A 141845-nucleotide genomic window follows, 5' to 3' on the forward strand; every position below is an offset into this window, starting at 1 on the left:
ACCTAAAGGAAAATGTTTTAGACAGAGGTCAGTCGCTGCCTGGAAAACATCCCAGTCCAGTTCTGATGAAAGGTCATTTCAACCTGAAATGTTAACTCTGTTCCTCTCCACAGACGCTGCCTGAGCTGCTGAGTATTTCCAGCAATTTTTGTTTTTACTTCAGATTTTACTGTATTTTACTTATGTCCCAGTCCAGTTTTCAGGTTGAATATTTTTCAGGCCTCCTTGGGGCAAGAGCTTTGGGTGCCCAAAATTGGCACCCATAAGCTCCAGTTTCTGGGCCTGTAACCCAGGTGAAGTTTCTCCCCTACCAGGTTCACCCAAATGCCTTTTGCTGACCTTGCTCCTCGCTGTTGTTGAATCCTTCTCGTTGGTAAAAACCCCCCCGCAGGCATTCGACGCCTGATGTACGTGTGCCCAGGTGAGTATGAATGTTTCTAACGGGCGCAGTGCTCCATTAAGCCCCTACCCCACCCTGTCGTGAATAAACTAGCCAGCCCCAGGGACCTCCTGCTTTGAACATGTCCGTACATGTACTGAGGAAAAAAAGGGGAAGAGGGTTGTGGGGCTGGGGCTGGGGTGGGGGGAGGGGGGAGAGGGAGGGGGAGGTCCTCTGCATTGAAAGTGCTCCCTCTGCAATTAAACTTCCTGTATAGTGGCAAATGGAACAGTCTGAGAATCTGTGTGTGTGTGTGTGTTTGCTGCTGGGACATAATATCAGTGAGGACGAATTTGGGAATCCCACTGCAGGTTAGTCCGACTCATTTAACTTGTCTTTGGGGAGGTGAAGGGGTGGGTGGGCTGCAAGAGGAACCAGCACGTCCATTAGATCGAAGAGCGACGATAGTTCGGTGACTGGGCTGCACCGATCGTGGGTGGGGGGGGGGGCCCTGAGGAGTTGCGTCTGCCCTCGCTGAACTCCAGTCACCCATTGCGGTCTGGTGGGGAGGAAGGGGGCTGCGTTTTTTGCGCCGCGAACGTTCCCTCCTGCTTATCTATCTCGCTTAACCGCGACTCCATGTCACGGAGAGAAGCAAAACAGATGAGTCACCCCTCTTGAATGTTTTTGATTTTTTCTTTTTGGCTTCTGAAGGGGGTGAGATGGTGCATAACACGATTGGAATGTGCGGAATAAAGGACGGAAGTGGTAATTAACCAGGACAGGAAAGGTAGCATTGTGTGTCCCCTGCTCCCAGTTTGACTGAAAACTCTTCCACAAACAATAGGCTTGCCAGAAAAAGAATTCGGAATCGACCCATCGCGAGGTCCAAACACCCGCGGTGATATTATTGTGAACTTTCTTCCTGTGTTGGAATATTTTTGTTTTTGCTTTTCTCCACTCCGCTCTTGGAGAGGTTGCAATGCAACTTTCCATTACTCACCTCGCCCCCATCGATCGATCGATCGAAAAGTGCCAACCGAGACATTGAGAGTGTCGGCAGGGCATTTCCTTCATGGGATGTGGGTGTTGCTGGCAAGGCAAGGCCAGCATTTCTTGCCCATCCCTAATTGCCCCTTGAACCGATTGGTTTGCCATACTGTTTCAGAGGGGCAGTTAAGAGTCAACCACATGGCTGTGGGTCTGGAGTCACAAGTAGGCCAGACCGGGTAAGGACGGCAGATTTCCTTCCCCTAAAGGGGCAGCAGTGAACCAGGTGGGTTGTTACAACAATCGAGGGTAGTTGTCACAGTCACCATTACTGAGACTAGCTTTATATTCCAGATTTTATTAATTGGGTTTAAATTCCACCAACTGCAGTGATGGGATTTGAACTCACGTCCCCAGAGCAATTGCCTGGGCCTCTGGAATACTACACCAATGACCTTACCCCTATGCCATCATCTCCCCATTAATTTGGCTGTGAAGTGCATTGCAGTCTTATAGTGTCAGCTGTGGCTTGGTGGGTGGCACTTCTCACCTCTGAGTCAGACCTTTTGTGGGTTCAAGACCCACTCCAGAGGCTTGAGCACAAAAATCTAGGCTGGCGCTCCCAGTGCAGTACTGAGGGTGTGCTGCACTGTCGGAGGTGAGTCTTGCAGATGAGACGTTAAACTGAGACACTGTCGGTCCTCCCTGGATGGAAAAGATCCCATGGCACTATTTCGAAGAAGGGCAAGGGAGTTCTCCCCAGAGCCCTGGCCAATATTTATCCCTCAACCCAACATCACAAAAACAGATGATCTGGTCAGTATCATGTTGCTGTTCGTGGGAGCTTGCTGTGCGTGAATTGGCCGCCACATTTCAAAAGTACTTTGTTGGCTGTAAAGCGCTTTGGGACATCCTATGGTTGTGAAAGGTGCTATATAAATGCAATTCTTTCTTTTAGCCTCTGCACCCGCTCACTTTCCGATCCAGGTGAGGTGAGGTGGGGGGTGGGATGGTGGGGGCAGGGTGTGGATGTCATGGGGTCACTGGAGAGTGATCATTGTTGCTAGTTCTTTTCTCTCTTACTCAGGGTGTTGAGGCCCATTGTTTTGCCCTGGCTGATGTCAGCCAATCCAGGATCAAATGCACAATGTGTCTGTGTGATAATAACTCGCTAAAACACATGGCCGCTGAGGCGCTGGGGTAGACGGTGCGAGGTCATCAGAGAACAACAGCAACAAGAACTTGCATTTATATAGCACCTTTCGTGTGGTGAAACATCCCAAGTTGCCTCACAGCTGTGTAATCAGACAAAATTTGACACTGAGCCACATAAGCAGATATTAGGACAGGTGACCAAAAGCTTGGTCATAGAGTTAGGTTTTAGGATTGTCTTAAAAGGAGGCAAGAAAGAGACGGAGAGGTTTTGGGGGGGCGGGGGGCAATTCCAGAGCTTGGGGCCCAGCCAGCTGAAGGCACGGCCGCCAACGGTGAAGCGGTTAAAATTGAGAATGCTCGAAAGACCAGAACACACAGCGCACAGATATCTCGGAGTGTTGTGGGGCTGGAGGAGATTATGGAGATAGGGAGGGGTGAGGGCATGGATGGATTTGAAAATGCGGAGAATTTTAAAATCGAGGTGTTGCCGTACTGGGAGCCAGTGTAGGTCAGCAAGCAGAGGGGTAATGGGCCAACAGGATTTGGCACGAGTTACGGGCAGCAGAACTTTAAAATCTTAGCTTGGCGTGTCCCCTAAACTTGACTTCCCTGCTACTCTTCTCAACCTTGGCTGGTATCATGCACTCTGCAATCTTCACACTGGCTTCTCTCGCTATATGAAAGCACACTCAGCTGTTTGAAGCTCACTCCATGAAGGGAATGTGCGCGGGAGCTCGCCATTATGTCAGTCCTTGCGGCTCAAATCTCGGGGCACGCTGCATAACCTGAACTCCTCGGAGAGTTCAATCCCCTATGCGTCTGGAGCCAGAGGCTATGGGAATGGAGGGTCAGAACGAGGGGGACACAATCTTAAAATTTGAACCAGTCCATTCAGGGGTGATGTCAGGAAGTACTTCTTCACACAATGTGTAGGGGAAATTTAGAACCCTTTTTCCCCCCCCCCAAAAAAAAGTTTGGGGTCAACTGAAAATGTGAAAACTGAGATTGATGGATTTTTGTTGGATAAGAGTTACAGACCTTGACCAGTGGATTGAATTAAGATATAAATCAGTCATTATCTAATTGAATGGCAGAGCAGGCTTGAGGGGTTGAGTGGCCTCCTCCTGTGCCTAGGTAAGACCATTGAGAGATAGGAAGAAACAGGAGGAAAGGTTTGCATTTATATAGCGTCTCTCCCAACCAGCGGAGGTCTCAAAGCCTTTACAGCCTATGAAGTACTTTTGTGAAGTGTGGCCACTGGAGTAATGTAAGAATCAAATTGTTGAGGTACAAGAGCAGTCATGGTCTAAGTGAACAAGCTCGAGGGGTTGAATGGCCTCCTGCAGTTCCCTTGGCAAATTGGTTCCTCCCCCCCACCCCCCCTCCTTCTCTAACTCCAGCCCAGAGGGCTATTTTTCGGACAGTTTGGGGCACAGAAAGGAGGAGATTAAGATAAGCAGCCTTTTCAGGCTCCTTATGTGTGCCGGGGGGTCGCCCATCCTGGTGTATCCAGTCTGAGGTGCGTCCAAATCTGATTGCATATCGATTATATCAGATCCAGTCAATCAATCAATCAATCAGGTACATTGAACTGTCAATTTCCCCTCCAATATTTGATACAGTGTGTGGCTGAAATTGACCAGTGATTTGTGTCTGTGTTGGGGTGGGGAGGGGAGGGGGTGTTGTGTGTTTTCGGGTTATTTTTTTCTCTTGTTTTCCTAGGCATGTTTTTTTTGGATGATTGTGGAATTGTTGGCTGACCGCCACATGTGACATCAACGTCTGCTCAGATTAAGGCAGGAAGGTGCGTGAATGGGTTTAAATGGACTGGGGACCGAGAGAGAGAGGGAGAAACAGAGTTACAGTCTTCAAGAGGCATGGTGGAAAAGAAAAAACGATAACAGAAGGAAAAACGCGATAAAGGGAGAGTAATTTTTTTTTAAATTATTATTATTTTTTAAATCTTATTTGGCCTTAAAGAGAAGGAAAGTTGATGTGCCGGAAATAAATTGAACACACAGTAGAAGATACAGATAGCTCCTCGTCCTAGGGGAGTTTGAACCATGGAATCTCCACATCTGCGGAATTCAGTGAGTAAAACAACTTTTTTTTTCCTGGTAATTTTAAAATTGAATAGCTTTTTTTTGTTGTTGCTTCCCTTGTGCTTGTTCGCAACGCTTGAAGGCAAGTGTTCAGGGAAGAGGGGAAGGTGATGGGGTGACCTAGTTAGTAACTCTGCCTCCCAGACCTGTTCCCTTGGTGTCAGCTGTGGCTCAGTCCATAGCACCCTCGCCTTTGAATCAGAGGGTTGTGGGTTCATGTCCCACTCCCGGAAACCAAGAACTGCGATTGTACTCGAAAGAGTTGCAATCTGTGACTGTTGATAACTCGAAAGAGTTTCCCTTGTCCAACCAGTGCCCCAGTCTCTCCACTCTCCCCCCCCTCCACCAACCCTCCTCGCAGCACTGGGTCCAACTCTGTAACTGACAAGCAGAGACGGGCGAATGTCAGGAGCTGCCCTGCTTTAGCTGAATTTACCAACAAAAATGTGCATTCTATCTTCTCCAGTTCCAACCTCACCCTCTGCCCCTCGAGGCAGTGACTCCTCACTTGGCTGCAGATCCACCGGGCGCAAAGATCCCAGCCCAAACTGTATGCGAGTTTCGAGGAGATATTCGACTGTGGGGGGCATCACTGTAGGAGTTGCGAGCGGTTAGGAGCTAATTCTGATGCTTCCTGTAGCGCCTGTAAGGCTTGAGATTGGTTAACTCCGTACAGGCAGGATTAGATTTTTGGACTCTCGGCATCTTTCAGATTCACAGACCGTTTGAAGGGATGTGGAATTTTTAATTTCAGTCAAATGCCCCCAGTGAGGGAGTGCTGCTCTGTCAACATAAGAACATAAGAAATAGGAGCAGGAGTAGGCCATTCGGCCCCCTCAAGCCTACCCCGCTATTCAATAAGACCATGGCTGATCTGCCCCAGGCCTCAACTCCTCTTTCATGCCAGCCCCTCATAGCCCTCAACTCCCCGAAAAGCTGCCATCTTTCGAATGAGATGTTAAACTGAGGCCCCATCTGCCCTCTCGGGTGGATGTAACAGATCCCACGGCCACTATTTCGAAAAAGAGCGTGGGAGCTCTCCCCGGTGTCCTGGCCAATGTTGATCGCTCAGTCGAATATCACACAAAAAAAAAACATGATCTGATCAATTTTCTCATCACTGTTTCTGAGATCTTGCTGTGCGTAAATTGGCTGCCGGTTCCTACTTCAACTGTGCTTCAGAATGTTCTTCATGGATGTCCTGAGGTGAAAGGCGCTATCTGAATGCAAGTGTTTTGTTTTATAACCTAGGACCACATTGAAACTGCTCTAACAAGCACACTTGAGTTACAGGGCCTGTCTAACCAGTAACACTGGTTAAAAGGTTTTCGATGAAGTGGAAGTTTAAATTCGGGAGGCTGACCACTGGCTCAGTCAGTGAATGTCCCACCTAAAGGAGCACTAAGCCACAAAAAGGAGCAAACTGTGAAGTGCTACGCAACCCTGTGCTGATCTAGAGCTTAAGGTGCAATTACTGTCCCCAGCCCCATCCCCCTCAACATCCCCCAGGCCCAGGAGGATAAGATTCATTAGGTTCTTTTAGCCCTGCCTAGTTCCTTGATCAGCACCCCGTCCACCACCTTCAACACTCACTCTCTCCACCACCCAGTGGCTGCAGGTGTACCATCTACAAGATGCACTACCAAGCCTCCATCGACAGCACCTTCCAAACCCACAACCTCTACCACCTAGAAGGACAAGGGCAGCAGGGATGCACGGGAACATCATCACCTGCAAATTCCCCTCCAAGCCACACACCCTCCTGACTTAGAACTATATCGCCGCCGTTCCTTCACTATCGCTGGGTCAAAATCCTGGAACTCCCTCCCTAACAGCACTGTAGGTGTCCCTACTTTATCCGCAAAGGCTTTTGAGGCTCACCCTGAATCTCACATGAAGGTTGCCCACTTGGGGGCGGGGGGGGGGGGGGTTTCCAAGATTTGTGGAATTGTACCCCAGAAAGAGTCAGTGGTCTCGGGGGAGAAGAGGAGATGGATGGCTAATAAATGTCAATGTTGCTTTTCAATGTTACTTGTGGCTCTTCACTATTCCATTAACATTGGCACTGATTGTTCATAGGATGCCAGTGTTCACACAGTTCCTAAGTCAGTGCGTGATGTGTGCAAACACTGGAGATGCATTGGTGAGACTGCACCTGGACCACTGTGTACACTTTTGGTCTACTTAAGAAAGGCTACATTTGCATTGGAGGCAGTTCAGAGAAGGCTCACTAGGCTGATTCCTGAGACGAAGGAGCTTTTCTTCTGAGGAAAGGTTGAGTAGGTTGGGCTGATACTCGTATTGGAGTTTAGATGAATGAGAGGTGACCTTATTGGAGTGTATAAGATTCTGAGGGGGCTCGACAGGGTGGATGCTGAGAGGATGTTTCCCCTCGTGGGGGAATCTAGAACGAGGGGGCACAGTTTAAAGATTGGGGGGTCTCCCATTTAAGATGGAGATGAGGAATTTCTTCTCTCTGAGGGTCATTTAATCTTTGGAATTCTCTTCCCCAGTGAGCAGTGGTGGGGTCATTGAATATATTCAAGGCTGAGTTAGACAGATTTATGAGGGAGTCGAGGGTTATGGGGGACAGGCAGGAAAGTGGAGTTGAGGCCACGATCAAATCAGCCATGATCTTATTGAATGGCGAAGCAGGCTCGAGAGCCAAATGGCCTACTCCTCCTCCCATTTCTTACGCTCCTGTTGTCTGGTCCTACCCACAGTCGATTGGAAGGGGGGACGAAAGTGCTTCACATTCATGATCTGAACTCCCAAGAGAATTCCACCTTTAAAAAACAGAATGTGGAAATGTTATAACACATAAGATGCCTCATCTCTGTATCTAGAAATTGTACCCTTCCTTCTTTGTTCCCTTGCACTATTGGGAAGGATGTCAGGGCCTTGGAGAGGGTGCAGAGGAGATTTGCCAGAATGGTATCCCCATGGATGAGGGACTTCAGTTACGTAGAGGGACTGGAGAAGCTGCGATTGTTCTCTGTAGGGCAGAGAAGGTTACAGGGGGGGCACCTTTTCTGGCCTCTTGTGCATCCCTAATTTGAATTGTTCCGCAATTGTTGGCCGTGTTTTCAGCTGGCCTGGGCCCTGAGCTCTGAAATTCTCTCCCTAAACCTCAAATAATGAAGAGTTCTGATTGAGGAGATAGGGAGAAACGGTTTTCACTGGCAGAAGTGTTGGTAACCAGGGTCACGGACTTAAGATAATTGGCAAAAAAAACCCATGGGGAGGAAATGAACAGAAGTGTTTTTTTACACAGTGAGTTAAGATCTGGAATGCACTGCCTGAGAGGTGGAAGAAGATTTAATAGTAACTTTCAAAAGGGGAATTGGAGAAATAGTTGAAGAAAAGGAAACATTTGTAGGACTAAGAGGCAACGAGCAGGGCAAGAGAAATTAATTGGGTAGCTATTTCAAAGAGCTGGCATAGGCTCAATGGGCTGAATGGCCTCCTTAAGTGCTGTATGGAACACAATCCTGAGCCCTTGACTGTGTCTGGTCTGCAATCCACCCATTTCATTTGAAATCTTTGATTACTATTACCCATGTTTATCTGTGAGAGAGATTCAGCCCATTATCAGTTGTACTTGGTCTCTTTCAGTGATGTACCAAAGGGACAATTTAGCCATGCCTGTCAGATAGATTATAATCATCATCCAGTTTAGTCCTCTCCACATGCTAACTGCAAATCACATGCATGCACACTTTGCAGAGAGTCATACATAACATACATGACAGACACTATTTTCTCATGCCTGCCCAACAAATGATTTCTTTATAAAGCAGTCACTCGCACACGATGCACCTTCACCACCACCTTCTCAAGGGCAACTAGGGATGGGCAATAAATGCTAGCCAAGTCAGCGGTGGCTACATCCCATAAATGAATAAATGTTGCCCTTGCACAGTTTCATGAAGAGCAGCAGCCACCTCCTGAAGTGAACATGTTCAGTTGTCAGTACAGCTATTCCATGTTCTCTGAGGTAAGATTTGTTTGCTCAGATGTCCCGTGGCAAAGAAAGACTTGCATTTATATAACGCCTACCATGACCTCAAAAGTGCCCCTTACGGTCAGCGAAGAACTTTTTGGAGTGTAGTCACTGTTGTGATGCAGGAAATGTGACAGTCAATTTGTGCACAGCAAGATCCCACCAATAGCAATGTGATAACAACCAGGTAATCTGTGCTAATTTTCGTAATGTTGGCCGAGGGATAAATATTGGCCAGCACACCGAGGAGAACTCCCCTGCTCTTCTTTGAAATATTGGCCATTGGAGATTTTGTGTCCACCAGAGGGGGCAGCTGGGTTCTCAGTCTCACCTGAAAGAGGGCACCTTTGACAGTGCAGCTCTCCCTTAGTTTGGCTTAGGACCACAAACCAGGTCAAGGTCAACTCGCCGTTCAGGAGCCTAACAAGTACACAGTTAACACCTGTGTCCTCCACCACTAGTGTGCGCATGACAATCTGCATTTATATAGCGCCTTTAATGTAGTAAAACATCCCAAAGCGCTTTACAAAATTTGGCACCGAGCTACCTAAGGCGACATTAGGACAGGTGACTAAAGACTTAGTCAAAGAGGTTGGTGTTAAGGAGCGTCTTAAAGGAAGAGAGAGGGGTTTAGGGAGGGAATTCCAGGGTTAGGGGCCCAGGCAGCTGAAGGCATGCCCGCCAATGGCGGAGCGATGAAAAGCAGGGATGCTCAAGAGGCTGGAATTGGAGGAGTGCGGAGATCGAGACCAGTTGTAGGGCTGGAGGAGTTTAGAGGTAGGGAGGAGGGATAGCATGGATGGATTTGAAAACAAGGATGCGATCTATAAATTGAGGCGTACGCATGTGTAGTTCAGTGAGTACAGGGGGGTGAGACTTGGTGTCAGTTAAGATACAGGGCTTTGGATGAGCACAGATTTCCTGAGGATAGTGGATGCCAGCAGCTTATTTCTGCGAGAATGCTGCCCTATCCCTGTGATCGTACGTGCTTCGCGGTAGAGATATGATTTTTAAGAAAAACAAACGGATTTTTGCAGGAAATGGGAGAAGCTGACCTGGAATGATCTCGCTCACAAAATGAATGGAAGAGAAGCCAGCCAAATAACTGCACACAATCTGCTGTGCACTTTTTTTTTCAGATAGTGTAATTTTATTTTGCAACTTAAGGGACTGACCTTGAAGCTCTGTCTGCGGGAGAGGTGGAGGAGTGGGAGCGAGGAAGATGGGGAAGGTGGTGGAGGAGGGGGGGGGGGGAAGGAAGGAAGAGGGGGGATGGTGCGAGGGGAGGGGAGAAGGTGGGGGTGGTGGGAAAAGGGAAGGACAGAAAGGGGAAGATGGGGGAGGAGGAGAGGGGGCAGGAGGAGGAATAGGGTTTCGAGATTGGGTAAGGTGGGGGGAGGAGAGGAGATGGGAAAAGTCCCTTGCCCCAAGCAATAAGAAACTAATTCCCCAAAGAACCTAAGAACAGGAGAAGGCCATTCAGCCCCTCCAGCCTGTCCGCCATTCAATGGGATCATGGGTGATCTGCAACCCAACTACATATGGGCCACTGCCCCATATCCATTCATACCTTTGGTTAACAAAAATCTATCAATCTCAGATTTAAAATTAATCTGGCTCTAATTTTTAGACTCTGCCCCTTAGTTCCAGACTCCTCAACCGGCAGGAATAGTTGATCTCTATCTACCCTCTCTGTTCCCCTTAATTTCTTTGGAACTTCCTTCAAATCACCCCTTGACCTTCTAAATTCCAGGGAATACCACTCTAGATTGTGTCATCCTCTCCTCATCTGTAGGAAGTGGCAGCTTGGAGTGGAGTTACAGATACAGCCAGGAAGATGATATATGGCAGAGAGGTGATACCTTGGGGAAGGATGAGAATTCCTGAAGGAAGTGGCAGGGTTCTGCTAGGTCGTGTCAGTGGCGTTGTGTTATATGTTGATAAATGACCCCGAGGGCTGCTGACTGGTATGAAGGGATGGCCAGCACCTAACCAGGGAAGAATCAGAGACCCCAGCCAGCAACATAGAGGAAGCAACTGAGCTGCTTTTAAACGACATAGAACAAATAGCTCAAGAAACAGGCCATTCAGCCCAACTGCTCCCTGCTATCTTCACCTGAGCCACCTCCTCCAGCCCTACAACCCTCTGAAAACTCTGCATTCTTCCGATTCTGGTCTCTTGAGCACATCCAATTTTAATCATTTCATAAATACCTGGAAAAACTCAGCAGGTCTGGCAGCATCAGTGGAGAGGAGCAAAGTTGACGTTTAGAGTCCTCATGAGGACTCGAAACGTCAACTTTGCTCCTCTCCACCGATGCTGCCAGACCTGCTGAGTTTTTCCAGGTATTTCTGTTTTTGTTTTGGATTTCCAGCATCCGCAGTTTTTTGTTTTTATCTCTGTATTTAATCATTTCATCATTGGTCTTCAGCTGCCTAAGCCCTAAGCTCTGAAATTCCCTCCCTATACCTCTCCACCCCTCCTTCTCTCTCTCTCTCTCTCTCTCTCTCTCTCTCTCACTCATCCTTTATATCTTAATATCTCCTCCTGTGACTTGGTATCAAGTGTTGTTGGAAAACACTCCTCTGGACATTTTACTACAGTATTAATGCAAGTTGTGGTTGTGGTAGATTCCAGTAGATATAACTCTCACCTAAACTTGGCTCTGATAGGGGATAGCCCATAAGACAGATTTATTAGGACCTTTGACCACTGTAAGGTACATTTCAAAATTATGTTGGGAATCTGAACATGGGCTTTGAGCTTCCACAAATGGATCTCCTCAGCCTCTCTCCCTTGGGCAAACATCATCCTGCGGCCACTGGCACTGATCTCCTGAGGGAAGGCAGAAAAAGCTCCTGTCTGGACTTTGCTGGAAAACTCTTGAATCCCAACTCCCATTGCTACAATCTCTCGCCACAACCACACAGAAGTAAATGTGCAATGGTGTTAAGGAGAAAAGACACCATTCCACAAATAAAATATAGAACGAATAGACTGAGGCAGCCCAATCCCCTACTTTACAAAACTCATAAATATAATGCAAATGATTGAGAATTTAATGAAACTCAGCCTGGCCACATGTGCTCTATGGACTTTAATACAAAATGCAGAAAGCAGCAGGACCTTTTATTTGTATTCTGTAAATTAAGGAGACCTCCATTTTGCAATGTAATTATTTGTATATTGAAATGTTTGTACTTGTGCAACTCTTTTCTTCTTTTTCTTTTTTTAAATTTTAATTGTCTATAATTATGTTATGAATTACGATTACTTGTTTTATTTGTATCATCATCACAATCCAGTACCTGCTGCTGGGGTGATTTTTCAATAAACCAATTATCTATCGATTCCTCCATTGCTGGAGATGCATTGGGACATTCATCTGTGGAATTTTGGTGCCCGGTGACTTTAAAAGGCCAAACTCAAAGCAGTGAAAGAAAGATTTGTATAGCGCCTTTCATGACCACTGGACATCTCAAAGCGCTCTACAGCTGATGAAGTACTTGTTGAAGCCTAGTCACTGTTGTAATGTAGGGAATGCAGCAGCCACGCTCCCACAAACATCAATGTGATAGTGGCCTGCCAATCTTCCCGTGAATATTGTCGAGTAGGACTAACTTAGCCAAAAGACAGCATCGGTGGCAGTGCAGCACTTTTTCAGTATCTACCTGGGACCAGCCTGGATTTCGGGAGTGGGGCTTGAATCCGAGCTGCAGAGCTGACAAACAGACCATCGCTAACCTGTCTGAGCATCGGGCAGTCGAGCTGTAACTTTAGTACATGAGAAAGTGATGAAAGGTATATTTGAAGGACGTGCAGGCTTCTTGCCCAGATATCTCGACTGACCATGAATTCGGTCCAGGATTGCCGGAGCTGCCAGACAGTGCTAATGCTCAAGGCCAGCAGGATTCGTGAGGCAGGCCCCGGGCTGCCAACTGTGAGTAAATGTATTTCTGGAGGCTTCATCATGTGACTTGCCTCCAAGCCATTAGTCGGCCAACACAATCCATCCTTGTGACGTACAGCCTCCCTACGCCAATAGGAAAGCGAAAAGACTCATTACCCAATTGGATAATGCTTGACTGTCAGCCAAACAGCCTTTCTCCCCCCGCCTCCATTTTCAATATTTCATATCCAGTAAAGTGAAATGTTCAATGAAAATGTTTTAATGCCCCGGTGATTTTTTTCCAACGTTGTACACAGCAGTGTGTCCTGGACATTGATCTTCAATCCCTGGAGACTCCATGCCAATCCTGGAGGGTTGCCAACCCAATGCAGGCCCAAGCTTGAGTGCGGCCTACCCTCCCTGGGCCCTGTGCCGTGTCTCTGGCCGTATGATCTTGACTACCCTAAACTCTGAGCTCACCTCGATGATGAGAGAGGGTTGGGAATGAATGCGAGGGAGGGTTTTAGAAGAAGTTAATTGTAACAGATGGATTGCTTAAGGGATGGGTCTCTGGGGGTAGGCCTTGATTAAGATACTAAGGCTGTGCATGCACCCTTCCCCCAACCCCCACCCCTTGTACAAGTGCCCCTTGCTCAGCTTGATAGCCACAGCTCAGTGGGTAGCCTCTCAATCAGATGGTTGTGGGTTCAAGTCCCACTTCGGAGACTTGAGCACCATAAGGCTGACACCCCAGTGCAGTACTGAAGCAGTGCTGCAACCGGAGGTGCTGTCTTGCAGATGAGATGTCTGCCATCTCAGGTGGACATAAAAGATCCCCCATTTTGTAGAAGAGCAGCTAGAGGACTTATTGTGGTGTCCTGGCCAAAATTTATCCCTCAATCAACATCACAAAGAACAGATTATCCAGTCATTGTCACATTATCGTTTGTGGGAGCTTGCTGTGCACAAATTTTTTTTTTAAATTTTCGTTCATGGGATGTGGACGTCACTGGCTGGGCCAGCATTTATTGCCCATCCCTAATTGCCCTGGTTCAGAGGGCATTTAAGAGCCAACCACATCGTTGTGGGTCTGGAGTCACATGTAGGCCAGACCGGGTAAGGACAGCAGATTTCCCTCCCTAAAGGGACATCAGTGAACCGGATGGGTTTTTACATCAATCGGCAATGGTTTCATGGTCATCATCAGACTTTTAATTCCAGATTATTATCGGATTCAAATTTCACCATCTACTGTGGTGGGATTTGAACCCAGGTCCCCAGAAAACTACCATGGGTCTCTGGAACACTAGCCCAGTGATAATACCATTTATTGCAATGTTTCCTACAATACAACACTTTAAAAGTACCTCATTGGCTGTGAAGCGCTTGGGGGCATCCTGTGGCTATGAAAGGCGCTATATAAATGCAAGTCTTTCTCTAGATGAAAGGGTTGCTGTCATGGGGGCAGTTGTGGTCAAGCTTGTTCCCTTCTATCGCGTGCTAACCCAACTGTTGACTCTTGCCTCCCAGCTCCACCATGCTCCCTGCTAGTTTTCTACAGATGGTCGTGCTGTGTGCCCGGGTCCTGCTGGCTGGTGAAGCCAGCTTGTACTCTGAGGGAGGGAGGAGAGCGTCACCGAGTGCAAGTCGGACGGAAGGTGCCTCCCGCTCATCGCCTGACCCGGAGCTGGTCCACACCCTCCGCCGGACTCTGCTGAGCAGATTGGGCCTGAGCCGACTCCCCAAGCCCAGCTCCGCCGTTGTCATCCCTCAGTACATGCGTGACCTGTACCACTTTCACACCGGCGCTTACGATCACATCCAGGATTCCGGCTTCACCTTCTCGGAGAGACACACGCGGGACGCCAACACGGTCCGCAGCTTCCATCACCTGGGTGAGTGTGGCTCCTGGAGCTGGAGGGGAGAGGTTTGGCCGTGTACCGAAGAATCCTAACTCTCAGCCTGCTTTTTCCCTTTCGGAGGCTGGTGTGCTGGTTTTTTGGAGGGTAAGCCCATTGCTTGGGGGGAACCCGCTTTTTTTTTAATCCCCCAATATTTTTCCCCGTCTCTCCTGCTCGCCCAGACTCCATAACCTGCAAACTCTGCCACCCACAAGAGCAGCAAGTGAACGAGAACACCATCACCCATAAACTCCCTTTTGAGACGCATGACATTCCCCTTTACTCTTTCGTTAGATGTGGGCGTCGCTGGCAAGGCCAGCATGTGTTGCCCATCCCTAATTGCCCTCGAACTGAGTGGCTTGCTAAGCCATTTCAGAGGGGCAGTTAAGAGTCAAAGCAGTGGTGAAAGGTGCTATAGAAATGCACGTCTTATAGGTTTGATCGATGCAGATCTGGCACAGTGTAGAGGAGGCTTCATTCTGTATCTAACCTCTGCCACACAGGACTTGGTCAATGGCTAATTTCAAGTCTGCGATTGAGAGATTTTTGTTAGGCAATGGTATTAAAGGTTATGGAACCAAGGACAGTAGGAAGAGTTAAAGTACAGCTTAGCCCATAATCTAATTGAATGGCAGAACAGGGTCAAGGGGCTGAATGGCCTCCTCCTATTCCTATGTTCCTAAATCCTACAACCTTCCAAAATGTCTCAGCTCCCTTAGTTCTGCCTCTTGCACATCCAATCTCCCCACTGTTGGCTGATGTGCCTTCATCTGTCGGAGCCCTAAGCTCTTGAATTCCCTCCAGAAACCTCTCCAATGCTCCTTTGACAACACCTTCCAAAACCAAAACCTCTACCGCCTCGGAGGACAAGGGCAGCAGACACGTGGGAACACCACCACCACCTCCGATTTCCCCTCCAAGTCACTCACCATCCCGACTTGGAAATATATCGGCCGTTCCTTCACTGTCGCTGGGTCAAAATCCTGGAACTCCCTCCCTAACCGCACTGTGGGTGTACCTACACCATAGGGACTGCAGCGGTTCGAGAAGGCAGCTCACCGCCACCTTCTGAAAGGCAATTAGGGATGGGCAATAAATGCTGGCCCAGCCAGCGAAGCCCTATGTCCCGTGAAATAATTTTTAAAATGATGGAACAGAGGTTTTTGTTGCTCTGGATGTCTTATTATTAACCCCTATCGTCTTATAATTAACCCCTATCGTCTTATTATTAACCCCTATCGTCTTATTATTAACCCCTATCGTCTTATAATTAACCCCTATCGTCTTATTATTAACCCCTATCGTCTTATTATTAACCCCTATCGTCTTATAATTAACCCCTATCGTCCTATTATTAACCCCTATCGTCTTATTATTAACCCCTATCGTCTTATTATTAACCCCTATCGTCTTATAATTAACCCCTATCGTCTTATTATTAACCCCTATCGTCTTATAATTAACCCCTATCGTCTTATTATTAACCCCTATCGTCTTATAATTAACCCCTATCGTCGTCTTATTAACCCCTATCGTCTTATAATTAACCCCTATCGTCTTATTATTAACCCCTATCGTCTTATTATTAACCCCTATCGTCTTATAATGAACCCCTATCGTCTTATAATTAACCCCTATCGTCTTATAATTAACCCCTATCGTCTTATTATTAACCCCTATCGTCTTATTATTAACCCCTATCGTCTTATAATTAACCCCTATCGTCTTATAATTAACCCCTATCGTTTTATAATTAACCCCTATCGTCTTATTATTAACCCCTATCGTCTTATAATTAACCCCTATCGTCTTATAATTAACCCCTATCGTCTTATTATTAACCCCTATCGTCTTATAATTAACCCCTATCGTCTTATAATTAACCCCTATCGTCTTATTATTAACCCCTATCGTCTTATAATTAACCCCTATCATCTTATTATTGACCCCTATCGGAATTTCCTTTTTATTGTGTGTTTTGACAGAATACTTCCAGGAGGTCCCCCATTCCAAGGGAGGAAATTTCCACCAGATTGTCTTCAACCTGACCAACATTCCAGACCACGAGCAAGTCACTTCGGCCGAGCTGCGGTTATTCAGGGAAGCCAGCGGTGGAGCCCGTGCTGGGCTGGAGGCAGTGGCCGTGTATGAGCTCTTGGGGCCCCTGGGCAGCAGGACGGGGCGCCAGCTGCTGGGAAGGAGGCTTTCGCCCACCAACCAGACCCAGTGGGAGAGCTTCGACGTGGGCTCGGCCGTGGAGAACTCCCGGAGGGGCCGCGCGGGCCTGGTCGCCTTCCTGATCGAGCTGCGCCGCGGCGAGCCGCCGCCCGGCCAGCGGAGGGTCAGCCGGTCGCTGCCGGGGGAGGCGGGCGGCTGGCCGCGCCAGAGGCCGCTCCTGGTCACCTACGGCCGGGACGGCAGCGGGAGGGCCCTGGGCGCCAGGGGCAAGCGGCACGGCGGGAGGCAGCGGGCGCGGCAGAGGAGCCGGGGGCGAAACCGCTGCCGGAGGCGGCCGCTCTACGTGGACTTCGAGAGGGTGGGCTGGACAGAGTGGATCATTGCCCCCCGCGGCTACAACGCCTTCTACTGCCAGGGGGAGTGCCGCTTCCCCCTGGCAGACCACATGAACTCCTCCAGCCACGCCATCGTGCAGACGCTGGTGAACTCCGTCAACGTGAACATTCCCAAGGCTTGCTGTGTGCCCACCGAGCTGAGCCCTGTGGCCATGCTCTACTTGGACGACCACGAGAGGGTGGTCCTTAAGAATTACCAGGAGATGGCTGTCGAAGGCTGTGGCTGCCGCTGAGAACCCCCACCTCGAGGGCAGGGGGTCTTCGTTTTTTTTAATTAAAAATTCCCTCGAGTGAGACGAGATGGACTCTGCCACCGGGAACGCTGAGACTCTTGGACATTCACCCAGAGCACTCCCTCTCGACGACACCTCACCTCACCTCACAGGAGTCTCCATGTTCTTGCCGGAATGGGGAACCCCTCCTTGCCTCCAAGATGAGACCGCAGCTCGGCTGCATGTTTTCCACCCCCCCCGCCCTGCCATTGGAGGACAGACTCGCATTTATATAGCGCCTTTCATGACGGCGGGGACGTCCCGAAGCACTTTTCAGCCAATTGAGCGTTTTTCGAAAGCGCAATCACGACAGCCAAAATTGTGCACAGCAAGATCCCACAAACGCCGGCGCGATTTTGGCCAAGATAATCTTTCTTTGTCGATTTGAGGGATAAATATTGGCCCAGAACACCGGGGGGAACACCCTCCCCACCCCTCAACCAACCCCCAATCCAAGATCTTCTTTGGAATAGTGGCTATGGGATCTTTTTACGTCCACCTGAGAGGGCAGACAGGGCCTCGGCTTAACGTCTCATCCGAAAGATGACGCCTCCGACAGTGCTGCGATCCCTCAGTACTGCACTGAGAGTGTCAGCCTGACTTTTGTGCTCAAGTCAATGGACTAGGTGAATGCCAGAAATTAAAAACGCTTGTGTTGCTTTTAAAATAAATAAGGAATTGAGTGCACATTCAGACATTGTGAAAGGTGATTTGAATTTCGCTGTGGTCTTTATTCAGCGCATGTTTACGGGTGCTTTCTGCCCTGGAAGCATTGGCTAATAGCCCATCCTTAGTTTGAGCAGTGCATGCAAGCCAAGATGGGGAATGACAGCAAACTATTTGACTGTAGGAGCATCACATCCAAGACTGATCTTGTCCTGATGAAGCCCTTCAAACTTTCCAGCAGAGGTGGTCACTGGGTGGACACCTCGTTAGGGGGGGGTGGAACCAGGCAAATTTCACCCCCCCCCTCCCATTCCGCTTCCTTGCCATAGGGATTCAGAATCCAACTATAGCAAACCACCCCCCCCCCCCCCCCCACCCCCCCTCACTGCTGTCCAGTCTGCAGATAACTGATTAGGTAGTCTAGGAACTGAACCAGTGGCCTTCTTGTAGGCTAACAGACAGAGCTAATGCTTCCATTTTTGTCGATTTTTTTCTTTCATAGTTGAGCTGCTTTTTATTCTTTAATGGGATGTGGGTGTCGCTAGCTAGGCCAGCATTTGGTGCCCATCCCTAATTACCCTTGAGAAGGTGGTGGTGAGCTGCTGCCTTGAATCACTGCAGTCCACGTGGTGTAGGTACACCCACAGTTCTGTTAGGGATGGGGGTTCCAGGATTTTGACCCAGCGACAGTGAAGGAACCAAGTCAGGATGGTGAGTGGTTTGGAGGGGAGCTTGCAGGTGGTGGTGTTCCCATGTGTCTGCTGCCCTTGTCCTTCTAGGTGGTAGAGGTTGAGTTTGGAAGGCGCTGTCGAAGGAGTCTTGGTGAGCTGTTGCAGTGCATCTTGTAGATGATACACTCTGTCCTCACACTCCCATACACAAACTAACAATCATAGATCTCAACACGCAAACAGAAAGAATTGCATATATAAAGCACCCCTCTACTAGCCTAGGACTAAGGGGAGTGGTCTACAAAATTAGAACCAGACCTTTCAGGAGTGAAATTAGGAAACATTTCTACACACACAGGGTGAGACAAGTTTGGAACTCTCTTCAGCAAATGGCAATTGATGCTCGAGCGATTGGTATAAAATGAACAAAAGGTTAGGTCGCAGATCAGCCATGATCTCAATGAATGGAGGTGGAACAGGCTCGAGGGGCTCAATGGCCTCCGCTTGTTCCTACAACCTCGGGACATCCTGAAACGCTTTATGAAATGGGGTCACTATTATGATGTAGATAACAGCCGGTTTCATGGCTTCATGCACAGTTACCCATACACACGCTCTAGTGAACGGACACACTCGTGTCAGCATGCAGTTGTGCAAAACACTCCACTCGCGAATGCATTTTTAAAAAAAAATTAATTCCTGGGATGTGGGCATTGCTGGCAAGGCCGGCATTTGTTGCCCACCCCGAGTTGCCCCTTGAGAAGCCGATGGCGAGCTGCTTTGAGCCACAGGGTAGGGAGGGGTTTTTGTGCGATGATCAGTAGGCCCCTTCAGAGGTGCAGTTGAGAGTCATCTCGGTTGGTGTCGAATGAAAACAGAGAACACTGGAAACACTCAGCTGCTTATGGTAGCATCTGTGGGAAGAAACAGAGTTAATGTTTCAGGTCTGAGACTTTTGATCAGGTTGGGGTAGGGTCTGGAGTCACACATAGGCCAGACCAGGTAAGGGTGGCAGATTTCCTTCCTAAAGGACAACAGTGAATCAGACGGAGTTTTATGATAGTCCCTCAGCTCATGATCACTTTTACTGAGACACGTTCTCTGGTTTAATCGTCCGAGTTACTGATTACTAGTCCAGAGCAGAACGCTCTTGGGAATAAATGTGTGCATTCAGAGTTCTAGATGAGTTAATCACATGCAGGAAAGCCCTTTCAATCTGAAAGAGCCCTATGGAGGGGTACTGATCTCCAATAGCATAATAATAGGATACTGATGCATGTTATCCCCAACAGCACAATAGATCAAGGATGATTTGCACGATTTATTGATTAGTTTTCTATGACTGTAGATATGTTACCAACTGTATTAATATTTAATCCTTCTTTGGTAAATACCTTTTGGTGTGCATCATAGAACGATGCAACAGAGAGTCTTACATAGAATTTACAGCACAGAGACAGACCATCTGCTCCATGCTGGTGTTTTATGGTCCTCATGAGCCTCCTCCAACCCATCTTCATCTCCCCCTATCAGCATATCCTAAGCTTCTGTCCCTTACTCCCTCATATGTTTATCTAATGTTTATCTAACTTTCCTTGAAATGCATCTTCGCTATTTGCCTCAGCCACTCCGAGTTCCGCATTCTCGCCGCTCTCTGGGTAAAGACGTTTCTCCTGAATTCCCTGCCGGATGTATAAGTGGCTATCTTCTGGTTATCGCCCCCTAGTTCAGATCTGCCCCACAATCATGGTTGAAATGTGAAATATTATCAGTGCAGACTCCAAAATGGGTAGGGCACCATGTAGGGCGATTGGTAAAGTATCACGTGACTCACTGTGCAATGGTGTCCCAATAAGTGGGAATATTAGGAAAGGCGGTTTGAGTGTAGTGGGGTTTTCCCATTCGTAAGATTGTTGTTGCTTTTAATAATACATTTGTATAGCGCCTTGTTGCGTGGAGAGGTCTCGGAACTTCCTACAGCGAGTCCCACCCCTTCTCTCACTTGGAATGAAATGAGGTGCTCCTTGCAGGTTGTCAGTCCCCTCTGGTGTCCAGGAACTCATCGCACCGGTTAGAGGGGTTGGCACTGGGCTATATATCAACTGGAGCAAATCATAGAATCAGAAAATGGTTACAAGCACAGAAAGGGGCCATTCGGCCTGTCACACCTGTGCTGGCCCTCTGAAGGAGCCTAGTCCCGCTCCCCTGCCTTTTCCCTGCGGCCCTGCAAGTTTTTCCTTTCCCTTTTCAGATGATAATTCAATTCCCTTGGCAGGGTTTAATCCCTGCTCTGTTACTTCCTCTTATATGGCCCCCTCCACCACAGAGCCACTGCAGATGGGCCTGGAGAAAACATTAGGCAGACGCTAACCAGGAACTCTAGGGAGAGGGTGGGGGCCATTCAACCTGCTGAGGCTGTTCTGTCATTCAATTATCTGTACCAAAATTCCTCTCTCTGCCTTTGCTCCATCCCCCCACCCCCGACATCCTAAACAAAATCTATCGATCGCAGTCTTGGAACTTTCAGTCGGCCCCCAACATCCATAGCGTTTTGGGGAAGAGAGTTCTAGATTTCCTCTACGCTTTGTACTTCCTGACATCACTCCTGATTGGCCTGGCTCTAATATTAAGGTCATGCCTCCTTGTTGTGGGATCCCTCCACCAGAGGGGATAGTTTTTCCATACTGTTACTGAAAGAATGTCATCCTGTTGCATTTTCGCTGCACCCACTTTCGGAGCCAATATACCCTCCCTGAGGTGCGATGCCCGAGAACTGAACTCGGGGTTCCAGATGGGGTTCGACTGAGGCTTTTCCTTTTTTTTTCTGGATTTTTTTTTGGAAAGTGCACCCCGGATGAGGGCGGGATTGGGCTTCGCTGTGATGCCTCTGCAGTCAAATAGCCAGCTGATGCACGTTAACTGATCCAATGTGGTGAAAAATGGGAACAGATACCTGTACCCGTGGGGCCATCTTAAAATGCTGTTGAGAAAGGACATTGCCATCTGTCCTCCGCCTCTTTCAGGTGGGCATCACTGTTGGGGGGGAGGGGAATCCAAGATCTTTGCTACTGGTATTCCCTGACAGGAAAACACCAGTGGCTTTCATCTCAGCCATAGTGCTATGGTCACCAACCAATGTGGACACAACTTTCAAATCCTGTTTCTTTTCTCTCTGTTGTGTTAAGGGCCGTTTCTGCTGGCTTCTGAGTTTTGAATTATTAAAGTCTACACTGACCTAAGCTGATCTTGAGTATGTGTCATTTCATACCCCTCTGCCCAGGAAAAACACAACACTGGGAAACACAATTGTTCTTAGTGCTGCTCCTTGTGGGTATCCTTGGTTTCCTCCTGTTAATGTTTCTTTTGTTGGTTCTCTCTCTCTCTCTTTCTTTACCTGTCTCTCCCTTTCTCTGTCTCTTTTCCTTTTCCACTTTCTTTTTTTCTCTCTCTCTTTTCTCCCTCTTTGCCTCTTATTCTCTCTCTCTCTTTCTCCCCCTCTTTCCCTTTTGATGTTTCCTTGACCCCCCTCTCTCCTCTCCCTTACCCTCTCTCCTTCTCTCCCTTTCCCTTTCTCTGACCCGTTCCATCTTCATTCTTTTCACCTTCCCTTTTTTTGCAATCTCCTCTGTTTTTCTCAGTCTGTGTTGTACCATAATGGGCCTGGGGTCCCACTCATTGTTCTTGTTCCCCCTACAGAAGGAGCTAGAGGTTCAGGAATCTCCCTGACCCCCTCCCCCTTCCCCCCTCCACCCCCACCCCCAAACCCTAGTGCTGTATTGTGAGTTCCTTTACCCCACTTCCACCTCACGCCAGTGTTCCCTTACCTCATTCATCAATCCTGTTTACTTTGGTGTCTTACTTTCCTTGCATCTCTCTCTTTTACTCCCTCTTGTTACTCTCTCAATGTGTCTGTTAGTCTGTGTTTCTGTCATTTTTCACTCTCCCTCTCTCCTGCTTGTCTCTCTTTCCCTCTGCCTCTCTTGTTACTCCCTCATTACACGCTCTCTGTTTCATTTACTCCCATTACTCTCTCTCTGCATTTCTGTCACTCCTTTGTTACTCTCAGCCTGTCTCTGTCACTCCTGCTTAATTCTCTCCCTGCATCTGTTATTCCCTCATTATTCTCTCCCTGTCTGCTTGTTACTCCTTGTTCTCTCCCTGCGTCTGTAGCTCCTTTGTTAATCTCGCCCGTTACCCTCTTGTTACTCTGTCTCTGCGTCTCTGTTACTCCCTTATTACTCTCTCCCTGTCTTGGTTACTCCCTCATTCCCCTGTCTCTGTGTTTCTGCCACTCCTTTGTTATTCTGTCTCCGTCACTCCCTCGCTATTCTCTCCATGTCTGTTACTGCCTCATTACTCTCTCCCTGCATCTGTTACTCTTTTGTTCTCACCATGTGTCTTTGTTACTCCCTGGTTACTCTCTCCCTGCATCTGTTACTCCTTTGTTAATTTCTCCTTGCCTTTCTGTTACTCCCTCGTTACACTCTCCCTACATCTATCAGGTGCTGACTGATTTGCGCTGGGAACCGAGCACTTTCAGCAGAAAGTCCTTGGGAATCCATATTAAATAATGGATCAAGCTTAATCCATTTTGGAAACCTTCCTCATGAATAGGAAAAACGAGAAGTCCCCAGGAGGTGCGTGAGTCAGGGTTGTCTCTGCGAGAAGGGTTAAAAAGGCCTGCTCTACCAGTGGTTCAGCACCATAAACTCTCTCTCGCTCGCTCTCCCAACTGCGGGAGCTGTAAGGGGCAGTGTGTTCCTCTGGGCTTCAGATGCAACCGTGCGGAAACCACTCCCAGCACCCAAGTGAAAGCTCGGTCCAACTGCAGGAGCCGATGCATGGTGTGCTCGCTGATCAAGGCTTTCGCTGAGGCTCTGTCTGCCTGCCTGCAGCTACTCCTACCAGGAGGTCTGCTGCCATGTTATGTCATGATCGTCTGTCATGCACCATCTCCACACATCCACTGCAGCTCGTCTGCAACCGCTCTGTCACATCCATCATCCGACTACTCCTAGGTCGACCCCTCTCTTTGCTGCTCTCCACTTTGCCCTCCTGGAGAATCTCTGAGGGGCGATGGAATAACATGTAATTTCTCCTAGGCTCCACCACCCACCGAGTGCAAAACTAAATATCGTTCTCCCAGCTGCATTGAAGGAAGTGATTTTGAGAAGTCATGATGGAATTAATTCAGAAAATTCTGAAACCTTAGAAATTAACCAGTGATTGCTAAATCAACAATTGGATTAACTAGTGATAACGAAATCAAAATATTCGATTAGCTAGCAATCACTAAAGGATTAGATTTACCAGCAGTGGTTAAATCAATAAATACGCAATCAAAATATTAGATTAACTAGCAATCACTAAATCAGAGGATACAGGAGTATTATAACATGAAATGTGCACTGAATTATTCAGCCCTAAAGGCAGAGTTTTCTTTAATGAGGCCAGTTCTTTAAGGCTAGCAATTCCAATGGTTGTTGGTCTTTGGTAATGAATTACTGTTAATTCCATTGCTTAGGGATTTTTATAGGTTGGCGGCGAATGCTTGCAAATTCTTGACTCCAGGTTAGGGAAACCAGGGGGGAGATTACCAGCCTCCCTTTATACTTTATCTTTTCCAGTGGTAGTTTCCCTGTCTGCTCAGTTGCAATGTGTTGCTGTTTTGTGAATGTAATATTTGAACTAATTAAGATGCACGAGTGACAACACGGTGACAAGGCTGAGGTATGATGAACCTTCCCTGGACAGGTTGGACCAAGTACAGGCAAGTGTGAATCAAACAAACCATGACACTGAGTGAGGTACGGAGACGCTAGGACAAGTGGCCAAACGCTTGGTCAAAGAGTTGGTTTTAAGAACGCCTATTTCCACCTCTGTAACATCGCCCGACTTTGCCTTGTCTCAGCTCATCTTCCACTGAAACTCTCATTCATGCCTTCATTACCTCTAGACTCGGCTATATCAATGCACTCCTGGCTGGTCTGCTACATTCCACCGTCCATAAACCTGAGGTCATCCAAAACTCTTCAGCCTGTGTCTTCACTCACATAAAATCCCATTCCCCTATCACCCCTGTGCTCGCTGACCTACATTGGCTCCCGGTCAAGTAACATCTTGATTGTAAAATTCTCATCCTTGCCTCCAAATCCTTCCATGGCCCTGTCCCTCTCCATAGCTGTAATCTCCTCTAGCCTTCCGAGATATCTGCGCTCCTCTAATTTTGGCCTCTTGTGCATTCCCAATTTTAATCGCTCTGCCATTGGCGGCTGTGTCTTCAGCTGCCTGGGCTCTGAGGTCTTGAATTCCCTCCCCAAACCTCTCCAGCTCCCTACCTAGCTTTCCTCCTTTAAGACACTCCTTTGACCAAGCTTTCTGTCGCCTGACCTAATATCGTCTTATGTGCCTTGGTGTTGTATTTTCTTTTATAATGCTCCTGTGACGCGCCTTGGGACGTTTCATTACGTTAAAGGCGCTATACGCATATAAGTTGTTGTTGTAAAGAAGCATCTTAAAGGAGGTGGGGAGGTTTAGGGAGGGGATTCCAGAGCTTAGGGCCTGCCCGGCTGAAGACATAGTCAATGGCAAAGCGATAAAAATCAGGGGGCTGCTCAAGAGGCCAGAGTTGGAGCGATGCAGAGATCTCGGGGGTGGCTGTAGGGCTGGAGGAAGCTACAGAGATAGGGAAGCTGGGGAGGCCATGGAGGGGTTTGAACACAAGGATGAGAATTTTTATAATTGCATTGCAGTGAGACAGAGGCAAGTAAAGGACTCCGCAGTATTGAGCTTCTGGGAAAGGAGATGATTTGTGATTTGAACTCCCTGAGGACATTAGTGAGTGGCGCTGATACATTTCTAAACTGTGGGCTAGAGACAGAACCCCAGTGGCTAGTCGGAAATTACGGGCTAAATGCAGAGATTTCTTTTCCTCCCCTTCCTGATGGTTCAGCCCCAGGACAGGAGCACTGTTTAAGCGATTGATGCTGATTTATGTTTTCGCAATCTTGTTATTGTGCAGGATTAAAAACACATTTCAGTGGGAGGCAAAAACACAGTGGCTTTTGGAAGCCTCTTTGGGGCCTCTGAACAAGGCACGAGAGAAGAACCAGATGGAAACCCTGTCACAAAATGGGGGAAAGACCTTTTCTAAGAGTTGATTCTTGCATCTTGCCCCTCTCATCATTCAGCACTTCATTACGTACAAACCTAATCGTTGCGATATTTTTCCACTATTTCTTCGTCAGTTGAGTTTATTGTTCCATTCCTGATGCTGTTCCCTGTCAATGGGTAATCCCGAGCCTTTGGTTGGCCGTTGTCGGGAGCGTGTTCCTGTTTTGAGCTCAGCTCCGTCTCCTTATCAATTCAGAAAGCCCTTTTAAGTCTGTGTAGACTGCCACTGCCGCTTCTCTGTAGCAAAGGGCGTGAAGTAGGGTTTTATCTCACCGGTAGTGTTCCTGCCTCTAAGTTAGAAGGTGCAGGGTTCAAATCCCACTCTAGACAGTCTTAGTGAAGGGCTTTGGAAATATGGGTCAATATCCAGTGGGATGCCCATGTCTGGTTTGTGTGCTTGGCTGACCCCTCATCATGTAACATTGTTGGAGTCCATGAAACCTGCCTGAGTACAAGGTCAACCATCCTACAGGCTGGGATAAAGATAGTTAAAGACATGGAAGGACTGTACTTGTTGTGGTATGTCAGAATGCTAATCAGCCTACCAGTCTTAACACTGCTTTCAATAGTTTGCACTTACGTAGCACACTTGGCAGAAGAATAGGGGGAAACAGTGGCATGGTGGTAATGTTAATAGACTCAATATCCAGAAACCCAGGTCAATTCGCTGGAACATGGGTTCAAATCCCACCACGGCAGCTGGTGGAATTTAAATTCTACTTTTCAAAATTAAATCTGGAATGTAAATTAGTCTCAGTGATGGTGACCATGACAACTATCATCCAGTGTTCTAAAAACCCATCTGCCATCCTTACCCAGTCTGGCCTACATGTGACTCCAGACCCACAGCAATGGGGTTGACTCTTAACTGCCCCTCTGAAATGGCCTAGCAAGCCTCTCAGTTCAAGGGCAATTAGGGGTGGGCAACAAACACTGGGCCTTGCCATGTAAGAATATTAATAATAATAGCAGCGTTATAAAGTTAAATTTTGACATGAGGTGACCAAAAGCTTGGTCAATGATGGAGGTTTTCAGGAGCTGCTTAAAGAGGAGAGAGAGTCGGTGAGGTTAAGGGAGGGGATTCCAGAGCTTAGTGTCGAGGCAGCCGAAGGCACAGCCACCAACGATGGAGCAATTAAAATTGGGGATGCTCAAGTGGTGAGAATTAGAGGAGCACAAATATCTCGGTGGGTTGGGGAGATTACAGACATAGGGAGGGGGGAGGCCATGGAGGAATTTGAAAACAAGAATGAGAATTTTAAAATGGAGGCGTTGCTTAACTGGAAGCCAATGTAGGTCAGCAAGCAGCGGAAGTAAACAGGACTTGAGATTGGGGATACTATAGGGCTGGACTAGAAACAAAGCTCCCACTCTGTCTCCTTTCCCCAATGCAGACATTTTACTGATGTTAATAAAATTCTATCGTTCCGTGCCCCCGCCCTGCAGCGATCGATTCAGGATGAATATCGCGATGTGGGTGATATCCCTAACCACCAGCACTAAATGGTGTTAAGCAGGTCTTTTAATTCTCTGCAAGTACCCCTGCCTCTGACCAAGCAAGTGAAAGTTTGAGCCCTAGTCCCAGCGAGTGCTTACAGGCGCCGCCTCTTGCTGGGGTATGGTCCCACAGGCTTGGGCAATTGCCCACGTGTGATCTTGTGAGGGTCATTCAACTGCAGAAGGCATCACAGCAGGAATACTACTCTATTCAACAACTAAAGAAAGAGCCTGCATTTTCATAGCACCTTTCATGACTTCAGGGCCCTTTGCAGCCAATTAAGTACTTTCTAAACGTGTAGTCACAATTGTAATGTAGGAAAAGCCAACTTGAGCACAGCAAACTCCCACAAACAGCAAAGTGATAATGACCCAGTGTTCCTCAGGGGAGTGTCCTGGGCCCAACCTTTTTCAGCTGTTTCATCAATTACTTTCCTTCCATCATGAGGTCAGAAGTGGGGGTGATCACATAATGTTTACCAACATTCGCAACTCCTCAGATACGGAAGCAGTCTGTATCCAGGTGCATCAAGACTTGGACAATATTCAGGCTTAGGCCGATAACTGGCAAGTAACATTCGCACCACACGAGTGCTAGGCATTGACCATCTCCAACAAGAGAATCTAACCATCCCCCTTTGACATTCAATAGCATTGCCATTGCTGAATCCTCCACTATCAAAATCTTGAGGGTTACCATTGACCAGAAGCTCAACTGGACCAGCCATATAAATACTGTGGTTACAAGAGCAGGTCAGAGGCTGGGACTTCTGCAAAGAGTAACTCACCTCCTGACTCCCCAAAGCCTGTCCACCATCTACAAGGCACAAGTCAGGAGTGTTATGGAATACTCCCCACTTGCCTGGATGAGTGCAGCCCCAACAACACTCTAAAAGCTCGACACCATCCAGGGCAAAGCAGCCTGCTTAACTGGCACCCCATTCGTCACTCCTTCCACCACCCACGCACAGTGGCAACAGTGTGCACCATCTACAAGAAGCACTGTGGCAACTCACCAAGGTTCCTTCGACAGCACCTTCCAAACCTGCGACCTCTACCATCTAGAAGGTCAAGGGCAGCAGATACATGGGAACACCACAGCCTGCAAGTTCCCCTCCAAGTCCCACACCATCCTAACTAGGAAATATATCGGCCGTTCCTTCACTGTCGCTGGGTCAAAATCCTGGAACTCCCTCCCTAACAGCACTGTGGGTGTACCTACACCACATGGACTGCAGTGGTTCAAGAAGGCAGCTCACCACCACCTTCTCAAGGGCAACTAGGGATGGGCAATGAATGCTGGCCCAGCCAGCGAGACCCACATTAAATGAACAAATATTTTTTAAAAACTTGTTTTTTTGTGATGTTGGTTGAGAGATAAATATCAGCCAAGACACCAGGGATAATTCTCCTGCTCTTCTTTGAAATAGTGGCCATGGGATCTTTTATGCCCACCTCAGAGAACAGACAGGGCCTCAGTTTAATGTTTCATCCAAAAGTGTTAGTGCAGTTATATAGTGTAGCTGTGATAGTGCAGCACTAAAAATCAGGTGATTTCTATGTTTCACATTGTCTCACTCTTATCCTGAAGCTGCCCCAAGAACGCTAGGTGGGCTAATGTGACGGAATCTTTAACTTGTGTCTAATCCATGCTGTATCCGCCCTGAGAGTGTTTGATGGGACAGTGTAGAGGGAGCTTTACTCTGTATCTAACCCCATGCTGTACCTGCCCTGGGAGTGTTTGATGGGGACAGTGTAGAGGGAGCTTTACTCTGTATCTAACCCTGTGTTGTACCTGTCCTGGGAGTGTTTGATGGGGACAGAGTAGAGGGAGCTTTACTCTGTATCTAACCCCGTGCTGTACCTGCCCTGGGAGTGTTTGATGGGGACAGCGTAGAGGGCGCTTTACTCTGTATCTAACCCCGTGCTGTACCTGTCCTGGGAGTGTTTGATGGGGACAATGTAGAGGGAGCTTTACTCTGTATCTAACCCCGTGCTGTACCTGCCCTGGGAGTGTTTGATGGGGACGGTGTAGAGGGAGCTTTACTCTGTATCTAACCCCGTGCTGTACCTGCCCTGGGAGTGTTTGATGGGGACAGTGTAGAGGGAGCTTTACTCTGTATCTAACCCCGTGCTGTACCTGTCCTGGGAGTGTTTGATGGGGACAGTGTAGAGGGAGCTTTACCCTGCCAATGATTATTAAAGGCACTGGATGACAAATGCCACAAATGTTTTTGCTTCCTCTGCGCCCAGGTTTTTATAGTACCAATTGCATACAGGCATTGGGGGTCATGCACAGTAATTTTGTCTCTCCACCCACGTGTCTATGGAATCTGGTTAAGTATTTTATTGTACGTAGATAATCCTGTAAATAAGTGATGACGCTGTGATGGATGCTCTCATGCCTATACAACACCCTGGAGTGGATCTGGAAGACCATGCTGACAAGGAGATGGATCTCTCACAGGATGTAAAGCATCAGGTAGACAGAACGGATTTCTCCACGGAGTAGGAGCCTCGACAATGCAGAGGTCCTCATCACCCCCCCCCCACCCCACCCCCACACGCTGTAAGACTGAATCGGTTTCCCTGAGAGACTCAGCAGCCTTGACAACCCAGAGACGGAATTCACACATCACTGATAAATGGTAAGCAAGAAAGAAAATTGACCTAAGCAAATACCTTGGAAGGATTTTCTTTCTTAAAACGATGTAACTATTGTGGCTGAGGGATTAACCTTGGGGAAATCTATGCTGCTCTTAAAGAGGTGGGGAAAAGAGAAGAAAGACTTGCATTTATCACGGAATTGTTAGGGTGCAGAACGAGGCCATTTGGCCCATCTTGTCTGCACCGGCTCTCCGAATGAGTAACTCACCTAGTACCAATGCCCCCACCTCCTCCCCATAACCCTGCACATTCTTCCTTTTCAGATCACTGTCTAATTCCCTTTTGAATGCTTCGATTGAACCTGCCTCCACCACACTCTCAGGCAGTGCATTCCAAACCCTAACCACTCGAAAAAAGCGTCGAAGTGGAAAAAAGTTTCTCCTCATTTCACTTTTGTTTATTTTACTAATTACTTTAAATCTGTGGCCTCTTATTCTCATCCTTTTATGAGTGGGAAAAGTTTCCTCCTATCCACTCTGTCCAGACCCCTCATGATTTTGAACGCCTCTATCAAATCTCCTCCCGACCTTCTCTTCTATTGCACTTTTCACGCTCTCAGGACATCCTAAAGCTCTTTACAGCCAATGAAGTACTTTTTTTAAGTGTAGTCACTGTTGTAACATAGAAAACACCAATCTGTGCACACCAAGTTCCCACAAACAACAATGTGATAATGGCCAGATAATCTTGTTTTAACAATATTGGTTGAGGGATATATATTGGAATGTCTGTCTGGATTATGTGCTCAAAAATCTCTGGAGTGGGACTTGAACCCACAACCTTTTGACAGTGTGATATGCACCTGGGATGGAGTTTAGTCAGTGTAGGATAAAGCATTTTTTTGACCTCAAGAAAACAGAAAGACAGGATATTCCTGGTGGTGGGGATGCGACTGGGAGTTTGTCATGTAGTTTTGCCCTCTTGTGGTTATAAAAGGAATATCATACTCATCTGACCTATTTATCCACTGCATTGGTGAGACCAAACGCAGATTGGAGGGAACCTCTTTGCTGTACACCTCCACTCAGTCCCCAAGCATGACCCTGAGCTTCCAGTGGCCTGTCATGTTAATTCTCCACATTGCTCTCACGCTGACATCTCTGTACTTGGCCTGCTGCACTGTTCCAGTGAAGCTTAACGTCAACTTGAGGAGCAGCACCTCATCTTTTGATTAAACGCTTTTACTGGACTCGACACTGAGTTTGACAATTTCAGACCTGTAATCTCTGGCCCCCATTTTGTTTCCTTTTCTTCGTTTGTTTTGATTTTTTCTCTTATTTTCACTTTCAGACAGCAGCATGTCTGCTCCGGGCATATCTTTTGTTTCTTCGTTTCTTTTCCGTCCCCATCAGCGTTCCTATCGGCCCTGGAGAACCAACTCTCCTGCCATTCAGTCTCTCTGGACTTCTGCCCTGTCACAGGCCTTCCTTTTTGTCCTGATCCTACCCACCCCTTGCTCAGAGCCTGTTACATTTCTAACTTGAAAGGCCATCACGCCCTGAAACGTTAGCCCTGTCTCTCGTGCCACGGACGCCGCTAGACCTCGTTAGAATCATATCGCTCAAGACTGACGTTTTCTTTTACAAAATGGAAGGACCTGGCATGATCTGGTCACCTGGGTGCTAACCTGGGATTTTTTTTTTTTAAAAAAAGGTCACAAATTCACCTTGGAACTGTTAAACAAGAAATCACCTGGCCTATATGGTACTTGAGGGGTTGTTGTTTATTTGTGTTGAACTGCAAAGCGCTTTACTTAATGAAAAGCTGGGAGACCAAAAGGCGATTACATGGCAGAGGGAAAAAAGCTAAGTTGCGAACCTGCTCGTTTTGAAGGCAGTCTTGTTGGAGAACAGGCTGAGGGAAGAAGGCTACCTTGACTGGCTCCTTCTCTCTCTACCTTGTCTAAAATTGTGTGTGGCTATTAACCTGTAGCCAGAGAACCCTCATCTGAGTGTAACCAGTCTGCATTTGGACCTGCGTAGCTGAGAGTTGGTGAGAGCTTCCGGGCATCCATCAGGACCAGTGTCCCGTCTTCACACGAGGGAACTCCAGGTCGACAGCGTCGAGACCCTGCGGACTCTATCCTTTATTTTATAATGCCCGTCCTCTAAAGCCCATCTCTGCAGAGAGACTCTGCTTGTCCTTTGCTTGTCTGTGTGCATGTCTGTGTGCGTCCTGGGGGAATTCTTTAGGAAGAGATGGATAGTTATACTTCCCGATTACAATTGTGTGTTAACCAGTATTTGTAACTTGTTAAAAAGTTTTGTTTTAAAATAAATTAATCATTCTGAGTTTTTTTGAAAGAAGCCTGGTGAGAGCCTCTTTTCTTCTGGGTACTAGAGGTATAGGTACACAATTGGCCATTTTGGTGATAAAATTAAACATTTAAATTAATGGTCTGGCTTGTGGAGGAGCGGCGCTTGATAATTCGCACACTCCTCCCATCCCGGTCGTAACAACCTGCTGAGTATTTCCTGCAATTTTCTGTTTTTATTTCAGATTTCCAGCATCCGCGGTATTCTGCTTTTCAATTTATTGTCTTGTCAACAAGACTGATGTCCAACATGCTGGCCAATTTAGCAATGTTAAATTAGCATGTGCTTCCCAAATGCACCACTAGGTGCACTATTGGCTCATATAAACCAGCAGATTTGTCAATCAATCTCTGATTAATGCCGCGTACTGAGAACTAGAATACAAGTAGTTACAAGTCACGCTTCAGTTATGCAAAGGTCTGGTTAGAGCACACCTGCAGTATTGTGCTCAGTTCTGGGCATCACACCTAAGGGAGGATATTTTTGACTTTGAGTGCCAGAATGATCCCTGGGGACTCCAGGAGTTAAGCTACAAGGGGACATTACACGGATTATGGTTGTATTCCCTGGAATTTAGAAGGATAAGAGGTGATTTGATCAAACTTTTCGAGATATTAAGGGGAACTGATAAGGTAGATAGAGAGAAACTATTTCTAATGGTCGGGGAGTCTGGGACTGAGGTGGGGCGGAGTCTAAAAATTAGAGTCAGACCTTTCAGAAGTGAAATTAGGAAACATTTCTACACACACAGGGTGGGGGAAGTTTGGAACTCTCTTCCGCAAATGGCAATTGATGCTCCATCACTTGATCATTTTAAATCTGAGAATGATTGATAGATTTTTTTGTCATCCAAGGATAATAATGAAAATGTCGGCATATAGAGTTAGATTGCAAATCGGCCATGATCTCATTGAATTCCAGGGCAGGTTCAAGGGGCCGAATGGACTCCTTCGGTTCTTCTACTTTCCCCAATATTTTATCTTGTGAGGTTAACCACAGCCACAATTGCAATATACAAATGGGGCAGCCAACTCGTGCACAGCAATGTGATAAATGATCGGCCCATCTGTTTTAAGTGTTGATTGAGGCATCAGTATTGGTCAGGACTCTGGGAAAGCGCCTCTGCTCTTTTTTCAAGTAGGGGTCTTTTATGTCCACTCGAGGTGGAATCTCGGATTTATATTATTGCGTTGTTGGTTTGGAGTTGTTTCAATAAATCCTCAAAGACTGCTGACTGCAAAACACTAACTTTATTGTAAAATATCTGCAGTTATGAGAACATCCCACACTAGCTTCTGACCGAGCTTACACCCTGTGAGTACTAGCTCACGGGGAGACGATAACGTCACTGGGCTAGTAATGCTCTGCGGGCACGGGTTCAAATCCCACCATGGCAGCAGCTGGTATTCGAGTTCATCGAATTAAATCTGGAATTGAAAGTCTCAGTAACCTTGGTGATGAAGCTATCACTAATTGTCAAAAAAACCCATCTGTCTCACTAATGCCTCTTTAGGGAAGGAAATCTGCCGGCTTTACCCGGTCTGGCCTACATGTGACTCCAGACCCACAGCAATGTGGTTGACTCTTAACTTCCCCTCTGAAATGACCTAGCAAGACACTCAGTTGAAGGGCAGTTAGGGAAGGTCAACGTCCCAGGAAAGAATAAAGAAACAAAATCACATGAGTGTATGTTACTTCTGTCCATGACATCACTTCCTTCCATAGCATCGCAGACAATGATGTTACAGTTAATCCTTGATGGGACTTAGTCTAATAGACTCCATTATACTACTGGCTATGAAAGGTGACACCTCCAACAGTGCAGCACTCCCTCATTTCTGTCACTGGGATTGTCAATCATAAGAAACAAATCAGCACTCTCTTCTCATGCAGTGTAAATTGTTGATGCCTTTAAGATTGGTATTCTTGCGTGTCTGTCCTGAATAGTGCAAGATGAAAAGCTTCAACAGCATGATCATATCTGATCAACTACCCCAACTCCACCTTCCCAATCTGTATCCATCATCCCTTAATACGCTTAGTGTCCAAAAATCTATGGCTCTCTGCCTTGCATGTACTCAACAACTGAGCATCCACAAACCTCCAGGCAGAGAATTCTAAAGACCCTCGGAGTGAAGAAATTTCTCCTCATCTCAGTCCAAAGTGGCCGACCTCTTATTCTGGGACTGTGACCCGGTGTTCTAGAATCCCAAGCCAGGGGAAACGTACTCCCAGCATCTACCTTGTCCAGCCCTTTAAGGCTTGTACTCAAGGATGAAAGTGACGAATTTTCCCGGCCCAGCAGAGGCAGGTTAGGAGACAGGACCAGGAGCAAAATCGGCAAAGAACGGGAGGTGGGAGACACCCCCTCTCCCTCGTCCTAGCATGATAGCCACAGGGCAGGTCACAGGCCACCCTCGGGAAGGTCAGCCTCTCCACACCGAAGGCCTGACAGTAATGGTCATGAGTGATCATTAGCTTTTTCCAATGTGACAGAGGACGCCTTCATTTTGAGGTGCCCTCGCCGTCTCCTGCCTGTCTCAGCAGCACCCACCTCTCCCAGTGGGGCTACCAGCTGGACCTCACTCTGATTGGGCCTCCCATTTCACCAATCCACCCGCCATATTTAACTGGAGGCGGCTTCTTAATAGGCGACCCAGAATTGAGGTCGACATTGGGACCATGGTCCAACCGGGAATATCCAACCCCTAATTTTTCAGTGGGCCTTAAACCCTTTGTCTCAAGAGTGCTGCTCTCTGAGCCAACACTGACACATATCGAGCAAGCAAATCCCTCAGAGCGAGGAGGATATTGGGACCTCATTTCTAATCAATGTTTTACAGCAAATGAATGAAGCTTCACTGAAGTCATTATGATGTCACCACAAAAACATGACTGAGAGGGTGGGGTAATAATGGCAAACCTGACAACACAGCAGGAGGGCATTCAGGCAACTAAACACACAGGGAGTATCAGACAGCACTTGACTTAGTGAGTAAAGAACTGTATTTTTTGCAAGGGGTTTCCGAAGATATAAACGAATCGTAGAGATTGGTGAAGCAGGTAGCTGATTGCCTTTAGTATATGTTGATCATGTCTCTACACATTACTCACACATTACATTCCCCTTAGCATATATGTTGCCCACGGTCTCTATACCAGCTCCCCCGCTGCCTAGAGTTAGGGTAGGCTGGTTGTGAAACCCTCATCCATGCCTTGCCTTTGTTACCTCTAGGCTCGACTATTCCAATGCACTCCTGCCCAGCCTCCTGACTTCCACTTTCCCTTAACTTCAGCTCATCCAAATCTCTGCCACGTGTATCTGAACTCGCACCAATTTCCGTTCACCCTCACCTCGCTGATCTATGTTGGTTCCTCGAGCAGCAACGCCTCAGTTTTAAGATTTTCACCCTTGTTTCCAAATCCCTTTGTGGCCTCACCTCCTGCCCTCTCTCTGTAATCTCCTTCAGCCCCCACAACCCCTCCCAGATCCCTGCGCTCCTCCAATTCTGGCCTCTTGTGCATCCTTGATTTTAAACGCTCCGCCATTGGGCGGCCGTGCCTTCAGCTGCCCGGGGCCCTCAGCTCTGGAATTCCCTCCCTAAACCTTTCCGCCTCTCTCTCTCCTCCTTTAAGACATTCCTTAAAACCAACCTCAACTTTTGGTCACATGTCCTAATATCGCCTTATATGGCTCAGTATCAGATTTTGTTTCGAGAATCTGGGACTATTGCTAAAAAATTAAGCATGTCAAAGCTTCTGGTCCTGCACTCATCTGGGCAGTTCACAAGAATACCAATATAAGGGGAGAACAACAATTTATACCATATGTGAAGAGAGTGCTGGTTGGTTGGCAAGTGGACTCTGAATTGGTAGAGGCATTGCCATGGAGACTGCACCAGTGATGGTGACTGACAGTTAACTGCCAAGCCAGCTTTGACCAAGTTTACCACATACACGGTGAAGGACTTCTTCACATTTGCAAAGGCCCACCCAGCACCTGCGTATCGATAGCAATGCTGTGCCCGTGTGCTCATTTGACATTGCCTATTCCCTAATGTTCCACTTAAGGAAGCCATAGATATTTGTGCCGCAGCCCAAATCATAGTGATCTAGACCCCGCCACCATTGTGTGAATCAGTATTCATTGAACTTACAAACTCGGCAACTCATGCAGTTGAGTTCAGTTTTAATGACGCCATGTATCCCCAAATAGATGGTGTTGCCATGGGATTCCCCTCTAGGTCCAGCTCTCGCAAACATCTTTGTTGGGTTCCATGACAAACGTGTCTTCGATGGAATGACACCCAACCTCCTCCCCGTGGCATATTTCCGATATGTGGATGAGACGTTTGCTATATTTAAATCCACAGCTGCATGTAATGATGTCCTTACATGTCTTAATGGGCTCCATCCTGCGCTCAAATTCACCTTTGAAATGGAGCAGCCGAATGAACTTCCCTTCCTTGACGTGCTAGTTGAGAAATCTAGCAGGGGGTTCTCTGTCACGATCTACCGCAAGACTACTTTCGCTGGTCAACATACGCATTGAAATTCTTACAGTTCCATGCGCTATAAGATCGGTCTTATCGGCAACCTTGTAAATAGGGCCCGAGTCATTTGCTTCACTGTGCAAGCTTGATGCTGAAATAGGTGCATCAAAGGCATCCTGCAGGGTAATGGCTACCCTAATCAGATCAATTTACGCTGTATCTCACCCAAACTCATGAACGGGCCTAAGGCCGTCACTTTCGGCCCTGAAAAGTGCCCAGTCTACCTCAGATTACCCTGGGAGGGTAAGGTATCTCAACAATTTGAGCAACAGGTGAAGCTAGCTGTTTCACGCTGCTACTATGCAATAGCAACACGAGCGGTGTTCGCCACTAACAGGGTTCTACCATCAAGCCAAAAAGACGTTCTGCCTTTCTCACAAATATGTAATGCGGTGTATGAATTTCAGTGCCAGTGTGATGCTGGGTATGTAGGCCGTACGTCCCAAAGACTGGCAGATCGTATCAGCAGCATGTCCCAGCTGCTGTTCACAACGGGCAGGGTACAGACTGTACTCAACCAGCCCATGCTTGCAAAACTCAAAACAGTGTCCAACATTAGATGTGATTCTGCGATTTGCTAAATAATCCTCAGTGTGCTACGAATTACACTGATAACCAATTTACGATTGTCAGTCGGTATTGCATTGTGGCGCATTTGCGTGTACTGAAAGCTACATATATTAATACACAGGGCCCTGTTCTCTGCAGACAGGAAGAACATGCACACACATTGTACATAGCTTGTTTCAGCTAAACAAAATAAGTGACAGCCATTCGCTGACTCATTCTTCAGGGCAATGCCTTGACCAATCAGGATCAAGCTGCCTGGTTTAAATTTCAAATAATGCTTGGCAGTTAATTGCCAGTCACCATCACTGGTGCATTCTCCATGGCAACGACTCTACCAATCAGAGTCCACTTGCTAACTAATCAGCACTCTCTTCACATACAGTATAAATTGTTGTTTTCCCCTTCTATTGGTATTCTTGCGAAGTGTCCTGATGGGTGCAAGACGAAAAGCTTCAACATGTCTCTCTCTTCAGCAACCTGGGTCTATTCCCATTCGAGAAGGGAAGGTTAAGAGGAGATTTGGTAGAGGTGTTCAAAATCACGAGCAATCTGGACAGAGCAGATAGGTGGAAACTTTTCCCATTGGTGAAAGGGTTGAGGACTAGGGGGGCACCGATTTAAGGTGATTGGTAAAAGAAACAACGGCGACATGAGGATAAACTTTAGTGCAAACCAAGTAGTTAGGATCTGGAATGCACTGCCTGAAAGTTTTTGGAGGCAGACTCAGTCGTGGCTTTCAAAAGGAATTGGTTAATATATTTATAAAATGCAATGGTTGTGTATCCTGTAAAATATATAATGCATGCTCATTGCACAACAATTTGCATTTATATAGCACCTTTAACATAGTGAAAGTACAATAAGGTGTTACAGCATAATTTCTATAATACTTCTGATCTCTGAATAAAATACTAATTTCTCTACTAATTTCCCAGCATTTCAGGGAGAGGGACTTTCCTGTATATCTGGGCTTTTTGACAATATGACGCAATACATGCACACTGTGACAGTCCTGCCACTGTCGTTCTCATAGATTGGCAGACTGGCTGAAATGTCTGGCCAGTGGCTGGGTCAAGAAGAGCTGCCGGCTTTGAGGAAGCGACTGGACCCCCTGCAGCCTAACCAGCGGTAAGAGCACTAAATCCTTTAGGGCTCAGCTGGTTAGGAACAGGAGGCCATTCAGCCCCCTGAGCCTGTTCCGACTTTTAATTAGATCATGACTGATCCTCATCTTAAAATCGCCTTGGTTCCTCAACCCTTAATAACCTTGCCTAACAAAAAGTCTATCAGTAGCAGTTTTGCAACTTTCAATTGACCCCCCTCCCCAGTCTCAGCAGCTTTTTAAGGGGGAAGAGTTCCAGATTTCCACCGCCCTAGGTGTGAAGACCAAGCTGGAAGGTCTCTGATTGGCTCTCCAGTTTTGAGAACTGGCCCTGCCATTGTTAATTGGACGGTGAACCTGTCGCCATGTCAATTAAGGGATGTCCCCTTGAATATCCCTATTAGTGATTGGTTTCCCCCCGGGAGCGGCCTTGAGACCCAGGAACAGTCCAGGCCTTTGTTTCCCGCTCCTGGAGCAAAAGTCAAGCCCACTGCCTTAGCAACCCAGGGTGAGGGTAGGTGCTTGCTCGTGACTGCTATCCTAGACCCCCTACTTGAAGGTGTAAACATGTGCGGATTTCAGGGGAGGCCAGTATTGGACTGGGCTGTGCTTGCCTCCTTTCCCCCCACAGTTAAATAATTTGTCCTTCAATATTAAAAATAGAGAAACTTGCATTTATATAGCGCCTTTCACGACCTCGGAGCATCCCAACTTGCTTTACAGCCAATGAAGTACTTTTGTAATGTTGTAAATGTGGGAGCCAATTTTAGGCACAGCAAGCTCCCACAAACAGCATATCATAATGGCCAGATCACCCGTTTCAGTGATGTTAACTGAGGGATAAATATTGTCCAAGACACCAGGAATAACTCCCCTGCTCTTCTTCGAAATAGTGTCTATGAGATCTTTTATTTCCAGTGATGAAAGGGCGAAGGGAGGATCTTGGTTTAAGGTCTATTAGATGAAGCATTAAGCAACCCTTTACAATGTCTTATTCCACCGCTTGGCAAATCTTCTCATTGATAACGTTATTTATCATGTTTAGGTCTTATGAAAGAAGTGGGAGATATCAAGTGAGCCTTCCAACCATTAGGAAAATTCCTCAGGCAACAATGATCAGCTTTCCAAGCCTTGGGAAGACCAGAAGTGAAGCCATCTCCTACATTCAAAGCGAAGACAAGCCCAAGTTTTACTTTGGCGGCACCGAGAGGAGCCAGCCAAAGTTGGCGCTCACCAGCTGGAAGGGTATGGGGTCCAAAAACGTGCCAAGGTATCGTATGCTCAGTGTCATTTCTCCTGACGAGTTGGCCAACGGTTTGTCCATTGGCCAAATGAGCCTGGAGAAGAGGGAACCAGGGGCCTACCCCATAAGCTGCATTGACGGTAAAAGGAGGTCAAAGAAAACTGAAGCGACGGAGAAGAATAAAAAATACTTGTTGGAGTCCACACAGAGTAAGTGTCAACAGTGCCCGGACACAGGTTTACGATAACTGTCATAAGGCACAGGCAGAATGCAGCGAGTTCTTCTTCGCTTATCTTCACACATACACTTCTTTCCCCCGGGGAAGGATCCACAGGCTGATTATCAGCTCGTTAAACCGTATCGTAAACACTCCTTCCATGGCCAACAAATCATGGCGGGGACTCGAACCCAGAGTCTGTTGCCCAGAGATAGGGTTATTACCACCGCACCACAAGACATCCTACACAGTGAGTTGTTGTGATCTGAAATGCACTGCTTGAGAGGGAGGTGAAGGCAGATTCAATCGAGCTCTCAAAAGTGGATTAGTTAAATACATGAAGGGGGATGATTGGAGAATTGTTCATTTTAACATATCCCTTGTTGCTATTAATTGTCTTTGTTGAAGCTTTGAAGAGGGATGCGGATGAAATTCAGAGACTGTTGAAGTTCCCCGTGACGGAAGGTTTATCTGCCTGGAAGATGCCAGATCCAGTGGAGAATGAGTACGTACATGAACCCTCACAGCCCAAACGAGACAATCTCCTTCCCAAATGCAACTGATGGAAAATGTGACAAGTGTAGGGCAGGGTCCCCTTAGGAAAGAAGGGTCAATGTTACTGGATGTGACTCTCCTTGCTGGAATAGGACTGACTGGATCTGCAGAGAGCCAGCATGGACTCAATGAGTTGAATGGCCTCCTTCTGTGCCAGATGCTGTGGGTAGTCTCCCTGTCTCTGAGCTAGAAGCTCCGGGTTCGAATCTCACCCCAGGGCTTGATGGCCTCAAGGAAGAAAGTGCGTCCGTAACACGGCCAAAGAGGCTGATTGTCAACCTGCAAAGCTTTCCAACACACTTGTTACAGGTGTAAGGGCGGGAGGTTTTCCTAGTCAGCCATGCTTGATGCAGAGTGGAGCCCCTCAAGTTAATAGCCACTGGCGACAGGCTAGCAACCTGTGCCAGTAAAACAAGCTATGGAAACAGACGTAAGCATGTGTTTTGTCTGCCTTGTACATCTCTAGGCGAGAGCAGAAAATAGTTCAGGAGAAGCGTCTTTACTCAGGCAGTGGTGAGAATATGAAACTCCACATACCACAGGGGCTGGTTGAGGTGAGCAGCGTAGGCGTAGTTATGGGGAAGCTGGATAAGTACATGAGGCAGAAAGGAATAGATTGATAAGGTGAAATGAAATAGGGTGGGAGGAGGCTCATGTAGAGAATAAACACTGGCACAGACCAGTCGGGCCAAAGGGCCTGTTTTTGTGTAGAGTTGTTAGAGCTCTATACAGATGCAGGACTTTTGTTTCCATATAGAGTAGGGCAGAATTTTATTCCATTTCATGCTTTCTGATATTCTTCTTCTGTTTCTCTCTATAGGCAACCGGCCTGGCTATCCCCATGTAGATGGGCACCAAGTTGTCCTCACATTAATGGTATTTCATTGAAATATAACCACTGAATTATCTCCCTCTGAGAGCCTTGTTTCTGTTTCCATTTTACCTCTTTTCTGATAACAACAGAATAGTGTGAAAGTAGCATTTTTTAATAATAAAGTATAACAACAACTTTGTAGTTTTTCACTTGTTATCTGAACTTCTTTTATAAATTTTAGTAGCCCATTTAGAACTGGAGGAATTTCTTCAGTCAGAGGTGAATCTTTGGAATTCTCTACCCCAGAAGGCTGACTGGGGGCTCAATCATTGAGCATGTTCCAAACAGAAACCGATAGATTTCTGGATACTAATGACATCAAGGAATATGGGGATAGTGGGGAAAAATGGCGGAGAGTGAGATGATCAGCCATGATCTGTTTGGCTCGATGGGCCAAATGGCCTACTCCTACTCCTATGTTCCTAACACTTTGCAAAACACCTCCGCTCAGTCTGCAAGCGTGACCCCAGCTTTCCTGTCACTTGCCATCTCAATTCACCATCCTGTTCTCATGCTCATACTTCTGTCCTAAGTCTGCTACAATGTTCCAGTGAAGCCCAATGCAAGCTGGAGGAACAGCACCTCATCTTCCGATTAGGCACTTTACAGCCTTCTGGACTCAACATTGAGTTCAGCAACTTCAGACCATGAACTTTGTCCTCCATTTTGATTTTTTCCACCCCTCTCCCCTGCGCCCCAACCCCCTCAAGGGCCAGTCTGTAACTTATTCTCATGTTTTGCTTTCAGAAAATGCCGACCCTTGTTCTTCTATTGACACATTCTGCCATCTGACCTTAATGCCACTATTAACACCTGCCTTAGTCTTTAACACTATCATTACCATTCCCTTTGTCTTGTGTCCATGACATCTTGGTCACTTAATCTCTTCTAAACTCCAACCAATCCCTGGCTTTCTATTTTGCTCCACTCCCTGTCTTCAACAGCATAAAACCCATCACATTTCTACTGCTCTTCAGCTCTGAAGAAGTCATACAGACTCAAAACGTTATCTCTGTTCCCCTCTCCACAGATGCTGCCAGACCTGCTGAGTTGTTCCAGCATTTCCTGTTTTTATTATGAAGTTATGGTTTCTTCTTACGCTTTGTGGTAGAATAACTTGACCACATTGCCTACACCTTTTGTTTCATTTGGCACCCATTTGCCACCAACGGGGCTGGAAGAGGGACCAGCTAGGGTACCCAACCCTCCAGGATTGCCCTGGAGTCTCCAAGAACTGAGGATTAATCTCCTGGGCACAAGTATGAGCAAAACTCAGGAGCAGAAAATTGCAGGGCCATTAAAATTGGTGGATTTTTTTCTTGCGTTATCTTTGCACTTTTTTGATTAGTAATTACAAAAAACATTGCAGATGGGGGAAAAATAAGCTGTTTGACCCGGCGTTGTTTAAGGGTATCGGGTATAGCATGGGTTAATGTGGGACTAGGAAACAGTATCACCCACAGGTGACCCTGAGACTAGAGTCAATTGTGAACTGGACAGAGACCTGTGTAGAAGCAAGCATGGAGTTAGCTCACAGCTTGGGATATATACCCTGTAGATATGTACATAGTTATGTGTTATCAATAAATAATTAATGTTGAACCATACAAGTCTCTTTGTGAGACCTACTGAACATACATCATACAACATGGTGGCAGCTAATGGAAAAACCCAGAACCTCAGAGAAGCTGGGGCAGAAATTCAAATGCTGGAAAACTAAAGGAGCAGCATTCTGACCTGAGTAAAAGCACTTGAAGTGAAGACACAGGGAGAGATCACCCGAAAGAAGCTCCATTGCAGAACTGGAAACAGAAAGGCTGTAGAAAAAACTCCACTGCGCAGCTGAGGACTCCACAAGATTTCACAGAGGTCCATTGTGAATGCCCATAGAGTGCAAAGCCAAAGGACCTAACAGGGATGAGCAAAAAAATTCAGTTCTATGCCAGAACTAGTTTCAAAAGCTTCAGTGCTGAAAACAAAAGTCAGAGACTTGACTGGGGGAGAAGCAGTGGCACGATCATAATGTAAATATGTTGGGTAAAGACTTTGGGGGGGGGGGGGGGGGCGGTTAGTATAAGGGTATCTGGCATATCATGTGTTAATGTGGGACTTGAAACCAGTACCGCCCACAATGTGATGTAAAGAGACACATGACCTGAGACTAGAGTCATTTGTGGACTGGACAGAGACCTATGGAGCAGCAAACATGGAATTAGCTCATAGTTTGGAATATACCCTGTATTTATGTACATAGCTGTGTGTTATCAATAAACGGTTAATGTTCAACCATACAAGACCCAGAACCTCTTTGTGAGACCGTCTGAACATACAACAGTTGGCAACCCTACTCTGTACATGCAGCATTGCCACCCTTCACCAACCCTGAAGTTGCTTATAATTTATTGAAAACCTTCATAATGAAGGACTAGCACAGAAATATGTAAAACTATTACCTCCATTTCAAAAAGCAGACTTTAGGAGGTGAACACAATTAATTATGGATGAGGAAGTCCGTTCAAATCAGTAAATCAGAACTTGAATATTGCTGAAAAGAGTTGCACATTGCTGAAGCTTTTTGTCTTGCACGCATCTGGACAAACGCAAGAATGCCAAATTTCTTGGGGAGCCTATAGCTCCCCGTTCTCCATGGGAATGCCTCAGCCAACTAGAATCGACCTGCCAACCAACCAGTACCCTTTTCTCCTGTTGTATAAATTGTTGTGATTGTTTGAAATTTGGCATTCTTGTGTTTGTCCTGATGAGCGCAAGATGAAAAACTTCAGCAACATGGCTCTCTTTTCAGCGATTTCCAATCAGCCTCTTCCACATCATCGACAATTTGCATTCGGGTTGCCAACCCTCCAGGATTGTCCTGGAGTCTCCAGGAATTAATCTCCTGGTCAGAGCTGTGATTAAATCCAGGATTAAAATCTAGGGGTTTGGTGGGAACAGATAAGGGTCAGTCAAACAAGCAATATTAAAAAGGGTGACCAAAACACTTTTTCATTCAATCATTGGCGGCCATGGCTTCAGTTACCAAGGGGCAAAGCTCTGGAAATCCCTCCCTAAACCTCTCCTTCTTCTTTTAAAAGGCTCCCAAAAACCTATCTCTTTGACAAATCACCCTGTCCTAACATCTCCTTATGTGACTCACTGTCAAATTTTTCACACCTAACACTCCTGTGGAGCGTTTTGGGACACTTTACTATGTTAAGGGGGCTATGGAAACATAAGTTGTTTTTAAAGGGAAAGCTTCTAAAGCGTGGAGGGTCTTAAAGGAGGAGAGTGGGAATTAAAGTAGCGCCTGAAGTGAGGAATAAAAAGTTAAACAAAATCTGCAGGCCATAATTGCATGCATAAAATGGCCAACTCTGGGTGGATATATTCTTGGAGGTTTCATTACAAGACATCCTGCCTCCAATATTCCCTCCTGTTAAAAGTGTTTGCGTGGAGCATAAACACTGGGAAAGGTCAGTTTTGCATTTATATAGCGCCTTTTACTACCATAGGCATCCCAAAGCACTTTCAATGAATGTAGGAATTGCAGAAGTTAAGTTGCACACAAGAAGCATCAGCAATCGGATAAAGACCAGATAACCTATCGGGGTGACCAGCTGTGCCGGATTTGCTGAGGCTGTCCCTGTAATTTGGCCTTTCATCCCACGTTTTGGGTCAGGCCTTCCCAGGATGCATTTTGTCCCGGATTTCTTCTGTCTCTGCAGGCTTTGTGGTCTCTGAGGGGGCGGATGGTGTCTGAGCCGGCGATATCAAACATGTCTTGTGACTGCAGCTGTAGCATCATGCACAAGTGAAGGACTGACTCCTGCCACCCCCTTTCAAGGTCTTGCCAGCAACCCCCACCCCCCATGGTGAAATGGGTGAGGCAGTGGCATAGTGATATTGTCACTGATCAATATTCCAGCTCTGGGGACATAGGTTCAAGTCCCACCATAGCAAATGGTGAAATTTGAATTCATCACAATCAGGGAAAATACATAAATAAAACTCCCTTCTCCCAGTTATGGCTTCAATCCCCTTAATTTTTATAAAGGGACAGATACCTCCCTATCATTGATTGCCACCGGAAAACCCATATCCAGGACAGTCTAGCGAATCTGCCAGCTGTATTTACCCCACCTTCCTTCCCTCCCTTCCTCGCTCTCCACTGGCCGCCATCTTGGAAAGTCAGGTAAACACAGCCCGCGGTTAACAACCCTCCCGGGCTGACCCGGGAGCCCCTCCAGGGTTTAAAGGTCAAATCTTCTTTCTATCTCTCTTCCCTGTGCAAACCCAATTGAGAAAGATCATTCAAGCTTCATTTTTTAAAAAACGCCGTAGTTTTTTATAAAAATTATTCTTTCAGCAGCGAGGGGCAGCACAAACACATGAGGGAGAATTGGTTTTGATGGTAGTTTTTGAGGAAAAATAGGAGGCGGCTCGAGTGGAGCATAATCGCCAGCATGGACTGGTTGGGCCGAATGGCCTATTTCTCTATCGTATCTCAAGGTCTTGTCAGCACCCTCCATGGTGAAACAGGAGAGCCAGGTATTGCTACTGACTAGTATTCTAGTGACTCAGCTCTAGGGACATGGGTTCAAGTCCCAACATTGCAGATAGTGAAATTTGAGCTCAATAAAAATTTGAAATTAAAAGTCAAATGATTGCTGTAAAAAAAAAATCTGCTGTCCTTACCTATATGTGACTCCAAACCCCACATGGGCTCTTAAATGTCCCCTGAACAAGGGCAATAAATGTTGGCCCAGCCAGTGATACCCACATCCAATGAATGAATTAAAAAAAGGTCCCTGGTTTATTTTGCCCAGAGTTGGTCACCCCGTAACCTACTTTTGGTGATAAATACTCACCAGGACAACTCTCCTGCACTTCTTCGAAATCGTGCCAGGTGGGATATTTTCCACCTCTTGAGAGGGCCGACAAGGTCTTGGTTTGACGTATCACCCGAAAGACAGCACCTCTGACAGTGCAGCACTCCAAGCGTCGGCCTTGCTTTTTTTTTGTGCCCAGGTCTGCAAAGCCCACCATGGCGTTACCATGTAAAACCTCTCCCCCCCACAAATATGGACAATATATTTTTTTTTACAACAACATGGGACATACGGTAGAGAAACAGGCCATTCGGCCCGGCCAGTCCATGCTGGCCTTTATGCTCCACTCGAGCCTCCTCCTAGTTTTCCTCACAAACTACCATCAAAATCAATTCTCCCTCATGGGCTTGAGCTGCCCCTCGCTGCTGAAAGAATCTTTTTTTTTAAAATGAAAGACTGAAGCCTAAATGATCTTCCTCAGTCGGGTTCCCTCAGGGGGAGGGAAGAGAGAGAGAGACAGAGACAGAAAGAGGGTTTGACCTTTAAACCCTGGGGAGGCTCCCGGGGCAGCCCGGGAGGGTTGGTCACTGCCGGCTGTGTTTACCTGACTTTCCAAGATGGCGGCCGGCGTGCGTGCGTGAGTGGGTGGGTGGTTGGGGGAGGGGGGGGGCGGGAGAGGGGGAGGAGCGAGGGAAGGCGGGGTAAATACAGGCGGCAGATTCGCCAAACCGCGGACGGGTTTTCCGGTGGCGATCCATGATGAGGATGAGGAGGAGAAGGAAGATGAGGAGAAGAGGGCATGCGCCCCTTTATAAAAATGAAGGGGATTAAAATACGGGGAGGAAGGGTGTTTTATGTATTTGTCGGGCCGTCCCTGATGGTGGCGAATGTGCGGATGGGAGTGGAGATGCGCAGTTTCCTCTGTTCTCCAACCCCCCTCCCCCCCCCCCCCCCCCCCCGACAACAATCGTTTCGATTCGTCAGAGAAGCGGCGTCGGGGGAGGGGGGAGAGTGAGAGTGAGAGAGCCGGGGATGGTGGCTGGCAAGGGAAGGCAAGGGTCCGGGAGGCACTAACTTGAGCCCGTCCCCCCCACCACCCTCTCTCCGGCGGGGGACGCTTAGGCCTGAGGCGGGACCGGGGCCTCAGTTAGTGAGCGTAGCCCGGGGAGGGGGAGAGTCACCCAGAGCCTTGGGGGGGGGGAGGAAAGGAGGAGAGTCACCCAGAGCCTGGGGGGTGGGTACCAGTTCCTGAGACCCCGGGGGGGCCAAGAGGACAGGCTTTAAAAAAACCCCCCCCCAACCCCAAAGTCAGTGGGGCAACAGGCTTTAACCCCCATCCCCAGCTCCAGGGAAGGGATGGAGGTGAGCAAGAGCCCTGGAGGCGGAGGCCAGCTAGGGAATAATAACCTGCCAGAGCAGCTGGAGTGCAGCACTGAGCTGGGAGTGAGTTCCTGTCGTAGTCAGGCTGAAAAATCCCTGGGACAGGCTGACTTCCAGCCCCGGAGAGGCTTTAACCGCAGCCAGAGTCATAATACTAACCTGGGAGAACAGCAGAAGAGTACTACTGACCCAGGAGGGGGCTGTTGCCATGCTCAGGGTAATGACACCCTGGGACAGGCTAACTCCCAGCTCCAGGGAGGTTGCAACCACAGCCAGGGTAATAATACTGACCTTGAAGAGCAGCAAAAGAATAATACTGACCTAGGAGAGAATCACTGCCATAATCAGGGTGTTAATATCCTGCGACAGGCTAATTCCCAGCTCCACGGAGGCTTTAACCATAGCCAGAGTAATAATGCTAACCTGGGAGAGAATTACTGTCATAATCAGAGTATTAATACCCTGGAACAGGCTAATTCCCAGCTCCAGAGAGTCTTTAATAACCACAGTCAGAGTAATAATACTAACCTGGAAGTGAGTTCCTGCCACAGTCACTGTGGTAATTCCCTGGGACAGGCTGATTTCCAGCTCCAAGGAGTCTTTAACCACAGTCAGAGTAATAATACTAACCTGGGAGAGCAACAAAAGATTAATACTGACCCAAGAGGGGGTTATTGTCATAGTCAGGGTAATAATACCCTGGAGCAGGCTGATCCCCAGCTCCACGAAGGCTTTAACCATAGTCAGCCTGATAATACTGATCTAGGAGAGCAGCAAGAGAATAATACTGACCTGGGAGTGAACTACTGCCATAGTCAGGGTAATAATACTCTGGGAGAGATGGAAGTTGGTAATCCCCCTTTCAGGGGAGACCAACCCCATCAGCTAGTGAATACTGACCTGGGAGTGGGCTACTGTCACAATCAGAGTGATAATACCCCAGGAGAAGATGATCAGGGAGGGATGGAGGTTAGGAATACCTCTCTGTGTGGAGACCAGCCTCGCCAGCTAGAGAATAATACTGAGCTAGGAGTGGGCAGCTGCTGCAGTCAGGGTAATAGCCTGGGAGACCAGCAAGTGAATAATATTAACCAGGCAGTGGGTTGCTGTCAGGACACTAACTCTCTGAGCGAGAGTAATGCCACTCTTGGGGGAGACCAACTCTGCCATCAGGGGAACAGTACTAATCTGGGAGAGGGCAACTTTAGCAGTCAGGAGAATGATACCCCAGAAGAGGATGACAAGTATAGCCCAGGCAGTGGAGACCATCCGTGCCAGAGAGAAGTGGAGATAATCGGTAACCAGACCGGGATAATGGTTAACAGCAGGTCGGGAGCAATCGAAGCTGAGGAAGAGATTGTTCACATGCACAGTGGGAAAGGAATGAGAGGGGGAACTGGCGACTGCCTGTTAGAAACTGAGACGAAAGGAGATCCTGAGGAAGAGAGGAGGCAGGAGAGAGCGCTGGCGTCGGCAGCTGATAGAGGAAGCCAGTCGGAGATTGGGAGAAACGGGCTGGCACCAGAGGATGGGGAGTGTGTGGCAGGAATCGGTGTATCCACACAGGAGCTAGAGAGAGGATCAAAGGGAGGAATACACCAAGAACAAGGGAACGATAGTGACGGAGGCAAGGATGTGCTGACAGAGAAAACTGCAGAAAGGGGGAAAGAGGAGGGAATAAACCAGGAGCACCGAGCGCCCGGGGTCAATTGTGTGGCAGAGGAATCCACGGTGGAGGAAAATTGCCTTGAGACGGGGGCAACGGAAGAAAAGGAGAGAGGGCAGAACATGTCTGCAGCACAGATGAGAGATAAATTAACACAGTGTGTGTCAACAGAGGCAAGGCTGCAGGAAGTGAAAATTGAAGCAATGCAGAAACGAGAGCAAAACACAAACAACAGTGAAAGCAGCAAAGAGATGGGCAGCGATGGGAGCTGCCAAAATCTGGATCAGACTGTGGTGCAGCAGACGGATACCAACACGACCGGTCAGGCCGCTGAGGGGCGAGACGCCAGCCTGGGGAAAGCGAATTTCAAATTGATTTTGGAAGTGGAGAACTCTGCAGACCAGCAGCTGAAGGAGGACTGCAGGGCAACGGCATCAGACAGCGAGGGGCCTTTACCCACGGCAGCAGGGACTGCCAGGCTGCTGATGTCCACTTCAGCGTGTGACAGTTGCTCTGAGCATTCTGCCTCCCCCCGGATGCGTTTGGATTTGCTCTCCCCTCTTGGGCAGGACATGGCCCATCCTCTCGCATTGACTCCCTCCTCTCCAGACCAGGCCGGCGATTCCGCCTCGCTCTCGCCTTCGGTGGACAGCCGGGCAAAGCAAGGCGTGAAGCGGGTAACTTTTCCCTCGGATGAAGCCATCGTCTCTGGAGCAGTGGAGCCTAAAGACCCCTGGAGACATGGTAAATCCTTGAAATATGTTATTTTCCTATTTAATTTCACTTGATTCTCTCTTCACAAGCCTCATGGGTTAATACCTTAAAGCGTTCGAATGGCTCATGCCTAATTTGGCTTAAATTGTCCCATCCTGAGTCATTTGCTCTGACAGACTGGCAACAGGGGCCTGCTACGATTACCCTTAATGCCCCTGGCCTAAGAAAGGGAGCAATCAACCTGAATTTGCGCTCCATATCACTGTCTTTGCTGGAAAGTCCTTGGCAGTTACGACCTCGAAATGGGCAAGTTTTGTGTTTTAGCTTACACGTGAGCAGTTGTCCTATTCCGGTGTGCTTGCAAAATTCCTATAAATCAGAAGAGGCCGGGTTTGAGCTTAACTGTGAAGCCCACTGTAGTTCAATAGCCTGCTGGCACGGCTTGCCTCGTGGATAGAAAGCAAACACTTGGGTGAGATGCTGAGTTGGGTGGGGGGTGGGGAGGGGCTTGTTTCCATGCACTGGAATAAGTTAGTGTCTGCTGGATAAAAGGAGGGGGAGGGCGGCAGGGGAGTGTGCGTGTGTGTTTTCTTTCACTTGACTTTTGCTCCCTATCTCAATCAATCAGATAACAATTTGATTAAGATTTTCTTGCGAGATTAAGTACTGGCTGTTCCCACCTGATCACGTTCAGTCAGGGAGAAAAACATTGAGCTATCATTAATGTTAGCATTCTGTTTGTTCCGTTGGTCTGTTAAATCACCTTGATTTCGTCAGTGCTCACTATTTAAACACAAAAAAAAATATTCCGACAGTGAGGAACAGATAAGTGTGTGAGAGAGTGAGAGGCAATACACGGTGCCATAAAACAGTGGAACCTGGCTCCGCTCCATGCACTGTCTCCACCTCTGCTGTGTCCCCCATCCCACCACCTGTTAGGGCAGAACATCAAAAGGCTCGGGCTGTGTTCACGGATTTCCTGGTCAGAGGTGCAATGTCATGTTTGTGGGAGGCTTTGAGCAGCTGGCAACTTGCCAGCGTGCATTCCAGCTTTTACGGAGATCAGGATTCCTACTTTCTGGAAAACGCCAGCCTCTGATGGGATACAGTGCTGTGGTGTTGCATGGCTTTGGAGCCGCTCCGTGTTTGCTGCTGTTGTGAGGCCAGACTGTGTTGCCGTAGAATTAAAATGGTGGGCCCGCGCGGAGGGTGAGGGTCGAACTGGAACACAAATCAGCCCTCGCCCACGTTCTGTTCACAAACGCTGCAGCTTAGTTAACTGGATAAAAACAGAAAATGCACAATAAGTGAGTGTCTGAAAAGGGAAAGGATGTTTTCAGTCAGAGCAGATGTGACTGTTCACAATTTTGTTGCTCTAAATGACCCTGAGCTGAGCTTCCGATGCCGTATCCTCTCCTATCACCAAGTCTGCCGACTATCACCTGCATAACATCGCCCGTCTCCAGCGCGGCCTCAGCATCTCTCCTGCTGAAACCCTCCTTCATGCCTTTGTTACCCCTAGCTCGACAGTTCCATTGCTCTCCTGACCTCCCAACTCGCACCCTATGTAAACTTGAGGTCATCCTAAACTCTGCTGCCCCTACCGTAAAGCTTACCAAGTGCCATTCCCCTATTGTCCCTGTACTTGCTGACCTACATTGGCTCCCAGTTCAGCATCGCATCAATTCTAAGATTCTCCTCCTTGTTTTTAATCCCTCCATGGCTTCACGCCCCCGATCTCTCTAATCTCCAGTCCGGCACCCTGCTGAGATCCCTGCTTTCTTCTATTTGTGACCTCTAGAACGTCCCCAATTTTTATCACTCCACCTTTGGCGACTGTGCCTTAGCTACCTGGGCCCTGAGTTCTGGGATTCACCCTCTAAAGCGCCTCCACCTTTTTCTCCACCTTTTAGATGCTACTTAGAACCTTTTTCACTTGGTCACCTGCCCTAATAGCTCCTCAATTGGCTCGGTGTCAGATTGTTCAGTAACACCCCTGTGAGGTGTTTTGGGACATTGTGCCATGTTAAAAGGAAAGGAAGACTTGAATTTATGTAGCACCTTTAATGACCACCAGACATCTCAAAACGCTTTGCAATCAATTAAGTGCTTTTGAAGTGTAGTCACTGTTGTAATCTAGAATGTGTGGCAGCCAATGTGTGCACAGCAAGCTCCCACAAACAGCAATGTGTGAATGACCTCGTGATCTCTTTCTATGATGTTGATTGACTGATAAATATTGGCCAGGACACAATGGAGAACTCCCCTGCTCTACTTTAAAATAGTGGCCGTGGACCTGACATCCACCCAAGTAGGCAGATGGAGCCTCTGTTTAACGCCTTACCTGAAAGACCTTCAACAGTGCCAGCGCTCCATCAGTGCTGCACTAGAGTGTCAGCCAAGATTTTTGTGCCAGAGTGGGACTTGAACCCAGAATCTTGTGACTCAGAGGCGAGAGTCCTACCAACGAAGCCATGGCTGACACTATGTTGAAAGTGCTATATAAATGCATGTTGTTGTTGTTGTTGTCGTTGTTATAACCTCATACTGAGGGTACAGAAAGATCACACTAACTGCTCCACTATTATCATCAGTTTCTTAGATCTCTCAGTCACCGGCAGTATCCCTATGATAGCAACAGCGCGATGTAGCAGTTAGCTAGATGGAGGGCCTGAGCGATATACTGGGGGCTGCATTTTGCGTGCGCGCGCACACGCACACACATACACACACACACCCCCTCCCCCAGGTTTAGTCTGCTGCACTCCATTACAACTGGGATCTGGCATCAGGCCAGCAGCCCCCTGCCTCCCCATGACACTTGATTTAGACAGGGAGTATTGACAGGCAACAGTCTGTCAGACAGTGGGTGCTTCATAACCCATTCAGTTGTGTCCTCATCGGATCTCGACCAATGCACTTTTTCATGCCAGGGCCACTGTGTCATGATGAGGTCTAGGAACCCTGACTCATTTTTTCCTCTCTTGACTGGTAGGGAAAGTAACCTTGCCCAGTTTCTGTTATGGCTGAAGTTTTAAGTGTCAGCCATGGCCCAGTTGGTAGTTCGTTTGCCTCTGAGTCACAGGGTCTGGGCTCAAGTCCCACCCCAGGGCTTCAGTGCAAAAATCTACACTGACACTCCAGTGCAGTGCTGAGGGAGTGCTGAACTATCAGGGATACCGTCTTTGGGCTGAGAAGTTAAACTGAAGCTTCAAATGCCTACTCTGATGAATGCAAACGATCCTGTGGCATTATTTTGAAGAAGAGCATGGGGGAGTTCTCCTCGATGTCCTGGCCAATATTTAGCCCTCAATCAACATCACAAAATACAGATCATCTGGTCGTTGTCATTGCTGTTGTGGGATCTTGCTGTGCACACGGTCGCTGCGTTTCCTACATTACAACAGTGACTGCACTTCAAAAGTTCTTCATTGGCTGCAAAGTGGTTGTGAAAGGTGCTATATAAATGCAAGTCTTTCTGTTGTGTGATCTGGTCTTGTTTGCCAGTTGGTGACACTTTTTTAAAAAAAAATTAATTTTTTTTTGACTGGATTCCCAAAGTATTTTCACACCTTGTGAAGTTGTTGCACACATACATGTTCATTCATACATGTATTTTGCGCAGGCATGTGGTTTAAATAAAAGACCGGTTCTTAAAGTGGGTCAAACATGCGACGTATTAATTTGATTTTACCCTGTTTGCAGCATTTGTACACAAGGGAGGGAGAGGCACCCCTCAGATAAGCAGCCAGTGTTCAGAAGTAGGGGTGACATTTCCCAACGATGGTGTTAATTAATAAGCGAGCAGTATCACAGTTTTACAGTGTTATAAACTTTACTCCCTCAACACTGCACCAGCAATATTAAAGGGCAAAGTGCTTGTAAGGCAAAGTACTTTCCCCATTTTTGTTTCCTCCTCACCTGAAGGTACTGACACTTGCTGCATATGTTTGGACTGATCTTCACACCTCAACAGGTGGACATTCTTCATCTGGTGAGCGTGGATACTGCTGTTTGTCCTCTACGTTGTTTTCTTCCAAAAATAACTCAATTCCTAACTTAATTAAAAGTGCATTTTATAACAGTTCAAATTTGACATGACGTAAAATGCAATACAGTTCAATTTCTTCCAATAAAGTATATGACACCCTGAGGTGTCTCACTAAACTTAAAATTACAGGTAGTGTTTGCAATAGGCATTTCACGTATGGTTTTTTTATTCATTCCCGGGATGTGGGCACAGCTGGCTGGGCCGGCATTTATTGCCCATCCCTAATTGCCCCTGAGAAGGTGATGGTGAGCTGCCTTCATGGACTGTAGCGGTTCAAGAAGGCAGCTCACCACCACCTTCTCAAGGGCGACTAGGGATAGACAGTAAATGCCGGCCTAGCCAGCGATGCCCACATCCCATGCATGAATAAAAACAAATACAGCCTGAGGGGTTTTACAGGGGTTCCTACCCCTTGGTGTGCTATGGCGGGAGGGCCTTAGATGGTGGTCTTTCCCCATTGAGCCTTTGAAGTGGCTGCCCCAAGCTTTAGTGCTATTTGTCCTTGTCCAGTATTGATACAGCAGGAGGAGGAGGGTTACAAGTCAACGATTAGGAGCAAGAAGCCGAGCTTGCTGATTTTCTTACCCTCTTGTCTTTCTGGTCACTGGGTCAGGGCCATTGTGGGTTCCCTTTTCTCCTTCAATTGATATGAGGGAACAGATTTTGGATCTGTCAGAATGCCTCAGTGCCATACCTGATTATGGCACTTGTTTCCTGACTGAGAGTGTCCTCCCTTTTTCCATGAGCTGATTATTGTCTGCTGACTTTGAGGAAAGAAAAGGATCAATAACAACAATTTGCATTTATGTAGCACCTTTAACGTAGTCAAATGTCTCAAGGTGCTTAACGAGGGTGATACCGATAAAAACATGTTTGACACTGAACCACACAAGATATCAGGACAGATAATCAAAAACTTGGTCAAATGCTTTAAGGAGCATCTTAAATGAGGTGAGAGAGGCGGAGAGGTTTGGTGAGGGAATTCCAGAGCTTTGGGCCCTGGCAGCTGAAGGCAAGGCCACCAATGGTGGAGCAATTTAAAAAAAAAACGAGGCCAGAATTGAAGGAGCGCAGATATTTCAGAGGCTTGTAGGAAGCTACAGAGATAGGGAGAGGCGAGACTATGGAAGGATTTGCAAGTGATGCTCAGGATTTCAAAATTGAGGTGTTGTCAGACTAGGAGCCAGTGTAGGTCAGCTAGGGTGCTGGGCGAACGAGACTTCGTGTGAGTTAATGGACAGGGAACAAAGTGTTGGATGAGCACGACTTTCGGTGGGGTAGAAGCTGGGAGGCCAGCTGCAGACAGTGAAGTCTAGAGGTGACAAAAGCGTGGAGGAGGGGTTTTAGTAGCAGATGAACTAAGGCAGGGTTAGTCTGTAAGTGCACTTTAAATTTGCTGATGTTTGTTCAGTTGTCTTTTTTAAGGCAGGTTTCACATTCCTACATAGGTAGGTAACTGGGGTACACTAATACAAGAATAGTTTTAATAGCCTCGCCTGCCCCCAGGGCTAAACAAATTCTCGATTGTATCGACATTTACAGGTATAATGCTTACCAGCACTACAAAGTACTGGTTAGCATCAAATGAGTTTCATGTTACAGTTGTGTCTGCTGGATAGGTGGAGCCGTACAGGTAGACTTCAGGTGTTGACAAAGATTTGCTCCTGTTTAAAAGGCGTGCTTGTAAATTTGGCATCTTAGCATGGGGGAAACATACCAGTGCATCAGGAGGGACTGAGGAATGAATCTCAAGGCTGATACATACTATTGCCAGTTTGTTTACCGTTTCTGGTTCAGGATCAAAATTATATCAATAAATCCCATTTCAAACATCTCCCCTTTTGTCCTGAAGATGGTGACTCTTGCATGAATACTGTTCCCCTGGCACTGGCTGTTCTCACGCAAGTGGACATTTTTCACATGCGGGCCTAACAGATGAGAGGTTATTTTGAGTGTGTGGACACCACAGCCAAGGTTAATCTGTCCTCCACTAACATCCACACATATATATAGTGCAAGAAGCCCTGGCTGATTTTCTTGGCTGGAGATACTGAGATGCTGCTCCCACCATGCCCAACTGAGATTGGCAAACTCTATTAGGACTGGGGATTGACCTTAGCACCTTTCTACATCGTGTAGCATGACTGCCGTGCGTTGTATTTAATCATTCTATTTTACTTTTTAAGCAATGTGTTTACTTTAATCCTTATTTATTTTGCATCTTCTCCATCCTCCTTTTTTAAATTGTATATTTTCTTTCACAATTTCATGACCCCAGACACCTTCCCATTAATTTCATGACCCCAGACCCCTTCCCTTCAAGCCCTTGCGTTCGGATATCAATGGGACAAGTGGTCTTCTTTGTAAACTCTGAGCGGTGATTGGTGGTCAAAACATGGCCCATTGTTTTAATTTAATTTTTGTCTTGTCTCTAGCCTCACAGCGCAGGATGCTTATAAGGTTGAAATGGATAGGAACTAGTATAAGGCACAGTAAATCAGGAAACAATGTTCAGCTGACTCCGCACTTGGCTTTTGTGGAGTGCAAGAGGAACGAGAGACTGTGTGTGGTGGGGGTTGCACAGTGAGAGGCCACAGGGAGGAATAAGTTGACGAAGGAGATGATGCACTGAGTTTTGATTTCAAGGCACTGAAGTTTTAGGAAGGAGCTTAGAAAAAAGCAAATGGGTTCTTCCTGTGCACGGCGTCATGCTGAGGGATGAGACACTTGATGTGCAGAGACAACTGGATGTGAACCCTCATCTGTCCTGCACAGGTCTTTTGTACCTCATCAGCCAGCTTCCTGTGAGCTCTGTCTTGAGAAGTTGCTGTCAACCATACAGCCCCAGTGAGGCCATGTAGCATGAGGCAGGCACAATGACCGCATGGAAAATCTTAATCAACTGCACATTACACATATTCAGAAACTGGGACAGACTGACTGCACTCACCACACCTACAGTGTTTCCAGGGGGGAATAGAAAACGCACTGATGTGGTCAGATGAATATATAAATGGGCTAGTGCCACAAGGTTCTACAGGAAAAAAGGTTCTACACTAAAGAAAGGTTTCTACAAACTTTTATTTGTTCTTGGGACGTGAGTGTTGCTGATAAGGCCAGCTTTTATTGCCCATCTCTAATTGCCCTTGAGAAGGTGGTGGTGAGCCGCTGCCTTGAACCTCTGCAGTCCCTGTGATGTAGGGACACCCACAGTTTTTTTTATCCTGTAGCGGTTTAGTACAGCTAAGTGTCTTGCTCGATCACTACAGAGTTGACCACATTGCTGTGAATCTGGAGTCATCTGTAGGCCAGAACTGGGCAAGGATGTCAAATTTCCATCCCTGAATGATGTGAGTCAACCAGATGGGTTTTTGCGACAATCATGATCATCAATGAGACCACCATTTTATTCCAGATTTATTAATTAATTGAATTTAAGTTCCCCCAGCTGCCATGGTGGGATTTGAACTTGTGTTCCCAGAGCATTAGTCCAGACCTCTGGATTTTCAGTACAGTAACACCACTGTGCTACCATCCTCGAGATGAATACATTATTGTTAATAAGTAAACCTTGTTTGGTCAGAAACAGTATGCCTCAGCCACCTGTTAAGAGGTGGCTCAAAGATGATTTTCCCGCCCTCTGGGAGGAGATGGTTGATCTCCATCCAATGCCTGCCTACACGGTACGATTAATATTAGAAACCTACTCCTGCATCTCTGCTGGGATGACCCTCGTTCGGGTATAGTTCCACGGAAACTCAGAGCTGTCAGTAAGGATAGCCAGTCTTTGTGTGTCAACCTAGACATTGAACGTGACCAAGCTATTCAATCATGGCAACATGATGGACGAACCTGATTGTATTCTTGTTCAATGAGCAAGAAAGTACATGTTTCAGCAAGGGTAACCAGACTGCAGGCAGGAATTTTAACCCTGGTCTTTACTTAGAGGGATAGAATACAAGGGGATTGAAGTCGCCCTTCAGCTAAACAAAGCCCTGGCTAGAACACAGAAAATAGGAGCAGGAGTAGACCATATGGCCCATTGAGCCTGCTCTGCCTTTCAATACAATCATGGTGCTGATTTTGGGCTTCAAATCCACTTTCCCACCCGCTCCCCATATCCCTTGATTCCCTGAGAGGCCAAAAATCTGTCTATCTCAGCCTTGAATGTATTCAACGGCGGAGCATCCACAACCCTCTGGGGTAGAATTCCATAGATTCACAACCCATTGAGTAAAGTCATTTCTCCTTATCTCATCTCATCTCACACCTGGAGTCACTTTGAGCAGCTCTGGTCACCACACCTTAAAAAGCATATATTGGCTTTGGAGGGGGTACAGTGTAAATTTATCAGTTTGAGACCTTGACTCCAAGGGTTACAATATCACATAATTGTTATAGCACAGTTTTAGGAGGAGTGAAATGAGAGTGGTATTCCCTAGAATTTAGAAGATTAAAGAGTGACTTGCTTGACGTTTTCAAGATATTAAGGGGAACAGATAGAGTAGATGGAAATTATTTCTGCTGTTTTGGGAATCTAGGGCTAGGCAGCACAAGTCTAGTCCTAATTTTTAGACTTTCTCCATTGTAACGTCCTCATTATCTGAGGATTGCTGATCATGGTTATCGTCATGATATCAATCAGCACAGCAAGGAGGCAGGCCCCAAGAACTACCTCAGCTGGAAGAGGGATTGAACCACACTCTAGCCAACTGAGCTAATCAGCTCCACTTTAGACTTTCAGGAGGGAAATTAGGAAACAGCTCTGCACACACAGGGTGGTAGAGGTTTGGAACTCTCTTCCACAAATTTAAAAACTGAGATTGATTGATTTTTGTTAATAAAAGGTATCAATGGATATGGGGCAAAGAAAGGCAGGTATATGGAGTTAGGTCACGGATCAGCCATGATCTCGTTGATGGGCTGAAGGGCCTCCTCCTGTTCCGAAGGCTCCTGACCTCTTTATTTTGTACAGCGTCCTTGAAAGTTATTCCTGTGCATTGTGTGAATTTCACTGGAACCGGCATCTGAAAGGGCAAAAAAGAGGAGGTTAATGTCTTTGACATAATCTTTTCATTACATTTCAACTCAGTAACCAGTCTTTTTGACCTGAGCTCAAGGTACATTCCAGCTTTGTGAGCATGTAATCTTGGCTGACATTTCGTTTGAGTACCGAAGGAATGCGTGTCTCGTCGGAAACACTGTCTCAATGAGACTTTGAACTGAGGGCCTGTCTAACCTGTTCCAGTGCTGTGAGAAGATGATAAAGATCAATGGCATTATTCAAAGATGATCGGGAGTTCTTCCTGCATTCTGCCCTTAACTAACACCAGAATAACCCTCATTCATCTCATTGCTGTTTGAGGGAATTTGTTGTCTTCAAAGTGGCTTCTTGTTATGCCTTAAACAGTCATAAGAATATAAAAAATAAGAGCAGGAGTAGACCACTCAGGCCCCTCAAGCCTGCTCCAGCATTCATTAAGATCATGGCTGATCTGATTGTGGCCTCAACTCCACTTCCTGCCTGTTCTCAATACCCCTTGACTCCCTCATAGATCAGAAATCTGTCTAACTCAGCCTCGAGTATGTTCAGTGACCCAGCCTCCACTGCTCGCTGGGGAGAGAATTCCAAAGACAAACAACCCTCAGAGAAGAAATTCCTCCTCATCTCCATCTTAAATGGGAGATCCCTTATCTTTAAACGGTGTGCCCTAGTTCTAGGTTCCCCCATGAAGGGAAGCATCCTCTCAGCATTTACCCTGCCAAGCGCCCCCTCAGAATCTTACGCATTTCAAGAAGATCACCTCTCATTCTCAATGTGTATAGTTTCCACCTGCTTATCCTTTCCTCATAAGGCAACCCTGTCATCCCAGGAATCAGCCTAGTGAATCTCTGCTGAACCGCTTCCAAAGCAAATATATCCCCCCGTAAGCGATCAAAACAGTGCACAGTACTCCAGATGCAGCCTCACCACTGTCCTATAACAATATCGCAGTTCAGAGTGGATCATCCAGTTTGAAATGCCTTGAAATCCTCTTATTAGAGGAGTTGGGATGCTGTGTGAATTGAGAGATTTTTTTGTTCATTGGTGTACATAAATCCATCTCAGAACCTGATCAAGATTCGGCTCCTAGAGGTATTCTGCTATGTGCCAGAGCACATTCGTTACCACCAAAGTAGCTGCTTATGTTAATATTCCGATGAAAGGTCTCGACCTGAAATGTTAACTCTGTTTCTCTCTCCACACATGCTGCAGGCCTGCTGAGTATTTCCAGCATTTTCTCTTTTTATCTCAGATTTCCAGCATCTACAGTATTCTGCTTTGAGATTGTCAAGTTGCTACTTTACAATGAGACCAGCATCCAGCCTACCCCCGATAATCTTTGACTCCCTTGGTTGGTCAAGAACCTATCCACCTCTGCCTTAAAAATATTCAAAAACTCTGCTTCCACCACCTTTTAAGGAAGAGAGCTTCAAAGACTCATGACCCCCTGAGAGAAAAAAATTCACCTCATCTCTGTTTTAAATGGGCAACCCCTTAATTTTAAACACTGACCCCTAGTTCTAGACCCTCCCACCAGAGGAAACATCCTCTCCACATCCACCCTGTCAAGCCCCCTAAGGATCTTATATGTTTCAATCAAGTCGCCTCTTATTCTTCTAAACTCCAGCGGGTACAAGCCTAGCCTGTAAAACCTTTCCTCAGAAGACAACCCGCCCATTCCAGGTATTAGTCTGGTAAACCTTCTCTGAACTGCTTCCAACACATTTACATCCTTCCTTAAATAAGGTGACCAATACTGTACTTAGTACTCCAGATGTAGTCTCACTAGCGTTCTGTGTAACTGAAATATAACCTCCGTACTTTTGTATTCAATTCCCCTCACAATAAATGATAACATTCTATTAGCTTTCCGAATTACTTGCTGTACCTGCGTACTTTTGTGATTCAAGCAGTAAGACACCCAGCTCCCTCTGCATCTCAGAGCTCTGCAGTTTTTCACCATTTAGATAATATGCCTCTCTTTTATTCTTCTTGCCAAAATGGACAATTTCACATTTTTCCCATATTATACTCCATTTGCCAGATTTTTGCCCACTCACTTAGCCGATCTATATCTTTTTGTAGCCTCCTTATGTCCTCTTCACAAATTACTTTCCTACAAAGTAATCTTTGTGTTATCAGCAAATTTGGCAACCATCCCTTCAATCCCTTCATCCAAGTCACTTATATAAATTGCAAACAGTTGAGGTCCCAGCACTGATCCCTGTGGGACACCCCTTGTCACGTCTTGCCAACCTGAAAATGACCCATTTATGCCTACTCTCTGCTTCCTGTTAGCTAGCCAATCTTCTATCCATGTCAATATGTTACCCCCTACACCATGAGCTTTTATTTTCCTCAGTAACCTTTGATGTGGCATTTTATCAAATGCCTTCTGGAAATCTAAGCACAGTACATCCACCAATTCCCCTTTATCCACAGCACATGTTACTTCCTCAAAGAACTCCAATAAGTTGGTTAAACATGATTTCCCTTTCACAAAATCATGTTGACTGTGCCTGATCACCTTGAACTTATTCAAGTTCTCTGCTATAGCTTCTTATAATAATAACTTCTAATATTTTCCCTATGCCAGATGTTAGGCTAACTGGCCTATAGTTTCTCACTTTCTGTTTCGCTCCCTTTTTGAATAATGGAGTTGCATTTGCTATATTCCAATCTCAATGGAACCTTTCCCAAATCTAGTGAGTTTCAGAAAATTAAAACCAATGCATCTACTATCTCCCCAGCCACTTCTTTTAAGACCCTAGGATGAAGTCCATCAGGACCCTGGACTTGTCAGCCCGCAGCTCCAACAATTTACTCAGTACCACTTCTCTGGTGATTGTAATTTTCCTGAGTTCCTCCCTCCCTTCCATTTCCTGATTTATAGCTGCTTCTGGGATGTTAGTTGTATCCTCTATAGTGCAGACTGATGTAAAATACCTGTTCTATTCATCTGCCATTTCCTTGTTTTCCATTATCAATTCTCCAGACTCACTTTCTATAGGACCAACACTCACTTTGTTAACTCGTTTCTTTTTTAAAATATTTATAGGAACTCTATCCTCTGTTTTTATATTTCTGACTAGCTTTCTCTCGTACTCTAATTTTTCCCTCCTTATTAATCTTTCAGTCATCCTTTGCTGTTCCTTATATTCTGTCCAATCTTCTGGCCTCCCACCTATCTTTGAACAATTATATAGTTTTTCTTTACGTTTGATAGTATCTTTAACCTTTCTAGTTAACCACGGATGGTGAGTCCTTGCCTTGGACCTTTTCTTACACGTTGGAATATGTCTATTCTGTGTGTTCTGAAATATCCCCTTAAATGTTTGCCACTGCGGCGCTATTGGCCTATGCCTTAACCTAATTTGCCAATTCACTTTAGCCAGCTCTGCTTTCATGCCCTCATAATTGCCCTTAATAAAGTTTAAAAACATAACTTCGGACCCATTCCCCTCTCCCTCAAACTGAATGTAAAAATCAAGCATATTATGGTCGATGTTACCTAGGGGCGCCTTCATATTGAGATCATTAATTAATCACATCTCATTGCACAATACCAGGTCTAGCCTGGCCTAGTATAGCCTCCTCTTTGGTTAGCTTCAGAACATACTCTTCTAAGAAACCATCCCAGAAACATTCTATGCACGCCTCATCTATCCTACCTTTGTCCTTTTGACTTTTCCAGTCTATATGTAGATTAAAGTCTCCCATGATTATTGCCCTGCCTTTATGACAAGCTCACTTTATTTCTTCCTTTATGCCCTATTCTACCATGTGGTCACTATTAGGGGACCTGTACACGACTCCCACAAATGACTTCTTGCCTTTACCATTTCTCATCTCTATCCAAACCATTTCCACATCCTGGTTTCCTGAACTTAGGTCATCCCTCTCTATTGTGCTAATACCATCATTAACTAATAGGGCCGCCCCTCCACCTTTTCCTTGCTTCATGTCCTTCCTAAATGTCCTGTCCCCTTTAATATTCAGGTCCCAATTCATGTCCTCCTGCAGCCATGTCTCTGTAATGGCTATCAAATCATACTTATTTATTCTATGTGCACTCTCAGTTCATCTGTTTTGTTTCGAATGCTTCGTGCATTCAGATACAGAGCCTTTCATTTTATCCTTTTAGTCTTTTTATAACCTCTAGTCTCATCTGTTGATTTACTGTTAGATTTGTACACACTATTCCTTCCTGTCATGGTCTGTTTTTCATTCCCTGTAATAATACTTTTCTCTTTTGCCTTGTCTCTACTCTTTGGTTTACCACATCTTCCCAAATTTGTACCCTTGCCCCCACTACTTAGTTTAAAACCCTCTCTACTTCCCTAGTTATACGGCTTGCAAGAACACCGGTCCTAGCACGATTCTGGTACAGACCATCTCAACGGTACAGAACCCCCTTTCCCCAGTATTGGTGCCAGTGCCCCATGAACCAGAACCCACTTCTCCCACACCAATCTTTGAACTACGCATTCATTTCCCCAACCTGATTTGTCCTATGCCAATTTGCATGTGGCTCAGATAATAATCCAGAGATTATGACCTTTGAGGTCCTGCTTCTTAATTTGGTGCCAAGCTCCTCATACTGACTATGCAGAACCTCCTCCTTTGTCCTGCCTATGTCGCTGGTACCAACATGGACCACGGTGACTGGGTGGTCCTCCTCCAACTGCAAGTTCCTCTCCAGGCCTGAGCAGATGTCCTGAACCCTGGCACCGGGCAGGCAACACAGCCATCTGGACTCGCGCTCTTTGCTGCAGAGAATGGTGTCAATTCCTCTGACTATGGTGTCCCCTACTACCACTACATTCCTTGTAACTCCTCCCCACCCCCAACTTGAATGGTTGAATGGCTTCCTGTACCACAGTGCCATGGCCAGTTAGCTCATCCACCCTGAAGCCCCCACTCTCATCCAAAAAAGCTGAAAAATCCTCAAACCTGCTCCTGCACTCCTGCCCTCTGGGTCCCTTTACCTGCCTCACTTGCAGTCACACCCTCCTGTACCTGACCACTGACCAAATCAGAAGACTCCATCCTAAGGGGTGTGACCGCCTCCTGGAATAAAGTGTCCAGGTAACTTTCCCCCTCCCTGATACGCTGCAGCTCAGCCTCCAGCTCAATAACTCTGAGCCGAAGTTCCTGCAGCCCCAAACACTTAATGCAGATGTGTTTGTTTTGGGTCACACTGGTATCTAGAAGCTCCCACACCCTGCAATCGCAGCACATCACCTGCCCTGCCATCTCCAATATGTGTTGATTAATAAAGCTTACACTCCCCAATAGTTTTTGGCACGGCCAGTAAACTTTACAATACTGATAAAACAATACAATACTTACAATACTGATAAAACTAATAATACCAGTTACTAGCTTACCGACTCCTTCTGCTGCACCAAAGTGGGAATCAAATACTGGAGGCTGAAAAAGTAGAAGAATAAAAAAGCACCTCCTTCCCCACTCTTCACCGAACTCCCCACTCAGCACACTCTACTTCTTGCAGTAAACCTCACCTAAAGCACCTCTTTTCCCCATGTACCGAATTCTCAATTTGAACAAAATATACTCAATCAGTCTCTTTGTCTCACTCAAGCCGAAGTCTCCCCTGTGTGACCATGCGCCTCTTACTGCAGAGTCAGTGGCCCTTGTGTTGTAGAGCTAATTCTCTGTACAAGTGCTGCCCTGAACCTGTGATCTTATGTTTGACATACCCATGAGAGCACCCCAGTGCTGAGTTGGACAGAGCCAGGATTGGTACCCAAGGGTATCTGTGACTGATTTCAGCTAGGGTAATGTGACATTTTCCCCCACCCACCCACGCCACCTGCAGTACCTTGCCAGCACCTGTGGTTAAGGTTCATTTGTGAATAATGAACTCCAGGATTGAGGTACTGCAAGAGGCTGGCCTCCCATAACACTCCCCAACAAGAAATCAGTGCCTTTACGAGAGTAGGGAGGGTAGATAAAGAATCCGTGACAACATGAGGCAAAACCAGTGTTTTTAATCAGTGAATGGTTAGGATTTGGAATGCACTGCCTGACAACATGGTGGATACAGATTCAATGGTAGCCTTCAAAAAAGAATTGGATAAATATTTGGAGGGAAAGAGCCAGGGATTGGAACTAACTGGATTGCCCTCCGGAAGAGCTGGCACAGACTTGATGGGCCGAATAGCCGCCTTATGTGATGTACTATCCTATGGTTCTATGGGAGATTTTCTCTGGCAGAGAAAATCAGAGTGAAAATCAGAATTAAATGTGCCTGCAGATATTGCCAGGCATTGGTGTGTGGGTGCGTGTATGTGTGGGGCTGTGTTGTAGTTGGACTGTGAATTTAAACAATTCCTGCTCCACACTTTGCATGTTACGTACTCAGGAACATGATCTGCTTTATCCGTTAAGCCTGTTGCTGAGTTTAGGTTGTGATGCAGAAATGTGTGCTGTTTTTCAGCCCAGAACGTGACGGTAGAGGAGATCATTGCCGCCTACAAGATGGCCTGCCAGAAGCTGAATTGCAAACCGATTAACAAGCTGCTCAAACAGATCCAAGTAAGGTCAAACTTTCAAAGCATAGTCACCCATGGTGGGATTTGTTAAGTGATGGCACCTTAAGGCAGCATTATGCACATTCTGTTGCAGGGAGTGGTCATGCTTTTTTTTTTGCCAGTTATTTTGCTTGGTTCAACTTGGTTCATCTGGCACCTTTTCTCCATAGGTCATCCTCACTTGTTGCATAATTTACCGATCTAGCCTGATCAAGTGTCCTTCGTTTCGGCAGGTTTATCCCATAACAGCTCAGTGAACAAATTGACTGCGAGCAGTTGTGTGGACTGCTCCCTTCCCAGGTTTGATTCCCGGGTTTGTACTGAGTCAGCTGATGTCATTGGGGGCGGCATTATGGGGATTGGAATTGGCCCTGGGCCAAGCAAGGGAAAAATCAGCCATGGTTTCTGCCACTGATCAATATCCAGCACCCAGTGGTGGAGAGTGAAATGCGTGAGCAAGGACAAGATTAATTTAAACTGTGATGCTCCCTGTGGCCAAACATCCCATGGTATCACTTTCCAGGTTCCCCACCCGGGAGGGGTACTGGAGGGTTACAAATGCTACTGAATTATAGCCATGATGAAGGAAGAGACTGTGGAGAAAACTAGAGGCTAGGGAGCTTACATTCTGTACTCATTGACCGAATGCAGTAAATATTCACTGGTACAAAGCCTGGTGTGGTGTAGAATCAAAGCCTATGGTAAATTTGTAATCAGTTACATAGGAGGACAGAGGAAGGTACATGTGAGATTCATGCCCCACCCTCCTGTGGCATTGTGCCAGTAAAGTCTGTTCCTGTCTAGCACAGAGACACCCCTCCACATCTGTGGTTCACTGTTAGGCTGTGAAATCCAAAGATTTCAAATGATTGAGACACTGCCTTAGGGCTTTGGGTATGGATGGGGAGCCACTTTTAATCTGGTTTGCATGATTTGGATAAGTGTGCCAAGCTTTCAGTACCCACTCGTAATGGCAGCTTCACTTCCTTTTGACCTGTGGGTGCAGCAGCAGGTTGGGTGCAGCCCTGTTCATTTCTCCAAACCTTTTGAGGCAATATCTGCAATTCTGTCCCTTATCAGTGTTGAACAGAGCATGCTGTTGATTACTACTCACATGTTATCAGTGACCGCCTGGAGTGCTGTTTACATGTGGTCACAAGTTTCTGGAGTGCTCTATTGACACAACAATTGTAAATATAGGCTTGTCCCAGCTCCAGTGAAGTATTGTGCTTGGCAGGCCTGAATTTAAAGTGACTGCTCTAGCCCCAGTCACTGGGTCTACACTGCAAGATCCAGGGCTCTACCCATCTTCTGCAAATTGCCCTTGGTTCAGTGTGTTCTTTTTTACAGCTTTTACCCCTCCGTAATCCCTCGAAGGCGCTGACTTTGACTCCACCGATGACCAAGTATGACCCTGTGACTTCCCCTCACTGGGAGAGTGGTTAGGAAAAATGCAGTGGGTTTTTGGAGCACAGAGCACATTACTGATTAAGGGACTGATTAAGACAGAAAAACCTATCTTTCAAAGGAAAGCCGAATAAATATTTGCAGGAAGGGCAGCGGGATTAGTTTTGGATTGATGTAGCCAAATGCCAGCACAGACATGATGGGTTGAATGGTCTCTTCTATACTGTAAACCTCAAGTGGTCCACCAGTAGTTCAGTTGCTCAGTACAACCTGGTATGTGGTATTGGCCATACGGAGCATACAGTGCCCCATGTTCAATCCCTGGACTGGATTGAGTTGCTGATCTAAGTCAATGCAGACATGAAGGCCCTATAACTGTCCTTAAACCTCTGGGCTAGTGAGGGAGGAAGAATCAAGATCCCTGCTCCTGTTCCCTCTGCAGTCTTTCTCGATGAAAAGCCTGATTGTTTGTGCGCTGGGTAGGACAGGGTCATGCTTGACTGTGATGCCTCTACAGTTGAAAAGCCCTCCGCAACTCACTGTGCTCGCTTACACTTGAAGCATCAACAAAAGCAGAACCTTGGGCTGGACAGGAGGGAGGAATAAGAAAAGAACTAGGAACAGGAGCAGGCTATTCAGCCCCTCGAGCCTGCTGCTGCTCCTATTTATGTTCTTGTTTCTCCCTCCTGTCATACATTAAGACCATGGCTGATCTTCTGGAATGAACTTGTTTCAAAAGTGTTTTAAAAGTTCTCAATGGCAACTCACCCTGTGAGCTACAACACCTCAGGCATCTTGTTGACGTCTGCCACTGAGTAAAATGTATACTATCTCGAGGTTCTTTTTTTGTCTCTCTCCTCATTTCTTCCCCTTAACCAGCAGAATCTGTGTCTGCCCCTGTCATCGGTTTCCTGTGGAATTTAGGACCTGCTCTGTAAAGGGGCACAGCTTATTGTAGCCACGTTGACAGTATGGTGTGACATTCCACCTCTTGCTCCAGCATCCTGCTGATGAGAGACTGTCAAATTCCTGTCCTCTGACATGGCTGCTTACGCTACAGCCAAATCCTTGAGTTTCCATCACACAACTGTTAAACACTCCTTTGTTGAGTGGTGATTTTTATACTCATTCCCTAACCCTCACCCTGCCCCATGAATGGTGTTAACTCTTGAGGGCCGTAGTTCTACAGCTGGTGGCTGAACAGATGCCTCAACCAAGTAGCCATTTTTCACATCTCACAAGTTACAGCATAAGACGTAGGAGCAGAAGTAGACCATTCGGCCCATCGAGTCTGCTCCGCCATTCAGTGAGATCATGGCTGATCTGATAATCCTCAACTCCGCTTTCCTGCCTTTTCCCCATAACCCTTGATTCCCTCACTGATTAAAAGTCTACCTATCTCCAATTTGAATATTCTTAACGACCCAGCTTCCACAGCCCCCTGCAGTAAAGAATTCCACAGATTAACTACCCTCTGAGAGAAGAAATCCCCCCTCATCTCCATTTTAAATGGCTGACCCGAAAATCCCTCCATACCCGTAATCAACCTAGTGAACATTCTCTGGACTGCCTCCAATGCCAGTATTATCTTTCCTTAGGTAAAGGGACTAAAACTGCATTGTGGGCAGGCAGCACAGCTGAGTGGATGGTGTTGCCCTCACCCTTGTTCACAACTTTGGTTTATTCCCCTGTGCAGGGCATTGGTGAGACCACACCTAGAGTACTGTATAGTCTTGGTTCCTTTATTTAAGGAGAGATATACTTGCATTAGAGTTCAGAGCAGGTTCACTAGGTTGATTCCTGAGATGAAGGAGTCATCTTATGAGGAAAGGTTGAGCAGGTTGGGTCTGTACTCATTGGGAGTTTAGAAGAATAAGAGATGATCTTATTAAAACATATAAGATTCTGAAGATGCTTAACAGGGTTGCTGAGAGGATGTTTCCCCTCATGGGGAAGTTTAGAACAAGGGGCATAATTTCAGAACAAGAGTCTCCCTTTTAAGACTGAGATGAGGAGGAATTTCTTCTCTCAGACAGTTGTTAATCTTTAGAAATCTCTACTCCAGAGGACAGCAGAGGCTGGATCATTGAATATATCCAAGGCTGAGTTAAACAGATTTTTAATCTACCAGGGAGTCGAAGGTTGTTGAGGGACACAGACAGGAAAGTGCAGTTGAGGCCATGGAACAGTTGAGCCATGATCTTATTGAATGGCGGAGCAGGCTCAAGGGGCCAAATGGCTGACTCCTCCTCCAATTCCTTATGTTCTTACCCCAAGTGCTTCCCAAGTTAATATCATCTAAATTAGCACCAATGTGGGATACAATCAGCAACTTTCTGGTTCCTATGATTTGAAAGCTTCAATCTGGATCCATTTGAATAGATGACAAAGAAAAATTTTACATTTTTATAACACCTTTCACAACCTCAGGACGTGCCAAAGTGCTTTACAGCCATTGAAGTACCTGTGATAGGTAGTTACTGTTGTAAAGTAGGGAATATGGTGGATAATTTGCACAAAGCAAGTTCCTACAAACAGAAATGTGATAATGACCAGATTGTCTGTGTTTTTAGTGATGTTGGTTGAGGGATAAATATTGGCCAGGGCACCGGGAAAGCTCCCCTGCTCTTTGAAATAGTCCCATGGGATCTTCTGCCATCACTGAGAGAGCAGTGGGTTTAACAGCTCATCCAGAAGCCAGCACCTTATACATTGCAGTACTCATCAATACTTCATTGGAGTGTCAGCCTAGACTTTGTGCCTAAATCTCTGAAGTTGGACTGAATTCAACTGACCCGGAGGTGAAAATGCTACCCACTGAGGCAGGGGTCATCCACCAATTCTTTTTTGTATTCTTTCATGGAATGCAGGCATCACTGGCTAGGCCATATTTATTGCCCATCCGTAATTGCCCTTGAGAAAGTATTGGTGAGATGTCTTCTTGAACCGCCACAGTCTGTGTGGTGTGGGTACACCCACAGTGCAGTTAGGAAGAGTGTTCCAAATTTTTGACCCAGCGACAGTGAAGGAATGGCAGTATGGTTCCAGATCAGGATGGTGTGTGGCTTGGAGGGAATTTGCAGTTGGTGGTGTTCCCATGCATCTGCTGCCCTTGTCCTTCCAGGTAGTAAAGGTCACAGGTTTGGAAGGTGCTATTGAAGGAGTGTTGGTGAGTTTTTGAAATGTATCTTGTAGATGGTGCACACTGCTGCAATGATGGAGGGAGTGAATGTTGAAGGTGGTGAATAGGGTGCCAATCAAGCGGGCTGCTTTGTCCTGGATGGTGTTGAGCTTCTTGAGGGTTGTTGGAGCTGCACTCATCCAGGCAAGTGGAGATTATTCCATCACACTCCTGACTTGTGCCTTGTAGATGGCGGACAAGCTTTGGGGAGTTAGGAGGTGAGTTACTCTCCGCAGGATTCCCAGCCTCTGACTTGCCATTGTAGCCACAATATTTATGTGGCTGGTCCAGTTCAGTTTCTGGTCAATGGTAACCCCCAGAATGTTGATGGTGAAATATATTCATCAAGTAGCAGCAAAGCATATGAATGCTTTTTATTTTAGTGAGCCAGCATATCTTTGATGACTTGCCTTCACTCCAAGAGGAGAAGCTCATGTTTTACAGTAGTTGCTCGTTTAGATGCAAATTTCAACCCCCTGATTGACCTCAGGATGCCACTTTTAGATTTTGTGGCCAGACTTTACCCCATTGCCCCCCCGCCCCGATTAAAAGATTGTGGATTCAAGCCGCACTCCAGAGATTGAGCACATAATTTAGATTGAGACTGTACTGTACTGTCTCAGGGACCATTTTTCAGGTGAGAGGCTAAGCTGTAGCCACCTCTGCTGTCTCTTAAAGGAACCCCCATCGCTGAGTGAAGAAAAGCAGGTAAATTCTCCCGGTGCCTTGGCTGATGTTTACCCCTCGACCTGCATCACCAAAATGGGAAATATGACAGTCGTTTGTTGGACCTTGCTATATGCAAATGACCAAATTTTCAAAAGTACATCATTGGCTGTGAAGTGCTTTGGGACGTATTGAGGTTGTGAAAGGACAATGAAAGCCTTTACCTTTCCATGCCCTTGCTCATTTGCAAAACAGACTGCAATTGTCCTTTGTTCTGTTCTGAGCCATCGTTTATCAACCAATCTGTACATAGGAATGTTGTGATACTGCTGTTACACCTCAAAACGCTGTGAAAATGACTTTGTAATAAGCAGCCATGTTGATCAAGTCCACCTGTTTTCATCTCTATAATATCACCTGACTCTGCCCCACCTCAGCTTATCTGCTGCTAAAACTCTCATCCGTGCCTTTGTTACCTCTAGACTTGACTATCCCAACACACTCCTGACCAGCTTTCCATCTTATACGTTATGTAAACTTGGGCTCCTCCGTATCCCAAGCCCCAATCACCCTACGCCTCTTGTGCTTGTTGATCTACATTGGCTCCCAGTCTGAGAAAGCTTCGATTTTAAAATTCTTACTCATATTTTCAAATCCTTCCACAGCCTTGCCCCTCCCTGTATCTGTAATCTTACCCCAGCCAAAATCCTACGGGAATCAGCTCTGGCCTCTTGTGCATCCCCAATTTTAACTGCTCCACTATTGGCAGCCATGCCTTCAATAGCTCTAATCTTTGGAATTCTGTCCTTGAACCCTCTGCCTCTTCACCTCCCTCTCCTTTAAGTCTTCCTTAAAGCTTGCTTACTTTGACCAAGCTTTTGGCCTTCTGTCCTAACACCTCCTTACTGAACTCTGTGTCTGGTTTTGTCTGATAACGCTCCTATGAAGCACCTTAGGATGCTTTACTATGTTAAAGGTGCTATATAAATGCGCACTGCTGTTGGTTTTACAGGTAATTATTGGTCATATTTTCTGTTTTGTAGGAGTTTAAGGAACTGTCGCAGAGGTTGGACTGCTTGGATCTAAAAGGTAAGGCTGATAGTCTATTGCAAACTCTGGAATGACAGAGGAGGAGACATCTTCATGACAAAAAATACATGGACTTGCAATAACTGCAGTAAAATTCTGAGATGGGGGTCTGTAGAGAGTATTCTTCTGAAATTGACAGCATACAGGTTGCTCTCAGAAGTTTGGCTGTTTATATTTAATAGTTTATAGTTTGTGTTACGTTGATATGTGCTCCTATTGGCACTGGCAGCTCTCTAGCACCTCACCATTGTTTGGGGAAGATCAAGGAACTGGTTTACACTCTGCAAGTTTTGGAATAGACCAGATATTGGCCGATTGTTCTATTCCCAGAGAGAAGTGAGCCTCTGGAATGAGTTGCCAGCTCGAATGGTGGGTGCTGACTCTGCCTTCAAGAGGGAGCTGAAACCAGTTACCTGGTTCTTGACTGGGGAAGAGATTGTATAGAGAGGGGTTTTATAGATAACGCCCTGCCTCTATGATCTCCTGGATTGGTTTTGATCGACTGAGAGGAATTTTCCCGAGTGTTTATCTCCTGATCAACCTGAGTTCCTTTCCCTGTTTTGCTGGCCTCTCCCATGAGTCATGAGGCGAGAGGCAAATTCATTGGGCCTGCTGCTATTTCCCTGCCCTGATGTTAGTTTCCTTCTGAGCGAGCCCAGGTTGTAAGTATCAGTCAGTTGTTCAACTATAGGAAGCATCAGAGCTGAGTCCAATCCTGAAACCACCAACCCCCACCCCTGCCTTCACACAGTGCTTGACAACAGGCTTATTGATTGGTAATCGGATCAGGAACCCTGACTTTTTCCCGCCTTCCCTAGCCCAGAACTCACTGAACTGCAGGTCCCTGCTGAAATCTGAACTCATCATAGACAGGAACTCATCTTAGGGCCTCTGGTGTGCCTGGCTTCCAACCAAGTTGGTTAGTGCCCACAGAGACACTGGAAGGAGTCATTTGCTTTATTTCTGATATTGCCTCCAAAGTCCCTTTTTGTTTAATAAACCTTTACCAAAAAGGATTGTGAGAAAACATGATGAAGCTTTGCAATGAAAGACTTGCACTGTGGTGAAAGGTAGACTTTCTTCTTTAATGTGATATGCTTTGCTGGACTGAATTGCAATTATTCTCCTGATGGTCTTCATCATCAATGTAGCACACTGACAGCCTGACTGTATGATGTACCACAATTAAGGAGAAACCTGTTAATGACAAGATCCATATAGGAGCATTGATGGCTGGAGTTGGCAGACCACAGCCTGAGTACTGTGTAGAGTTTTGGTCTCCTTATTTGAAGAAAGATATAATTGCATTAGAAGTAGCTCAGAGAAGGTTCACTCGACTCATTCCTGGGATGAAGGGCTTATCTTATGAATTGGTTGAGCCAATACTTAACTGGAGTTTAAAAGAATGAAGTGATTTTATTGAAACATTTAAGATCCTGAGGGGACTTGACAGGGTAGATACCGGGTGGATGTTTCCATGGTGGTGGGGGGGGAGCGGCTAGAACTAGGGTAGATAGTTTAAGAGTAAGAGATCTCCCTTTTAAGACGGAGATAAGGAGAATTTTTTTCTCTGAGGGTCATTAATCTTTAGAATTCTCTTCCCCAGAAAGCAGTGGAGGCAGGGCCATTGAATATATTCAAGACTGAGTTAGATAGATTTTTGATCAACAAGGGTTTCAAGGTTTATTGGGGTCAGTCAGGAAGGTGGAGTTGAGACTACAGTTAGATCAGCCATCATCCTATTGAATGGCAGAGCAGGTTCAGAAGGGCTGAATGGCCTGCTCCTGAGCCCAATGTTCCTCGGCTCTGAGTGGGCAGCAGTTACGAAGTTAATTTGGTATCCCAATGCCTCTGACAAAGACTAATCAGCCAGGATTTCCTCTGCTGATTTACTATGCAGTGACACCCAGAGAGAGCACACGAGCCTTAGCGAGTTGTCGTTCCTTTGACAACACCTTCCACACCTGTGACCTCTACCACCTAGAAGGACAAGGACAGCAGGGGCATAGGAACACCACCGCCTGCAAACTTCCCTTCAAGTCACACACCATCCTGACTTGGAACTATATCGCCATTCCTTCACTGTTACTGGGTCAAAATCCTGGAATTTCCCCCCCCAACAGCACTGTGGGTATACAAATACCGCATGGACTGCAGCAGTTCAAGAAGGCAGCTCACCACCACCTTCTCAAGGGCAATTAGGGATGGACAGAAAATGCTGGCCTTGTCAGCAATGCCTACATTCCAAGAATGAATAATAAAATGAGGCCATTTAGGTCATCAAGCCTGATCTGCCCTAGCATGAGATTATGGCTGAGGGGAGGCGGTGGCATAGTGATATTGTCACTAGTATTCCAGAGACCCAGGGTAATGCTCTGGGGACCCGGGTTCGAATCCCACCATGGCAGATTGTGAAATTTGAATTCAAGATTAAAAGTCTGATGACAATCGTGAAATTGTTGTAAAAAACCCATCTGGTCCACTAATGTCCTTTAGGGAAGGAAATCTGCTGTTTTACCTGGTCTGCCCAACATGTGACTCCAGACCCACAGCAATATGGGCAATAAATGCTGGCCTAGCCAGCGATGCCCATATCCCATGAATAAAGAAAAAAACTTCATATACTCACCCCATATCCCTTTTTTAATACTTTTGGTTATCAATGCACAAGTGAGGGGATTGAGCTTAATTCCCATTCAAATAGAGCACGTACTCCTATATGAAGACGCAGCAGAGAGCAATTTGAGCTCGTGAGGTCATAACCCAGCAGGTAACCAGAAAGCAATGGGTAAAGTTGGATTTTTTTTTTTAAAAAGGCAGCAAATGTATAAATATTTTCCTTGAAACTTTTGTAAGTAAACCTGTTACAGATTAGATCAGCTAGATGGATGTCTGAACAGAGGAAGAGCAAATCTATCAGTTTATTAAACCCTTGGGATCTTGTGAGAAACAGTTTCTTTTTTCCTTGCAGGTGAGAAACTGGACTACAAAGCTTCTGAGGCCTTGGAAGAGGTTTTCAAACGTGTCCAGTTTAAACTGGTGGATTTGGAGGCAACCAACCTGGATGAAGATGTAAGCTGCTTAAATATTTACGCAAATATATATTTGACATTTTAAATTTTCGCTTCCCTGCTGTCTTCTCTGATGTATTAAACGTGAATGCCATGGTTACACTGCATATTTGAGGTCAGGTTTCAGCTGAGTCCCACATTTGAATTAGTTCCAATTTAAACAACACATATATTGGTATTATTGTTTATGCCAGTGCCAGTTTGGATGGACCCTGCCTCGTCAGCTGGTACATGGATAAGACCGCTCTCTTCATGCTTGTAAATACTATGACTCCTTTGTACTCTCTACTTGGAGATTCCAGCTGAATAGTGACATAATGCACAGTACCTGGTTCTTGGCTGTGTTGGCCCATGCACCAAATAGGCCACACAAAAAAAAAAACTCATTATCCAGCCAGCGGTTATAATTACTGAGATGCTTTCGACCCCAGATTGCCAGTGAGCAAGGTCAGAGGAGTTAGACTAATCTGGAATAAAACCAGCGGCTCAAAACAGAGAAAAGTTCATGTTTCTGGTCCAGCCCTTGGTCAGAACCGTATTCTCTATTACAGTGAGTGTGTTCTCATGCCCGTTCCCTCATACTCTCGTGTCGCTGGTGCTGCGCATAGTATTCATAAACGTTGTTCCAGTAATGTAAAGTTGAGGGTCTCAATATTTGCACTTCCATACCTGAGTATTACTAAACAAAGAGACATGGTGTTGAAGCTTTCCATCTTGTACACATCAGGACAAATGCAAGAATGCTAAATTTCAAAGCGAGCAACAATTTATACTGCAATGAGGAAAGGGTGCTGATTGGTTGGCAAGTCAACTCTGATTAGTAGAGACATTGCCATGGAGAATGCGCCAGGGAACTATTGTCCCCCAAGCCTTTGTTTGATTCAAAAAAGACACAATGCCTGGACGTGTTCTTCTTGCCTTCAGAGGACAGGTCCCTCCGTATGAATATATGTAGCTTCAAAACCTGACAACAGTAAGTTTTATTTTATCAAAGTTATGCAGACTGTCCAAGCAATGTTCACTGTTTTGTTTCCACAGGGTGCATCAGCGTTGTTTGATATGATAGAATATTACGAGTCAGCCACTCAGCTCAACATCTCATTTAACAAACACATCGGGACTCGAGGGTGGCAGGCTGCAGCCCACATGATGAGGAAGGTATGCATGAACCCTTATTGCACCGTTTGACCTGTTGGGTGTTTTCAACTTTGCTGTTTACTTCACTAATTCATTCCCCTCACCTCCCTGAGGGGCAAGGCCACACCACCCACAAGAACACAAGAAATAGGAGCAGGAGTAGACCAAACGGCCCATCGAGTCTACTCTGCCGTTCGATACGATCATTCTGTTATTGGGCTTCAACTCCACTTTCCTGCCCGCTCCCTATATCCTTGATTCCCCGAGAGACGAAAAATCTGTCTATTCCAGCTATAAATGTATTCAACAATAGAGCGCCCACCACCCCCTGGGATAGAGAATTCCAAAGATTCACAACCCTTCAGTGAAGAAATTTCTCATCATCTCAGCCCTAAATTATCGGCCCCTTCTCCTGAGACTGTGCCCCCATATTTTAGATTCCCTGACTATTGGAAACAGCCTCTATGTCTACCCTATCAAACCCCCTCAGAGTCTTGAATGTTTCAATGAGGTCAGCGCTCATTCTTCTAAACCCTCATCGCATTCACCTTCAGGGACCTCGTGAATAGTGGATAATGGCGTCACATGATGTAGCGCAAAACCAGCTTGATTTTTTTTTAAATTCGTTCTTGGGGCGTTGAGTGTCACTGGCAAGGCCAGTATTTATTGCCAATTCCCTAATTACTCTCGAGAAGAAAGTGATGAGCTGCCTTCTTGAACCACTGCAGTCCGTATGGTGTAGGTATACCTGCAGTGCTTTTTTTCTGTAGTGGTTTGATACAACTGAGTGGCTTGCTGGGCCATTTCAAAGGGTAGCTAAAATCCAACCACATTGCAGTGGATCTGGAGTCACATGTAGGCCTTCACATTGAGAATACCCTCCATCGTGTTGTGTGGCACTACCACCGTGCTAAATGGGATAGGTTTCGAACAGATCTAGCAGCTCAAGACTAGGCATTCATGAGATGCCGTGGGCCATCAGCAGCAGCAGAATTGTACTTGAACACAATCTGTAACCTCATGGCCTGGCATATTCCCCACTCTACCATTACCATCAAGCCAGGGGATCAACACTGGTTTAATGAAGAGTGCAAGAGGGCATGCCAGGAGTAGCACCAGGCATACCTAAAAATGAGGTGTCAACCTGGTGAAGCTATTAGATATGCCAACCAGCATAAGCAGCAAGTGATAGACAAAGCTAAGTGATCCCACAACCAACGGATCAGATTTTAAGCTCTGCAGTCCTGCCACATCCAGTCGTGAATGGTGGTGGACAATTAAACAGCTCACTGGAGGAGGAGGCTCCACAAATATCCCCATCCTCAATGATGGAGGAGCCCAGCACATCAGTGCAAAAGATAAGGCTGAAGCATTTGCTATAATCTTCAGCCAGAAGTGCCGAGTGGATGATCCATCTCGGCCTCCTCAGGAGGTCCCAAGAATCACAGATGCCAGTCTTCAGCCAATCCAATTCATTCCATGTGATATCAAGAAACAGCTGAAGGCACTGGTTAGTGCAAAGGCTATGGGCCCTGACAATATTCCGGCAATAATACTGAAGACTTGTGCACCAGAACTTGCTGCGCCCCTAGCTGGTCCAATACAGCTACAGCACTGGCATCTATCCGGCTACATGGAAAGTTGCTCAGGTATGTCCTGTACACAAAAAGCAGGGCAAATCCAACCCAGCCAATTACCGCCCCATCAGTCTACTCTTGATCATCAGTAAAGTAATGGAAGGGGTTATCAACAGTGCTATCAAGCGCCACTTGCTTAGCAATAAACTGCTCACTGCTGCCCAGTTTGGGTTCTGCCAGGGCCACTCAGCTCCTGACAACATTGCAACCTTGGTTCAAACATGGAAAAAAGAGCTGAACTCCTGAGGTGAGGTGAGAGTGACTGCCCTTGACCATGTGTGGCATCAAGGAGCCCTAGCAAAACTGGAGCCAATGGGAATCAGGGGGAAAACTCTCCGCTGGTTGGAGTCATGCCTAGCACAAAGGAAGATGGCTGTGGCTGTTGGAGATCAGCCATCTCCACACTAGGACATCACTGCAGGAGTTCGTCAGGGTAGTGTCCTAGGCCCAACCACCTTCAGCTGCTTCATCAATGACATCATAAGGTCAGAAGTGGGGATGTTCACTGATGATTGCACAATGTTCAGCACCATTTGCGACTCCTCAGAAGCAGTCCATGTCCAAAATGCAGCAAGACCTGGACAATACCCAGGCTTGGACTGACAAGTGCGAAGCAACATTCATGCCACACAAGTGCTAGGCAATGACCATCTCCAACAAGAGAGAATCTAACCATCGTCCCTTGACGTTCAATGGCATTACCATCACTGAATCCCCCACTATCAACATCCTGGAGTTACCATTGACCAGACACTGAACTTGACTAGCCATATAAATGCTGTGGCTACACGAGCACGTCAGAGGCTAGGAATCCTGTGCTGAGTAACTCATCTCCTGACTCCCCAAAGCCTGTCCACCATCTACAAAGCACAAGTCAGGAGTGTGATGGAATACTCCCCATTTGCCTGAATGAGTGCAGCTCCCACAACACTCAAGAAGCTGACACAGTCCAGGACAAAGCAGCCCGCTTGATTAGCAACACATCCACAAAGAATTCACTCCCTCCACCACCAACGCACAGTAGCAGCAATGTGTACCATCTACAAGATGCACTGCAGGAATTCAACAAAGCTCCTTAGGCAGCATCTTCCAAACCCACAACCACTACCACCTAGAAGGACAAGGGCAGCAGATAGATGGTAACACCACCAACTAGAGGTTTCCCTCCAAGCCACTCACCATCCTGACTTGGAAATATATCGGCCGTTCCTTCACTGTTGCTGGATCAAAATCCTGGAACTCCCTTCCTAACAGCACTGTGGGTGCACCTGCACCACATGGACTGCAGCGGTTCAAGAAGGTAGCTCATCACCATCACCTTAAGGGCTCCTGATTTTGCCCTTTCTCATTACTCCACACATCCATCTCCTCAACCGCATCTCATTAGTCGTTTTCCCTCCCTCCTTGATGTTGCCCAAGTTTCTGCGCTATATAACAAGGCCGGTCTCACAACTGTTGTAGATTCTCCCTTTCAGTTTCAGCAATATTTTTCGATCACGTAACACTCCTCCTGCCCTCCTTCCAATTTCTCCGATCAGAGTTAACCTTTTCGTTAATCTGCATTCCCATACTTCCATCTTCTGCCACCACTGACCCCAGATACTTGAAGCTATCCACTGAACCATCACACTGTTTCCCAACACCCACTTCAGTCACTGTACTGCAGTTCAAAATAAAACAAAAAGAGAATGCTGTCTGGAGATTGCACACAAAAGTTATTGACCTGTAAGTTAGCCTGTTGCCTAATGATTACATCAGACAGTGGGAGAACTGTGTCTGGGGCTTTAGCATTAAATAGGTTTAATTAAATTAAACCATTGAATGCATCCCTATGACTTGGTTGATAAGTAAATAAGATTATATGCTAAAGTACTGAGCATTACAGGCCACAGTGGTGGATGATTTAAACTGGGAGTGAATGGAAAGGTATTTAATTCCTCTTGAACTCTGAATGGGTAAGTTTAGTTTGCTTGTGTATGGGAGTGACTGTTCTGTTATTCTGTAACTGAGCATTTTCACTGCTGTTGCATTACATGTACCTGGTTACACATCCTCGATGCAGTAAACAGTCCTCGTCAATCCTCTCCTGGTGAATGTTGTTCTTCTCTGTTGCAGACCAGCTGCTTGCAGTACCTGGATGCAAGGAACACACCTCTGCTCGATCACTCCGCACCCTTTGTAGCTCGCGCTTTGAGGATTAGCAGCAGCCTGGTGGTACTGCATCTGGAAAATGCCAGCTTATCAGGGCGACCACTCATGCTCTTGGGTAAGAAGTTTACAGTTTGCACAGGGAGGTGGGGAGCCTTGATTTACTGGGTTTTGCAGTCATAACTGCCCAGAAGGAAGCCTTTCAACTTATCAGTCCATGTGGCTCTGTGTAGAGCAATCCAATCGTTTCCATTCCCCTGCACCACCCCCACCACCAACTCTGCCCCCAAAGGCCTGCAATTTTATTTTTCTCAAGGACCCATCCAATTTCCTTTTGAAATCTTTAATCATCTCCACTTCCACCACCCTCATAGGCAGCGAGTTCCAGGCCTTTATCACTTGCTGTGTAAAAACACTTTCTTCACATCCCCCTCTTGCCCAAATCTTTAAATCTGTGTAAATTACCTAATCCTTATATCGTCTGCAAATGTTTTAATGAAGGAAAGGTTTGTGCCTATATAATGCCCAATAAAACCCCTCAAAGTGCTTCTTATACAAGGAATTACTTAAAAATTCAGTGACTACTGTTAATGCAACAACTGTTTGGAGTTCAGTAAGACTGATTTGAGGGAAGAATGTTAGTCAGCACAAAAGGAGAGCTCCTTGTTCTTCTTTGAATAATATCATGGGATCTTTAATATCCACTGAAATAACTAACTCATCTGAGGGCAGCAGCTTTGGCAGTGCAGCACTCTCGTAGTAGTGCACTGGAGTGCCAGCTTTCATTGTGTTCAAGTTTTGGACTGGGACCTGAGCTCCTCACTTTAACTCAATGCCCTTCAGCCCTTCGGTTATATTGGATCAGTGAGGAGGCGACAGAAAGTTAAAGCTTTGTAAATGATTCTGAAACTATTGAAACTGACTGAACATCGGTGGAGATACAGTTGTGAGCTCCAGTGATTTACTGGGCTCTATGGTGGCTTTTGTGGTACTAAGGCCGTACTCAATACTTGTTTTCAACTGGGCAACAATAACATGGCTGCAACTGATCCCTGTGCACCTCAGTTAGGGAGAGAATAAAGCCATTTTATGCTCCTTCACTTTTAATGCAATTTAGGTTTCCTGATACAAGTATTTGTATGAATGCTGAACGTAAAGTTAAGGATGCACTTATACTGCAGCACAGCCTAGGCTGATAGGTGTGTAGTTCGTTTTTGCAATGTCCCTGACCATCATTCACTCATTCTTTTGGTTAATGGCTATTTCTTAGAACTGATGATCTTGCAACGTTGTTGCAACAAAATCATTTTGTCTCATTTACATCCTTTGGCCTCTTGATGATTTTCTCCCCTCATCTGAAGATCCAGCCTATTGGCTGATGGCCCCCTATTATCCTCCAGTGGTCAGTTTTCACATGTAACTCTAGACGGTAAGTGTGTGAGCATCAACAGTCTGAGCCTGAGCCCGAGCGGGGTCGTGGCATTGTAACTGAGCCTCTCGCCTTATGTTGACACAAGGAGCAAAGGTCACTGGATAGCGATCAGAAGCAGGATCCCTAGCTTGTTACATACTGCTCTACTCCCTGGCCAATGGCCATTGAGGCCACTGCCCCAGTTGGAGTCAGCCCAGAATAGCCTTGGCTTCAAAAGTAATCAGACGTACTATGTCTGGCTCAGCTACTCTATATGCATTGGCCTGGACATGTGTCAAGAGGCTTTTGCATTCTGAGGATTACCACAACTGAGCTTAGTCCTGTCCTCGCTTGACCTCCACACTATACTGACCTTGTACTTACTAGCAGGGGTCACTAGATTGGGAGCCTTCAATTATTTTATTATTTTTCCTTAAATTCCTATTCTCGCTGCCAATTTTTAGCTATCTCCTCTGGTCCATAATGAACTGTTTTCCCTGATCAGCTTGAAAAGTTCTCTTCACAATCTTGAGACTATCAGGTCAATCCTGTTCCAAAGGAAACAAACTCATGTCCTCGACCTTTCCTCACGAGACAATAGTCCAAACGTCTGGAAAATTAAAGCCAAGTGTTTCAGTTCATGGCCCTCGAGACAGATGAGTGAAACCTCGGTACATGTGTCACAGGGCAGCTTGCCATTCTGGCACACGTATCCCATGTCTTACTGTGTGTCTGTTATTCCTCCCGGCAGCAACCGCGTTGAAGATGAACATGACGCTGCGAGAGCTGTTTCTGGCTGATAACAAATTGAATGGACTGCAGGACTCGGCACAGCTGGGAAACCTCCTGAAGTTCAACTGCACCATCCAGCTGATGGACTTGCGCAACAACCATATTCTAGACTCGGGTACGCAGCATGCTTCCTCTCCCGCCTGCACCTTTCCAAGATCAGCTTTGTGATACAATGGAGCCTCTTATCAGAATGCCCTTCTTACACCAAAAACATCAGGTTCCATTATACATCCAGGTTTTGGGTACCACAGGGTAGCTACACTGGAGCTATGTACGCTGTCTAAAGTTGGTGCAAAGCACCTAATTCTTTCCCTTGGTTTATCATTTTCCTTCTGGTTAATTGGATTGAATGGACAGTGCATTATTGGATTCCATAGGACTACTTTTGTACCATTTTATAAACTCAATCTTGGATGGTGGTTGTTGCCAACAAGCCTAGCATTTATTGCACATCCCTAGTCAGCCCTTGCTGCACGTTTAGATTTAAGAAATAGAAGCAGGAGAAGGTCATTTGGTCCTTCAAAACTATTCCACCATTCAGTATGATCACGGTTGATCTTCTACTGCAACTCCACCTTCCGGCACCGACCGTCAGTGTCCCTTGATTACATTATTATCCAAAAATTTGTCAATCTCGATCTTGAATATACTCGATGACTGAGCATTCATAGCTCTCTGGGGTAGAGAATTCCAAAGATTCACAACCCTCTGAGTGAAGAAATTTCTCCTCATCCCGGTCCTAAATGGCTGACCCCTTATCCTGAGACTTTGACCAGACTAGATTCCCCAGCCAGGGGAAACATTTTCTCAGCATCTACCCTGTCAAACTGATGAAAAATTTTATCTTTCAATTAGATCACTTTACATTCTTCTAAATTCTAGGGAATATTGGTCTACTCTACTTGATCTCTCCTCATGGTACTGTCATCTCATCCCAAAATGATGCCAGCGTTATATAAGTTGGAAGCAAAATACTGCAGATGCTGAAACAAAAAACAGAAAATGCTGGAAAAACTCTTTTGAAGAAGGGTCATACGGACTCGAAACGTTGACTCTGTTTCTCTCCCCACAGATGCTGCTAGACCTGCTGAGATTTTCCAGCATTTTCTGTTTTCGTTATAAAAGTTGGGATGGATGTTGCACTGGACTCGCACTAGTGTTGGCTCAGCTCTTCTGTATTCCAACTTCAGGCTGCATTTAGATTGTAAATATGGCTTCAATTTGAAGCTAAGCCCCATTGCTTTGGTGCTACTGTTAGTCTGAATGTACCCTTAGTCCATTTATAGCATTGCCTGTCTCTGTTTATGGTCTGTGAATTGACCTTAAAAAAAAAAAAATTGAGTAAGATTTAATTCATCCACTGCCTCATTACCAATGATTAAAGGGTACTGCCCAGTGCCATACTGAGCCATTCAGACTAGTAAGCGAATGTGTTCAATTAACAGCCTGTGCTTAGCCTATTGATCTCAGCCAGGGCAGCAATAGGAAGGCCACTGTTGGCCTTCATTGCCCTTAGGCTGAGGAGGGGGGAGGGAGGATGCTGAGCCACAGGTCCTGATAGCAACTTAGTTACCTCTGATAGATAGTGCATGTACGAGGCAGGATTCAGAGGTGTCAGCTGTGGCTCAGTTCATAGCACCCTCGCCTTTGAATCAGAAGGTTGTGGGTTCATGTCCCACTCCCGGAAACCAAGAACTGTGAATGTACTCGAAAGAGTTACATGAGATCTGTTGATAACTCGAAAGAGTTACGAGGCAGGATTCGGTTCACCTGTGATGGCCTCTCCCACAAGCACGTTGTCAAAGCACACTCCCAACATGACCACTTGGGTGAGGTACCAGAGACCGACCTGCAACCCAGGCCCCAGCAGTAACCAGCGCCTGCAGGAAAGGAGGGAGGAAAAATAGCCATAAGTGGATTTCAGGACTGTTTACCAGCATACTATTTGCTTTATTCACAGGCTTGGCATACATTTCTGATGGGTTGAAGGAGCAAAGGCAGGGTCTGGTGACCTTGGTTCTGTGGAACAATCAGCTGACCCACAACGGAATGACTTACATGGCAGCTGCACTGGTGAGTGAGTAACCACGATTGCTTTTTGAAACATGCAGTGTTGCAAACTGGATGCCCCTTATTGTCATCTCAACTTCTAATTTTAAACCTTACATTAATAATCTGGTTTCTGCACACCTTTCCTGTCCACACATATGATTTCTTGTTGTCATGAGTTTTGTTCACACTTTTTGTGTCAATGTTTAACTTTGGAGATTCCTATGCAGTCAGTTATAATAGCATTCGTCTATGTAAACATTCCAGGTAATGCTTGAGTCATTGGTTACGGCCACAAAGTGTAGCCCCACTGTGTCCTTTACCCATCATGAGCAGATCTACAAGGCACTTTAAAATATGTATTACTTCCTCTCGTTTCTTTGTGCCTTCATTTTAGCTCCACTTTATTTATGAATCCCATAAGCCTTTTTTTGGCTAAGGGGTAAGTGATGTTGCACTTTCGAAGATAGGAATACTTCCTGTAGTAGCTGACGCATCACTTTCTAAATCCCTTCATTATCTCAGAAGCTCCAACTGGGACACCCAGAAGCCTTCTCTTTCCCATCAAATTTCTCCAAGCATATCTCGTAAATTAAGTTGGCACCTGTGCATGTTCAACTTTTTAGTGAATTACCAATTTCAGACTAGTTGGTTTCTGCTGCTCTGCACTTTCAAGGGGCTGTAACTGAGAAAGCCTTTAGTTCAAAATCAGCAAGACTGATTTAAGTTACATTTAAACAGAATTTCCCCATATCTTTCTCTCTCTTTCTTTCTCTCAGCCCTACACACTGAGTTTGGAGACATTAAATCTCGGCCATAATGCTATAGGAAATGAAGGCGTACACAAGCTAAAAGATGGACTGATTGCAAATCGATCAGTTCTACGATTAGGGCTGGCGTCTACAAAACTCACATGTGAAGGTAAGAGCCAAACAAAAGACTCGCGGGCAAGTGTGAATCTTGCTGCGTTCTGTGGCTTTCAAACTAGTTTCTTGATAGCTTCTATTGCATTGCTCTGTTTAGAATAGAGTCATAGATTGATGCAGCAAAAAAGGAGGCCGCTTGGTGCATCATGCTTCTGCATGTTTAAGATCTATTCGGCTGAAATCCCTTGATAATAAATTCGTATTGAAACTGACTGGTGTGCAACAGGGCCATATGTTACAGGAAGGTCTTGTTTTTTTTATTCCTGGCCTGTGCCAGATTAACTGAACTCCGTCAGATGAGGCTGCAAATGTCCCACGACCCCTGCGTTATGGGGATGGGGAGGGGAATTAGTGAGACAGGAGCCCCACATGTGATTGCTATCCAGTGATCCATACACACACCCTGCCCCCCTTCCCCTCCCGCCATTGCTGGAAAATGTCCTGGTGAGGATAGGATTGGGCTCAACTGTGATGCACTCCACAGTCAAAGAGCTCACTGTCTGGACCCTTACAAGAAGAATGGTTGCTCAATTGAACTACTACAGGCTTTGGAACTCCAGGAACAGACAGCACCTTCGAGGGAAGAGAAGGGCTGATAATAACAAGAGAGTCCTGTAATTCACCCAGATGATGATTACCACTCTATGTTCTGTCCTTGCCCGTTTCTCGCTCTTCCGAAGATGGTGACTTCTCTCGAACATGCAGTCCTGGGGCACTGTGCCCCTTCCAGCATCTTGTTTTGAGTGTTTGTTATTCACATGCGAGTTTAGACAGTGCATGCTAAATTTAAGCTCACCAGCTGGGCCAACTGTTCAGAGAACTGGTGCCGGCCTCAGTACTTCTGGGATAGAAAGGGAGGAAAAAAAAGACAGGCGGGGTTCCCTGTTCCTGTTCACTGTGTGGTGAATCCTGCTGGAATTCTACCAGCGGAGATGTTGGGTGAGGGTAGAATAAAACTCTGGTGTGGTGCCCTTTCAGTATACTACCTGAGCATGTCTGGACTCACCTACGAAGGGTAGCCATTTAAACAAGGTCAGCCAATGCCCAGGGAGCCACTCAATGCAAGAATCAGTACCTTCTAGAGTGGGGAGGGGGACAAATTAAATTGGGTTTTGCTTTAAAAATGTGTAAGCCTGTTTAAATTGTTTATTCCCCTGGCTAGCTATAGACCTTGGAATTTATCCAACATATAAGTGGGACCTTTACAGAGCAACGATAACTTTATCATTTGCAAGTTAGTTGCTTGGGTAAATTCCATACTGAGGATCTAATCATTAAGTTTCTGGTACATTATTTACAGTAGTGGGAACTGACAGCTTTTAACTTGCTGAGTTACCGTAGGTGAATGGGGTTAGATTGCTGTGGTCTTTTTTCTCCCCCCCCAGGTGCTGTGGCCGTGGCGGAATTCATTGCTGACAGTCCCCGCCTCCTCCGACTGGATCTGCGTGAAAATGAGATCAAGACTGGTGGACTTATGGCCCTGTCGCTAGCCCTCAAAGTGAACCATTCCCTGCTGAGGCTTGACCTGGACAGGGAACCCAAGAAAGAAACCGTTAGTATTTATAGGCATCCTTTTTTTTGAAATGGAAGACTCCTCGTACCATCTCTTCATCTAAATCATTTTCCGGGGCCTCAAAGTAGAAGGTTATTAGCTTGTTCGTGAATAACAAAAAGTTAGCGTGCAGGTAAAGCAAGTATTTAGGAAGGCAAATGGAATGTTGGTGTTTATTGCAAGGGGATAAGAGTACAGGAATAAAAACGTCTTGCTACAATCGTACTGGGCCTTGCTGAGACCGCACCTTCAGTACTGTGTGCAGTTTTGGTCTCCTTATTTAAGGAGGAATATACTTCAAAGAAAGTTTTCTAGGCTGATCCCTAGGATGAAGGGTTTTTCTTCTGAGGAGAGGTTGAGCACATTGGACTTATACTCATTGGAGTTTAGAAGAATGTGACAATCTAATTGAAACATATCACAGAATCTTTACAGTGCAGAAGGAGGCCATTTGGCCCATTGAGTAGGCACTGGCTCGCTGAAAGAGCGTTCTACCTAATCCCACTCCCCGTAACGTTGCACATTATTTCTTTTCAGTTAGCAATCCAATTCCCTTTTGAATACCTCGATCGAACCTGCCTCCACCACCCTTTCAAGAAGTTCATTCCATACTCCAACCACCCTCTGGGTGAAAACATTTCTCCTCACATCACTTCTACTGTAATAAGATTCTAAGGGGGCTTACCAGGGTAAATGCTGCGGGTATGTTTCCTCTCATGGGGGAATCAAGAGCTGGGAGGCACAGTTTAAAGATAAGGGATCTCCCATGAAAGACTGAGATACAGAGGAATTTCTCCTCTGAGGGCCATTCGTCTTTGTTATTCTCTTACATACGAACATACGAATTAGGAGTGGACGTAGGCCATTTGGCCCCATGAGACTGCTCTGCCATTCAATAAGATCATGGCTGACCTGACTGTGGCCTCAACGCCACGTGTCCACCTACCCCACCCCGTAATCTTTGACTCCTTTGTTAGTCAAGAATCTATCTACCTTTGCCTTAAAAATATTCAATGACCCTGCCTCCACCACTGTCCAGGAAAGCGAGTGCCAAAGACTTACAACCCTCAGAGAAAGAAATTCTCCTCATCTCCCTTTTAAATGGATTTTTAAACTCTGTCCTCTAGTTCTAGTCTCTCCCCTAAGGGGAAACATCCTTTCAGCATTCTCTGTCAAGCCACCTCAGGATCTTATTTGTTTCAATAAGATCACCTCTCACTCTTCTGAACTCCAATGGATACAGGATCAGCCTGTCCAACCGTTCCTCATAAGATAACCCCCTCATCCCAGGTACCAGTTGAGTGAGCCTTCTCTGACCTGCTTCTAAAATGTTTATATCCTTTCTTAAAGAAGGGGACCAAAACTGTACCCAGTACTCCAGGTGTGGTCTCACCAACGTCCTCTACAACTGCAGCAAAACAGCCTTACGATTATATTCCACTCCCATTCCAATAAATAACGCATTCCATTTGCTTTCCTAATCACTTGCTATACCTGCATACTAACAATCTCTCTCCATTTCAATAATATGCTTTTCTATTCTTTCTAGCAAAGTTCACATTATATTTCCCACATTATACTCCATCTGCCAAATTTTTGCCCACTCACATAACCTATCTATATCCCTTTGCAGGCTCCTTGTGTCCTCTTCACAACTTTCCTACCTATCTTTGTGTCATCAGCAAATTTAGCAAGCATGCATTTGATCCCTTCATCCAAGCCATTGATATAAATTGTAAATAGTTGACAGCTCAGCACCAATCCCTGTGGCACTCTACACATCACATCTTGCCAACCTGAAAATGATCCATTTATTTGTGGCTAACTAATCCTCTATCCATTCTAATATGTTACCCCTACACCATGAGCTCTGATTTTGCATAGCAGCCTTTGATGCGGCACCTTGTTACATGCCTTCTGGAAATCTAAGTACAGCACATCCACTGGTTCCCCTTTATCCACATTGCTTGTTACTTCCTCAAATAATTCCAGTAAGTTAGTCAAACACTATTTCCCTTTCACAAAACCATGTTGACTCTGCCTGATTGCACTGAGATTTTCTAAGTGCCCCACTATAATCTCCTTAATAACAGACTCCAGCGTTTTCCCTATGAAAGATGTTAAGCTAACTGGCCTGTAGTTTCCTGCTTTCTGTCTCCCTCTTTTATTGAATAGAGGAGTCATGTTTGATATTTTTCAATCTGATGGGACCTTTCCAGAATCGAGGGAAGTTTGGAAAATTAAAACCAATGCATCTACTATTTCAGCAGCCACTTCTTTTAAGACCCTAGGATAAAGCACTGGAGGCTGCATCATTGAATATATTCAAGGCTGAGTTAGACCAAGTTTTGATGTACAAGGAAGTTGAGGGTTAGGGGGAACAAACAAGAAATTGCTGCTCAGGCCATAATCAGATCAGCCATGATTGTATTGAATGGCACTGCAGGCTTGATGGGCTGAATGGACTACTATATGTTCTTTTTTGGGGCGAGAGAGTTCCAGATTTCCACTCCGATTTTTGTGGGGAATTGCTTCCTGATATCACCCTCGAACAGCCCTAATTTTATGCCACCTTGTCCTGGAATCCTCCACCAGAGGAAATAGTTTCTCTCTATCTACCCTATCAAATCCTTTAATCATCTTTAAACTCGTCTTGGTGTAAATGAGGAGGTAGCGCCTAGGAGACAGCAAGCTTGGGCCATTAAGAGTCTTCCTCATACTACTGATTTGTTCTTTTTTTAAATTTAGCAAAAATAATTGTTAGGTCTCAAGAATAGATGACAGCACTTTATCATCTTGAAGCCTCACAAAGTGTTTCACACGGTGAAATGTTGTAACCTGGGTTACTCCATCCAGCCTCCCTGTGAGAGGACGCTTTATCCCGTGAGCCGGGAGCATTTATGAATTAAAATTCACCAGAATCCCTCTGTTTTCCAGTCAGTCAATGCCTTGAAAAATCTCATTCTTTTTAAATGTCTCCATGCTCTCACCCTATCTACAACTGTTATGACCGACGCAGTTGGTAAAGCTGAGTTTTTTTTTTAAATCCCAGAGGGATTTAATTAACCTGTAATTTTAAGTGTTATGTTAGAGATGCAACTCTAAATTCAGGAATCAGACCACCGGTTCTCGAGAGGTTTTAGATTAAGCTAAATGAAACATTTTATTAAGTTTCACAAGTTTTTATATATATATATATATATATATATATATATATATATACACATGGCTACAAATTACTACAATCATAACTTTTAACAAATTCCCAAACTAATCTCCATTAAGGCAACAGCAACCCATAGACTTAACCAGACACCAGGCAAAGCATTTTCACCTTACGCATTCAAAATGAGGTTCTTTTCACTTTGGTTCCTGTGGAGACAGTTGGAGATTTACAGCTGCTTTTGATCTCACATTGCCTCTGCCCTGCACACACAAAACTGCTGAAGTTATACCTAGCACCACTGATTGAATGTAAATTCTCATTGTATCACCAGCCTCTTTAAGCTCCCATTTAACAATAAAACCCCTTTCATAGTACCAATTTTATTAGTAACATAAACATATTGCTTGGTGTCTGCTAGCTAGGTGGTAGTTTTCACCCCACTTCTTGAATGCTCTATACAAAGCAAATGCAAATGCTCTCTACTTCTCTGTTTACATCTCAAAACTAATACACATAAAAGCACCCAGACTAGCTGGCTTTAATCCAATTAAGACACACCTGCAGACTTAACCTCTATTTTAAAAGAAAAATATTTCCCAATAATATTGTATACATTAATAGCTTCATGACACTAACCACCTCCAGCCCCACATCCCACCGAGATCTCTTAAGGCCCTCTAATCCTGGCCTCTTTTGTGCATCCCCTGATTAAATCGTTCCATCATTGGTGGCGATATCTTTAGCTGCATGTGGGCCATAAGCTCTGGAATTCGCTCCCTAAACCTCTCTGCCTCTCTAACTCTCTTTCCTTTAAGATGCTCCATAAAACATAAGACCTAGTTTTGGTCACCTGTCCTAATATCTCCTTATGTTGTGGTCCAGTGTCAAATATTGTTGCTTACTCTCTTGTGGAGTACTTCAGGGCATTTTACTATGTCAGGGGTACTACATAAATGAAAGTTGTTGTGTAACCTTCAGTCCCATTTTTTCCCCTCAGGTAAAGAGCTTCATCGAAACTCAGAAGGCTCTCCTCACGGAAATCCAAAACGGCTGTAAGAGGAACTTCATCTTGGCAAAGGAGAAGGAGGAGAAGGAGCAGAAGATGCAGCAGTCTGCATCAATGCCCGAGATCACCATGATGGTGTGCGATAACAAGGAGGAGCCCCAGAGGAGCCAGGCCCACTCAAAGGCAGAGGAAACAGCAGATGGATCGAGAAATGGAGTCGCCCAAGAAAGTGTACCATCCATAACTGGAAATACTGAAGAAGTGGGCAGTGCCGGTGAATCGAGTGTTACGCCCTCTTCTGTGGAATGTAATACGCAGCCAGCAGCACAGGACGAGTCGGAGAGGAGACCGACACCACCAAGTGTGGTAGGAACACCAAGCCCAGGAAAACAGCAGCTTCAACAGCAGGACCCTTCGGAAACCCCTTCTGGAAAGGAGTCGGTCACCGAAGATGATGGTGATGGGAGCAGCCCGGCAACTGTTGGTGAACAGGCGACGCAGATTGTTTCTGAATTAAAATCCCCGGGGCCTGAGAGCCCAGTATTTGTCAGCTCACCGATAGAGATCGCGTCAAGAGGCAACGAGCGGCTAGTGTCCAGTCCAGGCAGGGGACACAAAGTCTTCTTAGTGACCAGAGTGGAAAGTCCACCAGAAAACCCTAGTAACCAGGACCTGCAATGGCTGAACAAAGCACTGCAAAACAGAAAGAACGGGATCTCCAAAAAAGAGGCAGAATCCCCGTCGGAGCCTTTGCCTTGCTCCGCGTCAGACACTCCGACAACTTTGACTGTCCCGGCCCCTGCCTCAGACGGTAGCTCCCAGTCTGGGAGCCCATCGGACCTGGACAGAGGGACAGATAACTCTGGACACGACTTTGAGACGGTCTGCGCTAAAGACTGCGATCACACGATACGTGGGACTGCCTTACCAAATGGACTGAAAGTGGAGCTTGTACAGAGACTGCCTGAGCCGACACTGCTAACCACAGGCAAAGATGGCAAAGCAGTAAGCTGCAACATTGAGCATGGTGAGTGTGTGCTCTAATGCGTGAAGTCTGACTCCTATTAAATCGGGGCTAATGATCCTCAATTTTATCAATAATGTAATGATCCATGCTCCACTTGTTTCTCTTAAACTGCAATTACAGCACCTTATACCCACATTCACCACACCGAAACTAAGACCCCTTGCATCACCTCCTACTCTATAACTGAACTTTCACAAGACCTTGAAATTATTTACTCTTTACCTCTCTTTCACTCTTCAGGTAGGTTTCTCGATGCTTAAAAACAACACTCACTGTTGGATAACCAGTCCCTTTGTTCAGCAATTTTTAACTGAAAAGACTTCTTCCATAACCATTAATCTATAATTTAATTTAGGCATATTAGAATGGATAATTGATTTTCTCTGTTCAGGTAATTGGGCAGAGGCCTGATTTACCTGGCAACTGTCCATATAAAATCGACTGAAGTTGAATGTTAGCCTTCTCTTGCTGCCTCACCCCTGCGCCCCCCGGTGCTCATTGCCGACTACCATGACTAAGCCATATAATCCCAAAAGGCCTCGAGTTGGATTCCTGATGGTATCTGCTAAATTAACCGATCTCAGCCAAGGCTGTCATGGAGATACTGCAACAGGCCTCAGTATGTCTGGGCTCTGCTGAGATCACTCCCCTTTCCCAAAGTTTAAAAGCCTGCCAGCACTCAACGTCCAAACTCTCTCACAAAGCATGGGTGCTTTGAGTCAGAGTTTAGAGAGTTCCTGGTGGCTGTGAAACAGTTTCCAAGGACAAATCAGTACTTTCGGCAGAGGGAAGGGCTTTTCTTCTTTTTAAAAAAGGTCAGTAAGAACCATCGGAGTGGGTGGGGATGGTGGGGGTGTGGTTTCCAATGCTTTTAAAAACATTTATCCATCCACTTCTGCTCTGACAAAGCGACAAAGCCCTGTCCTTCCCCATTCTATTAATAGCTCTGATTTGTTTTTGAAGAGTTTACATCCCCCAAAACCGAAAAGGAGCTGGAGGAATTATTGCTGGAAGCAAGTCAGGAGACATGTCGTGAAACATCGTGAGAGTGAGCCAGTAAGGATTTCCAAATACTTTTCTTGTCCCTTGTTGCAGCCTTTGATTCTCACCGATTGATTGTGACATCAGTATTAACTGAAATATTCATTTTTGTTCTTCTGCAGTGTCTTTCGGGTCCTGCTGAATATACTGAGGCTATCCTTGAAGATACCCCACCCCTTTCAACACCACACAAAAGATGTATTTTCCCTCTTGCCCTCTCCTTGCTGCTCTCTCTCGCTCTCTGATTGGAGCAGGGGCCGTCAGATTGTCCACTGTAGATCCACTTCATTCATCGCCATGCCATTCCATCTCACCTCCAGGGAAAGGATTCCTGTGACCCGACTTCGGTTGGGGTACAAACCAAAGAAAGCGCCACCCAGGAAAAGTTAGATTGCCTTTGGACCCTGTCAGATGGGAGTGGTGCCTCGCTGCTGGGGCAGAGACCACCTTGACACGAGAGATGTGCCCGGGGTCACAGTCTGTGACTGGAATCTGAAACTCTAAAAGAGACTGTGAAAGTGCTACTTGTGCTATAGACTTTCGCCCTGATAGTGCGTGCATTGTGACAGGGCTGGGATTAACTTTTATTTACCAGTAAAACTGCAAGTAGGATGTCCCTTCCCTCTTAGTGTTTTTGCTAGTGACCTCAGTCACGAGCAAGGGGCGGGTCCAATATTCAAGAGACCACACCCGCCCTGCCCCTGCAGACCCTGACTATTGTTCCTCACTGCGATCTCTCCTGGTAGTGAAAGGATTTGCATTGAGGACCGGTGGGAAGAAAATCAGAAACACTCAAAAGATCATTTTCAGCCCTAATACTGTTTGTGTTGTAGTTTGTCAGTGAGATTTTTTATTTTGAATTAGATGCTATTTATTTTTAGTCGTGATGTTTATTGATGTCAGGTTAATAAGTGGCTGTGTGGAGTTTGCTCGAGGAGCTGCAGTTTTAATGCTCTAATTTTAAAGCAACTTTTGAGTCAGCAGAACGATTGTGCCTATTGGAAAAGGCATCAAAAGTCCCTCTAGACCTACTTAGCTGCATCTAGGCATTACTGACGTTGACAACTGGAGATTAACACTAATTTAACTAGCTGAATTCTAGTAAATTTGGTCAGTGACACTAGACATCTTCCCAACCATTTAGTAAAAGTAAGTCAATCCCTAGGGGTTTCAGTATCACAGAGGCTAAACGCAGGGGATGGGAGGTTGAAGATGATGAAAGCTACTTTAATAATTATTCCTACTAAATTGCCAGACTTGCCTAGTGGTGTCTAACAATTTGCAAGATCTTTTCCAGCGACCAAGACACTTTTACTTCCTCAGTTTGACCTGCACTGCAGCATGGAAACAACAATCGGTGTCCTTTTCAGCAGAAATAACCCATCGATGCAGACGGCAGCAATTGAGACTAAAATTTGCACCAAAGAAGTGGGTTGTTCTGCTCTTTGTGGCTCACCCTTTTCACTGTTTTCCTGATCTGCACCTTCTTTAATTAGCGTTCAGAGCAGTGCTAAAAATTGTCACGTGAATTGATGACTGCTCAGAGCCAGAGCAATGTAATAGTCCCCTTCCTTCCTCCAAGCCTTCGCCTGGCATCGAGCGGTGCTCTTGGAGCAGTGTGGAGTGAGCCTCCACTTTTCCCTCTGTTTTCTATCTGATTATGCAGGTAATTGATTCAGAATCGATATACTTGGCATGTGCTGAAATAAAAACGCAAAATGCTAAGGGGGAAAAAAAAATCGCCACGCATCAGTGGCATTTTTAAATAGAACGGGCAGGCTATGAGTTTCCTTTGCGTCCTCTTCATCAGCCAGTACAGATGCTGACTGACCGGCTGTTTTATTTCTAACGTTTTCTTGTTTTTAAACTTCAAATTTCCAACATTTCTGCTTTATATTTTGCTGTGTGCGGTCCCTCAATCCTCAAGGAGGAGAATAGAGCACACTGCCACAGGACTATGATAATGATGTCCTTATGCATAATCCCAATGCAGCTGCTTGCCTGGTGAGGATGATAGTCCACCCAGTGGGAATCTCCACAGGTCAGGAGCAGTGCTGATCCTTAAAATTCCATTTAGCAATTTGTCTTAAATCCACTTGCCCTACCAAGCTGGTTTTTATTCTGTTCTCTGTCTGTCCTCTTTATACCCCCTAAATAAAAGCCCAAGAGATGAACACTATCATGAGCGGGAGAAGGGAAAGACTGGTTTACTATTCTTGGATAGAACTGAGAGGGAAAGCAAGAAGAAGCTGTTTGCTTTGATGTTGCTCAGTGCTGCCCCTGGGTACGAAATCACACGCTATAGAATCACACTTCAGCCATCTCCCCCCACCGTGTCAAATCTTCACAGTGAAGCCTGAGCAGATTGCCTTACCGGGACAGGGTAACTGAACTGAAGCAATAAGTGTTTTTGATTGCTCCCCCTATTGCAAAGGATGATTGGGGGGATGCAAGAAGACCATTTGAAGTTTCTCGATGTAAATTGAGGCGATCTTATCCGGCATTCACTGTCATGTGGGGGTATCCCATCATAGTACCTCAGAATTGATTATGTTGTGGGGGGGGATGGGAGCCTTCAGAATTAATTCCAACGTCAACGTTTTTTCAGAACTTCTCTTTGAATCGGTAACTCACAAAAAAAAACCTACTTAGGTTTAAAAGGTACAGCGGTCAAATCGTATCTCGTCACCTACCTGGAATGGGCAGATTGTGCAGAGAATTGCAGGCGGATTCTGTTAGGTGCAGTGGGGACTAGACTGGGTTAGGAGTGGGATATTCCCGATTCTACCTCGGTGTTTCCGCTCGCTGTGTTACTACTCCCTCCCTTACACAGGGAGAGGCTTTTCAGCCATGAAAGCAAGAGTCAGGAAAGATTACTCATAACAGAAAGATGTTGGAACACAAATTGGAGTAACTTTTTTTTAAAACTCGTTATACAAAAGAAAATGTGCATTCAAGGTTTCAGACAGGCTGCCTGGATTCCATTCGGCATTAATTCATTCAGGCTTTTGGTTACTCCAAAATGGGAATTGTCCTTTTTGGAACTTTGAGAAGGCAATGCCAGCATGCTGTGTGAATATCTGTTGTGTCCGTGCATTTTAGCCTCCGTTGTGGCTCAGCTGGGTAGAGTTTATGTGGGGAAATCCTTTTCTGACTCCTTACCCCGAGAATAGGATGCACATTCGGAAACCATGTCGTCCACCTCCTGAAGTTTGAAGTTTACTAAGATTCCTGCGTTGGTTGTTCCCTCTGAGTGTCTAGCAATGGCCAACAAAACCTTCTGAGGTAGCAGCTGAAAGTCTGCTTACGAAGGTCATCCCAGAAGCGGTCATTTTATCTTTGAGAGCTACACAAGAAACTGGAGGAGTGGAAATACAAGTTGTTGCTGCCCTCGGACGTCCCACTTGGATAAACGTTGTCCAGGTCATCAATTCCAAGCACTGGAGGATGAGACTAACGTAGGCTTTAGTTAAATCGCAGGAGCACGAAGGTGCAAACTGACTGCCTCAAAGACTTACAGCAATTGTGATGTGCAGCCAATGGTACGAAGTGGCACGTGACTACCCCCCACCCTCCACTTGAGCTGTGACCAGTGCTTTAAGGGTTGCGGTGGTGAAAAACTGAGGGAGGATGGAAGTGAGGAGAGAGGGGCAGATCCTAAAGTGTGCAAGTACGTCCTCATTTTGTAAAAGAGTATAAATAATACCTGTTTTGTGGGAAGGACGGGCGGAGGAGGGGGTTGAGGGTGTTTCTCCATGACTAATCCAAATTAAAACGGGAGGATGGCATTATCCCTGAGGAGTGTCAGAATCCAAACGTTCTCTAAAAGTGCAATAAATGTTTCAGGGCAGTGCATCAAGACTTACTGCATGCAAGTTACAGCGAGATATGTATAAATTGATTCTGTAACTTCCAGACGCTGAGGTGCAGAGAATCTGATTTATAGTCTAACACTATGTATAGAGATGAGCGTGAACTGATAGCGCTGGGCTTCTTCACGTTTTGTTCTCTGATGTTTTCTCAGTCAGAGGTTTGTTGTGATAATAATTGTGTTTTTTTTTGCAGTCTCTGTTTGTTGTGGCAACTCTTGTACACGTTGTCTGTCTTAGAGATGTTGGTTCAGGCTCACCCCTGCCTAAATGGACTGGGGTTAGTGGATTGGGGAGGGGGGGGTGGGGGGCTGCTAAGGCGGGTAGGTGGTTCGTGTGCACATCCTGGCAACTGTCGTTGAATAATTGGAGCCCGGACAATGATTCCTTTTCATTTCAGTGGGTTTTCCTTTTTTTTTTGTTTTGTTGTTAGAAAGGTCAAAGAGGAGTTGTCCACAGTATTGGATACCCTCTTGTCACAGGTGAAGCAGTTCGTACTGGTCTCTGGTGCCCAAAGTCCCGTTGTTCAAGCCCCAAACAAGAATGCAAATATTCATGCAAAAACGAGAACTCATGTTGCTATTCCAGCCTTTGAGAATGACACTCGGGAGTCCGCACCTGAAGTGCAGTGCTGGGGATACAGCGGCTTAAAGTCAGATGTTTGCTTTGTAACTGATGAGAATGAGTTGATAATCCTACTGGGTCATGCTACCTATTTCATGTCCCTGTTTCACAGGACAGGCTGAGTCTGGTTTCCATTTCGGAAGTTTCCGCAACGATGCAGCAGGTCCAAACCCAGACATGCTATATAAGTGGAATACACTCTGGGACTTGCCTCATTTATAAGGTGCCTATTTATTTACAGCTGTCTATAGATGGGTTAAGCCACTCCCTTTCTCTTTTGTAAACCCCGAGAGACTGATGTGTTTCCTGATCTGATCGGCAAATGTAACTGATGTAGATGTTTATGATAACGACGCTGATATAGGGGAGTGGGTGGGCTTGTCCTTTAAATGAACCGAATGGTTGTTAGTTTTAAGAGAAGCAATTTTTTTTTGGGAAGGAGGGTGGAGAAGCTAATTTATTCTGTGGCTGCGCTGTTAGCATTTGAGCCACATGTTTGGATCTACAACAGTAACCTTTTAAAAACTCATTTTGAGGCCCTCGACGGATAAGTGAACTGCATTGTTTACCACTAAGCTGTAGCAGACCAGGAAAATCCAATCCCCAGCTGGGACAGCAGAAGGTGTTACACATCGGTATCAGCACCCTGGCTGGGGTGCAGAAGTATCAGACGGTTGCCAGTTTTCTTGGCTCCCAACACCCGGTGACCAGGAGGGCGGGCTGGGTGAGGACAATTATTGGGCAGAAAATCTGATTTGTCCTGCTCTGGGGCACTCTGTCTAACGTTGAGCCTAGAATGACCCGAGGGTTGACATTGATCGTAGAGCTGGGTGGCAGTAAGAGTCAACACCTTTGCTCAGTGGAGGGAGGAGCCAAAAAACAGACTTTTGTTTGCTGGCTGTTAACAGTTTATTTATTTTCAATATGGGTCTGAACAGCACTGGCTGTTTCTTCCTGTAGGGGAGAGAGACGCACACACACCTGTAAGCAAGGTGAATACAGCCAGTAGGCACCCACTGAAATGAATAGGAGGGGATGTGACACTAAAATTTATTGGGATCTCTAAATCGCATAGTAGTTGTATGATCAGGAATCACAGTAATTGTGAACGCTGAAAACAGAATGGGGGCCAGGGAGAGTAACAAAGATTTTCTACAAAAACAATGATGACTTTTGCCAGGATTGGTGTTGGGGGTATAGGATGGTGAGGGGGGAGGGGAAGGGAACAATTGTCCTCGGCCTGACAATTGGTGGTGATTTCTGATAATACTGCTTTTAAATGACTGTTATACCATGTGAGAGTTATTGAGTGGAGAGGATGGCCCTCCCAGTGTGGGGAGTGCATCAGATGTGATACTGCTGCCAGCAGATTCTGAGCAGAGATGGTTGTTTTTCCCCCTTTCTACCAAGCAACACAGTCCAGTATTCTGGGCAAGAGGCAACACCGACTTCATCCTCCTATTCCTGATCCCACAAAATGTTTTTCTTTTTCAATAACACCAGTAGGAGATTCCTGGTAATCAGCTCATGTCCCCAATTTAAATGACCTCTTGCTATGTCAGTGATTTCCTTGCAGGATCTGCCCCTAAGCAATGCTCGCTGAGTGAACATGGATAGAGGTTTCTCAAAATGTTGCACAAAGATGGAGGAAGATGGTGTGATCCAGGAACAGGATTGTCCCTGTGTACTGATGGGTACGGATGTGAATTGAGATGTGTTGATTCCACGGTTAAAATAATTTTCACAAAGGAAAATAGGACTGATAACTACTTAGAATTCCTATCGCTCCTAGACCAATAATTCCCTCTTTTTTTTCCAGCTCCGGATTTGGAGGGAAATGGAGGCTCAGGAGACTGGGGCTAGACCTGCCTCAGAAACCAGGCTAAAACGCTTTTCCCTACTGGGCAGGTGTCTATAGGTTGATTTACTCTCTCTTGTGCAGATGCCAACTCTTGTCAAAGTGCAGTCTCACAGTTGCTGGTAGGTCTCAGTACTCTGATCAAGTGGATACCTGTTCTCCGTCCCTCCGTGACCCTTTGTGATGCTCGACACTGAACCTCGGTGGGCTGCTTTACCTCGTGAAGCATTAGAGCAAAGTCAGTAGAGTAGCACGCATAAGTCAGTATACAGTAACCAGCAGCATGGTGGCCTCTGGTTGACAGACCTGCACTGATTCTAGATGCTCTCAGCTGCTATCCAAAGTGCTCTTGTGCATGAATCTCTGGCCACTTTTCCCTCCGGAGCTAAAGAAAAACGCTCTCTGTGTGAATTCTTGCCTCGCCAAAGGACACCCAACATTTCTGTTTCTTAATGACATGGTGGCAACACCATTCACTAGACTTGGCCACTTTGCACAGCTGCAGTATCTGGTATTGCAGCAAGGCCAGGAACCATGATGGGAAGAAGGCCAACTTCTGTTCCCATGTGTCTCTCTCTCCCCCTCTCCCTGTGTGTGTGCGTCGAACTCCCTACCTAACTTTCTTCCATATTGGTTGATCGATTGGTTGGCAAGTCGACTCTGATTGGCCGAGATGCTGCCGGGAGCTTGGGAGCCTTTGGTTCCCCATTGCTTTCTCCTCAACCAATCAGCACCCTTTTCTCCTATGGTGTAAATTGTAGTGATCATTTGAAATTTGGTATTCTTACATTTGTCCTGATGAGTGCACAACAAAAAGCTTTGGCAACAAGTTCTTTCTTCAGCAAGATTTCAAAATTCTCAATTTTGTCCCATCATGCATAATTGATCTTCCACTTTATGCCCCTCCGGCCTTCCAATTTAAACTTGCACCACCGTAAATTGCCCTAACCATTTCATTAGCAGATAGGACCAAAGCAGCAGCCTGTTTGCTGTGATTATTATTGCCTTCCCTGGCCTGAGAAGAGCTTAGACTGACCTTTACCATGCCTTTTTGTTGACCTTCAGACTGACTAATACTGCAAAACGGTTTTTTTATTTGCAGTGAGGCTCCCTTTCATTTTTAATAATTCCTGGGACATTATTTTTTTTTTCTTTTTGGGGGTATTTTTTAAAGGGAAGGTCGTCTCCCTTTTTATTGCTAACAGTGGAAGCTTTTGAAGGCCTTCTGGAGTCGGTGTTGCTTTTTGTTTGCCAATGTACCCACAGGTGATGGAACATGCATCTCTGCCCATGATCAATGTATGTCGATGCTTCCTCGAGTATCTGCACTTGTACAAAATACTTGATTAGTCTATTGATTCTGGGCAAGTGGACATATTTCCACTGAGCCTCTCCAGGCTCTGAAATGAACCTAGTGCAATTATGTGAGTTTTACAGCATCTTTTGGGTTTATTCAGAATCTTGGTTAATAAGTAAAAAAATAAAAAAGATTTCTTAAATTATGCCGTGTCGCTTTGTGTTTCTTTTTCTCCTGCTCCCCTCAGAACACTCATCAACCTGGAACATAACAAGCTGACCCGGTCCCTCCTCAAGAAGAGAATGTTCTTCAGATTGTCCCACTGTGCTGGTGGACCTTCATTTGCTGCCCTATTTGGTGCCTAATAAGGAAAAACTTGATTTATTCCTCTTCTTCCTGCTTATTTTCTCCCCTCTTGAAGGTGTCAATTCATCTCCAGAGGTGACATTCCTCAGGGTCCAACATGCACTGCAGCTCCTCAAGGCTTCTTTGACAGCGCCTTCCAAACCCGCAACCTCTACCAACTAGAGGGATGAGGGCAACAGGCGCATGGGAACACCTCTAATTGCAAGTTCCCCCTGAAGTCTCACACTGTCCTTATTTGGAACTATATCACCATTCCTTCACTGGCGCTGGGTCAAAATCCTGGAACTCACTCCCTGACAGCACTGTGGGTGTATTTACACCACGTGGGCTGCAGCAGTTCAAGAAGGTCGCTCACCCACCACCTCGAGAGCAAATTAGAGATGGACTATAAATGCTGGCCTTGCCAGCCATCTCTCATCCCATGAATGAATTTTTTTTAAAAATTCAATTCTTGAGAGCCTCAATAGAAAGTGTCAGCTATCCCATCATGTAACTCGTTGGCTGTGCAATAGTTTAGGACATCCCCACTGTCATGAGTGGTACTAAATCGGCTGTGGCTCAGTTCATAGCACCCTTGCCTTTGAATCAGAGGGCTGTGGGTTCATGTCCCACTCCCGGAAACCAAGAACTGTGATTGTACTCGAAAGAGTTGCAATCTGTGACTGTTGATAACTCGAAAGAGTTTCCTTCTTATGGAGGACATCAGAGGTGAATGGGATTGCTTCCTTGCTCAACATCCGCACATGACTGCTTTCAGAAAGGATTACTGGATTAACAATCCGTCTGAATGGAATCCAACTCAACACACCATGGACTTAACCCTGAGGGGACTTCCCTGGCCTGTGCGCTGTATGGCTCAGTACCATATTGGATGCTTTACTCATTAACCAAACCATCTGGAAAGTTCCCTTCCCCTCTTCCCCAGCATCTTACAATACATCGTGTCATGTTATAGCTGCCTGGTTGCATCTGGTGAATGTCCATTAAATCTGAGTGCAGCCTGTCCCTTTAGCTCATTGCTTGCTGTTTGGCCACCTCCTGTCTCTATGTTGCTATTCAGCCCAGCAAGTCTGTTCCGCCATTTAAAAGAGATTGTGGCTGATCTGTATCCTAGATTTGGCTAACAAAAAATCCTTATCGCTCTCTGTTTGGAGTGCTTGCACACAATTTAATGTTTTTAATTTGTTCATGGGATTGGATGTTGCTGGCTAGACTGTGGGTCTGGAGTCACATGTAGGCCAGACCAGGTAAGGACAGCTGATTTCCTTCCCTAAAGGACATTAGTGAACCAGATGGGTTTTTACAACAATTGATGATGGTTTCATGGTCACCATCAGACTTTAAATTCCAATTTCACCATCTGCTGTGGTGGGATTTGAACCTGGGTCCCTAGAGCATTACCCTGGGTCTCTGGAATTCCAGTCCAGTGACAATGACACTATGCCACCGCCTACCCCCTACCTTCCTACATTGGGTAGCTATCATGTTGGGGATGGTGATGGGGAAAAGCCAGCATTGTCTGACTTGGACCTCTGCAATAGTTCCTCCGGTGCAGATACTGTGTAGTGGCATTGATGGTAGATAAACCAAATGGGATGATAGCACAACTAAAGGTAGAAAATACTGGAAATATTCAGCAGCTCTGGCAGTGTCTGTGGAGAGAGAAATAGGATTTTATTTTTTGGTGGATGACCTTTCATCAGAACTGGGAAAAGTTAGAAATGTAATAGGTTTTAAGCGTAAGAACAAGGAGCAGGAGTAGGCCATTCAGCCCCTCAAGCCTGCTGCGCCATTCAATAAGATTATGGCTGATCTGATAGTAACCTCAAATCTGCATCCTGCCTACCCCCGATAACCCATTACCTCCTTGCTTACCAAGAATGTATCCGCCTCCGTCTTAAAAATATTCAAAGACTCTGTGGTAGGGTGAAAAACAGGAGATTGAATCTCTAATAAATGCAAAATACTGCAGATGCTGGAGATCTGAAATAAAAACAAAGTGCTGGAGAAAACTCAGCAGGTCTAGCAGCATCTTGGAGAGAAAAACAGTTAACGTTTCAAGTCCAGTACGTCCAGCACTTCGATTTTAAATCATCTTCTGTTCATTTTACCACCTCCTCCCCCACCTCTGCCACCATACTTAAGTTGCTTAAAACATTTCTCACTTTGCCCAGTTCTGATGAAAGGCCATCGACCTGAAACATTAAGTTTTTCTCTCCACAGATGCTGCCTGACCTGCAGAGTATTCCCAGCATTTTTAGTTTTGCCTTTATTTCGGATCTCTCCAGCAGCCGTGGTATTTTGCTCTTGAGATTGCAACTGAGGTCGTTGCGCAGTCCCAGAGGTGCCCCTTAAATATGTCCTCATATTCGATCATTTAATCTGAACCAAAGTGGGTGATAAGGATCATAATGTGAGGTGAAGCATCACTGACCAGAGCTGGGTAGTCTTAAACTGCCAAGGTCATGGTTCAGGCGATTGCATTAGGGCGACCTACAAACATGCCATATTTCAGCTGAATTTGTTGTTTTCTCTTCCTTAAAAGAAAGCTGAGAAGTTATGAGACTGAAACCACCACGTGATGTCTGGGTTTTTTTTTTAAAGCACACTTTAACCAGAGGTCATGATTCCCTGATGTGGCTGCTAATTGGGACCTGAGGGATGTACTCTTGTGATACGTGCATTGTTCAGATTGGTTGAAGTTAACATTGAGGATGTTTATGTGAGCACCGAGCGTTTATAAGCTGTTTTTTTTTTTTGGCGCTAATTTATGTTTGAAAATTAAAATTAATTAGATTCTAAGTTAAAACTTTCTAATTAAGTGTTTTTGTGCATGAGATCTCTGTATAAGCGTGTGTATTGTAAACAGGACGAAAGTCTCTGGGCAAAAGAATGAAGGGATAGGAGGGAAGCTACAGAAGTTAAGAGGACACCTTACCAGCCAAATACAGGCAAGCATTAAGTGTATCATTTGGATGGACAGGGAAAGCCTCCCCAAGGCTAAGTAAGATTGGTCCAAATGCAACAACAGGCAAGAAGGCAGAGCTTCCACCATCTCATTATAATGACACAGGAGACTGACATTCCCCCAGAGGAAGGCAAAGCAATCAGCTCTGTTCCTCCAACGTAGGATGGTGAGGTCTTGAGTTTTTTTTTCAAACTATTACAAAAACTGAGGGAAAAAAAAAGAACAGAAAGGCTTGTATTTATGCAGTGCTTTTCATGATCACTGGATGTCTCAAAGCACTTTACAGCCCATGAGGTACTTTTTGAAGTGTAGCTGCTGTTGTGATATCGGAATCGGAGCAGCCCGTTTGTGAAGCTGAAATAGACGGATTTTTAATCCGGGAATCAAGGGTTATGGAGAAAAGGCAGGAAAGTGGAGTTGAGGGTTATCAGATCAGCCATGATCTCATTGAATGGCGGAGCAGACCCAATGGGCCAAATGGCCTACTTCTGCTCCTAGGTCTTATGGTCTTTACACAGCAAGCTCCCACAAACTGCAATGTGATAATGGCCAGATCATCTGTTTTTGTGAGGAATAAATGTTGGCCAGGACAGGGGAATAACTTCTTTGAAGCACCTCTTTGAAGTAGTGACATGGAATCATTTGCATCCACCTGAGAAGACAGGCGTGGCCTCGGTTTAAGGACATGGCACTTCCAATAGTGCAGCACTCCCTTAGTTGATTCTCACTTGACGAGAATCAACTAAGCTCAAGATGTGAAGTGGACTTGAACCCAAAACCTTATGACTAAGAGGCAAGAGTGCTACCAACAGCTGACTTGCTAACAAAAGAGACTTTAATATACTCAGTATATACTCTGCTAAGTGGCCAGTGATGCGAGGGGTCTAACCATGAATTACTCACATCAATTTATATCCATCTTCATATCCACTTATATTCCGATGGTTTATGCTGAATTTCTGGGCTATCAATTCTGCAGGAGACAGTGGCATAGTGGTAATGTCGCTGGACTATAATCCAGAGGCTCTGGGGTCATGGGTTCAAATCCAGCAACAACTGGTGGAATTTAAATTCAATTAATAAAATCTGGAATTAAAAGCTACTCTCAGTAATAGTGACCTTGATAACTGTTGTCAACTGTCATAAATACCTATTCACTAATGGGAAGGAAATCTGCTGTCCTTACCCAGTCTGGCCTGTATGTGACTCCAGACCCACACCAATGTGGTTGACTTGTAACTGCCCTCTGACGTGCCTAGCAAGCCCCTCAGTTCAAGGGCAATTAGGGATGGGCAATAAATGCTGACCTTGCCAGCAACACTCACATCCCATGAAAGAATAAAAAAGACATAAATGAGCTATATTTAATTCTACTTGTTGAGGATATCTACTCAAGAACTTGCTGTTTTAGTAACGATATGGCACCTTTTAATATAGTGAAACGTCCCAAGAAGCTTCACAGCAGCGGTATCGAATAAAATTTGACACGAGCCACATAAAGAGATATGAGGGCAAATGATCAAATTATTGGACTAAGATGTAGGTTTTAAGAAGTGTCTTAATAGAGGAAAGAGAGGCGGAAAGGTTTAGAGCGGGGAATTCAAGAGCTTAGGACCCAGGCAGCCGTCAAAGATGGAGAGATTTAAATCAGGAATGCTCAAGAAGCCAGAATTACAGGAGTTCAAATATCTTGGAAGGTTGTAGGGCTGGAGGAGGTTACTGAGATAGGCAGGGGTGAGGCCCTAGAGGGATTTGAACACAAGGATGAGGATGTTAAATTTGAGGCATTGCTCCATCAGGAGCCAGTGTAGGTTAGTGAGCAAAGGGGGGGATGGATGAGCAGGACATGGTGCGAGTTAGGACTTGGGCAGCAGAGTTTTGTGTGAGCTAACATTTGCAGTGGGTAAACTAGGGAGTGTGTTGGAATATCCAGAGGCAGCATAGGATGGGGTTTCATCAGTAGATGAGCTGAGCTCGATAATTGTGATAGGGTATTAATAAAAAAACAGTAGCTCCTAACTTTATTGTGTGACTACCTACATTTGGCAAGAAGGGGTTAATTTGGTCACTCAGTAGCTAATGCATTTGGGGATGGGGCTGTAAAAGTTAATTTCTGAACTGGTTGATGTAAGGCACTTTGCTGTGACAAATTATAGCATCTAACACTTTCCCAGATAGGAATGGGGTAACTTGGAGATGGTACACTAATGATGAGTCACAGTGAAAGGATTTAAGTTTCATCTCATAAGATCATAAGAAATAGGAGCAGGACTAGGCCATTTTCCTAAAAACAAAAAACTACTGTGGATGCTGGAAATCCAAAACAAAAACAGAATTACCTAGAAAAATTCAGCAGGTCTGGCAGCATCGGCGGAGAAGAAAAGAGTTGACGTTTCGAGTCCTCATGACCCTTCAACAGAACTGAGTAATATTAGGAGAGGGGTGAAATATAAGCTGGTTTAAGGTGGGGGGGTGGGGGAGAGAAGTTGGGGGGGTGGTGGGTGGTTGTAGGGACAAGCAAGCAGTGATAGGAGCAGATAATCAAAAGATGTCACAGACAAAGGAACAAAGAGGTGTTGAAGGTGGTGATATTATCTAAGAGAATGTGCTAATTAAGAATGGATGGCAGGACACTCAAGGTACAGCTCTAGTGGGGGTGGGGTGGAAAGACTGACAGGGCATTACAGGTACAGATTTAAAAATAATGGAAATAGGTGGGAAAAGAAAAATCTATATAAATTATTGGAAAAAACAAAAAGGAGGGGGAAGAAACAGAAAGGGGGTGGGGATGGAGGAGGGAGTTCAAGATCTAAAGTTGTTGAATTCAATATTCATTCGGAAGGCTGTAAAGTGCCTAGTCGGAAGATGAGGTGCTGTTCCTCCAGTTTGTGTTGGGCTTCACTGGAACAATGCAGCAGGCCAAGGACGGACATGTGGGCAAGAGAGCAGGGTGGTCTCTCAGTTCCTTCGCCTTCGTTGCATCTGTTCTGATGATGCTACCTTCAAAAACAGTTCATCTGACATGTCCTCCTTCTTCCTTAACCGAGGTTTTCCACCCACGGCCGTTGACAGGGCCCTCAACCGTGTCCGGCCCATTTCCCGCGCATCCACCCTCACGCCTTCTCCTCCCTCCCAGAAACATGATAGGGTCCCCCTTGTCCTCACTTATCACCCCACCAGCCTCCGCATTCAAAGGATCATCCTCCGCCATTTCCGCCAACTCCAGCATGATGCCACCACCAAACACATCTTCCCTTCACCCCCCCTGGCGGCATTCCATAGGGATCATTCCCTCCGGGACACCCTGGTCCACTCCTCCATCACCCCCTACTCCTCAGCCCCCACCTATGGCACCTCCCCATGCCCACGCAGAAGATGCAACACCTGCCCCTTCACTTCCTCTCTCCTGACCGTCCACGGGCCCAAACACTCCTTTCAAATGAAGCAGCATTTCACTTGCATTTCCCCTCACTTAGTCTACTGCATTCGTTGCTCCCAATGCGGTCTCCTCTACATTGGAGAGACCAAACGTAAACTGGGCGACCGCTTTGCAGAACACCTGCGGTCTGTCTGCAAGAAAGACCCAAACCTCCCTGTCGCTTGCCATTTTAACACTCCACCCTGCTCTCTTGCCCACATGTCTGTCAAAAATCTGTCTAACTCAGTCTTCAATATATTCAGTGATCCAGCCTCCACTGTTCTCCGGGGAAGAGAATTCCAAATACTAACGACCCTCAGAGAATAAATTTCTCCCCATCTCTGTCTTAAATGGGAGACCCCTTACATTTAAACTGTGCCCCCCGGTTCTAGATTCTGCCAAGAGGGGTAACAACCTCTCAGCATCTGCCCTGTCGAGCCCCCCCAGAATCTTACACGTTTCAATAAGATCACCTCTCGTTCTTCTAAACTCCAATGAGCATCGGCCCAAACTGCTCAACCTTTCCTCATAAGACAAACACCCTCATCCCATCTCCTTCCTCATTCACCTCAATCTTTCTGCAGCCTTTAAAGCAGAATACGCCATCTTCTTTTGCCTCACCTCCATTGCCTGCTAAGTGGAACTGTCCTTGCTTTGATCTATTATTGCCTGATGTAGCCAAAGAATCTCAAGCGTTGGCTTCTTTTTCACTGCCCCCATCCCTTACATTTACCTCTGCAGTCCCCAAGATCTGTGCTTGGCTCTCTCCTCCTTCCTCCCAAACTCTTTCTACCACCTACACAGCACATTAGGAGTCAATACTCTCCACTTGCCTTCATGGATGCAGCTGCAACAACACTGAATGTACTAGGCACTAGCCAGAACAAAGTAGCCCACATTTATTAGCACCTCATCCACCACTTTACACATTCACTCCTTCCAATACTGGTGTGTCTGTACCGTCTATTAGAAGCACTGCAACAAAGGCTGCACCTTCCAAATCCACAATCTGGAGGAACAAGGGCAGTAGATGCATGGGAAACCTAAACAATCTCCTCCAATTTGCACACATTCCAATCTTGACATATATTGCTGTTATTCCACATTCTTCACTTCCCAGGCCCTAAGAGGGCATTGGCAACCATGAACTTCCATTGGATTGGTCCACGATGATGCTTGGCAAAGTACAGCAGTGGTTTGCTGTTGCCTTCTGCAGTATGGCTGACCAGGAAACTCTCCCGCTCTTACCGTCTGCCATCAGGCGTATTGGAAGGATTTACAGGCTGATAATCAACCTGTTTGGCCACGTTATGAACACACCTTCCATAGTAATCAAGTCCTGAAGTGGGACTTGAACTTGGAGCTCCTGGCCCAGAGGTAGGGACGCTACCCACTGCGCCACAAGACCCTCCCCTATTCCCCATCACTGGGTCAAAATCCAAGAACTGCCTCTGCAAGGGCACAGTGGATGTACCTTCACCACGTGGACTCTGGCACTTCAAGATAAGGGTCTACCACCACCTTTACAAGGGGAACTAGGGATGGGCAACAAATGCAAGTGAAATTTATACCTGTCTGTAGATGGCAGCCTTGTTCAATGGTAACCCCTGTCAGAAGGTTCAGGGGATCAAGCACCACCCCAGACACATAAGCACAAAATCTAGGTTGACACTGCAATGCAGTACTGAGGGAGTCTGTCCTATGAATGAGATGTTAAACTGAAGTCCCATCTTTTTTTTTATTCATTCACAGGATGTAGGCATCACTGGCTGGGCCAGCATTTATTGCCCATCCCTAGTTGCCCTTGAGAAGGTGGTGGTGAGCTGCCTTCTTGAATCGCTGCAGTTCATGTGGTGTAGGTACAACCACAGTGCTGTTAGGGAGGGAGTTCCAGGATTTTGACCCAGCGACAGTGAAGGAATGGCGATATATTTCCAAGTCAGGGTGGTGAGTGAATTGGAGGGGAACTTCCAGGTGGTGGTGTCCCCATTTATCTACTGCTCTTGTCCTTCTAGATGGTAGTGGTCGTGGGTTTGGAAGGTGCTGTCGAAGGAGCCTTGGTGAGTTCCCACAGTGCATCTTGTAGATGGTACACACTGCTGCTACTGTTCGTCAGTGGTGGAGGGAGTGAATATTTGTGGATGGGGTGCCAATCAAGCGGGGCTGCTTTGTCCTGGACGGTGTCAAGCTTCTTGAGTGTTGTGGGAGCTGCACTCCTCCAGGCAAGTGGGCAGTATTCCATCACGCTCCTGACTTGTGCCTTGTAGATGGTGGACAGGGTTTGGGGAGTCAGTTGGTGAGTTACTCGTCACAGGATTCCCAGCCTCTAACCTGCTCTTGTAGCCACAGTATTTATATGGCTAGCCCAGTTCAGTTTCTGGTCAATGGTTACCCCCAGTGTGTTGATAGTGGGGGATTCAGTGATGGTAATGCCATTGAACATCAAGGGCGATGGTTAGATTCTCTCTTGTTGGAGATGGTCATTGCCAGGCACTTGTGTGGCATGAATGTTACTTGCCACTTGTCAGCCCAAGCCTGGATATTGTCCAGGTCTTGCTGCTTTCGGATATGGACTGCTTCAGTATCTGAGGATGTGAATGGTGCTGAACATTGTGCAATCATCAGTGAACATCCCCACTTCTGACCTTAGAATGGAAGGAGGGTCATTGATGAAGCAGCTGAAGATGGTTGGGCCTAGGTCAATATAAAAGGCCCCATTCTACAAAGTGCAAGGGAGCGCTCCCTGGTGTTCTGGCCAATATTTATCTGTCCAGCAGTATCAATAAAAGAAACAAGTTATCTGTTCATTTAAGGACAAAAGAAATAGGTGCAGCAGTAGGCCATTCAGCCCCTCGAGCCTGCTCTGCCATTCAATAAGATCATGGCTGATCCAATTATGGCCTCGACTCCACATTCTGCCTACCCCCAATACGGAAACCAAAACTGTACTCAGTACTCCAGCTGTGGTCTCATCAAAGCCCTGTATAACTGTGGCAAAACATCCCTACTGTTATATTCCATTCCCCTTGCAATAAACAACATTCCATTTGCGTTCCTAATCACTTGCTGTACTGGCATACTAACGTTTCCTGATTCATGTACCCAGACACCCTTTGGACCTCAGACTTCCACAATCTCTCTCCATTTAAATAATTTGCCGCTTTTCTATTCTTCCTGCCAAAGTGGACAAGTTTCCCACGTTATACTCCATCTGCCAACTTGTTGCCCACTCACTTGGCTTGTCTATATCTTTTTTCAGCCTCTTTGTGTCCTCCTCACAGCTTGCATTCTCACCCAGCCTTGTATCATCAGCGAACTTAGATACATTACTCTCTGTCTCTTCACGTTAAGTCATTAATATAGATTATAAATACCTGAGGTCCAGCGCTGATCTTTGTGGCACTCCACGAGTCACAGCCTGCCAGCTTGAAAATGGCCCATTGATCCCTACTCTCTACTTTGTATCCTTTAACCAATCCTCTATCCATGCTAGTATATCACCCCAACTATATGAACCCTTATCTTGTGTATTAACCTTTCATGTGGCACCTTATCGAATCCCTTTTGGAAATCCAGGTATACTACATCTACTGCTTCCCCTTTATCGATCCTATTAGTTACATCCTCAAAAGACTCTAATAAATTGTCAAACAGGATTTCCCTTTCACAAAACCATGTTGACTTGTTCTAATCATACAATGCTTTTCCCAGTGCTTTGTTAAGACTTCCTTAATAATCGATTCTAGCACTTTCCCGATGACTGGTGTCAGGCTAATTGGTCCATTTTCTCGCTCCCTCCTTTCTTTCATAGCATTTGGACATTGCTGTTTGTGGGACCTTGTTGTGTGCAAATTTGCTGCTCTGTTTCCTTATATTACAATGGTGACTATACTTCAGGAGTACTTCATTTACTGTAAAGTTCTTCGTGATGTATTGAGGTTGTGAATTGTACTATGTAAATGCAAGTTTCTTCTCTCTACTGATGTGAAGTACATGTTTTCTCCAGTAGAAACTCATCCAACTTGCTGATACCTAAAGACCTTAAGTGTAGATTTCCAAAAGACATTTCCAAAGTGCGTACAAGGGGACTGCTGTAATTTGAAGAAGAGTCATACGGACTCGAAACGTTAACTCTGTTTCTCGCTCCACAGCTGCTGTTGGACCTGAGTTTTTCCAGCATTTTCTGTTTTTGTGACTGCGGTAGTTTAACCAGCTGACAACAACAACTTATATTTAAACCCGTTCAACGTTACCAGAGCTGCTTCTGTCCAGCCAGTAACAACCACAAGAATCAATTGCAGCATTGATTTGCAGGGTTACCTGAAGTCAAGTATGAGAAAAATCTTTGCCTTCAGTGACAGTCTGCACTCCATCAATGGCTTAAGCTGGCTAGTTAATGGTCAGGGTCAGCTGTGGCTCAATGGGTAACACTCTTCCTTCTGAGTCCGAAGGCTATGCATTCAAGTCCTGGACTTACTTAAGCTATAAAAATCTACATTGATACTCCGCTGCATTAATGAGAGAATTGCACTGTCTGAAATGTTGTCTTTCAGGTGAGACCTTAAACTGAAGCCCTGTCTGCCCTCTCAGGTGGATGTGAAAGATCCCGTGGCCACAAATTTCAGTTCAATTTTCCCTGGTTTCCTGGTCAATATTTATCTCCCAATCAACATTACAAAAACAGTTTACCTGGTCATTATCACATTATTGCTTGTGGAATCTTGCTGTGTGAAAAATGGCTGCTGTGTTTCCTACATTATAACAGTGACTTAAACTTCAAAAGTACTTCATTGACTGTGGTGCTTTGGGAATTCCTGTGGTCACCTGAGGCTATGACCAAAGTGAATAAGCGCATACTTACCCACATTATACTCCATCTGCCAGTTTGTTGCCCACCCACTTAACTTATCTGTATCTTTTTTCAGCCTCTTTGTGTCCTCCTCACAGCTTGGTCTCTAGATTTAACTATGAACTTTGATGTTTCATGTTGCGGGGTGGGGTTGAACCCTAAGCAGCTCCTGCTGACATCCTCCAAAGGAGGGCCAATACTTTGCCCATAAAAGCACTCTTTGGGGCCAGTTAGTTCAGTTGGCATGTGGTTCAAGATAACACCACCAGTGTGGGGTCGGTCCCTGTTCTGGCTGAGGTAGACTTGGGACCTGCATCTCAGCTCTGACCCTGAGAATGGAAGGCAATGGCAAACCACCACTGACAAGAAAAAGGCTCAAGATGAAGCATCAGCAGATAATGAGCCAAGGGCCTGCCATCTGGCAGAGCACACCTGAAGACGAATGAGTGAAAAGCACTCTTAAAGTGGTGGACGAGAGACTCCTCCTGCGGAACTATGGTTGCAGCAGAATTGCCGGAGGAACCTTTTGGCTGCAGGTACCTGGAGCGGGGCGGAAGTGGCCGGGGGAGCGGAGGGTACAGCGGGGCGGAAGTTGCTCTCAGCGGCCAGAAAAAAAGGGGGGAAGAAAAGATGGCGGGGCGCTGCTAGTGTTTCAGGTAAAAGCTGCAGCTGGAGTGGAGCCTGGGGATGGGGCAGCTGGAGTGGAGCCTGGGGATGGGGGGAGCTGGGGCAAGACTTGTACCGACAAGGGTGAGAGGGGCTGGGGAATGAAAGCCTGGGAGCAAGGGCTGGAGCCTGGGCCTGGGAGCAAAGGTTGGAGCCTGGGCCTGGGAGCTGGAGCCTGGGCGCTGGGCCTGGGAGCTGGGAGTAAGAGTTGGAACCTGGGAGCTAGGGAGGGAAGGTCAAGCACTGGCCTTAGGGGAGAGGAGCCACTGATCCTAATCCAGGGAATCCTCTCAAATACCTTCCACCACAATAAATAGGGTGAACTGTGCCAAGATGCATTCTTGTTTTAAACATGTAATCTATTGGAATAAAGCACATAAAATGCTGGGAGTCACTTGCAGAGAGAGAGAAAGTTTCAGGTTGTTGGAAGTCCTTCCAAAGTCCTGGGGATCCAAGTTTTTCATTCCTTGCTGACACCTGTCTCCTTGTTCTGTCTCCCTGCAGATTGAATGCCGCTACCCACTGCCTGTCTTTTTACCTCTTTTTGCAGAACCGCTTGTTGCCCCCACTGCACAGGTGAAGTGAGTAAGTAATGTTTTTATAAGGATGCACAGAAGGTCAGGAGAACCTTTCCTTTGGCTGCTGTGTCTTCAGCTGCTTGAGTTTTACTTACTGGAATACGTTCCTTCAATCCCCCAAGCTCATCATCCCCTTCTTTGCAGCCCTCCTTAAAACCCAAACATTTGGTCATTTCTTGGCACTGTGTCCATTTTCTCTGTGCCTCAGCAAAATGCCTTGGGACATTTTTCTAAGCTAAAGGTACTATGGCCTCACCTTTGGTGATTCTAAACTTCCTCCCTGATCCTCTTACCCTCCTTTGAATTCACTGTCCTCCCAAAATCTATCCCTCTGTGTATACTATCTGTATTTTCTACCATTTTCCTCCATTGGTTTACTCCCATTGGTTACAGCCCCAACATCATTTTCTTCTGCATCGGAACCAAGAAGATGAAAGTCTTTTCTCCCTGCTTCACCCACCCACACCCACACACTCCCCCACACACACACCCCACCCCCCCACACCCACCCACACACACACACGCATCCCCCCAATCTTTTGGATGTGCATTTTTAAGCACCCAACTGCCCAACCTTTGACCCTATATTTGCCACTATATATCTGCAGTTGTCAATCTGTTTTTGGAGACTGTGGTGTAGTGGTAATGTCGCTGGACCAGTAATCCAGAGGTCCAGGCTAATGCTTTGGGGACACCGGGTTCAAATCCCACCACAGCAGCTGGTGGAATTTAAATTCAATCAGTAACAGTGACCATGACAGCTATCATCAGTTATCATAAAAACCCATCTGGCTCACTAATACCCTTTAGGGAAGGAAATCTGCCATCCTTACCTGGTCTGGCCTACATGTGATTCCAGACCCAGAGCAATGTGGTTTACTCTTAACTGTCCTCTGAGATGGCCGAGCAAGCCACTCAGTTCAAGGGAAATTAGGGATGAGCAGCAGAAGCCAGCCTTACCAGCGATGCTGGCATCTCACGAAAGAATATAACAAAGATAAATGCAAGTTGTTGATTGGTGCTTGTGCACAGTTCCCTGTCTCCTACGAGCTTTAGTGACAGGACTTGACCCACATTCACCGTCCCTGAAATTAAGACCGTATTGAAGAGCTGATCTCAGCTGGTGGCAACATTCACTGAGCAATGTCAGAGGAGATTACTGGCACGTACATCTACGATCTGCAATGTGTTAAATGTCCTATGTCTGGACACACCTCCTGATTTGGGGATGACCAGGGATCAAACCTGTTATTTGTGGCTCTGTACCACACTTGCAGGCCAGTTTCTTACCACCCATTGAAGGGAAACTGGGCCGTACATTTCCCTTGGTGCAAAACCTGAGCACTAGTCGTTTAGAATTTGAAATGTGGAGGGGAAATGTGTGTCTACGTGATATTGATTTATTCACTTGCACATGCCAGATGTCAACCTGTGCCAGCAGCATATAGGAAAGTCCACTGCCCACATCATAACTCGCACCAGGTCTTGCTCACCCTGAGCTTGCTGACCTACTTTGGCTCCCGGTCCAGCAATGCCTCGATTTTGAAATTCCCTTCCTTGTTTTTCAAATCACTCCATGGCCATGGCTCACTTCCGTATCTCTGGAACCTCATTCCACCGTGCAGCGCTTTGTGATCTCTGTGCTGCTCTAACTCCGACCTTTTTAATACCCCCGATTTCCTTTGCTCCACTATTGGTCCCTAAGCATTGAAATTCCCTCCTTTTAACCCCTCAGTCTTTCTATCCCCTCCTCCTTTAAGATGCCTCTTTGTTTGACAAAGCTCTTGACCATCTGCCCTGTTTCCTCCTCATGTGGCTCGGTATTAAATCTTGTCTGGCAACGTTCCTGTAAAACACCTTAACTGCATTCAAGGCACTCTATAAATGAAAGTTGTTGTTGGGTGCTGGTTATTGAACTGTAATCACTTTTTTCCTCTTCAGACTTGCTGTTTTGTGTAACTTGTGTCACACTAGGAACCCAGAATGTGGCACGAAGCTCGGAAGCATGAGCGCAAACTGCGCGGGATGATGGTGGACTACAAGAAGCGCGCAGAGCGACGCAGGGAGTACTACGAGAAGATCGTGAGTTTTTTTTTTGCCATGTTGCAGCATTCACTGTTTCGATTTGGGTTTTGTAACTTTCGGGTCAGTTCATGTTAAATTTTTTTAAAAAAAACGCTCAGAAAATTATTTTTCGACATGAATGGTGCTCTGCAATCTTTTGATTTCCAGAAAAAAGATCCAGCGCAGTTCCTGCAGGTGCACGGTCGGGCGTGTAAAATCCACCTGGATTCTGCCGTGGCCCTCGCTGCAGAGAGTCCCCTCAACATGTGAGTAACAATGTCGGGTTTACTAGACTGTTAAGGGGCTGTTAAATGATTCTCGCTTAGGGATTTTCATATGTGAGAGGTCCCTGGTTCGAATCCTGGACGAGCCCTTGCATGTTATCAGAGTCGCTGGTGGTCTTTTACATAAAAAGGGACTTCCCCTTAAAGGGGCTGTTAATTTGTTATTCAGTTTACTGGTTTTATTGGTATACTCAGAGTATATAAAGGGGACTGCTGGGACGCTATGTTGGTAGGTGGGAGGTAGAGTTATGTAATGCTGCATTCTGACAATAAACCTACTATCTGTGTCCAGATTCATACTTCTCAATCTGGCCTGGTATCCATTTAACATAGATTGATAGGTGTCAGATTATTGTAGTCAATTAAAGAAAGATTTGCATTTATATAGCTCCTTTCATGAGCACAGTACGTGCCCAAGTGCTTTACAGCCAAAGAAATAATTTTAAAATGTAGCCATTGGCTGCCACATCACATTTTATGCCCAGCACAAATTATCCCACAAAGAGCAGTGTGATAATGACCAGATAATCCATATTTTAAATACAAGTCAGGAGAGAAATATTGGCCAGAACACCAGCTGCTGTTCTTTGAAATAGCACAATGGGATCTTTTGCATCCACCTGAGAGGGCAGATGGGACCTCAGTTTAGCTTCTCACCTGAAAGACAGCACCTCTGATAGTGCAACACTCCCTCAGTACTACACTGGAGTGTCAGCCGTGATTTTTGAGCTCAAGTCCTTGCGTGGGACTTGAACCTTGAACCTTCCAACACAGAGGCCAGTGCACTAAGCCACAGCTGACACTCCCCTGCCTTTTCCCAGTTATATCCAGTCTTCTGTCTATTGGGGGTGCTGCTTTGAGTCGAGTATCACCGTATGTTGTGTTTTGGTGCTGCTATCTCCTTGGTGATTAGCACGCCTTCTGCCAGGTGATGTTAAGTTCACTGGCTATATTCTGTAAGTAACAGTCGGAAGAGATAGGAACAGGAGTAGGCAGGTAAACCACTCGGTCATTGAGGATTTGGATATGGTTGCACAGTGCTTGAGGATTTGTGTAAGGTTGTAGAGCTCCCAGGCTGACTCTGCGAGGAAGGGTCCAAGCTGCCGTGGCAGCTTAGGATCTTGTCACAGAGGTGAGGCATCATTAGAGAATTGTATGGCACCCACACTGGCTGCTTTCAACAGTTACGCAGTTCCTCCACTGTTTAATAGTCTCATTTTAATAACTGATTCAAACTCACTTCTCAGCTCCACCTGCTGGTTGCATCCCCAACTATTTTGTTACAGGTTCCTGTTGACATACCAAATTTCCATTCTAAATGTTTACCTATGGAGCTTCCAACATTAAATGTTGTCAAAAACATAATGGAAAAAGGAAGCGTGTACACGTTATTTATGATATCCTGGTTCCATTGGGAGCACTCTGACTTCTGAAAATTTGTTGGTTTAATTTCCACTCCAGAGCTTTAAGCAGATAATTCAGGCTGAGCCTCTAAGTGCTGAGGTATTACCTGTACATGGTGTTTCTTGTTCACGATTCCGTCGCCCAGTCATTCTAACGATCCTGTGTTTCTATTTTCCAAGGATGCCCTGGCAGGGTGATACGAACAACATGATAGATCGGTTTGATGTCCGGGCACATCTGGATTATATCCTGGAGTACACCCCACCCTTCCTGTGCGCTCTGTGAGTATCAACGCGATGGAAGGAGGGGAATTTTCATCCCTTCGTTTTTCATATAAAGAGAACCCCTTCTTTTGCAGCCTCCACTAGTTGTCAGAGGTCCTGGGAACCACAGACCCTCACACAGTTTAACCTGAATGCCATTCCACAGCCACCAAAGTAAGAGGGTTGGTCTCTGAGCTTGGTGTGTATTGCTAGAAGGTACACAAAATTATATTGTAAAGGACCGTCTGTAGTTAAACGGCTGCTTGGTAATATAGAGCTTGCATCTTGCTGAAAAGAGAGACACGTTACCAAAGCTTTTTATCTTGTACTCATCAGGACAAACGCAAGCTTCAAAAAGCTACGGCAACTGGTCAGTCTTTTCAGCAATCTTCAAGTCCGTAGTTACACAGGGCACCTTTAAATCCAGGCTGTCACCAAGCTCCCCAGTGGCCTGGTGAACAATCACACTGGCTGGTGATCTAGATGCCCATACTGATTGGGCAACTCCCACGGGTGTTGTGTTAGCCTCTCTTAAACACGCCAGCAGTTAAAGTGGGCCTCCCCCGGAGTGAGCATAGGAGGAGACGAGAAATGAGCTGGAGCTGCTGATTACCCTCGGTTTTGAATATGCTCAGTGACTGAGCATCTTCTGGGTTAGAGGATTCCAGGGATCCACAACCCGTGATGAGAGAATTCCTCTTTGTCTCAGTCCTAAATGGCTGACTCCTTATCCAGTTCTAAACTCTCCACGGAGAGATATAATCTATACCATCCAAGCATCACACCAACTTATTTGGGAGGTTGCAAAACCCAAGAACCAATTTGTTTGTTTGAAGAATAGACCCTGTGTCTCTTGGGTTAAAAGATAACAATTAGAACGAGTGACAGAGATTTATTTTCTCTTATCCAGCTCTCCAGAACATGACAATGATGAACGGAAGTGCAACTACGAGCGATATAGAGGCCTGGTTCAGAACGATTTTGCAGGCAGTAAGTTTCCAGTCTGTTCAGCAACCCTGTCAGTAGAACCTAGCTGGATTTGTATTAGTGAGGTTGTTGCGATAGTCCAGCAGGTAAATTGGCCAAGCTGGTGGTTGTCCAAATCGTAAAACAAAAAAGGAGACCTAACCTGTTCGGTTTTTCCTGACAATGCCCCCTCTCACTTCTTACATCATCCTTGTTTCTGCCTCTTCTCAGCTGTGTCCGCGGGCAGTGCCATGGGAGACCAACTTCGTTCTCTGTTTTCAAAAAGTACAAATGACCTTTGCTTGGCTTGCATTAATAATCACAGCTCCACCAGCACAGTTCTTGTGCCAATCACTTTGATAAAAGGAGGACAGGACACACTGAAAATATACAGCAGCCACCTGAAGGGAGGGTTAGGAACGTGGGAACCAGGAGAGGGGCCATTCAGCCCCTCGAGCCTGTTCCACCATCCAGTTAGATCATTGTTAATCTGTGTTGCAACGCCCCACCTATCCAACTTGGTTAATGTTTGAAGTGATGGCCCTTTGTCAGAACTGAATTATTAACCTGCCTTTTAAGTCAGAACGTAATAAATAGGAACAGGAGTAGGCCATTCGGCCCATCGAGCCTGCTCCGTCAGTCAATAGGATCATGGCTGATCTGCTTGTGGCCTTACCTCCGTTTTCCTGTCTGTCTCTCATAATCCTTGACGCTCTTGTCAATCAAAAATCTCCCTAACTCAGCCTTGAATATATTCGATGACCCAGCCTCCGTTGCCCTCTGAGGAAGAGAATTCCAAACACTAAAGTCCCTCCGAGAGAAAAAATTCCTCCTCATCTGCACCTCCTGCTCGGAGACCCCTTATTTTTTAAACTATGACCAGCCCTCGCCCAGTTCTAGTCTCCCACATGGGGAAACATCCTCTCAGCATCTACCCTGTCAAGCATCCTCAGAATCTTATATATTTCAATAAGATCACCCCTCATTCTTCTAAACTCCAATGGGTATAGTTTCCTCCTGCTTATCCTTTCCTCATAAGGCAACCCTTTCATCCCATGAATCAGTCTAGTCAACCTTTGCTGAACTGCTTCCAAAGCAAATATATCCCCCCACCCCCCCTTTAAGAGACCAAAACAGTGCACAGTACTCCAGATACAGCCTCACCACTGCCCTATAATAACATCGCAGTTTAGAGTAGATCATCCAATGAGCATAGGCCCAACCTACTCAACTTTTCCTCATAAGAAAATCACTTCATCCCAATGTGTACCTTCTCTGAACTGCTTCCGATGCATGTATATCCCTCCATAAATAAGGAGACCAAAGCTGTACGCAGTAGCTAGGTATGGTCTCGCCAATGCCCTGTACAGTTGTAGCAAGGCTTGCCTACTTTTATACTCTGCCCCCTTTAGTCAACCTTACATTTGCCTGCCTAATTACTTGCTGTACCTGCATGATTCATGTATGAGGATACCCAGATCCTTCTGTGCCGCAGCATTCTGCAGTCTCTCTGTTTAAATAATATTCTCCTTTTCTGTTCTTCCCACCAAAATGGACAACCCCACATTTTCCCACATTGTACTCTTACTCATCACACCCAGTGATTTTTGTTCAGATTTCAGTTTTCCAGCATTCACTTTTTTTTTAAAAAAACCTTCTGGTCTTTTTCTGTGTTTCAGTTGCTGAGGAGCAGTGTCTGTACCAGATATACATCGACGAGCTGTACGGGGGCATGCAGAAACCCAACGAAGATGAGAAGAAGAAGTATGTGCAGAATCCAGGGGGAGGGAGGGTGGAAGGATGGAACAGGAAGTAGCTATGCATTGTCTCTCTCTTTTTGTTTCCCAGACTCTCTGATACCTTAGTGCCCAAGTGGACCCAGGTTTGTGTAGAGTGAACTCATGTTAATTGGGCCTAATGCCATTGGCTTTGATGTCGCCTTGAGCTAGGATATGGGCTGAAGGAAGAGAAGAGAAATCTATTATTAAGTACTTGCAGGAAAGAAACATTTAGCCCAAAAGGTCCTTGCTGGTGTAGGTATGCACCACACGAACCACCTCCCACCCCTCTGCACCTCACCCCATACACATATCCATCCATTCCTTTCTCCCTCATGTATTTATCTAGCTTCCCCTTAAATGCATCAATGCTATTTGCCTCAACCATTCTCAGTAGTAATGCATTCTCACCAGTCTCTGGGTAAAGAAGTTTCTCCTGAATTCCCTACTGGATTTATTAATAAGTACCTTTCTGTTTATGGCCCCTAGTTCTGTCTGGTGTTGCTCGCAAGTGGAAACATCATCTCTGCACACACCCTGTCAAAGCCTTTCGTGATCTTAAAGGCCTCTGTCAGGTCGCCCCTCAGTCGTCTCTTTTCTAGAGAAAAGACCCCCAGCCTGTTCAGTTTTTCCTGACGGACATAACATCTCAATTCTGGTCTCTGCCGACATTCCTACTCCTCACGACCCAGTGAGGTTTGAAATGGAGCTCAGCTGTGATGCCTCTGCAGTGGAATAGTTTGCAGGTGCTCAAAGCAAAGACTGCCCATGAAATACTGAGATTTCAGAAATGCTAGCCATAATAGGCAAGAGAGTAAGAACTAATTGCACTTGGTTCTAATTGCAAAAGAACTAAAGCACTGCTATGTTGACAAACATGATTGTGTGAAACACTTGGGTTTTAAATGTGTCTGAATTCTATAGCAGGGTTGACATGTAAACAGCAGTAGTGATCCCCTTGCTTTGAATTCTATGCCTTTCATCACAAGCAGTGGTGCTGGGAAAGATTGGGTGGCAAAGTCAGCTTCCATGTCACTTTTTGCCTCTGGCTTCAAAGGGAATCACTGTGGGTATAAAGTGGGTATAAAGCCTTTCCCTCGACTGACTGAATTGACATCTGTGAATCTTTAGCCCTTCACTGAGTGCTCTCCAGCTGCTGGGAAAAGGCCAGTCAAAGAAAGATCTTTATTTAGTGCCTAAAGATGCCTCTTAGAAATTTTGTAGAATTACGTTACAAAGAATTTGCAGCCCCAGAAACAGGCTGTTTGCCCAGTTGGTCCATGATGATGTTTATGCTGCACACAAGCCTCCTCCGCCCCCCTTCCTTCATCCCACCCCAAGCATATCCTTCAATTTCTTCCTCCTTTATCTACATATGTAGGTTCCTTTTAAATGCACCTATATTATTCCCCTCAACTACTCCACATGTGGTAGCAAGTTCCACACCTCCACCACTCCCTGAGTAAAGAGATGTGCTGAAGAGCTCCACAATTAATGAAACATATTGAAGTGTTATGTCTGTTGTTACTTCGGTGAATGTGGCAGCCGTTTGCACACAACAAGATGCAGCCCCCACCGCTCCCCCTAAACAATACCCACTTAATCACCCGTCCATCTTGCTCCCTAACAGACTGGCAGAAAAGAAAGCTTCAATCGGCTACACTTATGACGACAGCTCAGTGACCACAGACGAAAAGATCGAGGAGAGGGACGAAGATGAAGAGGAAGATTCGGATGAGAAGAGCGACTCGGATGAAGAGATCCCTGATATAGGTGAGCTGCAGCAGTGTCCCTGAGAACTGTCCAGAAATCTCCGTAGCAGCAGAAGGCATGTTAACTGTTTAAACAGGAAAGGGTCCAGTCAGTTCTTAACATTAAGGATCAAATTCCTGACCCCAGTGAAGATGTGTGTGTTGCTCCTGGGTTTGGCAGCTCTAGTCTGGCTTCCAGAAGGAAAGAGATTTGAGAGGGAAATTGAATGGGGTTACAAAGGAGATAAAACTGGGAAACCTGAAATACGATTAGAAAATCTGGAAATACAGAGCAGATCAGACAAGTGTTTGAAAAGACAAAAAGGGCAGGTTAATGTTTTGGATGCTGATGGTTTGAATGAATTCCAATCTGACAGCATCTGCATCCTGAATACAATTTAAAGTTTTGTTACCCTTAGTGTTGCTAATTAGCCTGCACTGCATTCCAAGATTAAATGGGTGCTCCATCAAATTCCATAAAGGACTATTGCAGTGCAGGTAGACTGAAGCAAGAATATTACTTCAAGGTCAACCAGACCAATAGGACAGAACTTTAGAGGTTAGTTGCTTTTGTCATGTAGGGGAACAGAGCAGGCAATTTGCATACGAGGTTCGATAAGCCGTGAGGTGAGCGACCAATAATTCTGTTTCCATTGGCATTTTCGGGAGAACTCTGCTGCTCTTTTGAGTGCTGCTTCGGGACCTTTTATATCCACCTGAACAGGCAGGTTTGACATCTCATCTGAATGATGGCACCTCTGACAGTGCAGTGCCACACTTCAGTGCCAGCGTTATGTGCTTCCGTCTTGGAGTGGAGCTCCAACCTAGAACTTAATGATTCATGCGAACTGAACCAAGCTGTATTTTAAATTTAACCCGCATGGTAAAAATAAATTCTTCACTCAGTTGATAACACTTCCAGTTAATTACCGGATAACTACTGGATAAAGTAATAGCGTCAAAGCCATTTGGTGAGTTCAGAATGCCAATGAGTGTTAGGGTAGGTGAAATGAAGCACCAGAAGAGGAGAGTGCGGTGTAGTGGTAATGTCACTGGGTTAGTAATCCAGCCGCCCAGGTTAGTGCTTTGGGGACATGGGTTCAAATCCCACCTCGGCACTGGTGGAATTCAAATTTAATTAACAAATTCAGTGAATTAACGATTTTAAAAATGCCCTTTAGGGAAGGAAATCTGCCATCCTAACCTGGCCTGGTCTACATGTGACTCCAGACCCACAGCAATGTGGTTGACTCTTAACAGCTCTCGAGTGCAATTTGGGGATGGGTAACAAATGTTGGCCATGCCTGTATCCATATCCTCCCATATCCCATGAACAAAAAAAAAGGATGAGATCAGAGGGCTGAAAGACTTATTTAAGAAGCGTAAAATAAAGCCAGTGAATTTATCATAAGTAGCAGGAGTAGGCCATGTGGTCATCATAGAGGTGATGGTTTATACAGAGACCCTGTCATGTAAATGTTATTGTTTTACAAATAAATTGGCCAGGAAGGGAAAGTGGCTCCAATTAGTTTCTGAATGTGTGGTTTTTCCCTCTTTACCTTTGAATCAAGTGCATTGTTCAGGCTATATTTTTGCTGCCAGTCTAGATTGAAGTTTTCTGTGAAGTTTTCTGAATGTTTACTTCCTGCCCTTAAGATGTTGAAGTGGACGTTGATGAATTAAACTCTGAACAGACTTTGGAGCTGAACAAACTCGCTACCACTTATGGGATGTCTGAAGGTGACTTTGTCAGGTGAGGCTAAAATGCATCTGTAGTTAGTTGACAGGCACGCCATCTCCTGAGGTTGCAGCTAGTCATAAAAACATAAGAAATAGGAGCAGGTGTAGGCCATTTGGCCCCTCAAACCTTCTCTCTCACCAATAGATAATGGCTGATCTGATGTGGCCTTCCTGCCTGACAACCGCCCTGCCCCCCTCCCATAACTTCCTCGTCAATCAAAGATCTGTCTGAGCCAGCCTCCTCTGTTCTCTGTGGGAGAGAATTCCAAACACTAACAACCCTCCGAGAGAAGAAATTCTTCCTCATCCCCATCTTAAATGGGAGACCCCCTATTTTGAAACAGCCGACAGAAAGGTTCCTGATTCAGGTCTAGTGTGTGCCAAATTAATTGGTCTTCTAGTGGGAGTGGGTTTATAGGGGCTACATTTGGGCTTGACACCTTTTGGTTAAGGAACTGGCATTTACACAGCCACCTTCTGGTGTAGTCACTGTTTTAAACATAGGGAAAAATTGCTTCTTGAAGGTTGATGGGTTGGGAGAAGATAGCTTATGGGTAAGAGCCCCACACGAGCTTCAGAAGAGGGGGGATTTCTCCATCTCCTGTCTTCTTCCGGAAGGCTAGACAGCAACGTGCAGTGGAGAGGCTGGGGGGGCAACCTGATGGCACACTCTGAGCTGGAATGATCAGTAATACCTGAGGGGCACCAAGCCTGTGTCTTTCACCGCCAGTCACAATGTTGTGAAGGGTTCAGCCTGTGGTCGAATTTTAAAACCGCATCCTCATTTTCTGCCTGAAGGATGCTGCGGAAAGACAAAGAGGAGGTGGAGGCAATTAAACACGCCAAGGCCCTGGAGGAGGAGAAGGCAATGTACTCGGTAAGGGCGTCCATTCTTGTTCTTCCTGTACCAGCAATGAGAGAGAGTGCGCGCATGCTGGACATTGCTGTCGGTGCCAGGGTCCGGTGCAGGTGAGCAGTATAATTATTTTGTCATGGTTCCTGTTTGCAGGGGAGAAGGTCACGTCGACAAAGGAGGGAATTCAGAGAGAAGCGTTTGAAGGGGAGAAAAATCAGCCCACCCAGGTACAGACCACTTTCTCCAGCGTCTTCTCTCATTGCCTCCTCTTTTCAATCCCCCGTCTTATTTATATAACAAAAAAAGAGCAGGTACGTGCCCTTTTTCCTGATCATGGCCACACTGTCAGTGTGACGCTAAAACCTGGTGAAGATTCATATCTGGTTTTTAAAAAAAAAAAATCCTTGTGGATTTGCCGGTTTTCTCCCCGTCTGTTCTGACGGGCGCTGATGGTTGGGCTCAGTTCCACTTACCGTGGACGTTTTCTGGTACCTTGCCCAGGTAGTCATTCTGCCCGAAATGGCGGTGTTGCCATCATGCTGGGCGGACGAGGCTGGCTTTTTCTGTTGGCAGGGACTGCCGCCTAAGGGGAGAGAGGCGAGGAGGGCAGACGTGTTTAGGAGTCGGTCCATGATGTTGTTTCCTTTGCTTTTCAGTTATGCGAGGAGGGACAGCCCAACGTACGACCCATATAAAAGGTAAATTTTTAACCTTCCAACTGCAGTACGGGTAGGAGAGTTCAAACTCATAGAGCAGCCCATTCCTGTGCGGTAGAACACAGACAATCACAAGGACCAGCTGAGAAGGATTTGCAGAATGATGCTGGATATTTGGGAAAGAAGAAGTGATAATAAAAAGAGCTTCTTCTCACTTGTTGCATCAATTTCCTTCCCTCCCTTCCCCAAACCCCACCGCAACCACCACCACCCCACACGGCATTAATTGCTTGTTCAGTTCTGCGGGCTCTGCTATCTCAGTTGTGACACCAGACAGTGAGTGTGTTGACAAGCTCTGAACGGAGGCTTCAGGGCTGAACCTCAATCCTGTCATCATCCGACAGATGCCAGCAGGTATTTGCCATCTGACGTTCAGGACTGGGCACTGGAATAATTATCTCTGCTGTAGTTCAGGGGCACTAAGCCCACTCCAGTCACCGAGGTGAGCTGGGCTTTAGTGGTATGGCAGGGGGGGAGAAATGTTGGTATCCAGTGAGATTCTGTAATATGACTTAGCTTGTTACTAGTTGAGGGAGCTGAGCTTTCAAAGGGAACTCTTTTGGAAGTGTGTACCAATAGATGAGGTTTTGTGGCACATGGGTAGCGTCTCCGCCTTTGAGCCAGAAACTCTGCATTTGAGTCCCGCTCCAGGACTTAATGGCCAAGGAAGGTGCGTTCATAACGCGGCCAAACAGGTTGAGTATCTGCCAATCCTTCCAACACACGCCAATAGCAGGTAGTAAGAGCGGGAGAGATTCCTGGTCAGCCGTGTGATGGAAAGAACATTGGAGCCTTAACCATCACTATCCATAGCTCCAGACTACAACATGCATGTGAGTGTTGCCACAGCAACTTGAACTCCGAGTGAACTATAACACACCACCACTAATAGATACAATTGCTTTCTCCCCACCATGACAGCATAAGGACAGGAGGAAACCGTTCAGACCCTTGAGCCTGTTCCATTGTTCAGTTAGATCACACTGATCTGTACATCAACTCCGTATACCCACCTTAGCTTCACAATTCCTCTACAATCTTATCTCGCAACAACCTTAGGCGATCTCAAAAATCTTAATTGGCCTTTTTGGGGGGAGAGTGTTCCCGATTCTCACAGAGGAGGAAATGCTTCCTGATTTTCCAAATGGCCTAGCCCCATCTTGCAGATTGTGCCCCATTTGTCCTGGATTCCCCCACCAGGTGGACGCGAGTTGGAATATACCTTCACGGCTGCCATCAGTCCCCTGAGTTGGACGTACACTTCACTTCAAGTCTGAGGAACAGGCGATAGCGGATTGTCATATTGAACAGGCTGAGGCTTTCAGTGAAACCAGTCTGCTTGAAGTTTTCCGTTTCCAATTCACAGTGCTTGACTGCCGCAGTTAGTTCCGATTTGTACAGGAATGCATCCAGCTACTCCCAATCATCCCAACAAGGTTATCTTGTCATCTGTTGGTGATAAACTATGGCACATGTTGCAAGTAATGATACTAGACAATAATACAGATACAGCTGTACAAGCTCCTTCTGTCTTGTTGGTTCCAGTTTGCTTTGCGGCCTCTGGGCTGACTGGAAGGCAACATTTTATTTTTCTTTATTTATTCTTTCAAGGGATGTGGGTTGCCCATCCCTAATTGCCCTTGAACTGAGTGGCTTGCTAGGCCATTTCAGAGGGTAGTTATTCCCGAAAGGGCATTATTAGTGAACCAGACGTGTTTTCGCAGCAATCAATTGAGACTAGCTTCTGAACTCCAGACGTTTTTCTTTTATTAAATTTAAATTCCACCAGCTGCCGTGGTGGGATTTGAACCCATGTCCCTAGAGCATTAGCCTGGGCCTCTGGATCATCAGTCCAGCGACTTTACCACCATGCCACCGACCGTGTCTCTCTGATTTTTTTATATGTTGGAATGGTTGGTCTATTCAGTCTAGCGAGCTGCACTTCCTTGTGATTGTGGTTGCACCGCATCAAACTGCCCCTAAATCTGCCAGGAATTCTAGCACTGGAAATATTACCCCAATGTGGTCAAGGGTGTTGAGGTTAGAATTGGGACAGTCTTCAGTGAGCTTTACTCTGCAAACTATCCTGTGCTTGGGGTTGTTGATGACTCATTAAGGGAGCTTTACTTCACGCGTTAACCTTTAGTGTGTTTGCTTAATGGACGGTTGCTGGGGGCTTTTTACTGTCCTAACCCCACAGTGTAAAGTGCAGTAACGCTTGTGCACCCTTCAGGTCACAGTCCGAATCCAGCTCGGGGACAAGATCACGGTCACGTTCAAACTCCCCAACCCATGAGGAGAAGATCACTTACATCACAAGCTTCGGGGGAAGTGAAGACGAGGGCGGGTCGACAGCACAGTCAGGAGTGACCACAGCCAAGGCCCCGCTGGGCAGGCACCGGACCTCCAATTCGCTGCAAAGCTCTGGCACAGGTCATACCAGCTCTTCCCGGTCGGTAATTTTCAAAATCATTCCTTTACCGTTCCCAAAGACGCTGCTTGTGATACTAGGGTGAAAGGTTGGAACTTCCTAAAGAGGGAAGCTTTTGTGTTTTAACCATCTTGTATTTAGTTTAATTCTGAGAACAGCCAAGGCCCCTCACAATACAGGGCACATTGTCATTGTTGGAAAGAGTAAAGAGAGAAGCGGAGATAAATCGGAAAGCAACGTGGCTTTTAAAAATCCTCTGGCTTGCGGAGAAGAGACTCGGGGAGGTCAGGGTGTCCAACTTTGCGAATGTGTGTAATGTACCATGTCTGAAGAACATTCAGGCTGTATCTGATCTGTAGAGCTCTGGCTTGAAACATCAGGACACGCAAGCTGCAGGCCCTGGGCTATTTGTGGTCCCGTGGTCTGTCTCTGTCCCACGGAACTGTTGCCCCTCAGCCCTATTCATGCTTATACTTCCGACTAATCTGTGTGTGGATCAGGTGGTTTAGAATAACCTGTCTCCTTTGCTGGATAAATCCTAAATTGCCTAGATGAGTTCAAATCTGTCGCTCGATCGTATCTCAATTAAGGGCACCGTGGCTTCATGTATGACTTTATATATGTGGCCTGAGCCTGCATCATCTGCATCCTGTGTGAACTCAAAGCCACTTGAGATATAGACAGGCACGTTGTCATGGACATCATAAAGAAGCTTGTCTGTTTGTTCCTTGATATGTTATGTTGCTGCACATTATTCCTCACCCACACACAAACCATTTGATGCACGGTCAACCTGTCAGCTTGGGGCGGGACAGAGTGGCCTGGTGCATTGCCACAGAGTAGACTGGGTGTGAAACTCCATGTTGCCAGGAGGGTAGACGGGCCAGGCAGTAAGCCCATGCCAGGGCGGTAGGGGGTTTGTGGGGCGTGGTAGGTAGGTGGCGGGCAGGGGTGGACAAGCCAAACAGTAAGTGCCGTACTCCAAGAGGGTGGGCAGGGAGGGTAAACACAGTGGCAAGGAGGGTGGGCAGGACGGGTAGACAGGCTTGGTCGTAAGGAACGGTGCTGTTGGGTGGCCTGAAATGCAGCCCCATGTAACTGAGAGTCTGAGCTGGTGACTCGGCCATTGGTGTACAGAGCCTGTAACAAAGTTTATAACTTTCATGATCACGGGCCTTTTACCTGGGCTATTGTGAAAGAATAGCAGTGGTATTGCATCAGCTCGAAAATGTTGTGTAAATCTGAATCCCCCGAGAGAGAGAAAATCATAAGATCCAAATAAACCTGACTTGGTAGTTTCCAGCAAGTGTCTTTTTTTTTGCAAGCTAAGCTGTAACTAAGGAAGTTGAGCTGACTGTCTTACTGTACAGTGTCTCTTAGTAAACTGACAAATGCGCAATGTGACTTAATAAACTGACCACAGTTAAACTGGGTTCCAAAAATTTGAGTCAGAGGCTGGGAATTTTGCGGCGAGGAACTCACCTCCTGACTCCCCAAAGCCTGTCCATCATCTACAAGGCACAAGTCAGGAGTGTGATGGGATACTCCCCAATTGCCTGGATGAGTGCAACTCCCACAACACTCGAGAAGCTTTACACCATCCAGAACAAAGCAGCCTACTTGATTGGCACCACATCCACAATCATTCACTCCCTCCACCGCTGACGCACAGTGGCAGCAGTGTGTACCATCTACAAGATGCACTGCAGCAACTCATCAAGGCTCCTTAGACAGCACCTTCCAAACCCACGACCTCTACCATTCAGAAGAACAAGGGCAGCAGATGGATGGGAACAGCACTAGCTGGAAGTTCCTCTCCAAGCCACTCGCCACCCTGACTTGGAACTATATCGCCGTTCCTTCACTGTTGCTGGGTCAAAATCCTGGAACTCCCTCCCTAACGGCCTTGTGGATGGGCAATAAATGCTGGCCCAGCCAGCAACGCCCACATCCCATCAGTGAATTTTAAAAAAAGCAAAATCAGGCTGATCATTTCCACACACACTGTTGTAGCATAATTCTTCATGGAGGTACGTTGGAGTGACTGTGAAGCACTGATCTGTGAGGAAGGAACAAGATTTTTGAGTCACCTTGGCCCTAAAGATTCTGTCGTTCTGAATGGAGGGAATTTGGTCAAGTCTATTTGTTATTTAATCCCTCTGCAATAATTAGATTTTTTTTCAATAACTACCGTAAATCAAAATAAATTCTGCTCGCGGACTCGATGGGCCAAAGGGCCTCTTCTGCACTGTGAAATTCTGTGAAAATATTGGCCCCTCTTACTCCGCTTCTAGCAACTGTTATTCCACCAGCTTTAAAATGTTGTGCAGTAGTTCAACATCATTTCATGCAAAGTTGGAACAAGTGACAACAACTTGAGGAGGGTTCACAAAAGGCAATAGGTGGGCAGCAGTCAGGCAGTTGGGGAAACGTGCGTAGCTGTGGTGTTAAGGTCCTGGGAGGGTTTGTTTTTGAAGGCTGAGTAAAGATGTAACAAAACGGGGAGGGTTAGGGTTCAGTGTGTGTGGGGTGGGGTCTGACACGTGAAGGTCCGCAGCTGATGGTGGAGGATGTTAGAGCAGTTCCAAAGCCTCCGAATGACATACTCCCGCTCCGAGTTCTTGTGTTCTTGAATGGCCTCTCTCCGTGACCCTTTGTTTACAGGTAAAATTGCTGAAAGGGAGAATGTAAATGAGGAACCACATCCAAAACCAGAGAGCACAGAAGTAGGTAAGAGAGGAAACCTTTACTGGTGACTGGTGCCATGTAGGGGTGAGCCACAGAGCTGGGTGTTAGAGGAGGATAGAGTGGCCGACAGTGTTGAGGAGGCTGACCAGAGGTGAAGTGCCGAGTTGCGCATTTGCTGCTGACAGAAGCCAGGCTGAAGGGAATTCCAAATGGGATATTCTGGTGGCAGTGGTTTTCCATAAGTCCTGACAAAGTGAATGTTGCAAATGGAGCAGGAAATGGAAGGGTCGATGGTGTGTATTTTAAAGGGAGGGTGTGATGGCACCAGTTTGAAAGATGGGTTACCTGTCGAAATCAGGGGAATAGTTCATGATTCCATTAAGGGTTAGACCAAAGAGAGGTGGGCAAGAGGCCAGGAAATGGTGGAATGGCTGAGTAGATGGGCTCGATTAGGGATTGAGGATCTCAAAGATTTTATTTTTAAGAATTGAGGACACAGACTGTGAAAGCTCCTGGCTGGTGACAGCATTTTGGACAAGTGTTAAGACGAGTTATTGCCTCGTGTGCATGTGTTATCCATAAGGAAAATATACACCAGGAGCTGACCATGTTGTCCTCTGCAGTGAGCAGCAACTTATGCTGGATGATGACGGGCGTTAAGCATCGCAAATGTTTTTCTATGTCAAAGGTGCCATATAAATGCAAACTGAGCCATGCACGACCAATTTCAGTGGCAGCAAAGCTTCCGTGTTGAAGGAAGATTCTCTGAAAGCGTTAGGCCATGATGAGCAGGGATTAACTGGAAGTTTGTGGCTGTTTTAATGAAACGAGACTTGCTCTTGTGCAACTCCCCCTCGTGTGAAACACCTTGACATTTTTCAGCAGTTAATCTGAGGTGCCGTGTTAATCATGCAGGCAAACAGTGGCCATTTTGCACACAACCAGAACCCACAGAACCATTGAGATGTATAACCGGATAATCTGTCTCTGGTGGTAATGGTTGGGACCTTTTGAAATCCCCCTTCACCACCACAGCAGGCAGAAGGGGCCTCGGTTTAACCTTGCTTTCTTCGATACAACGGTCCACTCAATACTGCCTGGGATTTAAATGTTGAGTTCCTGGGGTGAGGCAAAAATCACCTGATTCAGGAACTACCTAACACTGAACTTTCAAGTTCAAAGACAGAAAATGCTGGAAATCCTCAGGTCTGGCAGCAACTGTGGCGGGAGAAAAACATAGTTTAACGTTTCAGTTCAATGAGCCTCCATTAGAACTGGGAAAAGTTCGAAATGTGATATCTATGTCTTCCACCATGTCACAGACCTTCCCTTTTGTCCTTTTTCTCACCCACCCCTCGCTCATAACCTATTACATTTCAGACTTCCCCCAGTGCTGATGAAAGGTCATCGACCTGAAATGTTAACACTGTGTCTCCCCCCACACAGATGCTGCCTGACCTGCTGAGTATTTCCAGCACTTCCTCGTCTTTATTTCAGATTGTCAACGTCCGCAGTATATTTACTCGTGTTACTGAAACTTGGAGCCCATGGTAGGAGCTCTGGGTTCCCCCTCGGGTGTCCTGTTTTTTACTTTTGTGACTCTATGCGCGTGTGGATTTGAGAATAAGAAAGTTGCAGTGCGATTGGCCTCAGTGCCTGCAGACTGAAATGTCATTTATTCCGTTGGTTTTCATTTTCGTTTTTTTCTCCTGTTTTCTTCCTTTTACTCCCGCAGGCATCGTTCCTCTTCCTCTTCCAGATCCTCCAGATCTCGGTCAGGCTCTCGCAACCACCGCTCCCGCGGGCACCGGCGGTCGAGCCGGTACTCGCGGTCCCGGTCCCGCTCCCGCTCCCGCTCGCGCAACAGGCACTACTCCGGCTCCCGCGGGCGTTACGGCAGAGGCGGCTCCCGAGACGGACGGCGCTGCTCGCGTTCGCAGTCCCGCTCGGCCGACAGGACGCGATACGTCAGCTCTCGCAGCCGCGGCAGGCGGTCCAGGTGCGCGGCCGAGTCGGCGATACCGCAGCCGTCCGTTATACCGTCAGGAAAGAGTGACTAGGCTAGGGCTGTTTACTTGAGATAAGAAGAGGCTCAGGGCTGACCTGATAGAGTCATTTAAAATTATGAAAAGGTTTGATGGAGAAGACTTAGGGAAGGCTTTTTTGCTTGTGGGAAAGACCAAAACTAGGGGCTAGAAATATGATGGCCACTAATAAATTCAGTAGGGAATTCAGGAGAAACTTCTTTATCCAGTTGAGCAATGTCTCGATTTTAAAATTGTCATCCTGTTTACAAATCCCTCCATTGCCTTGCCCCTCCCTATCTCTGTATAATCTCCTCCAGCCCCACAACTCATTAGATATCTGCGCTGCTCTAAACACTGGCCTCTTGCGCATCTCCGATTTTAATCGCTCCACCATTGGCAGCCGTGCCTTCAGCTGCCTGGACCCTAAGCCCTCCCTCAAACCTCTCCACCTCGCTGCCCCACTTTCCTCCTTTAAGATGCTCCTTAAAACCTACCTCTTTAACAAGGCTGCCCTAATACCTCCTTTCGTGTCTCGATGTAATATTCTGTTTTATAATGCTCCTGTCGAATGCCAAAGGACCTTTTTTTATGCTAAAGGCACGATATAAATGTAAGATATTTTTAGAATGTGGAACTTGCAACCACAATGAGTGCTTGAGGCAAATAGCGTAGATGTTTTTAATGAGGAAGCTGGATAAACACACGAGGGAGAAAGGAATAGAAGATATGCAGATAGTGAGATGGAGGGAGGCTCAAATGGAGAATAGCCTGAGTGACCAGTTTCTACGCTGTACATTCTATGCAACAAAAACTTGCATTTACATAGAACCTTTCTGTGCAGAGAGCTGTCCCAAGATACTTCACAAAGCTGTGAGGGGTCAGTAGGGGGAGGGGGAGAAATAAAGAGATAACAAGGTAGAGCAAGAAGAGTGACTAGAGCCTTGGTCAAAGAGGTGGATTTTAATGTGGGTCTTAGAGGAGGAGGAGAGCTGAATGGGGTAGCTTAGGAGTGAAAGGAGGGGGTGATGATTGAAGCCAGAGTTAATGAAATGTTGAGTTAGGATGCGGTTAGTTGTAGGGTTAGAGGGATGGGGAGGGGCGAGGCCATGCAAGGATGAGAACATTAAATTTGAGGCTTTGATGGGCTGGTGATGTGTTTACAAGCAGTGTCCAATTGGCAAGTTCAGGTGAAGAGATGGCCAGGAACACCTCTGATGCTCAGCGTGGTTAAATATACTGTGAACACATGGCGATCATACAAAGAATGAAATAGGGAAGCAGGCTAAATAAATGAAGGAGAAAAGAGTTAGAAGGATATGCTGATAGTGAGAGAAAGTGGAGTGAAAAGAGGCTCGTGTGGTGCATTAATGCTGGCATTGACCAGTTGGGCCAATGGCCTGTTTCTGAGTTGGGAATTCTATGTAACATGTGTGAGAGGTACCAATGATGCTGGTACAGCACCCAGCAATAGTCAGCGCCTTCAGGAGAGAAAGTAACAGAGGAACAAGGAAGTGCCCAGGTATGTACTTTGCTCCTGTTTCATGTTGTTAAAGCATCTTTCCTTCCTGTTGAAGGTCAAGGAGTCATTCGCGCTCAGATGACCGTTACCGGCGGAGCAGCAGGACAAGCTACAGCTCGAGCCGCCGCCGGAACAGCACCAGCCGGAGCAGCAGCGACAGTCTTAGCGGCTCTCAGAGCCAAAGCAAATCCCTCTCTCCCGTCAAAGAGAGCCTGGGGAAAGTGGCTGCTTCTCCCGCCATGGGCGAAAAACTGAAAAAGTAAGCGTGACTTCGAACCACTCATGACTCTTCTTATTCAGGCTAATGCTTTTTTTATTTGCTCCTTTGTGGGACGTGGGCATCACTGGCAAGGCCGGCATTCGTTGCCCATTCTTAATTGCCCCTCGAACTGAGTGGCTTGCCACGCCATTTCAGAGGGCACATTGTCAACCCCGTTGCTGTGGGGCTGGAGTCACTTGTAGGCTAGACCAGGTAAGGACGGCAGATTTCCTTCCCTAAAGGACATTAGTGAATCGCAGTGCAGAAGAGGCCCTTCGGCCCATCGAGCCTGCACCCAGTCAGATGGGTTTTTACAACAATTGATGATAGTTTCACGGTTACCATTACTGAGACTAGCTTTCAATTCCAGATTTTATTAATTGATTTTTTTTTTCTCTCTAATTCCACCAGCTGCCAGGGTGGGATTTGAACCCATGTCCTCAGAGCATTAGCCTGGGCCTCTGGATTACTATTCCAATAACATCAGCACCACCCTCCACCATGCAGCAGCAACATGCAGACTCCCAAACCGGCTGGTCAGTTCTGGAGTGAGGGGGCAGGAGGAGTGACTCAACCCCACCCAAAAAAAGCTGTGCCGATCGCTCCCCACTCGCACTGCTTGGAGCAAGGGCTGGCTCACCTTGAGGTTTGGGAATGAAGTGTAGTTGGATTGTGAGGCGAATACATTTGCGGGCAAGCTGAGGTACACCAGCCTAAAAGGAGTCTGGTTGAGGGGGCTGGGCTGCACTTGAGAGGGGTCCTCCCACTTTCAAAGAGAGGATGTAAATTTAAACAAGTTAATGATTAACTTTTATGGAGGAGTCACTGAAGCCGCGCGGTTAAGGCAGAGTTAAAGTGCACTTGTCCATGTTACTGACAATGCCTCTGCTGAGCTTGCTTAGTCTAGGTCAGTAACTGCCACCTTTCAGATGAGATGCTGAGCCCCAGTGCCTTCTGTGCTCTCAGGTGGATGTAAAAGATCCGAGGGCACTATTTCAAGGAAGAGCAGGAGTTCTCCCCAGTGTCCTGGTCAAGGTTTATCCCTCGATCAATACCATTATCTGATCGTTATCGCATCTGTTTGTGGGACCTCAATCTAGAGCAAAGGGACTCCCATTTTTCCAAGGTTACAAAAGCGTTTCATTGGCTGTAATGTGCTTTTGGGGGGGGGGGGGGGGGGGGGGGGGCGCAACCTGAGGTCATGAAAGATGCTATATAAATGCAAGCCTTTTATATTTCTTTTCTGCCCCTAATCAGTGACTAGTGCTTATGTCTTGTTTTCTGTACACCTTCATGTGTAGGCTTCCCAGCAGCTCTCTGCCCTCCTCTCCAGGTATTGACTCTTGCTGGGATACAGAGCCAACGGCACTGTCTACACCTTGCCCTCTTGCTTACTCTTTGTGTGCGCGCACTGTTTGGCCATTTGACCACCGGAAGGTATCCTAGGTAAACTGAACCCTGGCCTCTGTGTCTCCAAAGAATAAATTGCATTTGTATAGCGCCTTTTAATGTAGTCAGACCATCCCAAGGCGCTTCACTGGACAGTCCTCAAAACAAAATTTGACACCGAATCACACAAAGGCATTTGGGCCGGTGACCAAAAGCTTGGTCAAAGAGGTGGGTTTTAAGGGGTGACTTAAACAGGAGAAGAGAGGCGGAGAGGTTTAGGGAGGGAATTCCTGAACCTTAACGGCCTAGGTAGCTGAAGGCACGGCTGCAACACACTTCAGTAGCTTTCGGTGGGTAGAAACCAGAAGCATGGACAGTAGTTTATTTTGTTCAGTCCTTTATCGTGCATCTGTTGAAGGCTGTTCAGCAGAAGCAATGCAGACCAGCAGTTGAACCTTGGATCTACTGTTCTGTACTGTTCCTTTTAATGGCAGGTGGTGAGCCACAGAGTGATGCTGCTTTAATTGTGTTGCTTCACCTTAGGTGTGCTCTGAACTGTACTGTCTTTCTCTCTTTCTCATTCCAGGTCTGACACTCCTGTGGGTAAAGAGTCCGGAGCTGCCAAAGTCAGTAAGAATTTTACCTCACCTCCGTTAAACACAGCCCCTCTGAAAACCTCACAGAAACACTTACGCAGCCTCAAGTAGTCTTTCAGCAACTTTTAGTCGCTTTTCTTTCTAACCTGAAATTGTCCTTGAGGCCGTGTGACCGGTAACAAAACAGAATGCACATCAGTTTGGCTCACACACTGAAACTGTTCCACTTTAATGAGTCCCTAAAATGTTCCCTTACCGTGTTCCCCAAATTGTGCTAAAATTCGGAGGCAAAGACTTGCCAAAGTGATGGGCCTTGTGGTTCTAATGTTTCCTCTTTCCTGTGATTCTGTGAATGCTATAAAGTTACTGCAGTTATATTTTTATGTGGGCTTTTAGAATTTGTTACAGGTTTTTTTCGTTATCCACGTTACCAGCTGCTGCCTGCAGTCTGTATTTGTAGGATGAACATTTGCACCTTCCATTCGTTACGATTTTTGGTTAGCCTTTCTGTTAACACATCACATTCCCCATTCAGTTTTGCTATGTCAACTGTCACAGTGTAGTTGCAGTTTCTCGTCATTAGGCCACTGTGGAGTGAGTTTCTGAAGTGTATCTCAATCCCGTCAGCCATCTTGTATATAAAAATGCTTGTATCTGTCAGCTAAACGTGTGACAGCAGAGGCAGTTTGCCAGTTTTAACTGGATGAGCTTTACAGTGCCATGGTGCAACTTGCATTAGATCTATTCGCATTGCTGCAACATCTATTTACTTCTAAATTGGGCATTTCCTTGAGTCGTACAGGCCAGGAAACTCCGTGTTCCATTGTCAGTCAGTGCCAGTCATGCCTTGGGCTGCACTTTCAGATAGCGGCCAGCAGCCACTGTGTCAAGGAGGAAGTCAACCCAGGGCATCTCTGCTCGCTGTCGAGTGGACGAGAGACAAATGTTGACCAGGGGAGCTCACCTGCTCCAGGAACAGCACCAGAGAATCTTCTATATGCACCTGAACTTGCAAATGGGCCCTCGGGTTTAACGCGTCCGCGCCTTACTGGCACGAGTGTCAGCCTGGACTAGGTGACTTCCTCGTTAGCACCCCTGCCTCCAAGTCAGAAGGTTGTTGGTTTGAGTCCCATTCCAAAGACATTTAACCTAGGCTGACATTCCAATCACAGTACTGAGGGAAGACTGGGTTGTTTTTCAGATGATGCATTAAACCAGGACCCCCATCTACCCTCTTGAAGTGGATGCAAATGATCCCATGGCACCACCTGGAGGGAGAGCAGGGAAATTGTCCCTGGTGTTCTGATCGCTCAGCTAACATCACTATGACAGATGATGTGCCATTATCACACCGCTGTTTGTGGAAGCTTGCTGTGTACAAATTTCTGCCACATTTCCTATATACAACCAGTGATTACACTTCAAATAGAACTTAATTGGCTGTAAAGCATTTTGGAACTCCCTGTGGTTGTGAAAGGCGCCATATAAATGCAAGTCTCTCTTATGTGCTGGAGTGGGCATAAACTCAACCTACTGATTTAGGTGGCATTGCTATCAATTAAGCCAAACTTGCTAGTGGTTATAATACACATGTCTTTATTAGAATATAGCAGCAGAAATAACAGAGCATTAAGCCTATAAACTCGGTGGTGGAGAAAAAGTGAATGCTGAATTTTCGAAGCACTGCTTATTACATTGAGCTCCAGACAGAGAAATCTGACCTCGCACCCGCCCTGAAAATATCCCCCTGAATCCCATTCTCGAGGCCCAGGTTCTAAGATGTGTTTAATTTCTCGTAGTCGGTTCTGCCTCTTTGTAACTGTTGTCTTAACAAAGCTCGCCTCCGTTTACTGGTCACTTTGACTAGTGACCTCCACACAAGAATCCTCACTGCGGCACTTAACGCTGTCTGTCCAGTTTGATCCAATGTCCAAGGCTCAACAGAAAAGACCGTTCTGGCAATTTTTAATGACAATTACTCCCCAAAGGTTAGAATGCAAAACAGGTTGAATTATCTTTTTGATGCCGGACTGCCTCGATGTTCAACAGTAAGATTATAAAAAGGGTTCTCAAGATTGCACTGTCATGCCCTTTATTTGAGCTAACCAGGGACTAGCATCATGTGTTAACTTTCTGCATGGCTGAAGTATTAAACCAAAGATTTGACCTGTGATCAGCAGTCTTTGTGTCAGTGCTGAATGTTGTTTTTGTGCTGTGGGTTAGGGGATGGATCAGCGCTGCCCTCTAGCAGCGCTTTATGGCACAGTTGTCAGACCCCTGTATACTATATTGCAGAGAACTCAAAATCGGATTGCTTCTGTTTTTATATTGAAGCGTGGCTGCATGTATTGTGTGTAATAAACCCTCACTTTATGTTTGCATTCATCTAGGTTGCAGAGAACCCTTAAATGTAAATTGAAATGGTGCGACTTTAATGTAAATCTCCTTGGGCTGCGTCGGGCTCTTCCTTTCCCACAGGCCGGTTGGTTGACTGTCGCCAAGGCAGTCAGAGTTCCCAGGATGAAAAATGAGTCCCACTCTGTGCTGTTCCCCTCGAGGTGACGCTGAAGGATTTTATATTGTCTTACCTGGTGGAATATTGGCCCCGAACAAATGTCACCTTTTTCTCTTCCAGCCGAAGCTGACACCACAGGAAAAGCTGAAACTCCGCATGCAGAAGGCGCTGAATAAACAATGTAAGGATCAGGGCCCTGGTTTGTACATTTTAACCCTGTGGGATGTTTTTTGTTAACTTTGTGCCCTTCAAGGTGATGGGTATGTTAGTACCTTGACTAAATGCTAGCAACAAGTCTGGGTTACGTAAATAATAGTAAAGCTCCCTCTACACTGTCCCCATCAAACACTCCCAGGGCAGGTACAGCACGGGGTTAGATACAGAGTAAAGCTCCCTCTACACTGTCCCCATCAAACACTCCCAGGACAGGTACAGCACGGGGTTAGATACAGAGTAAAGCTCCCTCTACACTGTCCCCATCAAACACTCCCAGGGCAGGTACAGCACGGGGTTAGATACAGAGTAAAGCTTCCTCTACACTGTCCCCATCAAACACTCCCAGGACAGGTACAGCACGGGGTTAGATACAGAGTAAAGCTCCCTCTACACTGTCCCCATCAAACACTCCCAGGGCAGGTACAGCACGGGGTTAGATACAGAGTAAAGCTTCCTCTACACTGTCCCCATCAAACACTCCCAGGACAGGTACAGCACGGGGTTAGATACAGAGTAAAGCTCCTGTTTTGTACCGACTGGGTGCCTCAGAAGCACTCCCCAGTTGAGCCATTAATATAAGCTCAAATGAGGGCTTGAACACTAAGATCTGTGCTGACCCTCCAGTGCAGTACTGACTTAGGGAAGTGCTGCCCTGTCAGAGGTGTCCTCTTTCAGATGAGGCATTAAACTGAGGCCCCATATGCCTGTTTGGGTGGATGTAAAAGATCTCACATCATTATTTTGAAGAAGGGGAGAATTCTCCTGGTGCCCTGGTCAATATTTATCCCTCAGCCAACATCACAAAAAATGGGACTGTCTGATTACTATGACATTGCTGTTTGTGGGATCTTGCTGTGCACGCGATTACACTTCAAAAAGTACATCATTGGCTGTTAAGCGCTTTGAGACGTCCAGTGGTCATGAAGGGTGCTTTATAAATGCAAGTCTATTTGCTGTTCAGCCCACAGGTACGAGTTGTCCTCCAGCTACACCACCCCAAGTGGTGACCTTGAACAGTGACGACTGAGTAACTATTTGTTTCCAAGGTCATCACGATCAAACCTGATCGTGTCCTCGCCCAGTGTCCACGCCCAATGTGCATGTTGTCTGGGATACAGCAATCTTGAGGAAGGAAACCCTAACTGATTCCTCCCCTCCATTCCCCCACCCTGTGGCTGCCAAGCCTGGGTGTAACTGAGTATGTTATAGATCCCCCCTCAGCCGCTGAGCCCTAGACTGGGCTCACTCATTACAGACTGAGTAACAAGCCTGGTATCTCCTTGCTCTGCAAGGCTCAGCGACAGTGGGTGTATCAAATCAACAACGCCCACAGGAATCGAGAGCGGTTGCAGAACAGGGGATGGGAGGTTGCTTGGGGCGTGTAGCGATTGGTCTCGGCTGCAGATATACCCTGTATCTGCTGTGGGAGCAATCGGCCCTTTGGCGTGTCCATGGAATAGCGTGCGGCCCTGACTGACTGTAGCAGCCTGCGGAGGGAGCAGGTAGATTAGGATAGGTGCGTGGGAACGGGGATACTCGGAGCTGCTTTGGACACATCCGAAGAAAAGTGAAACTTCTTTTTTGCCACCCAGTTAAAGCCGACAAGAAGGCCGCACAAGAGAAACAGCTGCAGCAAGAACAGGAGCGACAGGTAGGGCAACAACAGCAATCGGGATCACCCCTATAGTATCCATGCAGATATTGGGAAATTTAGAAACGCCCGGACAGGAGGAAGCCATTTAGCCCCTTTAGCCTATTCCACCCCTCTGTTGGATCATTGCTGATCTGTGGTTCAGTTCCAAATAACCTGCCTTTTTTCCATACTCCATGAAACCCTCAGCTAGCCAAAAAAAAATCTTATCAATCTCAGTCTTGAAATTTTCAGTTGTCCCCCAGTCTCCCACTTTTCAGGGAAGTGACTTCCAGATTTCCATTACCCTTTGTGCTGATTTCCCTCCTAGGCAAGCTGGCACTGACACTGTTGTGCTCTCTTTTGCTGGATTCACCCACCATGGGAGGTAGTTGCTCCACCTCTGCCAGACTGAACCCCTCTGTCGTTTTAAATGCCGGGTTTAGCTCATCCTTCGACCTTACTCAGCCAAGGGAGCACAGGCCAAGCTGATGCAACCTGCCCTCCTCATTCAACCCTTTAGACCCTTGTATTCTGGTGAATCTGCGATGTGCTCCTTCTGAAAGCGGTACCTCTTTCCTGAGATGCGGGGCCCAGCACTGAACACAGTACTTCAGATGGGCCAGACCAAGGCTCCGTAAAGCTGAAACAGAGCTCCCCCCTCTTTATGTTCCGCCCCCCCGGAGATAAAAGCCAGCATTCCATTTGGCACTTTGATTACTTGACTGACTGGTATTTAAAGGGTTGTATCTTATAATTTTATCCCATGTGGGTAGTGCTTAGTCTAGATCAAGGTTCTCTCCTCATCGCTGTACAGCTGCTTCCCATGGGGGTGCAGGTGGTACTCATAACGTTTAAATTCCTGGTGCCATTCATTTCCACTCACCTTATCCTATTCAACTGGAGAGAGCCTGTAGAATGCTGAGAACAGAGGGACCTGGGTGTGCTTGTACATGAATCACAAAAAGTTAGCAAGTGCAGCAGGTAACTAGGGAAGCAAATGGAGTATTGGACTATATTGCTATGACTGGCTGTGTTATGGCAGGCCGTTGGTGTATTTCTTAAAGTGGTTGTGCTGAACCCTAGACCTCAGATCTAATGACACGGAGCTGGGGGATTGTATGGGGGAGGGTGTAAGACAGGATATTTGGAGACTAGGAGGAACTTGGTGAGGACTTGAAGCCATAAACAAGGGCACTGTTCAGCATGTTAGCAGTGACAGTGATGAACAGCCAAAGGAGAGGGTATTGGGGAGTTAGGAGTATGGCAAGGGGGCAGGGGTAACTTGATTCCAGGAGTAGAATTAAAGTTAATGTGGTTTAATCAAGATATAGATGTTGAGAGAGAT

General features: G+C 46.2%; 3 protein-coding genes and 1 long non-coding RNA gene across 8 annotated transcripts in view; 3 read left to right on the forward strand and 1 right to left on the reverse strand.

Moving 5' to 3' along the window:
• The first annotated feature begins 633 nt into the window (after positions 1-633).
• LOC144671435 (bone morphogenetic protein 4-like) lies at positions 634-21841 on the forward strand. Its single transcript, XM_078533343.1, has 4 exons — positions 634-750; positions 4505-4614; positions 14050-14414; positions 16406-21841. Exons 3-4 carry the CDS (start codon positions 14057-14059, stop codon positions 17224-17226), a joined length of 1179 nt encoding a protein of 392 aa, XP_078389469.1. The 5' UTR covers positions 634-750; positions 4505-4614; positions 14050-14056; the 3' UTR covers positions 17227-21841.
• Positions 6515-46451, reverse strand: LOC144671440 (uncharacterized). The gene is made up of 3 exons (XR_013573936.1): positions 46234-46451; positions 43106-43276; positions 6515-7412 (listed from the first exon to the last, which is right to left on the reverse strand). It is a non-coding gene; the product is annotated as an uncharacterized LOC144671440 (long non-coding RNA).
• A 1026-nt stretch (positions 46452-47477) lies between these two features.
• On the forward strand, positions 47478-100765 carry ppp1r37 (protein phosphatase 1, regulatory subunit 37). The gene is made up of 13 exons (XM_078533201.1): positions 47478-49984; positions 65513-65610; positions 71904-71949; positions 74921-75021; positions 76059-76178; positions 79910-80060; positions 82105-82260; positions 84106-84218; positions 84974-85115; positions 86506-86672; positions 90836-91871; positions 92835-92927; positions 93035-100765. Exons 1-12 carry the CDS (start codon positions 47551-47553, stop codon positions 92915-92917), a joined length of 4647 nt encoding a protein of 1548 aa, XP_078389327.1. The 5' UTR covers positions 47478-47550; the 3' UTR covers positions 92918-92927; positions 93035-100765.
• Positions 100766-112764: 11999 nt separating this feature from the next.
• The window catches only part of clasrp (CLK4-associating serine/arginine rich protein), a 42287-nt gene continuing 13206 nt past the window's right edge, over positions 112765-141845 (forward strand). Inside the window, exons 1-18 of one of the 5 annotated variants that reach the window (XR_013573925.1) lie at positions 112765-112817; positions 113332-113412; positions 115347-115487; positions 115638-115735; positions 117337-117438; positions 118331-118410; positions 120066-120150; positions 121795-121937; positions 123572-123668; positions 124454-124532; positions 124665-124738; positions 125168-125209; positions 127461-127660; positions 132082-132345; positions 133948-134151; positions 136127-136166; positions 138772-138832; positions 140460-140518. Coding sequence is in view for 2 of the 5 variants with exons in the window: in XM_078533248.1 (XP_078389374.1) it covers positions 115389-115487; positions 115638-115735; positions 117337-117438; positions 118331-118410; positions 120066-120150; positions 121795-121937; positions 123572-123668; positions 124454-124532; positions 124665-124738; positions 125168-125209; positions 127461-127679; positions 132082-132345; positions 133948-134151; positions 136127-136166; positions 138772-138832; positions 140460-140518 (1746 nt within the window). In the remaining 3 variants the exon portion in view is untranslated. Of the gene's footprint in view, positions 112818-113331; positions 113413-115346; positions 115488-115637; positions 115736-117336; positions 117439-118330; positions 118411-120065; positions 120151-121794; positions 121938-123571; positions 123669-124453; positions 124533-124664; positions 124739-125167; positions 125210-127460; positions 127680-132081; positions 132346-133947; positions 134152-136126; positions 136171-138771; positions 138833-140459; positions 140519-141845 lie in introns of all 5 variants that reach the window. The other 4 variants (XR_013573924.1, XR_013573926.1, XM_078533248.1 and 1 more) reach the window with 4 other exon arrangements.

Source organism: Cetorhinus maximus, chromosome 32 (assembly GCF_964194155.1).
Source record: "Cetorhinus maximus chromosome 32, sCetMax3.hap1.1, whole genome shotgun sequence".
Classification (NCBI taxonomy): Eukaryota; Metazoa; Chordata; class Chondrichthyes; order Lamniformes; family Cetorhinidae; genus Cetorhinus; species Cetorhinus maximus.

Excerpts from the sequence above, each read along its gene's own strand:
- LOC144671435 (XM_078533343.1), top strand. The coding sequence starts at position 14,057 with ATGCTCCCTGCTAGTTTTCTACAGATGGTCGTGCTGTGTGCCCGGGTC. Across the intron at positions 14,415-16,405 it reads CCGCAGCTTCCATCACCTGG|AATACTTCCAGGAGGTCCCC; the intron begins GTGAGTGTGGCT and ends GTGTTTTGACAG.
- ppp1r37 (XM_078533201.1), top strand. The coding sequence starts at position 47,551 with ATGGAGGTGAGCAAGAGCCCTGGAGGCGGAGGCCAGCTAGGGAATAAT. Across the intron at positions 86,673-90,835 it reads GGGAACCCAAGAAAGAAACC|GTAAAGAGCTTCATCGAAAC; the intron begins GTTAGTATTTAT and ends TTTTCCCCTCAG. Across the intron at positions 91,872-92,834 it reads AAGCTGCAACATTGAGCATG|AGTTTACATCCCCCAAAACC; the intron begins GTGAGTGTGTGC and ends TTGTTTTTGAAG.